At 40.9% G+C, this 144,179-nt stretch overlaps 9 protein-coding genes across 9 annotated transcripts in view; 2 read left to right on the forward strand and 7 right to left on the reverse strand.

Moving 5' to 3' along the window:
* LOC310984808 (5-hydroxytryptamine receptor 3A-like) overlaps nucleotides 1-882 on the reverse strand; it is a gene marked incomplete at both ends in the record, with an annotated part of 7,453 nt that extends 6,571 nt beyond the window's left edge. Inside the window, one exon of the mRNA XM_083970127.1 lies at nucleotides 811-882. Within this exon, the coding sequence (XP_083826253.1) occupies nucleotides 811-882 (72 nt within the window). The remainder of the gene's footprint in view (nucleotides 1-810) is intronic.
* A 3,615-nt stretch (nucleotides 883-4,497) lies between these two features.
* Nucleotides 4,498-30,717, reverse strand: LOC310984809 (uncharacterized protein; the record flags this gene model as incomplete). The annotated part of the gene is made up of 18 exons (XM_083970128.1): nucleotides 4,498-4,715; nucleotides 5,308-5,592; nucleotides 6,202-6,412; nucleotides 7,012-7,172; nucleotides 7,285-7,454; nucleotides 7,639-7,748; nucleotides 7,906-7,950; nucleotides 8,092-8,255; nucleotides 8,358-8,413; nucleotides 14,680-14,980; nucleotides 15,643-15,852; nucleotides 16,070-16,280; nucleotides 17,682-17,842; nucleotides 18,015-18,184; nucleotides 18,315-18,421; nucleotides 21,647-21,691; nucleotides 21,781-21,941; nucleotides 30,714-30,717. 18 exons carry the CDS (start codon nucleotides 30,715-30,717, stop codon nucleotides 4,498-4,500), a joined length of 2,790 nt encoding a protein of 929 aa, XP_083826254.1.
* A 4,486-nt stretch (nucleotides 30,718-35,203) lies between these two features.
* On the reverse strand, nucleotides 35,204-45,472 carry LOC310984810 (5-hydroxytryptamine receptor 3A-like; the record flags this gene model as incomplete). Its single annotated transcript, XM_083970129.1, has 9 exons — nucleotides 35,204-35,508; nucleotides 38,022-38,231; nucleotides 38,334-38,544; nucleotides 39,922-40,082; nucleotides 40,254-40,423; nucleotides 40,549-40,655; nucleotides 41,751-41,795; nucleotides 41,885-42,045; nucleotides 45,445-45,472. 9 exons carry the CDS (start codon nucleotides 45,470-45,472, stop codon nucleotides 35,204-35,206), a joined length of 1,398 nt encoding a protein of 465 aa, XP_083826255.1.
* Nucleotides 45,473-46,661: 1,189 nt separating this feature from the next.
* LOC310984811 (5-hydroxytryptamine receptor 3A-like) lies at nucleotides 46,662-63,234 on the reverse strand (the record flags this gene model as incomplete). The annotated part of the gene is made up of 9 exons (XM_083970130.1): nucleotides 46,662-46,972; nucleotides 47,605-47,814; nucleotides 47,914-48,124; nucleotides 54,537-54,697; nucleotides 54,869-55,038; nucleotides 55,171-55,277; nucleotides 61,888-61,932; nucleotides 62,022-62,182; nucleotides 63,180-63,234. The coding sequence occupies 9 exons, from the start codon at nucleotides 63,232-63,234 to the stop codon at nucleotides 46,662-46,664; spliced, it is 1,431 nt and encodes a 476-aa protein (XP_083826256.1).
* Nucleotides 63,235-65,829: 2,595 nt separating this feature from the next.
* LOC310984812 (5-hydroxytryptamine receptor 3C-like) lies at nucleotides 65,830-76,991 on the reverse strand (the record flags this gene model as incomplete). The annotated part of the gene is made up of 12 exons (XM_083970131.1): nucleotides 65,830-66,119; nucleotides 66,209-66,421; nucleotides 66,785-66,988; nucleotides 67,494-67,663; nucleotides 71,852-72,125; nucleotides 72,267-72,443; nucleotides 72,920-73,130; nucleotides 73,806-73,969; nucleotides 74,799-74,968; nucleotides 75,877-75,962; nucleotides 76,206-76,369; nucleotides 76,937-76,991. 12 exons carry the CDS (start codon nucleotides 76,989-76,991, stop codon nucleotides 65,830-65,832), a joined length of 2,178 nt encoding a protein of 725 aa, XP_083826257.1.
* Nucleotides 76,992-77,812: 821 nt separating this feature from the next.
* On the reverse strand, nucleotides 77,813-79,561 carry LOC310984469 (receptor-transporting protein 3-like). The gene is made up of 2 exons (XM_083969689.1): nucleotides 79,329-79,561; nucleotides 77,813-78,456 (listed from the first exon to the last, which is right to left on the reverse strand). Exons 1-2 carry the CDS (start codon nucleotides 79,475-79,477, stop codon nucleotides 78,126-78,128), a joined length of 480 nt encoding a protein of 159 aa, XP_083825815.1. The 5' UTR covers nucleotides 79,478-79,561; the 3' UTR covers nucleotides 77,813-78,125.
* Nucleotides 79,562-81,573: 2,012 nt separating this feature from the next.
* dynlt2b (dynein light chain Tctex-type 2B) lies at nucleotides 81,574-84,041 on the forward strand. The gene is made up of 5 exons (XM_083969690.1): nucleotides 81,574-81,707; nucleotides 82,281-82,414; nucleotides 82,920-82,989; nucleotides 83,454-83,517; nucleotides 83,611-84,041. The coding sequence occupies exons 1-5, from the start codon at nucleotides 81,661-81,663 to the stop codon at nucleotides 83,656-83,658; spliced, it is 363 nt and encodes a 120-aa protein (XP_083825816.1). The 5' UTR covers nucleotides 81,574-81,660; the 3' UTR covers nucleotides 83,659-84,041.
* An 18,442-nt stretch (nucleotides 84,042-102,483) lies between these two features.
* nmur1a (neuromedin U receptor 1a) lies at nucleotides 102,484-105,115 on the reverse strand (the record flags this gene model as incomplete). Its single annotated transcript, XM_083969567.1, has 2 exons — nucleotides 102,484-102,869; nucleotides 104,197-105,115. 2 exons carry the CDS (start codon nucleotides 105,113-105,115, stop codon nucleotides 102,484-102,486), a joined length of 1,305 nt encoding a protein of 434 aa, XP_083825693.1.
* Nucleotides 105,116-138,414: 33,299 nt separating this feature from the next.
* On the forward strand, nucleotides 138,415-143,107 carry hykk.2 (hydroxylysine kinase, tandem duplicate 2). Its single transcript, XM_083969734.1, has 5 exons — nucleotides 138,415-138,479; nucleotides 139,192-139,500; nucleotides 140,813-140,955; nucleotides 141,249-141,429; nucleotides 141,696-143,107. The coding sequence occupies exons 2-5, from the start codon at nucleotides 139,197-139,199 to the stop codon at nucleotides 142,136-142,138; spliced, it is 1,071 nt and encodes a 356-aa protein (XP_083825860.1). The 5' UTR covers nucleotides 138,415-138,479; nucleotides 139,192-139,196; the 3' UTR covers nucleotides 142,139-143,107.
* Nucleotides 143,108-144,179: the final 1,072 nt, after the last annotated feature.

Below are 144,179 nucleotides of genomic sequence, written 5' to 3' on the forward strand. Positions count from 1 at the left end.
ATCGTTATTTTGTTATTATTAGTGGTGGCGGAGATGCTGGTCGAGCCGACCAGCGTTTTTTACTTTCGGTTTCGCAACGAGTCATGAGAATAACGCAGCTGAATCGCCGTTTATGGTCAGAACTACGACGGTATGTGAACCTCTTTGAACCTCTGACTTTAATTCTTGATGAATGAAAACATGAGTCCGTCTTGCGCCGGTCAAAAGAATTTTACGGTGCGCGCGGAGGCTCATAAATGTAGTGTGAAAACGCTTCGCTTTTCCAAAACTCCTCGTTGTCCCTTTAAATTGTCCTAAAAGCTCTGAATTCATACATGTTTGAGTCAGAGTTTGTAAAAACTTACCAGGATTTGCCATATTGCTGTTGTCAAGGACTGTGTCTTCGAATCCTAAAGATGAAACATATTTTATAATAATAAGAGCTGGTTATTCCTTTTAATTATGAATTCAAATCACTGACTGTTGAAAAATTGTTTGTTTATTTATTATGCATGCTTATTTGCGAGTAGGGATGGGTATCGAAAACCGGTTCCTCTTCGGAACCGGTTCCAGCTTGGATCAATTCTTGGAATCGTGTGCGTGTCTGCTTTAACGATTCCCTCATCGATTCCGTATGGTTCAGAAAGTCGCGCATTAATTGATTAATTACGTGACGTTACGTTAAAACCAATCATCATTATAAATGGGGGTGCTTAGTGTTTATATCCACATGTCACTGTTTGTTCTCACAAAATAAAGTTAGTGGCGTGTCTGCGTGGAACGGAGCTGCTGACAGATGCAGCTGACAGTGACGTTTCCTCATCACTAAACCTGTGAGCCACCCTCCGGTCCTCCCTCGCTCACGTCGAGAGGACAGGACAACGTCTCCTGAACAGGCTTCATGTCTATTCTTTGTGTTTTTCTCTCTTTATTATAACCACTTCCTTTCAGGTTTTGCTCGTAGCCACGTGAAACGGTGCGCCGTGTCTTTTCTCTCGTGCGCTCTCTCTCTTTCGCTCGCTCGCTCACTCCGCATAAAAACGAACGTTATGAAAACAATAACTAGTGAGAAGATACAGATGCATAAAAACCATGAAATGGAAACATTGTTAAATTCCTCCTGTGAGCACAGCTGCCCCACAGCCACAGTGGTCTAGTGTTAACCTGTCCAGGCAGGTCGGTCCTGTCTACTTTTTTAATGTTAGAGCCATTAATGCAGTGTTGTCAACCTTGGGGTTGGGACCCCATGTGGGGTCGCCTGGAATTCAAATGGGATCGCCTTAAATGTCTAGTAATTGATTACATTTTTTTTTTTAAATAAACTAATTATTTTTCACAATCTTAAACAACTATATTCTTTATACATTCCACTTTCTTGAATATAAATCAAGATCAAATAAAATGCAGCATATACAAATATCTGAGCTTGCTCATCTTGAATGAGGGTCACCAGAAATTTGTGATGTCAAAAGGGGTCATGAGCCAAAAAAGGTTGGGAACCACTGCATTAATGCAAACAAACCCATTTCTCTTTTATTCCCTCACCCAATGAGAATCGATAAGAGAATCGATAAGGAATCAAATCGATAAGCAATATCGATAATGGAATCGGAATCGCTAAATTCTTATCAATACCCATCCCTATTTGCGAGAGCTGCTGACTCACCACTCCTATTATTCCCACCACAACCATGGAGATCTTTATTTCAATTGGATTTGAAAAGTTTTTTACAGGACGGATCAGTTGTTTGGGGAATAATTCCGTCTCAAGCTCATTAAACAAGGATTCAGGAGTTGGGCTGCTGCAGTTCATTGCTCCTACAAAACCTGAGAATAAATACAGGAAGCAAAAAAAAAAAAACATTGTATAGAATAGATAGATATCTTTACAAAAACCCTGAATAGTAAAGTTAAATGTTAAATGTTTTATTTCTTATTTTCAGTGTTTTTTTTTCTATCCGTAAAAATGGGTGGGAAAAAACGCCCCTGGATCGATGAAAGCATCTTTCATTTCTCCATCCACTCTTTCCTGTGCCCCTTTTGGCTGGGAACAAGTTGCGATGTAAGAATGGATCACCCAAAGCATGTTCACCCAAGAGGCTATGGTTTGAATATTGTTAATTTAAATTTAATTTAGTTCATTTAATAAGTATTGTTTTCAGATGTTTCTTTAGTTTTTATTTATTTCAATTCTTCCATCAGATCTTCTTCCATCTAAGTAGCATTACGGCCTGATGTTGTTTTCACCTATTTTCATGGTTGCACAGTTGGAAAAAAACAAAAACAAACAGACAAAAAAAAAAATGTCTGTCAGAGCTTCCATAGCAAGTTGATGTATTCAGTCAAGAATTTTGTACTGGTATTGGCGCAAGTCATCTTTCTATAATAAATTTGATTTCTGAAGAGCAACCAGGGTACGGGGTGGAAAAACTGACTATGTTTAGGCCTATGGGTCTGGAAATGTTAATCGTCATCTCACCATGTCCTCTTGTCTTCTTATTACCCACCCTAATGAGGTAATTAACATAATCATGACCCAGCGATAATAGGATAAAATGATAGTATCGCAGCTGTAGCTGTTTTTGGCTTCCGAAGTTTGGCTGGAACAAAACACATGTTGATGAAAAGTCACATCTGCTTTCATCAGCCAAGGTTGCCCTTATTAATGTAGCATGGATTATCAGTAAATGCCATATTACCTATAATGCAGCCATTAATGAGGTGACCTTTGGCTTAGGGGATGGCCACTATGAACTGCAGCATAATCAGTTCAAGTCTGAGCAGTTACCTGTATCTCAGTCCTCATAAATCTTCGATTTGATATCACCCCACTGTCAGTAATAAAGACTTAAAAATACTTATGAAATACTAAAGAAAGAGCTTCTTCTTTTTTTTTTTTTGGAAACAATGAACTAATATCTCATAGAAACAGGGATTTAAAGATGACATGTGCCTGTAGCTGTTTTTAAGCTAATTTATGTGAATTTTGCAGTTTCATTGTAGATAGATTTATCTGTACCCTGTTTGTTATGCATTCCACATGCACATGCACTGTGTTTTATGAAGTGGGATAACACATTTTAGCACTATCTGACAACAGACATAAAGTTACTTAAAATAAAACTTTATAATTGGTATTTATTTTATGTAGGTCCTGCCTGTGCAGGAGAAGAAGAACCACCAAACCCTACTTTTATCGATAAATTTTCTTTGCAAATTTTGTGGATGGGAGCATAGTCATAATATTTTCTGCCTTACCGTGCAGCAGCATGAAACAGAAGCAGATGAGCTCGGCAGCCTTTGCCACTGTCATTTTCAGCCTCAAATAATCCTCTATAGCGTCCAAAGGCGTGTGATCATGAAGCATTAAAGTCAAGTCCTTTCGCAAAATTAAAACCATCCCTGTTGCTACATGAATTTATCCATAACTAGGTGAAATATGTCGCCTCCTCTGAAGGCCAATATTGACTCTGGAGTATGCTGATGATAACATGACATGCTTCCAGCTGCTTGCAGAGATCCACTCATCTGATAACTTTATTTGCACAGTCAGGACTTGAATTGTACAACAGGTTTCTGAATCATCATCAGGTGGATTTGCATTCATGTCAGCGACACCAGAAGTCACGGCAGCTAAGGCCCAGGGTAACGCAGCATCCTGCACTGGGTTGGTTGCCGGGTTAATTTGCTTCCCACAGTCCTGTATGGAAATTTACTGGAAGCCTCGCTACTTTAAATTGTTTATTATATTGTGCCGCTGAAAGACAACATAGAGTCAACTATACAGCTACACTGGCTGCTTTGTGAGATTGCAAATTTATATATCACCATGCATGAAAGCGTTGAATCATACTAGACATCCAAGGTTCTGACCTCTGCTCTGACGAAGCCCTTGCAGGTGGAACAGATTCTGCACAAGTTCATAGATACCTGGATGAAAATCTTACATGAACCAATATTAGAATGTGTTATTTGATATATTTATTGGTACTGCTCAGTTCTGCGATGTTGTGCTTGAAAGCTAAATTGAAAATTTGTCCAAAAGGTCATTTATATTGAGGAAGTTAAATTTAAAAAGCTTCCTCAGTTTTTCCCCAAATGAAAGTTAAGGTTGCAGTTCCCTCGATGGTTTTCTTACTAATAGCGCTAAATATTGACATTGTAGCTGGATTATTTCTGTGTGGTGGGAACAGTGGTCGTGTGCCGTAGTTTAACAAGGAGGAATTTTTGGTCACTTTTATTTTTAGATTTTCATTGTTCGGTAAAGAAAAGTATAAAGTGCTTACATTCACAGAAAGGAGATGAGGTTAACAATTCTAGGTGTAAGTTAGCTGATGATGATGATGATTGTTTCAACACCATTGCGCTACATTTACTTAACTTCAAGAGCCAGCATGTACATTGTATTTGCTTGCAAAATCAAACCCCCCAAATAAAACAAATGAAACTGTTTTATGTATGTTTTGCTTGTTGATATTCTTTTTACATTGAATTCAGAGATCCTCTGCTCTCGTCCAATTAGGACTGGCTGATCCAGACGCACCACATTGAGATGATGACCAGGGCGTAGCAGGAGATGAGCAGCAGATAGATGCGGAACAGCAGGAAGTCCAGGACGTAGCCGACGTGGCACCACTGCTCCTGCAGCTCGCTCTCCTTCTGCAGAGAGGTGAGGTGGGCACGGAGGTCACCCAGGTACTGACAGATCTGTTGCAGTTCAGATGGGGCCGCTACAACTGGCAGGAGAACAAAAATGGGAGAGAGATGACGGTGTGATCTTAGTGAAAACAAATATGTTTACCTTGTGGAGGTTTACGCATCACCAAATGAAAAGGACAAATTGATTTAAAAAGTTACACCCAGTCATTTCCGCTCTATTTAAAAACAAACTTTTTTTTCCAGTGAAGAAGTAAAGAGATATGATTACACTTCATCTGATTAAAATACTGTTTGATAATGAAAAATGAAAAATAAACATTTCATTATTACATCAAATTATAAAACTGAACACCACTACTCACTACTGTAATACATAGTTAATTGTTAGTGTTAAGTGCTTTCATAGGACAAGCTACACATGTTAGCTTGCAAAGACATTCATTCAGTCAGTCATTTTAAACTAGCTGGCAATTAGCTACAGTGGATTAACAAAAAGCTGGAATAAGATGCTGTAAGGCGGAGGTTGCTTTGAAGTGCACATTCTCATGCATGTTATATCTGACACAGACTTTGTTTACCTCTATACCTGTAATATTTGAAATCCAGGGCACTGATCAGCTCTGGCGTGTGATGGCACAGTTGTGTTACTGGGTCTGTTAAGTACTGTACCTCCGTTGTTGGTTGGGTGCTGGTCCGATGTCTGCTCGTCGGCTGGTTGGACCGAGCTGCTATTCGGGCTTTCAGGTGGTTTGTCCCTCTGCTGTACAGACGGTGGTTGGACGTCCTCCGGCCAGCGGTAGCATATGAGGTTGGCTATGTATTTGAGGACAACCAGCCTCACCCAGTTTGGAACCTCTTGATATTTCATGGAGCTGTGGTGGAGAACGTTGGTAATGATGACCGTCTCCAGGAGACTGATGACCATGAGGGCCAGACACACTGAGAAATAGATACCTACATGGAGGGACAGGTTGAAACACTGGAGGATACACATCAAAGAGGAAGTTTTTCAGACTTTTTCGACGTGTGTCTTTAACAACTTTAACAACAAAGCAACAAAGCACTAATGTTGGATTGCTGTGTTTCTGTTTTCAAAGAATTATCCACTTTTCTGCGACAGGCTGTGGTGCAGCATTATTATTGCACAACCAGTTTTTAGTTGTTCATAAAAAATATGAACAGCAGCCCTCCGAATATGTGGGTGTTGATGGATCTATACAGATTCTAATGAAGAAAAACTAAACTAAAGCTAAAAGACCCATGAATTGAAATATAGTATGTGTTGTATCTGAGTTCCTCTTTACTACAGAATACAAAAAATATGAACAATCACGTTTTAACATAAGAAAACATCGAAAATGTAAGTCAAATTGTTTTGTTTTTTGTAATTATAAACTATCAGTTAGCTGTTTGTGCTAAAGCAATGGGTGAAAATTTGAGGTTCCATTGTGTAATATTATTCTGACCACTAGAGGGCAGCGACAGTAAGGGGTGTTAAAACCAATAACCCAGGCTTTGAGCCTTCCGAATATGTCACTTCTGCATGTCATGACGACCTCTGACCTATGATGGGCGTGCCGTTTGCTGTGCTGGGCAGCAGGTCGTTCATGATGAGCAGGAAGACGGTGTAGCCCAGGATGAGGGTCATCTTGAAGGAGGCGCGGTCAACGCTGTGGGGGGGCAGGTAGAAAGACAGGATGTCGATGAGCATGAGGAAGGAGCTGGGAATGAGCAGGTTTACCACATAGAGGACTGGACGCCGCTTGATGACCACCTAGTGAACAAGAAAGGTACAGTATGTTTTGTTTAATAGATCGGTAGATCTAGATGTTTAGATGTTTTTATTTGACAGCTAGGAACTTAATTTATCGGTATAGGGTTATATTGCCATATTTTTTAAAGCTGATCATGCAAACTTGAAAATCTGGACATCATTGAAATATCTGTCTCTTAAGCTTCTAAAAGCTGCACTATGTTCAAAAGCAACTCGTGAACTATGTTTGTCTGCCATCTAGTGCTGTACAGGTAGCACACAATAGTTAGAGCTATATCTCTGCTTCCTGTGTTCAAAGAGCATGAAAGATAAGAGAGTAAAATAAACCTGTGATATACAGACAGACAGCTGTAGAAAGAGCTGAAACTTGCTTTAAAGCTCCAGAAAGGAGTAGCAGTTTCATGAGAGACATATGTATGTTGTCACATTGTTTTATTCATCATTTTATACTTTATTCATGATAAAAATATTGACTACAGACATTTTTTAATTTTTAATTTGACATTTTGGTAAATGTAGTCAATCATTGTTTTTACTTGTCATACAACACTCATGTCTGCACGATACAAAGGTTTCCCACTGAAAACTATTTCCCTCACCCAGAAGGTGATGATATCCCACTCGTCGATCCCAAACTGGAGGATGGATGTCTCTCCCAGTATGTCCACCAGTTCCCACTCTCCACTGGCTTCCAGGTAACGCTTTGAGTTTCCAGACATCTCTTCAAAGGTCAGAGCTGGACTGACCCTCACATCCCTGACTGTGAAACAGAAAAAAAGAGAAGGAACACAAGCATAATTACCTGTTGTATTGTGTGTGAATGAATGTAGCCTATGATTTTAATGCGTTTCTGTGTGTGAGCCTTCTCTTACTGGTGTGCATGTAGGAGCCAAATGTAAATGTGCAATTCTGCACATCAAAAGGAAAACTGAAAATCTCCAGGTTGCAGGCTGAGACGAGCCGCAGCATCCTGTCCCAGCGGATGTGACCCGTGTGGTTGACATAGACATAAGGACAAGCTTGAGAGACGTCATCATCCACACTGGGAGGGTTGGAGGAGGAGGAGGAGGAGGAGGAAGAGTCAGAGGAGTCAGTATGAAAGACAGAAAGTGACAGAAAAACCTTGATGTATTCAAATGAGAATGCGTGTTAAGTATAAGTAATTACCTCTATCAGGGCCATAAACACTGCGTGAAAAAGGACTGAAAAAGCTTAATTGCACTTACAACTCATACACGATAATGTCTGGAGACCAGAGCCACTTCACGGGGAGAGAAATCCTGGTGACGCCGTCACACTCATCAGGCTCCCAGACCAGGAACTCATGATGCCAGTACTGCAGTGCAATAAACCAAAACAACACACCATTAAATGTCCAACGTAAGGGTAAAAATGTCAGTTCAATACTTGTTCCTGCTGTAGCAACACATACAATAAAATAAACGGCACATGAGCAGAATACATAACACTGTTTTTTTTTCTATGGTGCTCACCAGTCTCAGCCATAGGAAGGTAGTGAGGATCTGGGTCTTCTCATTCTGAAATCACAGTAAACAACAGGTAGACCTGAAGTGATGAAGGTAAGAGACAAATCCAAATTGCAATGGTATTGAAACCACTTTATTTTTCATGTATATATTCTCTATTTTTCCTCTAGAGCATTTATTTGACAAACTCACCACCCCCAGGACGGCGTACAGGGTGAAGGAGATGTTGGCTATGGTGGGATTGCTGAGATTCACTGCAGGCCTGAAGGGCTGCAGGTCAAACACAGCCTGCATGGACTCATGAGTTGGACCACTGTGGCCTTCTTTACAAGTCAGTTTACTGTAACATAGGGATGCTGATGAGAGATAAAGGGCAGAGGATGTATAAAAAAATACAGACAGCTTCTTTAATTACACATGAACAGCACTTTTAAACTCTCCCATAATTACTTTTTTACAGCCACTGTGACACAGGGCAGGAATGAGCTTTGAATTAAACTGGAAGCCAAAGAACCTGATAACACAGAGTAATGTTATGATACAGATAATATATGATATAAGGACATTCCTATTGGAAAGTAGATCACACAGGTCACAAATTAAATCTTTGAGCACTTGTTCCTTTATACAATGTTGCATGATTTGCTACCAGGCCAGCATTATTTAAAGTTAAATACTATCTACCTGTCCAAAAACAGACAAAACAACATCATTAAAGTGTAAAGATCACTTAAACCCTGAAACAGGATAAACCACCGCACTCATTGTTATTAAAATGGTAGCAGTGCTGATCCCTATTTGTGCAAGGAGAAAGATCAGTTGTGTAGTTGCAGAGGTAAACATGCTCCCGTTTAATAAGTAACACACACATGACTCCAAACAACACAGAAGTAAACAAAAGTAGGCCTTTACCTGACAGTAAGAGTAATCCTGAGATGATGCTGATACTCTGATGCTGAGCTGGACTCATGCTGGAACTTTCTCATGGACCAAATGTCCCCAACCTACTAAAGCAACAACTGCTGCCTGACTTCTGGCAGGCTACATTCACACACACTTGTTTTTGTAACATGAGGGGAGATTAATGATTACCATTAATCCTCAGGAGACCCCATAACCATAACCCATAACCACAAACACAACCACCACATGCCTAACACCGACCCATAACCTAGATTGCGCCGAACCCAAAATTCAAACTGTGACAAAACCTAGAGCAAAAACAAAAAGAAGAACCTGGTTTTTCAACCCAAATGTTAGATTAGTCAACGTAAGCTAACTGTGTAAACAAACCTAGTAATACAAGTGCTCACCCATATATACAACACAAATGAACACTCACAACACGGGTATCAAAAATTAGAATATATCAATTTAATATCCCAATTGTTTTTAGAAATTATGAATATACTGTTTCCTTTCACTACAGAGTTCATGTAGAAAAATAGGCTTTGATACTTTAAAACTTTTTCATCCTTGTGGATTACAGGAAGACTAGTGAGCGTTTCTTCAATACTAATAGGGATCCAGATAGGAAATAAAAAATATTTTGCCAATAAATTAATCTCTTTTTTTTTAGGACCTTAAGTGTAATGAAGAGATAAAAATAAATGGAGATGCACAACACATAATTATGTGCACGCATCATTAACAGACACAGGATGACATCGAACCTGTTTTTCCACACCTTTGGTAACCACTCATCCATTTTATTTTTGAACACCTTCACCTCTGGGACTTATGATCTGTTCCATTCTCGGTAGCTGTGTTCTCTGCTGTTTATGGCTTTTGGTATTTCTTGAAAGTGTATTTTAAATAAAAGAAAAGGTAAATGAAACGTTTTACCATTTACTTGTAGAAATTAAAACACATCTTTGAGCCATAACCCCATTCCTAATGACTGTACAAGCAGAGTTCATTAATATAAAAACAAAAATTCAAGAATTTTCATAACTATTACATTTTTCCTTCTGAGGCTAGTTGAGCATGCACATGAAAACGGGTGGGTGGAAACCCATGTTGACTAAAAACTTACATTCACTGAGCAAGATGAAGATGTGAAGCAGTTACACTGGAAAAATGTAGAAAGTGCAAAGTCTAAATACAGTCTCCAAGATTATTATGAAGTGTGAATGAACAGTTAAGCTCAGTTTACTGTTCTTACATGTTATTCAGATGTGTGGTGAACAACATGATGACGGTAACATGCACCACCTTTAGTAGAAGAAGTATATTGGGATGGTGATTATACCTGTAGCAGGTGGGGGAATGGAGACTTTGATGCTGGTCTTTTTGGTGTGAAGCAAACAAGAACAGCAAGATATTCTAACACCAGGACGCTGAGCCTTTGAGGCACTGAACCGTGCTGGCTGGAGCTGAAGTGGATATTAGTTATATACACCGTCTCCAACAGGCTGCACACCATAAGAGCGAGACCGATTAAGAACAGGTCATCTGCAGTAAACAAACAAAGAAAAAGGATGTATTTCATTCAGGCTTTGTGTCATTATTGATTTACTAATCATGACATTTGGTCAAGAGGAAACACCAGTCTAAATACAAAAGAAATAGTCGGTAAAGTCTGCCTATGATATCTCTCTGATCTTAACTGCACTACCAGTTTGCATCCATCATGTAATTTAGTGCCTACCTGTGGCGGTAGCTGGTTATTGGCTCTTTAGGCTATTTAGAGGGCCAGTCATTGTATCTCTTGTTTCTGTCAGTTTTCTTGGTTGTGACCGTACCCATTTGACAAAGGCTGAAATTCATCAGTGAAGTTAAGGTACATCTTATCTTATTATTTGGCTGTCCATTCACATGCATTGAAGAAAATACAGGGAAGTGTAGAGCTCAGCTTTCACCGAAGTTCTTGCAAAGCTGTCCTTCATTTATCTTATAATACTGCAACTGCACACAATACTGTATGCCTGCTCCAACGTGCTATGCATTAGAAAAGTAGTTACAGTCTTTGCCCTTGAAGTGTTCTGAGGAAGCTGTTGGAAGTGAATGAGACAAATACACTGTGACATCACAGGCACTGCCTTATATCATGGGTATCACTAATGATAGGCGTTCCATCCCCAGTGACTGGCAGCAGGTCATTCATATTGAGCAGGAAGACTGTGTACCCCAGGATGAGGTATGATCCAAAGGTCAGAGAGCAGTTATGAACATCAAAGGGGAAAGTGTAGATCTCTAATTGGCAGGAACTGACAACTCTGATCAAGAACATGACCTGTGCTGTGTAAGTAGAGTAGACATGGGGACCTTTTGCATTATGTTCCAAGTCGATGCTGGACAAGAAAAAAAAAAGACACAGATGATGTTCCACTGATATGACACCAAATATTTCTAATTGGATACAGTTTGCTGCTGACAGCATTTTTAATGGTTTGCAATTGTAAAAAAGTATAGGTTCATAGACTATTGAGCCTCATGTTTAACTCAACAACTCTGAGATCTGGATATCTGGGACGCAAAGCATTTTCCGAGGGACAGAGACTCTTTTAGTTCCACATTTCTTCTCATCCCAGCTCAGTCCTGCTATATCCCACTCCTAAAAATGTAAGTGAATGAAGGCTCCAGTGGTAATTTATAAAATTCTCAGCAGCATATGTCCATACAGTATAATTAGCGGTTTTTCAGTTTCCATGTTAACTATTACTTTAAATTGTGTGTTTCCATGTATGCAAATCAGTTTTAATCAAATTATCTCGATAATTAAAAAAAAATCTTCTATTTGCGTTATTGTTAGTATTTGGCAATACTGCTTTTGAGATGTTACTGCAAATCGTCCATTGGTTGTTTAAGGGGTGGGAGCCGCAAATTAGGGACATTGCTGTTGAGTAGAGTTTGTCAGCCCTCTGGGCAGCCTAACAGCCCAAAGCAGTCACCTGCCTGACCTGTTTGTGCTGCCCTATATCCAGGGATGGAAAGTAACGAGTTACATTTACTCAAGTTACTGTAATTAAGTAGCTTTTTTTGTGTACTTGTACTTTTTTGAGTAATTTTTAAAATCAGTACTTTTACTTTTACTTGAGTACATATTGTTGGAAGAAATGTACTTAGTTACATTTTAAATAGCTTAAGTTACAAAGTAAAAAATATATAACTCTGTGTGGGTTGTCAAAAGTAGCTACGCTGCTTCCGCCTCTCTCTCTCTCTCTCTGTCCCTTCACAGACGCACACAGCAGCAGCAGGTACACACCTCTCCCCCCTCACCGCTACGTGAGTTTGTGCATAACAGGGCTCGTCGCTATATGTTGTTGTCTTAATATTAGCCATTAGCCACAGCTAGCGGTTAAAAGCTGACGTTAATGATTAAAGACAACGTTATCAGGCATGTCCATCTATTCGGCTACGTTTATGGTGACCGTGCCAGACACACCGGGGCTGAAGGCCGGACCGGCAGTCCGTTGAGTTAAATGTAGGAGCCCAGCATGGCCATGCTCAAAGGAACAGACAAGCAGCCCACTGCTTCAGAGCAGTTACAGTAAAGAGGCAAGAGAGAGAGAACCTACAGTAACCCCCCCCCCCCCCCCCCCCCCCCCTCCTCCTCCTCCTCCTTGAGAGCAGACAGGAAAGACAGTTAAAAAAAACAGGTGTGTGTGAGTGAAAGAGGGAGAGAGAGATTTTTCTTTTCTTTTTTTATCCGTATTGAAAATGGTATTGAGTATTGAATATTTTCCTTAATATCGATATTGAGTTGAAAATGTTAGTATCATGATCATGATCGTGACAACCTTAGTGCCAGTAACTGTAACTGTCCATCTGACTGGCTCTGGACAACTGCAGTGTCAGAAGGTCAGAATCAAGTTGGTGCCACAGGAGCTAAAAGATGATGGAGACCAGTGTATCGATGGAGAAGGGGCAAATTTGGAACACAGAGACATGCACGGAGAATGTTAGGCCAATCTCTGGCCATTATAGCCCCCCCCCCCCCCCCAAAAAAAAAAAAAAAAAGTAACTAAGTAACTTTTACTCTGAGTAAATTTTAAATGAACTACTTTTTACTTTTACTTGAGTAGATTTTTACACCAGTACTTTTACTTTTACTTGAGTAAAATTTCATCAAGGTAACTGTACTTTTACTTGAGTAGATTTTTTTGGTACTCTTTCCACCCCTGCCTATATCTTGTGCTCCTCACTCTACCCTGAATTCATTAGCATGACATGATCTGTAAGCTGTGCTGACGATGACTGTTTAACCACAACTTAAATCTGAATTTTTTGAGAGGTTCTTCCAATTGTGTATGTTAAGACATCAAATGAATGTAGGCTACTCTTGTATCTTTAGAGCCTCTTTCACAGTTCTTCAGTAAGTGGACTTACGGTTTTTCAGAGGCACATCTTTTTTTTTTAAATACTAAATTTGAAATATGTTCCCAGAACGGCAGTTCAACTAATATTAATATGACTATTTAATATAACTGTTTATGACTTCTGAGTCCGTGTCCCTTATTTTTTATTACATAAAATACAGTATTGGACTCAATTTTCTTATCCACTTAGGAAAAACAGAACAATGTGAATTACAGACAGTGTTATTGTAGTTTCAGAATATTTTCAGATAATAGGCATTATTGTAGTACCAATGGTTTGTTACATAAATATTTGTTGCTTAGACAGACGAGGAGCAGGAGTTTCCTGGTACAAAAGGTGGAAGCAGCTATCTGGCTGCAGGGTTGTGGTATCCTAAATTTACAAGAACTTTGTGCCACATTTCCCATGTGTGTGGAGATGAAATAGAATGCAATGAATGCATAAAGTCATCATTTTAAAGGAAAATAAAAAACACGTTGATAAAAACTTTGTGATATAAATCAACCACTTTGGATTGTTTGGGACAAGGAGGATAGGAAAATGCAGAAATATGAAACAAAAAAAACAAGAAAAACAAATTAAGAGGCACATTCGTATGACAGCAGGAACATCCTGCATGATGGTACCTGTGTGCAGTGCCATTTTACAGCGCATGGTGCAGTGGTTAGCACTTGTGCCTCTATGCATGCAAGAAAGTTTTGATATTCCTGGGCAAGGCACTTTTCTGTTTGGAACAAATTGCTCATTGGTGTGAATCTAAGTGTGTGAGGTTGTTCATCTCTGCATGCCACCCCAGAAATAGGCGACTTATTATACCCTGTCCTTGCTCTGTGTCAGCTGGGATTGGCTCCAGCTCCCCTGCTACCCTGCATATAAACATGGATGGATGGATGGAAGAAAGAATGGCACAAAAATAGCAGCCTAGCACGTTTTATTTTCTACACAGTTTAATTAGGTTGATAGTGGTCTATGTTCATTATCAAAGACTTATTGCAAGTTGTTTCCTACAAGTATGACAGCAACATTTGTTTTATGTCACGTTCAGATATGAGATGAGTCAAGTCTAGGTTAAGATAAAAACATGGGGCTTAACTCTATCACTAAAACCACTGCAAAATAGAGTGGATAAGGCCATTTGACCTGAGAGTGTTGGCAATGATAGATGTTGATTAAATAATAGGTTGACAATAATCAGGTCTCTTGTGGTAATTATTTCTCCTGTTCTATCTGCTAAAAAACACTTCATTGTGTGGTTCCATTGTAAGTCATGGCTGACAATATCCAGAGAGGCACTCACAAAGTTACAGTCAAACCACTGTGATCCTTAATGTGGATAATGCATCATGAGAAGCCAGACAAAGTGTTGTCTGAAATCTCTGAAAGTACTAAATAATAATATTTAAAAACATGTTTTAAACAAGAAAAACAAACAAAAGTCACATCCTGTCGAACATTTACAAATTCTCCAGGTTATTGTTCAAGATCCAAATAGATACGATGGTGATGAAGCTGACAGAGATGAAGATAAGGTACAAGCCGAACAGCAGGCGGTCAATGACCATCCCGATCATTTGCCATTCCTGTGAGGTTTTCGTCCCCTGGCAGTGTTCATCAATCTGGTGGCGGATAGCCATGAGATCTCTGCTCAGTTTCCTGAGTTCCTCCAAGGCCAGCTCTGGAGGAGCTTTGTCCTGAGGTGTGTCAACAGAAATCGTCTGCAGTTCCCTTGAGGAGATGTTGCCTCCATTCACTGTGTTTTCTGTCAGAAATCAAGATGACAGTTTTAAAATATATGATTAAGTATAAGTTGAATGAAGCACATTGTCAAACAAACAACAACCATTAAGAACAACACAATAGACTGTTCTTAAGGTGCATTCCTGGGGTGCGTTGGCTTTATTCCGATTCAGGGGCTAAAATGATACAATTGTTGCATTTTTATTTTAGGTAGCAGCCCAAAGCTGTAAACAAATGCCATGTGTGAACCAAGTGTTCTCTCATAGGTCAGAAATCGTATCCAGAAGGGGAGGGGTTTACCTGGAAAAATCGAATACCATGGAATAAAGTTCTCAATGGGCCTGAAAATTAAAACCCGATCAGGCCTGAAACCGCGGTTGAAACCCGTAATCGACACAATCCCAGTCATTTGAACCATGGGACGTCAGCAGTGTGTCATGTGTTTTATCGGTTGCTTAGTAGATTACAGTCTCATTGCCAGCCCCCCGCTTCAGGGCTTGAATGAAGCAATCTCGGCCCCCTTGTTTCATCCCGCATCTGAGCACGATTTCTGTGTACACATATAACCAAACAAACTGATCTTTGGGGTTAAACGCTGTTTAACCCTGTTTTGGAACAACTGCTCCAAACGAGCCAGGTCGGAATACACCCTAAGTATATACAAGCTCAATGATAAAAATATACCTGTAGAAAGTGGGCGAAGGCAGACTGTGACTCGGTTGCTCTTGTTTTGTGGGGGGAGAAAAACAACAATGGCTAGGTAGCGTAATACAAGAACGCTGAGCCAGTGAGGAACTGCATTGTAGTGGCTGGAGCTGAACAGGATGTTAGTGATGAACACAGTCTCCAACAGGCTGCCCACCATCAGAGCGAGACTGACTGAGAATAGGGAATCTGCAGGAAACAACAAATGGGATGGTTGAGAAATAATAATAATAATAATAATAATAATACATTTTATTTGGAGGCGCCTTTCAAGTCACCCAAGGTCACCTTACAAAAAAGGAGTGGAAGCATAAAAGATCATAGTAGCAATAAAAACATGAGGAGGTATTTTTAATTCAGCCTTTTTTTTCATCTTGAATTTACTTGAATAATAGGGGTCACTCACTCATGAGAGGTGTTTGGTCCCCAGTGACTGGCAGCAGGTCGTTCATGATGAGCAGGAACACGGTGTAGCCCAGAATGAGGGTCATCTTGAAGGTGGATCGGTCCACACTTGCAGGTGGCAGCATGAAGCTGAAGAGGTCCAATGTCATGAGGAAGCAGCTGGGGATCAGCAGGTTCACCACATAGAGGATTGGTCGGCGTCTCAAAATGAACTAAGGATGAAACACAAGCAGAGAGCTTGAAGGTTTAAGCCAGATGAATATTACCATTAATGACTGAAATCTTTGTTGTCTTGAGATCCAGTCGCTGTCTCTTTTTTATTACCATTTACATGCTTCCACTGACAGATAAAACCTTTATTCTGTTTACTAAACAACCACAACTGAACTTAGAACTTATTAATTTAACTTTAAATGTTTTTTTTCTCATTGTGTTGTTTGTTAGTGATATTTTTATTTGGCTGTCTCTGTTTTCCAGTGTTAAAAAACTTTGAGACGGTACTAGCTGCTTCATTGAGACTGTCTAATTCTTCTACATACAAAAACTTCAGAAGAATGATATCAAAGATTAGTGGCACAAACAAAACTAAGTTTTACACAGATTCTTTGCGATATAACAGATTCAAAGGAGACATATTATGCCCCTTTTCCACAAATCAAAATAGTTCCCAGCTGTCTTAAAGCAGATATCAGCTTCACGGCCGTTTCGGCTAATGCTGCGTTCAAGGCAGGCTTTTGAAACCGTAAGTTACAGCTTCAAGTCACAACTACGACTTGGTAGCGTTCCAGGTAACCCGTAGCTCGTGTTTTTACCATCCTGTTGTCTGTGAAAGTTCCCTATAACGGCCACTCGTAACTTCCGACCCGTGAACTCGTACCAGATCGAACTGGTATGACTTCACAGGAAGGAAAAACACAAAGTACGAGTTTCTTTGAACGCACCATGAGTTAGCAGCCCCCGCCCTTGTCAGGCATCAATTGGTCCTCGTGCTACGTCACCACATTCACGTGCATCCCTTGGCTGCACACACAGCCCTTCATGCCGTTCTCTCTCCTCATTGGATAACACTTGTATCCCACAAGGAAAATTTTCTCCTCGGGTTACAGCAGAGCAGAGTGACGGAGAGACTCGTGTTTAGGCTGAAATACTTCATGTAAGTGATTGCTGACGGAAAATAGGACTATTTAGGACTTATATTAACAAAAACATTCCACTGATATCTGCTTTAAAGACATGTCTGTGACAAGCTTCGGTCAAAATACCCCAAGGATCAAACATCACAGCTCTCTTTTCATCCACTTAAAATATAACTGTTCAGAATGGCTGGTTTCAGTGTCTGTCCCCTTAATGCAAATGAACCACTGCTTGCCCCGCCCCGCCCCTTCTACCGGTACTCGCAGGTAGGGATGGTATTATGCAAATTTGAAAAATAATGACATCATTGTCAGACAACCTGGGGAACAGCTCGTAAAACCACATGGATTTCAACCTAGGGAGCCTGCAAATTACAGATTTTCTTTTCAATTGTTAAGCCAAACACCCAAATATATGTCAAAGAGGAGTGCTAATATGATTCAGTTTACTGTAAAACTGTTAAAAATAAAATTGCTCACATAGAATACGATCTCAGAGTAGGATCCATCAATTATCTCCAGAGTAGATGGCGCTACATTTATATCTGCAAGCTCCCACTCCCCTTTTGTCTCCAGAACTGCTCTGGACTCCATCAGGATTCCCTCAGCAGTGTCCCCTTGAAACATCATTATGTCACTAGCTAAAAAAAATAAAATCAGTTAATAAAAATCAGCAATCACCAATGACTGACCGTACAACTTTTCATATTCAACATTCATACTGTTTACCAAGGTAAACAAAATAACCACTCCCCAAATATACCAATAAATGTGAAAAAAATACATCTTGTGTTGTTTCATGGGCAGACTTACCCAGGTGTAGGTGTGGTCCAAAGCTGAGAGAGCAGTTCTGTATATCAAAGGGGAAAGTGTAGATTTCTAATCGACAGGAACTGACCACTCTGAGTGGTTTATCATCAAAAACACGACCTGTGTTGTATAGGTAGACATCGGGACTGTTGGGAGACTTGTCCTCATCCATGCTGTAAAAAAAAATACAATAATAAACATTTAAAGTGTGCATAGATCATTTCAGAGGATACTGAAGATATTCCACTCGCATGGCTCTAGAGTTTAGTTTTTGTGTGCTGTGTTTGCATCTTTTTAACTCACAATTCAGCAATGTGGATATCAGGGACCCAAAGCTTCTCCCGAGGGATAGAGACTCTTTTAGTTCCACATTCCTTCTCATCCCAGCTCAGTCCCGCTATATCCCACTCCTACATTGAAGATAAATATTCAGTTTAAGCTACATGGACAAATATGAAGATGGTAACACAGCCAGGTTGAAAGCAGGGCAAGTTGAAAGGCCATGGGTAGATGGATTTTGGCCTCATTTGAATTGACCTTAGGAGGATTTGTCTGCCATCCATTTGCCCTCTCTATGGCCTCGTTACTATTAACTCATTGAGTGCCGCGCTCCTTAACAAAGTTTTAGTCAAGTGTACCGGCAATTTAGACCATTTTTGACTTTTTATGTAGAGCCATAGTGTATTCTATATTATTGCCACCAACACATACTGTAGCTCAATTGAAAGGTTTAACTTAATGCTTCAAATGACCACAAACCGTTTGTTTCTACGTGCCTCCGTTCCTGAGAAAACTCAAGCTAAACATGGCTGGGTTTCACCAAAATCCCTCCTTTTTTTCTAGAAAAGGAGATAGAGCGTCTTTTATGAAAGGTGCGCTGTTTGTGTCTGTCGCTCTTCTGACACTCGCATTTCTGGATCAAAGGGCTCGTATAAGATAAATATATACAACACTGGTTGTTCTATTCACAAATCCACCAGCGGGGGCGGGGGGGGCGCCACTAAACAACAATAACACAGACGCACCGTGCCATGTCACAGCCACTCGCCGCGGAGCGTGAGGGTCTGTCGGCCACCGCGGCTCGCGAACAACGGTCCCGCCGGTGGTCGCGGTCCTGCTGTGGTACGGGTCGGTGGTACCGGTCTGCTTTGGCCCAGAGACCATCAGATTTTACCGCGGGAGGACTTTGGGGAGGACACGGTGTTGCTCGAGGTGAAGACCGGGCGGGACTGTCGGCTGAGAGCTTCCTGGTTCAGCTCCGAGCTGCTGCAGCAGCGCGGGTGAGAGCAGAGCAGCTGCGGAGCAGCTGCGCTGCATCTGCATGCAGAACTCCGTTTGCAGAAGCCGAGTTATGATAAAAACTTCCAGATCATGAGCTGTCATGTGACTTTGATCGTCATCTATTTCAGTTCTCCTCGTCGTAGAGTCCCCAAATTTACATATAATGTGTATTAAAGTGTCTATTTTCATAATATAAAAAAAAAGCAAAAAACGAAAAATCTCCATTTTGGCACTCAACGCATGGGAACGAAAAACGAGAAATTACGTGGTTGGCACTCAATGAGTTAACATGGATCTTAAGTGATTCGATCACAAGCGATCACCTAGAAGAACGTCTGTTGACACTTTAAAATTCATCTCCACATGTGTCTTGATTGACCACTTGTGATTGGATTTGAGTTCCTCACCTCACATGCAAATTAACAGGTATGTGATGTTCTTAGGCAAACAATAAACAAGTCTGTTCTCAATGTGCTTGTGTGTGAATGAGAGATAGAGAGCGAGAACAACTTGGAGAGTGAGTGTAGGAGTCGAATTTAAAGGAGCTTGAGGCAAGATCAAGGAATAAAACTCATTAGCGATATAACGGCCGTAGCGGCCGTCAGGGTTACTGCAGCCATCAGCCAAGCTGGTGTGGGAGCGCGCATCAACTCGACACAGCAGTGCAGCTGATGATGTGACAGTGACACTGTGGCTGAATTGGAAACGGCAAACTATACCAGTATTTTCCATTAATCAGCCGCCACAGTTTCGTTTGGGTCCGCCGCAGCAGTCTCTCACAGAAAACCTCACAGAACAGCTTTCACTATCTCTCATCTCTGCCAGTCAGCCCCTACCTGCTGTCTCTCTCACGACACACACACACACACACGTCGCGCTTGGCCGTTAATAAACAGTAAATGCGCCATGCCGTGCTCATTGTACAGTGCTCAATTTACCGCGACACCCGGAGGTTGACCGCCCAGGCATCTGGTCAGCACACCGGCCGCCGCCTCTGTGAGCCGCTGGTGCCGCTTGGCTGCTCTAGTTGCTCTGCACTACTCCGAACACGTCGGAGAATTTCCTTACAGGCGTTGTTTGAATAAACTGACCACGGATGAATCAATCGGCTCATTGTAAAACTATTTATTTATTTATTGAAGTAGCCTAAATATGGTGATTTTTGTACGTACAGAGCCCCAAGGCTGCGCTGCTCACACACACCTGAAGCTTCACTTTTCATTCAAATGAACTAATGCGACTGCCACTGTTAGATTTCATCAATGAGACCAGCATTTATCTCCTAAAAACAATTCAACCAGCCGGCAGAAAACCTCTAAAAACCTGTGGGTAAGTTACTCGGCTCGTTTTCTTCCCTGGGAGGAGAACAGAGGCTGCCCGGCCGATGAGCTCAGCTCCCCGGCTGCAGCCTCTGTGACGAGCCGCTGCTGCCGCTCGTGTGTGGCTCTGCACTCCTCCGAAAAATGTCGGAGCAACGTTATTTGGATAAACTGACAACAGATTGGGAATCTAAACTGTCACTTTCTCGCATGAAAAAATATAAAAATTTAAGAAAGTGACGTTATTTCTCTACTCGCCGCTCACATAACTGTTCAGGCTGCAAGACATCCGCCGACCGCCGCTGGTCGCAAGCGGTGGAAAGCCAAAGCTGTCGAGGACGCGCATGCAGCGTCATTTGACGTCACATCCGCGGACAGCACGGGAAATTCGGACCCAGAATTGCAGCGCATTATGCAGCACACAGCCTGTTCAAGGCAACAGAGAGATACACGAGTGGGCTCATTCTTTTTGGTTTTGAACGCTTCATCGCCCATTAGCAGTAAAAAACTTAAAACGCATGTGCATTTCTTCACAAATCTTGCCTCATGAACCTTTAAGCACTATTTATGTATTATATATATACTGTATATGAAATAGTCAGTATCGTTGGTTTATTATGAAACTGTCGGATGGCACAGTGGTGCACAAGTTAGCACCTTTGGCTCTCAGCAAGAAGGTTTTGGGTTTGATGGATGGATGAAACTGTGGTGGGACAAATTAGATTGCGGCAAAAGACATCAGTAGAGTAGGCAGGCCTTCAATGTGGCCAGGATGTATTTGTGTAACCCTAAGCCTAACCCTGCAAAAGGAACATGGACAAATGGTCGTCTCCAAATGTTATAATGTGGTCCAGCTAAATTGGATCTGAAATAAGTCCTAAATGCAAGTGCATTCACACCTGATCCTTTATAGAATGTGAAACAAAGTTTCCTATTCAGCTACATTTCTTTATCTTTATCATTTTCAGGAAGAAACTCTATAGAATTATAACCATAAGAATGTTCTAAAAACACTGGAAGTACTCTGAAACTTACCAGGATTTGCCATAGGAATGTAGTCAAGGACTGGGCTTTTTCATTCTATGGATGAAACATATTTATGATTATTAATTATGACTACAATTTGTTACAGTGTACAGTGTAGATGTTTGTGTGGCTCATGGACTCACCACTCCTAAAATTCCCGCCACAGTAATATCGACTGTGACGTTCAGTGTATCTGAAAACCTTTTTACAGGTCGCAGTAGTTTTCTAGGAAATAATTCCCTCTCAAGGGCAGCAAACAGGGCTTCAGGAGTCGGACTGGTGCAGTTCAATGCCACAACAAAACCTGAATTCAAAATGAGAAGAGGACAGACCAAAATTATTATAAGTATTAAAGGTCCCATATTATGAAAAACACGTTTTTTCTGGTCTCTCTCTCTATATAAACTGGTCCTCCCTGAGCCTACCAACTCCTACAATGAGGAAATCAGATTATTCCTGCATCAACTCTGCAGCCCACCCACTGGTAAAACTGAGCTAAAACAGGCTGTTCAGACTCAGCTCCTGTGGTGACGTAAGGCCGGCCCCTCTGCGCGAGAACACTCCCACCACGTCTGTTCCTAACTAGAGCACTGGAAAAGAGAGTAACGACACCACCATTGACTCCCGTGGTAAGGGTTTTGCGCCCCGAGTGGTAGGATATGGGTATTGCAAAAGCGCCCAGAAAACTCATTCACTCCAATGTATGTGTGTTGCCCACTTGCTTGTAAATTTATGAAAACTGCCATGTTTTTGTTTTTAGGTGTCTTGGTCATATGAAATTATACTTATAATTTGTTTATTACAAAATGTAGATTGAAACATTAAAGCAGAAGTGAGTGATATATTTGTGTTAATATAAGTCTTAAATAGTTATATCTTCCGACAGCAATCACTAACATAGAGTGTTTGGACTGAAACACGGGTCTCTCAGTCCCTCTGCTCTGCTCTGAGCCGAAGAGAAAACATTTATCGTATCCTACAGTTTTTATCCAATGAGGAGAGAGAACGGCATGCAGGGCTGTGTGTGCAGCCAAGGAACGCCGTGAATGTGGTGACGTAGCGACGAGGACTGTTATGGTGCGTTCAAGGAAACTCGTATTTTTCCGACCGTGAAGTGGTACCAGTTCGATCTGGTACGAGTTCACCGGTCGGAAGTTACGAGTGGCCGTTATAGTGACTTTCACCGGTAAAACAGGTCGGAAAAACACGAGTGGGTTGCCTGGAACGCTACAAAATCGTAAGTTGTGACTTGAAGCTGTAATTTACGATTTCAAAAGCCTGCCTGGAACGCAGCATTAGCGAAAACGACCGGATCACTCACTTCTGCTTTAATGTAGACAACTGTTACTCGCCTATGTGTTAATGTTTATCTGTAAACGGTCCTCAATGATGCTATTAACGTGGGTGATCTATAAATTATTGAAAATACCACACTTGCTCATTCACCAACAATGCAGAGATGTCAGTTCTTGGGCGCTTTTGCAATACCATATTCCGCCATCAGGAGACGCTTCCATTGAACCAATGCGTGTCGTTACTCTCTTTTCCAGTGCTCTATTCCTAACCACGTCTGCTCTGTTCCTAGTATGGCTGCAGTGCACAGCAGGAAACTCCTGAGCTAAGTTGATGAAATACCGACCAATTTTAAGTCATTAAGTGGTAATGTTTTTTGCCGTGTACAGTAACCATGTTACTTAACAAAATAAAATTTATTGTAGACTGATCGGTTCATTGTAAAACATTTATTTATTTACGTAAATGTGATTTCAGTATATAGCCCAGCTCCTCCTCACTTTTCATTCAAACAAACTAATGCCACTGCCACAGTTGTTAAATTTCATCAATGAGACCAACATTAATCTCCTAAAAAGAATTTAACCAGCCAGCTGTAAACCTCTAAAAGCATGCGGATACGTTACTTGACTCGTTTTCTCCTCCGGGAGGAGGACAGATGTCCGTCCCGGCAGATCAGGTCAGTAGAGCGGCTGCTGCCGCTGCCACGGCCCCCGGTCGGGGCTCGCACAGACTCTGCACTTCTCCCAAACAGACATAGGAGCAAACTGACCACAGACTCTGGATTAAACTTTCTTGCATGAAAAAATATTAAAACTGTGACGTGTTAACAGTGCTAAAGCCAGAATTAAAACAGGTTTTAGCAGCTTCTATGGCTGTCGGTTTGCCGCGAAACGGGGACAGCCGATGCTAATTTCGGTTACCCCGTCTATGAGGTTTCACATTATACGTTAGCATGAAACTAGCAGACTTTATGCTTAGTTGTGATACTGGCTGTGTGTTTTGAACGTTGTTTCAAGCCTAGTTTGGGACTATTGGGAGCTACATGAACCTCAAGACCGCACTGGTGGTGACGTCAAGAGCTGTCGCCACTCTGTTATATCAATCGCTCTGGCCATAGTGATACATCCACCCATAAACATTAGCCAATGCTACCGTTAGCCACATCCTGTCCCTGAGGCAGAATTTTTCCTACTATGGCCACGCCAAGACCTGCCTTACTAGGCCTCTGATTGGCTGAGAGGGTTGTGTAAAGGCTGTGACGGCTGTGATAGGCGGAGCTCATTAACATTTAAAGGTGCAGGCACAGAAACAGCTTGTTCTCAGTAGAGCTCATTTAAGCGACTTTTAGACAGCTGACATTCAGGACCACGGATCAGTTTGGGGCAATACATTTCAAATACAGTGTAGTTGGACATCTGACAGCTGTGTGAAATTGATTAAAAAGAGTATAATATGGGACCTTTAATTATTATAAGGACCCTATTGTATTTCTAGGAATTCTTCTTCTTCTTCTTCTTCTTCTTCTTCTTCTTCTTCTTCTTCTTCTTCTTCTTCTTCTTCTTCAGAGGAAGTGGAAGTCATACTTCCCATGGCTGACAAATCACCAAACTTTGCACAAAGGTCCAGTCCCATGCCAGATTCACTCAATTCCAAGGACATGTTCCCCACCCTTCTGGGGGGGGAATGTAAAGCCGCATTATGTAGTAACACCGCATTATGTAATAATGTAATAAATCTTCAAGTCATTATGTAATAACGCCGCATTTTATAATAATCTGCCACATTTTGTAATAAAAATCTTGAACGCAATATGTAATAAACTTTGCCGCATTTTGTAATAAGTTGTTACATTTTGCGTCACTTATTACAAATTGCGGGTGTTGCACTTTTTTATGAAGAAAATGTAATAATTTGGTGCATTATGTAATAAACCACCAACACCCGCCAATGTGTGGCACAACAGCCTGTATGAATATCTACATGGAATGGACCATGGACTCCCAATTAGGGATGCACATTTAGAATTTTCTTTCTGACCGATAACCGACGCCCATTAACCGAATAAACCGATGAGATTAACGCTTGCGGGGGCGATCGCTTTTTTTTTTTTTTTTTTGCCGTTTAACATACACGTGCTCTGCAACAGCTGATTGCCACATCCACTGAGCTCTGTCTCAGCTGATCGCACTCATATGGAGGTTAGATCATCCAATGTTTAACTGTGTTTATACTAAGTGCAGCCAAACACCAGGCTGAAGAGAGAGGAACAGCCGCAGGTGAACCATTGAATTTTTTTTTTTTGCGCAGCACTGTTATTACAGGTGATGCACATAACTGTATGTCTATGTAGGCTACATTTGTTGTCTGATCTTCCTTCATGGGGACTGCACAGCACATAGGCTACTGTCAGTCCTCCTGTATAACTTTTTGCTGGGAAATATGACTGAAGGCACATGGAAGTCTGCATGTGTTGACACGCCCCCATGAGTTGACGATATATAGCTAATTAAATAAATAAATAAATAACCGGTCAAAGTTCTTGTTATCAGTTAAACGGTGCATCCCTACTCCCAATTGATTTGATTGTTCCTCTTGTTCCTGCCTGTGGAATTGTGTGTGAATCGGTATGTGTGAGTGTGGAGCGCAAGGGGCATCGTTGGTTGACGCACATATACTTTGGTGTTGTTATGTTTGATGCCCTGCTCTCCTTGTGCTGCAGGTGAGAAAATGAGAATGAAAGCAGTGCACAACCTATTATAATGAATAAAGTTATATTTGATTTAGTTTTGACCATCCTATGGCTTCAGAAATGAATTCATATATGATTCATGCTGGCAGTGTTGCTCTGATGGTCCTAATATTTTTTTTCTTCTAATTAAGACATCCATTTTGGTGGTTTATTACATAATGCACCAAATTATTACATTTTCTTCATAAGAAAGTGCAACACCCGCAATTTGTAATAAGTGACGCAAAATGTAACAACTTATTACAATTACAATATTGCGTTCAAGATTTGTATTACAAAATGTGGCAGATTATTACAAAATGCGGCGTTATTACATAATGACGTGAAATTTTATTACATTATTACATAATGCGGCATTATTACATAATGCGGCTTTACGGGGCACAATAAACGTTTAAATCTAAAAGATTCCTACCAAACCAACGGTACATGCTACAGTTTTGAAACTTCATCACAATTTAGCCCCAATACTGCTAAAACTTTTGTCCACTTAAACTCATTACAAATTATGAACTCCATCACTCTGTTTTTTTCAAAAACTGTAAAACTTTTAAAATGTATCTCCTCCCACAATTTTTGCTCAATTGTCACCAAACTTGCTAGAGAGCATCTTCAGACTGTCCTCAACAAAACTTGTTTCTCTGATTTTTGATTTATCAAAAATTGAGCCTACAGTGCATGGAAACGTTTGACTGTAAACAGTACTGTAAACATATACCATCTAATTCTTGCTAAATACATTTTCAATCTTCCTGAAAAAATTTGAGAATATTTTGGAGTCATGGTTGATGAAGTTTGGCAAATATCAGAATTTTATCTCAAAAACTGAATTTTCTAGAACATTTTGAATTCTGCTCTTATGGGAACAACTGCAGTCAATCTAAGAGTGGCATTTTTAAACATCAGATTTTCTCTTGTGAAGCAAAACACTTATCATTAAAATCAAATCACCAACATTCCCATGCTGTCAAGATTATGTATTATCAGATTTTTGTTTAGTTAACAGAATTTCTGACATTTTTGAAATCTGCCATGACAACTGCTGCCTGGCTTTGACTTGAGTCTTTTTGAGAAGACACACACCAGGTCTCACTCTCACACTGCGTTTACACGTGCCCGGCTATTTTCATAAACGGACATTTTCACCCTCTCCGTTTATAAAAAACACTGCGTGCACACCAGTCCGTTTTCAGAAAACGTTTCGTTTACACTAACCCGTGTATATATGCCGTCAAAAGCATGCCAAACCTGTAGGTGGCAGTGTAGCGAGAAGCTCAAGCCGACGTCAGCCAATCAGAATCCCGCACATGATCCCGCATAGCAACCTGATAGCAACAGCAACAACAACAACGTCACTTGCCCTCCTTGTGTGTAAAGTTTTAATATTTTTTCATGCGAGAAAGTAACTGTTTAGATGCCAAATATACGGCCAGTTAATCCAAATGACGGCTGTTTATAAGTTTGCTCCGATATTTCTCGGAGAGTTGAAGCTTTTTTTTTTTCGGAGAAGTGAAGCTCCACCTGTGGAGCAACGACCGGGACATCACAGAGACAGTGCCCGCTCTGCAATGCTGCTCGGTCGGCCAGCCTCTGTCGTCCTCCCGGGGTACAAAACGATGGATAAATAACTTACCCGCAGGTTTTTAGAGGTTTACCACCGGCTGGTTAAATTATTTTTAGGAGATAAATGTTGGTCTCATTGATGAAATCTAACTCATTGAGTGCCGCGCTCCTTTCCAAAGTTTTAGTCAAGTGTACCGGCAATTTAGACCATTTTTGACTTTTTATGTAGAGCCACAGTGTATTCTATATTATTGCCACCAACACATACTGTGGCTCAATTGAAAGGTTTACCTTAATGCTTCAAGTGGCCACAAACCGTTTGTTTCTACGTGCCTCTGTTCCTGAGAAAAGTCAAGCTAAACATGGCTGGGTTTCACCAAAATCCCTCCTTTTTTTCTAGAAAAGGAGATAGAGCGTCTTTTATGAAAGGTGCTCTGTTTGTGTCTGTCGCTCTTCTCACACTCGCATTTATGGATCAAAGGGCTCGTATAAGATAAATATATACAACAGTTGTTGTTCTATTCACAAAACCACCATCGGGGGCGGGGGGGGCGCCACTAAACAACAATAACACAGACGCACCGTGCCGTGTCACAGCTTCTCCCCGCGGAGCGTGAGGGTCAGTCGGCCACCGTGGCTCGGGAAGACCGGTCCCGCCGGTGGTCGCGGTCCTTCTGTGGTTCGGGTCGGTGATGCCGGTCTGCTTTGGTCCAGAGACCATCAGATTTTACCGCGGGAGGACTTTGGGGAGGACACGGTGTTGCTCCAGCTGAAGACCGGGCGGACTGTCGGCTGAGAGCTTCCTGGTTCAACTCCGAGCAGCTCGAGCAGCTGGAGCAGCAGCGCGGGTGAGAGCAGAGCAGCTGCGCTGCATCTGCATGCAGAACTCGTTTGCAGAAGCCGAGTTATGATAAAAACTTCCAGATCATGAGCTGTCATGTGACTTTGATCGTCATCTATTTCAGTTCTCCTCGTCGTAGAGTCCCCAAATTTACATATAATGTGTATTAAAGTGTCTATTTTCATAATTTAAAAAAAAAGCAAAAAACGTAAAATTACGTTTTCGGCACTCAACGCATGGGAACGAAAAACGAGAAATTACGTGGTTGGCACTCAATGAGCTAACAATTGTGGCAGTAGCAGTTTGTTTGAATGAAAAGTTAAGCTTCATGTGTGTTAACTGTTACTGGACAGAAGAGCAGCCCAGCCTCGGGACTCTGTACAGAAATCACCCCATTTAACGTTACATCAATAAAAAAATGTTTTACAATGAACACATCAGTCTGCATTAAATTTTATCATTATCATTATTTATTTATTTTATTAAGTTATGTAATATGGTTACGGTTAGACATCAGGGTCTGACGTCGGCTACCCAAATCTCTGTTTTTCTCCGTTTACATGCAAACATGAAAACGGAGTTTTCCAAAATCTCCACCCTGGCCGGAGTTTTTTAAAAGCATCGTTTTCAGGGGCGTTTTCTCCGTTTGCGTGTAAACGGAGGATGCAAATGATGGTTAATGTCTCCGTTTTTAAAAATAACCGGGTACATATAAACGGGGCATCAGACAATTAGCTCAGTGAGTTAGGAGCTGGTTCTTGGTGTCAGTGGATGTGGGTTCAAGATGATAACACATCAAAATATCAGATGGTCTTTGTGAAACAAATGTATAGAATAGAATAGAATCTTACTGACTTTTCTTTTTACAGTGGTGTCAAATCTTCCTGCACGACAGTGAATGGCTTACTCAATTTGTGAAGCTACTGTGGAACTGCCACTTGCCAATTACCTCAGTGCGATAGACAATGGTCTTTGGTTCTAGAAGTTGTGGGTTCAATCCTCAATTGATAGCTTTCATGTGACGTCACGGCCCGTATGGAACGCCCCCCTGGCGGTCAAAACAATCCACTTCCCCGCTGTCCGCGGATTAGGACAAGGCAGAAAAACACACACTGCTCCCTGCTGCTTCAAAAATACCGGTGTTATGGCCCAACTGGTGTCTGATTTAACTGGTTACCGTACCGAACAACAGCTGTGCTGCACTTCCGTCCGCAGATTTGTCACAAATTCACAAATAAAGCCGCAGTTCACATGTTACTGCAGCCAATATGCGTCTGTGAGTGAACCTGTTCAGGCAATCTACAGACAGTCAGCGCCACACTTCTCTCACTCTGCACAACACTGCACACTATGACAAAGCCTGTCATGTTAAAGTTACGAACTAATGGAAAACACTCTGAAAATACGCTAAACAACACCGGTCATCGTCCTCGCCGCGCCGCGGTCGGTCCCGACCCCCGTTACCGTGTCGCTGCCGCCGCGGGCGGTGCTGTTGCCGGTGTCCGGTGGCGGGCGGTCCCGCCGGGTTACCATCGCCGCCGCCGCCGGTCCCGCTGCTATCGGACCGCCGTCATCGTTGCCGTCCTCCCCCCCGGTGCAAAGCTCCGGGCGGAAGGGGGGGGGGGGGGGGGGGGAGCTGGTCACCGTGCAGCCCAGCTAAGGGCTCTGGTTTGTGGGTGAGAGGAGCAGGGAGCCTGGGCTCAGTGGGCTGGAGCTCAGACTGTGGAGCTCAGCGGAGCTGCGGTACCAGGACGGTGTTCCCACACAGGAAAGTTACAGGTACATTTCTACCACTTCAATGAGTCCAGAAACATTATTTTAAGATCAAAAAACTACAAAAATGGGGCTTTTAATCAGACACCAGTTGAACCATAACACCGGAAATATTGGTTGCAAGCAGTGGAGGATGATGATTCTCCACCAGGTAGGAATGTAAACATCGCCCAACTGGAGCTTCGGCAGGGAACTGGTCATCTTAAACAGCTCGTATACAGCAGCTGGTGTTGAATATGGGTCACAAGTGCCCAAAACTTCAAAGTTGTTTTTATATCTTTCTTTCTCGGCTGCTGGCAGATGATTTAAGTCATTACTCGGTTGTTTGTCCATAGAAAGTCCATTGCGGGGCCACTTTGGAATGTTGCTTTTTGACCGGGCCCTGGGACGTGACGTCAGTGAAAGCTATCAATAGGCCTATTTCACAAGATTCTGAAGTGACATCATACAGGGTAAATCTCCATCCGGTCCGGTCAGCTGCGGCTAGAGCGACTGACAGAGTGGCGACACTTGTCATTCAAACAAACTAATACGACCGCCACAGAAGATTTCATCAATGAAACTAACATTAATCTCCTAAAAAAAGTTTAACCAGTCAGCGGTAAACCTCTAAAAACCTGTGGATAACGTTACCTGGATGTAGCTACGAGCATCTGCCTACTAGCCCCCGGTCGCTGCTCCCTTTGCATTTCTCCCAAAACAAGCACATTTCCTAACAGGCAATATCTGGATAAACTGACAACAGGCTGCGGATTGCAAATTGAACATTATATGATCAACTGTCCTGTCTTCCTATTCTCCTGTTTGTTGCTCAGAATTTGCCTAAATTTGCCAAAAGATATCCCGGACCTGACCCATCGCTGCGCAGCAGCTATAATATAATCGTTGTTGTTTTTTGTTTGTTTTTAATTTATCACTCCTATTTGCTCTGTATTGGCAGATCTTTCTTTGTATGCTGTTTAGCCGGTTATCTCTAACTGAAGTGATGCTGATAAAATCACCACCAATTTGCTTTGTTCACTTTGTTTTAGGTGTGACACAAAAGCATGTCATTATGTCAGCTTGGCGAGTTAGATTTATATTATTTTTCTTCTGACTGTAGCTGTTAAAGGCATGAGCATTTTGAGCCTAGGGTGACAAATTGCCATGAAATTAGGTACACACATTTTTCTCCCCCTCAGGGTGAATTGTAATAGGTTCAGTGATCTTTTAACATTTCATCTAACACATTCATATCGGGTCAAAATCTTAATCGGTGCATGACCCAAAACCTGCTAATTAATCACATAATTACAGCATATTGGCATGCTTGTGTTAATATTTAACTCATGGCACTTTATACTACGTCATAGAATGTTGCTATGCTAATGTAGCTGCACACCTTGGTCTTAACATATGTAGTACTTCTTATTTGCTACTAATATATTAACTGTAGTTGTTTAGGTTTGAGAATTTACTTATCAAAATGTTCCACTCTCTACTACTGTCTTTTTTCACAGTTAATAAACTTCTCATTACAGTGTTCATTAATGTCACACAAAACCCTATTCAAAATATTCTGTCATACATGTAAATTAAAATCAACTTTCATCCATCATCACAATAAAACACAAAAACCTCACTGTACACCATTTTTTATTTTTCCTTCAATCTAGTTAGCATTTTCCTTCAAATCATCAGAGTAACGTTTCAAAAACATTAACATCAATCTGCTTCAGTCTACTGGCTGATTTCTAGCTTTCAACACATCATCTTGCTTTCTATTTATCAACTTAATGAATTATCAAAAGGACTTGGTCCTTACCGTGAAGCAGTAGAAAACAGATGAAGGTAAGCCCAGCACTCTTTAACTGTGTCATCTTTTCTTTGTGAATGCAAGCACTTCAATGAGTTAAAGGAAAGCGTCAACAGTCTAAACAAGTGGTGCATCTTGTTTCTGATTGGCTGAATTCAGGCTCACCTCACTCCTTTTGCACCTGAATCATTATTTGTTTACATGTCAAATTTGTCAAAACATCAGTCTTTTAACAAGAGAAAATTAAAATGAAACAATGGTGTCTGCTGTTTTCTTTACATCATTAAACTATATTTCTATTTTACATAAGTTAGTTTATTTTGGCAGTTTTCCGGGCCTGAATAAATATTTTAAACACACAGCTCAACATACAGTTAGTTCAATTATACAGTTAGTCTTAATCAGCACTCAAATTTAAATCAACATCAACATATTAAAAGGCTCAAGTGAAACTCATAGAAATTGTCTTTGAGAACCTAAATGTATGAAGGTTCATCTCAGCATGGTGTACCTGTATTATACAATACGCAGTCACGAACATATTCATTGTGAAGTATTACCTCCTCTGCACTCATATTCACTAATTTATCTAAATAGATATAAATATGTAGGGGCACAAATAAGGGACAATTTTCATGAAGTCGACAGCAGGAAATTAATACTTTCCTACAGTGACAGACATACTTTAACTGTTGCACATATTAATATGAAAATGAATTGTGATGGAGACAGTTATGGTATTTCACATCACATAACTACAGCCCTGCACTTAATGGACTTTTAGCTTTAGGGGAAAAAGAAAGACTAAGGACACATGGACTGCATTGTGCTACAAACCTCCAGGGAGGACAGATAATTGTGGGTGTAGGTGTTTGGAAATGTAAATATTTGTTGCTTAACTGATGGTGCAAAAGTCAAGCTGGCGCCTTCAGGGTCTAAAGGATCATCCACATCAGGATGGCACAGTGGTGCACAAGTTAGCACCTTTGGCTCTCAGCAAGAAGGTTTTGGGTTTGATGGATGGATGAAACTGTGGTGGGACAAATTAGATTGCGGCAAAAGGCATCAGTAGAGTATAGGCGGGCCTTCAATGTGGCCAGGATGTTATGTAGGGGCACAAACAAGGGACAATTTTCATGAAGTTGACAGCAGGAAATTGATACTATCCTACAGTGACAGACATACTTGCACAGACATACTTGATATGAAAATTAATTGTGATGGAGACAGTTATGGTATTTCACATCACAGAACTATAGTCCTCCGCTTACTGGACTTTTAGATCACACACCACACAAAGGTTTGAGACCAAGTCATTGAAATTGTTTTGAAGCGCATTTACCATTGAATGCAATGCATTTGTGGACTTATGGTTTTCACAAAGGCACATCTTTTTTTTAATACTAAATTTGAAATATGTTCCCAGAACAGCAGCTCAACTTTATTAAATATTAATGTGACTATTTAATATAACCCAGGAACTTTTTATGACTTCTGAGTCCTTGTCCCTTGTTTTTTATTACATAAAATACAGTACTAGACTCAATTTTCTTATCCACTTAGGAAAAACAGAACAATGTGAATTACAGACAGTGTTAGTGTAGTTTCAGAATATTTCCAGATAATAGAGATTATTGTAGTACCAATGGTTTGTTGGAACGTATAAATATTTGTTGTTTAGACAGCCGAGGAGCAGGAGTTTCCTGGTACAAAAGGTGGAAGCAGCTATCTGGCTGCAGGGTATTGGTATCCTAAATTTACAAGAACTTTGTGCCACATTTCCCGTGTGTGTGGAGATGAAATAGAAAGCAATAAATGCATAAAGTCATCATTTTAAAGGAAAATAAGAAACACGTTGATAAAAGAAAAGACAGGGTATTTGAAGAAAAAGTAAGCGGAATGTTTGTGTTAATATAAGTCTTAAATTGTTATATCTTCCGACAGCAATCACTTACATAGAGTGTTTGGTCCGAAACACGGGTCTGTCAGTCACTCTGCTCTGCTGTAAGCCGAGGAGAAAACTTCTTCTATACTTCCTTGTATCCTACAACCTTTATCCAATGAGGAGAGAGAACGGCATGAAGGGCTGTGTGTGCAGCCAAGGGATGCGCATGAATGTGGTGATGTAGGGACGAGGACCAATAGATCCATGACGAAGGCGGGGACTGCTAACTCCATCGTCTGACAAAATGAGCCAAAACGACTGGATCGCTTACTTCTGCTTTAACTTTGTGATATAAATCAACCACTTTGGATTGTTTGGGACAAGGAGGATAGGAAAATGCAGAAATATGAAACAAAAAAAACCCCAAGAAAAACAAATTAAGAGGCACATTCGTATGACAGCAGGAATATCCTGCATGATGGCACCTGTGTGCAGTTCCATTTTACAGCGCATGGTGCAGTGGTTAGCACTTGTGCCTCTATGCATGCAAGAACGTTTTGATATTCCTGGACAAGGCACTTTTCTGTTTGGAACGAATTGCTCATTGGTGTGAATCTAAGTGTGTGAGGTTGTTCATCTCTGCATGCCACCCCAGAAATAGGCGACTTATTATACCCTGTCCCTGCTCTGTGTCAGCTGGGATTGGCTCCAGCCTCCCTGCTACCCTGCATATAAACATGGATGGATGGATGGAAGAAAGAATGGCACAAAAATAGCAGCATACTGTAGCACAATTTATTTTCTACACAGTTTAATTAGGTTGATAGTGGTCTATGTTCATTATCAAAGACTTGTTGCAAGTTGTTTCCTACAAGCATGACAGCAACATTTGTTTTATGTCACCGATTATAATAATTTCTACATTACTCATTGTCACTAAAACCAATATTTATTCTCTGATATCCACACTGGGACGGTTGAAGTTTTTGGTGTCAGGGTGACAAAAAAAAAGAAACAAATCAGAACTACATTTTAATAGAAAAAAACTGAGATGGCTTTGTTAATGAATGCCATGAGGGGGAAAAAAACAGGTATAACCACTTTCAGAAATGATACATATGTTCCTTTACTTGCCAAGAAAATGTGGCATAAATAACTTCATCATCAAACTTAAGAATGAATAGACATAGACATGTTGTCAATATCTTCATGTTGATAAGATTTAGCTCAGGGCAAATATGATTCTATGACTAACACACATGAATATGTTTAATTTTAACAAGTTCAGATATGAGATGAGTATAGTCAAGTCTAGGTTAAGATAAAAACATGGGGCTTAACTCTATCACTAAAACCACTGCAAAATAGATTGGATAATGCCATTTGACCTGAGAGTGTTGACAATAATAGATGTTGATTAAATAATAGGTTGACAATAATCAGGTCTCTTGTGGTAATTATTTCTCCTGTTCTATCTGTTAAAAAAACACTTCTTTGTGTGGTTCCATTGTAAGTCAAACCACTGTGATCCTTAATGTGGATAATGCATCATGAGAAGCCAGACAAAGTGTTGTCTGAAATCTCTGAAAGTACTAAATAATAGTAACATTTAAAAACATGTTTTAAACAAGAAAAACAAACAAAAGTCACATCCTGTCGAACATTTACAAATTCTCCAGGTTATTGTACCAGATCCAAATAGATACGATGGTGATGAAGCTGACAGAGATGAAGATAAGGTACAAGCCGAACAGCAGGCGGTCAATGACCATCCCGATCATTTGCCATTCCTGTGAGGTTTTCGTCCCCTGGCAGTGTTCGTCAATCTGGTGGCGGATAGCCATGAGATCTCTGCTCAGTTTCCTGAGTTCCTCCAAGGCCAGCTCTGGAGGAGCTTTGTCCTGAGGTGTGTCAACAGAAATCGTCTGCAGTTCCCTTGAGGTGATGTTGCCTCCATTCACTGCGTTTTCTGTCAGAAATCAAGAGACAGTTTTAAAATTAAGTATAAGTTGAATGAAGCAAATTGTCAAACAAACAACCATTAAGAACAAAACAATAGACTGTTGCTTAAAGCAGAAGTGAGTGATCCGGTCGTTTTCGCTAATGCTGCGTTCCAGGCAGGCTTTTGAAATCGTAAATTACAGCTTCAAGTCACAACTTACGACTTTGTAGCGTTCCAGGCAACCCACTCGTGTTTTTCCGACCTGTTTTACCGGTGAAAGTCACTATAACGGCCACTCGTAACTTCCGACCGGTGAACTCGTACCAGATCGAACTGGTACCACTTCACGGTCGGAAAAATACGAGTTTCCTTGAACGCACCATAACAGTCCTCGTCGCTACGTCACCACATTCACGGCGTTCCTTGGCTGCACACACAGCCCTGCATGCCGTTCTCTCTCCTCATTGGATAAAAACTGTAGGATACGATAAATGTTTTCTCTTCGGCTCAGAGCAGAGCAGAGGGACTGAGAGACCCGTGTTTCGGTCCAAACACTCTATGTAAGTGATTGCTGTCGGAAGATATAACTATTTAAGACTTATATTAACACAAATATATCACTTACTTCTGCTTTAAGGTACATTCCTGGGGTGCATTGGCTTTATTACGATTCAGGGGCTAAAATTGTTGCATTTTTATTTTGGGTAACAGCTCAAAGCTGTAAACAAATGCCATGTGTTAACCAAGTGTTCTCTCATAGGTCAGAAATCTTATTTGGAAGGGGAGGGGTTTACCCATAGGCGGCGCTAGGGCAGAAGGAATGGGGAAGCTACGGGACAAAAAAGAAAAAAGAAAGTCGACAGCTGTTGCTGTTATTGTTTTTAACAAAGACAAAAACAGCGCTTGATTACTGAAAGGCAAAGCACGTGTGGCGCTGCAGCGGCCACAAATAAGGGCACACTCACACTAGGGCCAGTTGTTCCGCACCGCGCTGAAGCTCTAATGCCCCCTCCTCTGTCCCCGCTGGCCCGCACTCACACCACCTCGAACCCATGCTGATCAAGCACGGTTTCCTCCGTTGATATAGAGGGATTATTTGTTTACCAACACGGCGGATGTGCGCTTTAACCTGACTGCAGAAAGAACGGAGCTTTTTAAACACCAGCGGTGATGAGGCGCTGACAACAATATAGGTGGTTGTGTCCACACACCCGTACTGGTTTATGTGACTTAAGGTGACATTTCGGCGCAGGAGGGAGTGGGAGCGTGGATGCGAGCCAATCTCCTTCAACCATGCACGGAAAAGGGGAATTATAGGAAATGTTTTTCTAATTTACTGAGAAACAATGCCCAGGTCAGCAATGCATGACAATAAACATGTGGTTCATTTGTCCCCTCAAGTTACATAAACCAACACAGCGTGGACACACACAACTCCAGTGACACCGGTGACGTGTAGAAAAGCGAATAAAGTGTTTCCATTACACTTTTGCGATACACGTTTGTATCGATACGTCTCAAAAACCACCTCATGAGGGCGTAAAAACTTTTTTGCGATATTTGAGAGTTTTTTCGAAATGTAGGTGTTTCCATTACAAGTTTTTAATTTCGATATTTAGGTTTTGCGCATTTCAAGGGGTAATGGAAACGCACCTATAATCTGCTGTGCCATTGTCCTCATCAGTTGCACAACTGCTGTATCGCTGAGAATGTGCGCTCACACAGGTGTCCAGAGGTAGGCTGGTGACTGGAGGAGGGAGGCAGCAGGTGTCCGGGCGGTCGGGGCTGCTGTCTGGACGTAACTTAGGCCAGTGACTGGAAGAGGGTGTGCGCAGGTGATCGGGGGGGGGGGCGCGGCTGTCCGGAGGTAGACCGGTGACTCGCGGGCAGTGGCCGGTATCCGGGGGGGGGCAGCCGGTGTCATGATGGAGGCCAGTGGCAGGAGAGAAGGCGGCAGCCGGTCGTGGAAGCATCGTGGTCGGCTTCATTGCTGCTGCTTCGTGGGACTCTCGGACTCATTAATTTTGATATTCAAAAACCTTCTAATGTCCGTTTTACCGGGCTTTACCGGCTTTACCGGCTAGGAAGCTAAGCTTCCCCTAGCCTATTGATAGCGCCGCCTATGGGTTTACCTTGCAAAATCGAATGCCATGGAATAAAGTTCTCAATGGGCCTGAAAGTTAAAACCCGATCTGGCCTGAAACCGCGGTTGAAACCCATAACCGACACAATCCCAGTCATTTGAACCATGGGACGTCAGCACAGCAGTTTGTCGTGTGTTTTGCCGGTTGCTTAGTAGATTACAGTCTCATTGCCAGCCCCCCGCTTCAGGGCTTGAATGAAGCGAGCCAAGACCACCCCCCTCTTGGCGATGTCGGCCCCCTTGTTTCATCCCGCATCTGAGCACGATTTCTGTGTACACATATAACCAAACAAACTGATCTTTGGGGTTAAACGCTCCCTGTTTTGGAACAACTGCTCCAAACGAGCCAGGTCGGAATACACCCTAAGTAAATACAAGCTCAATGATAAAAATATACCTGTAGAAAGTGGGCGAAGGCAGACTGTGACTCGGTTGCTCTTGTTTTGTGGGGGGAGAAAAACAACAATGGCTAGGTAGCGTAATACAAGAACGCTGAGCCAGTGAGGAACTGCATTGTACTGGCTGGAGCTGAACTGGATGTTAGTGATGAACACAGTCTCCAACAGGCTGCCCACCATCAGAGCGAGACTGACTGAGAATAGGACATCTGCAGAAAACAACAAATTGGATAGTTAAGAAATGAGGAGGTATTTTTAATGCAGCCTTTTTTTTTGATCTTGAATTTACTTGAATAATAGGGGTCACTCACTCATGAGAGGTGTTTGGTCCCCAGTGACTGGCAGCAGGTCGTTCATGATGAGCAGGAACACGGTGTAGCCCAGAATGAGGGTCATCTTGAAGGCGGATCGGTCCACACTTGCAGGTGGCAGAATGAAGCTGAAGAGGTCCAATGTTATGAGGAAGCAGCTGGGGATCAGCAGGTTCACCACATAGAGGATTGGTCGGCGTCTCAAAATGATCTAAGGATGAAACACAAGCAGAGAGCTTGAAGGTTTAAGCCAGATGAATATTACCATTAATGACTGAAATCTTTGTTGTCTTGAGATCCAGTCTCTGTCTCTTTTTTATTACCATTTACATGCTTCCACTGACAGATAAAACCTTTATTCTGTTTTCTAAACAACCACAGCTGAACTTAGAACTTATCAATTTAATTTTAAATGTTTTTTTTCTCATTGTGTTGTTTGTTAGTGATATGTATATTTGGCTGTCTCTGTTTTGCAGTGTTAAAAAAACTTTGAGACGGTACTAGCTGCTTCATTGAGACTGTCTAATTCTTCTACATACAAAAACTTCAGAAGAATGATATCAAAGATTAGTGGCACAAACAAAACTAAGTTTTACACAGATTCTTTGCGATGTAACAGATTTAAAGGAGACATACACTATATTACCAAAAGTATTCGCTCACCTGCCTTTACTCATTCTATGAACTGAAGTGCCATCCCATTCCTAACTCATAGAATTCAATATGATGTCGGTCCACCTTTTGCAGCTATTACAGCTTCAACTCTTCTGGGAAGACTGTCCACAAGGTTGAGGAGAGTGTTTATAGGAATTTTTGACCATTCTTCCAAAAGCGCATTGGTGAGGTCACACACTGATGTTGGTCGAGAAGGCCTGGCTCTCAGTCTCCGCTCTAATTCATCCCAAAGGTGTTCTATCGGGTTCAGGTCAGGACTCTGTGCAGGCCAGTCAAGTTCATCCACACCAGACTCTGTCATCCACGTCTTTATGGACTATGCTTTGTGCACTGGTGCACAGTCATGTTGGAAGAGGAAGGGGCCCGCTCCAAACTGTTCCCACAAGGTTGGGAGCATGGAATCGTCCAAAATGTTTTGGTAACCTGAAGCATTCAAAGTTCCTTTCACTGGAACTAAGGGAATTTATACACCTGGGGCCAGGCCAAGTGATTAGGACACCTGATTCTGATCATTTGAATGGGTGAGCGAATACTTTTGGTAATATAGTGTATTATGCCCCTTTTCTTCCACAAATCGAAATAGTTCCCAGCTGTCTTAAAGACATGTCTGTGACAAGCTTCGGTCAAAATACCCCAAGGATCAAACATCACAGCTCTCTTTTCATCCACTTAAAATATAACTGTTCAGAATGGCTGGTTTCAGTGTCTGCCCCCTTAACGCAAATGAACCACTGCTTGCCCCGCCCCGCCCCGCCCCTTCTACCGGCACTCACAGGTAGGGGTGGTATTATGCAAATTCGAAAAATAAAGACATCATTGTCAGACAACCTAAAACCACATGGATTTCAACCTAGGGAGCCTGCAAATTACAGATTTTTTTTACTGTAAAACTGTTAAAAATAAAATTGCTCACATAGAATACGATCTCAGAGTAGGATCCATCAATTATCTCCACAGTAGATGGCGCTGCTTTAATATCTGCAAGCTCCCACTCCCCTTTTGTGCGCAGAACTGCTCTGGACTCCATCAGGATTTCCTCAACAGTGTCACGTTGGAACATCATTATGTCTCTAGCTATAAAAATAAAATCAGTTTATAAAAATCAGCAATCACCAATGACTGACCGTACAACTTTTCATATTCAACATTCATACTGTTTACCAAGGTAAACAAAATAACCACTCCCCAAATATACCAATAAATGTGAAAAAAATACATCTAGTGTTGTTTCATGGGCTGACTTACCCTGGTGTAGGTGTGGTCCAAAGCTGAGAGAGCAGTTCTGTATATCAAAGGGGAAAGTGTAGATTTCTAATCGACAGGAACTGACCACTCTGATTGATTTATCATCAAAAACACGACCTGTGTTGTATAGGTAGACATCGGGAGTTTTGGGAGACTTGTCCTCATCCATGCTGTAAAAAAATACAATAATTAACAAGTGCACATAGATAATTTCAGAGGATACTGAAGGTATTCCACTCGTATGGCTCTTGGGTTTAGTTTTTGTGTGTGCTGTGTTTGCATCTTTTTAACTCACAACTCAGCAATGTGGACATCAGGGACCCAAAGCTTCTCCCGAGGGATAGAGACTCTTTTAGTTCCACATTCCTTCTCATCCCAGCTCAATCCCGCTATATCCCACTCCTACATTGAAGATAGATATTCAGTTTAAGCTACATGGACAAATATGAACCCTTATAAAGATGGTAACACAGCCAGGTTGAAAGCAGGGCAAGTTGAAAGCCATGGGTAGATGGATTTTGGTTGCTGAGAACACAGAAGTGGAGTAGAGCACGCACATCCAAACACACTACAGGTGCAGGACCAACAAACAATGGACGATCAACGTTTCTGTTTAGAAACGTTGATTGTTCCACAATAAACAATAGAGGAGCTTGATACAGAGTGCGGACTTCATTTCTTTTTCTCTTAGATGGATTTTGGCCTCATTTGAACTTACTTTAGGAGGCTTTGTCTGTCATCCATTTGTCCTCTCTATGGCCTCGTTACTATTAACATGGATCTTAAGTGATTCGATCACAAGCGGTCACCTAGAAGTAGCTACGTCTGTTGACACCTGCTTTAAAATTCATCTCCACATGTGTCTTGATTGACTACTTGTGATCGGATCTGAGTTCCTCACCTCACATGCAAATTAACAGGTATGTGATGTTCTTAGGCAAACAATAGACAAGTCTGTTCTCAATGTGCTTGTGTGTGAGTGAAAGATAGAGAGCGAGAACAACTTGGAGAGTGAGTGTAGGAGTCAAATTTAAGCACTATTTATGTATTATATACAGTATATATATGAAATAGTCAGTATCTTTGGTTTATTATGAAACTGACGGATGGCACAGTGGTGCACAAGTTAGCACCTTTGGCTCTCAGCAAGAAGGTTTTGGGTTTGATGGATGGATGAAACTGTGGTGGGACAAATTAGATTGCGGCAAAAGACATCAGTAGAGTAGGCGGGCCTTCAATGTGGCCAGGATGTATTAGTGTAACCCTAAGCCTAACCCTGCAAAAGGAACATGGACAAATGGTCGTCTCCAAATGTTATAATGTGGTCCAGCGAAATTGGATCTGAAATAAGTCCTGATCCTTTATAGAATGTGAAACAAAGTTTCCTATTCAGCTACATTTCTTCATCTTTTCTTTTTTTTCATTTTCAGGAAGAAACTCTATAGAATTATAACCATAAGAATGTTCTAAAAACACTGACAGTACTCTGAAACTTACCAGGATTTGCCATAGGAATGTAGTCAAGGACTGGGCTTTTTCATTCTATGGATGAAACATATTTATGATTATTAATTATGACTACAATTTGTTATAGTGTACAGTGTAGATGTTTGTGTGGCTCATGGACTCACCACTCCTAAAATTCCCACCACAGTAATATCGACTGTGACGTTGAGTGTGTCTGAAAACCTTTTTACAGGTCGCAGTAGTTTTCTAGGAAATAATTCCCTTTCAAGGGCAGCAAACAGGGCTTCAGGAGTCGGGCTGGTGCAGTTCAATGCCACAACAAAACCTGAATTCAAAATGAGAAGAGGACAGACCAAAATGATTAGTATTATTAGTATAATACTAATACTAATATTAATATTATTGTTGTTTTTTTGGTTTGTTTTTAATTTATCACACCTATTTGCTCTGTATTGGCAGATCTTTCTTTGTATGCTGTTTAGCCGGTTATCTCTAACTGAAGTGATGCTGATAAAATCACCACCAGTTTGCTTTGTTCACTTTGTTTTAGGTGTGACACAAAAGCATGTCATTATGTCAGCTTGGCGAGTGAGATTTATATTATTTTTCTTCTGACTGTAGCTGTTAAAGGCTTGAGCATTTTTAGGGTGACAAATTGCCATGAAATTAGGTACACACATTTTTCAATAGGTTCATTTCATCTAACACATTCATATCGGGTCAGAATTTTAACCGGTGCATGGCCCAAAACCTGCAAACTAATCACATACTGTAATTACAGCATATTGGCATGCTTGTGTTAATATTTAACTCATGGCACTTTATACTACGTCATAGAATGTTGCTATGCTACTGTAGCTGCACACTTGGTCTTAAAGCAGAAGTAAGCGATATTTTTGTGTTAATATAAGTCTTAAATAGTTATATCTTCAGACAGCAATCACTTACATAGAGTGTTTGGACCGAAACACGGGTCTCTCAGTCCCTCTGCTCTGCTCTGAGCCGAGGAGAAAACTTTTCTCGTATCCTACAAGTTTTATCCAATGAGGAGAGAGAACAGCATGAAGGGCTGTGTGTGCAGCCAAGGGATGCGCCTGAATGTGGTGACGTAGGGACGAGGACCAATAGATCCATGACGAGGGCTGGGGCTGCTAACTCCATCGGCTGACAAGACGTTATGGTGCGTTCAGGGCAGCCCGTACCTCGTGTTTTTCCGACCTGTGAAGTCGTTCGATCTGGTACGAGTTCACGGGTCGGAAGTTACGAGTGGCCGTTATAGTGACTTTCACAGGTAAAACAGGTCGGAAAAACACGAGTGGGTTGCCTGGAACGCTACAAAGTCGTAAGTCATGACTTGAAGCTGTAATTTATGATATCAAAAGCCTGCCTGGAACGCAGCATTAGCCAAAACGACCAGATTGCTTACTTCTGCTTTAACATATGTAGTACTTCTTATTTGCTACTAATATATTAACTGTAGTTGTTTAGGTTTGAGATTTTACTTCTCAAAATGTTCCACTCTCTACTACTGTCTTTTTTCACAGTTAATAAACTTCTCATTACAGTGTTCATTAATATCACACAAAACCCTATTCAAAATATTCTGTCATACATGTAAATTAAAATCAACTTTCATCCATCATCACAATAAAACACAAAAACCTCACTGTACACCAGTTTTATGTTTCCTTCAATCTAGTTTGCATTTTCCTTCAAATCATCAGAGTAAAGTTTCATAAAACATTAACATCAATCTGCTTCAGTCTACTGGCTGATTTCTAGCTTTCAACACATCATCTTGCTTTCTATTTATCAACTTAATGAATTATCAAAATTGCTTAGTCCTTACCGTGAAGCAGTAAAAAACAGATGAAGGTAAGCCCAGCACTCTTTAACTGTGTCATCTTTTCTTTGTGAATGCAAGCACTTCAATGAGTTAAAGGAAAGCGTCAACAGTCTAAACAAGTGGTGCATCTTGTTTCTGATTGGCTGAATTCAGGCTCACCTCACTCCTTTTGCGCCTGAATCATTATTTGTTTAAGTTTGTCAAAACATCAGTCCTACACACAGCTAAACATACAGTTAGTCTTAATCAGCACTCAAATTTAAATCAACATCAACACATTAAAAGGCTCAAGTGAAACTCATAGAAATTGTCTTTGAGAACCTAAATGTATGAAGGTTCATCTCAGCATGGTGTACCTGTATTATACAATACGCAGTCACGAACATATTCATTGTGAAGTATTACCTCCTCTGCACTCATATTCACTAATTTATCTAAATAGATATAAATATGTAGGGGCACAAATAAGGGACAATTTTCATGAAGTCGACAGCAGGAAATTAATACTTTCCTACAGTGACAGACATACTTTAACTGTTGCACATATTAATATGAAAATTAATTGTGATGGAGACAGTTATGGTATTTCACATCACATAACTACAGCCCTGCACTTAATGGACTTTTAGCTTTAGGGGAAAAAGAAAGACTAAGGACACATGGACTGCATTGTGCTACAAACCTCCAGGGAGGACAGATAATTGTGGGTGTAGGTGTTTGGAAATGTAAATATTTGTTGCTTAACTGATGGTGCAAAAGTCAAGCTGGCACCTTCAGGGTCTAAAGGATCATCCACATCAGGATGGCACAGTGGTGCACAAGTTAGCACCTATGGCTCTCAGCAAGAAGGTTTTGGGTTTGATGGATGGATGAAACTGTGGTGGGACAAATTAGATTGCGGCAAAAGGCATCAGTAGAGTATAGGCGGGCCTTCAATGTGGCCAGGATGTTATGTAGGGGCACAAACAAGGGACAATTTTCATGAAGTCGACAGCAGGAAATTGATACTATCCTACAGTGACAGACATACTTTAACTGTTGCACATATTAATATGAAAATTAATTGTGATGGAGACAGTTATGGTATTTCACATCACAGAACTATACAGTCCTGCGCTTACTGGACTTTTAGATCACACACCACACAAAGGTTTGAGACCAAGTCATTGAAATTGTTTTGAAGCGCATTTACCATTGAATGCAATGCATTTGTGGACTTATGGTTTTCACAAAGGCACATCTTTTTTTTAATACTAAATTTGAAATATGTTCCCAGAACAGCAGTTCAACTTTATTAAATATTAATGTGACTATTTAATATAACCCAGGAACTTTTTATGACTTCTGAGTCCTTGTCCCTTGTTTTTTATTACATAAAATACAGTACTAGACTCAATTTTCTTATCCACTTAGGAAAAACAGAACAATGTGAATTACAGACAGTGTTAGTGTAGTTTCAGAATATTTCCAGATAATAGAGATTATTGTAGTACCAATGGTTTGTTGGAACGTATAAATATTTGTTGTTTAGACAGCCGAGGAGCAGGAGTTTCCTGGTACAAAAGGTGGAAGCAGCTATCTGGCTGCAGGGTATTGGTATCCTAAATTTACAAGAACTTTGTGCCACATTTCCCGTGTGTGTGGAGATGAAATAGAAAGCAATGAATGCATAAAGTCATCATTTTAAAGGAAAATAAGAAACACGTTGATAAAAAAAAAAAACAGGGTATTTAACTTTGTGATATAAATCAACCACTTTGGATTGTTTGGGACAAGGAGGATAGGAAAATGCAGAAATGTGAAACAAAAAAAACCCCAAGAAAAACAAATTAAGAGGCACATCCGTGTGACAAGCGGGAATATCCTGCATGATGGTACCTGTGTGCAGTGCCATTTTACAGCGCATGGTGCAGTGGTTAGCACTTTTGCCTCTACGCATGCAAGAAAGTTTTTCCTATATTCCTGGACAAGGCACTTTTCTGTTTGGAACGAATTGCTCATTGGTGTGAATCTAAGTGTGTGAGGTTGTTCATCTCTGCATGCCACCCCAGAAATAGGCGACTTATTATACCCTGTCCTTGCTCTGTGTCAGCTGGGATTGGCTCCAGCCTCCCTGCTACCTTGCATATAAACATGGATGGATGGATGGATGGATGGATGGATGGATGGATGGATGGATGGAAAAAAGAATGGCACAAAAATAGCAGCATACTGTAGCACAATTTATTTTCTACACAGTTTAATTAGGTTGATAGTGGTCTATGTTCATTATCAAAGACTTGTTGCAAGTTGTTTCCTACAAGCATGACAGCAACATTTGTTTTATGTCACCGATTATAATAATTTCTACATTACTCATTGTCACTAAAACCAATATTTATTCTCTGATATCCACACTGGGACGGTTGAAGTTTTTGGTGTCAGGGTGACAAAAAAAAGAAACAAATCAGAACTACATTTTAATAGAAAAAACTGAGATGGCTTTGTTAATGAATGCCATGAGGGGGAAAAAAAAACAGGTATAACCACTTTCAGAAATGATACATATGTTCCTTTACTTGCCAAGAAAATGTGGCATAAATAACTTCATCATCAAACTTAAGAATGAATAGACATAGACATGTTGTCAATATCTTCATGTTGATAAGATTTAGCTCAGGGCAAATATGATTCTATGATTAACACACATGAATATGTTTAATTTTAACAAGTTCAGATATGAGATGAGTATAGTCAAGTCTAGGTTAAGATAAAAACATGGGGCTTAACTCTATCACTAAAACCACTGCAAAATAGATTGGATAATGCCATTTGACCTGAGAGTGTTGACAATAATAGATGTTGATTAAATAATAGGTTGACAATAATCAGGTCTCTTGTGGTAATTATTTCTCCTGTTCTATCTGCTAAAAAAACACTTCATTGTGTGGTTCCATTGTAAGTCAAACCACTGTGATCCTTAATGTGGATAATGCATCATGAGAAGCCAGACAAAGTGTTGTCTGAAATCTCTGAAAGTACTAAATAATAGTAACATTTAAAAACATGTTTTAAACAAGAAAAACAAACAAAAGTCACATCCTGTCAAACATTTACTAATCCTCTTCCAGGTTATTGTTCCAGATCCAAATAGATACGATGGTGATGAAGCTGACAGAGATGAAGATAAGGTACAAGCCGAACAGCAGGCGGTCAATGACCATCCCGATCATTTGCCATTCCTGTGAGGTTTTCGTCCCCTGGCAGTGTTCGTCAATCTGGTGGCGGATAGCCATGAGATCTCTGCTCAGTTTCCTGAGTTCCTCCAAGGCCAGCTCTGGAGGAGCTTTGTCCTGAGGTGTGTCAACAGAAATCGTCTGCAGTTCCCTTGAGGAGATGTTGCCTCCATTCACTGTGTTTTCTGTTTCTGATCAAGTATAAGTTGAATGAAGCACATTGTCAAACAAACAACAACCATTAAGAACAACACAATAGACTGTTGCTTAAGGTGCATTCCGATTCAGGGGCTAAAATGATACAATTGTTGCATTTTTATTTTAGGTAGCAGCCCAAAGCTGTAAACAAATGCCATGTGTGAACCAAATGTTCTCTCATAGGTCAGAAATCGTATCCGGAAGGGGAGGAGTTTACCTGGCAAAATCGAATACCATGGAATAAAGTTCTCAATGGGCCTGAAAATTCAAACTTGACCTGGCCCGAAACCGCGGTTGAAACCCATAACCGACACAATCCCAGTCATTTGAACCATGGGATGTCAGCACAGCAGTGTGTCGTGTGTTTTGTCGGTTTCTTAGTAGATTACAGTCTCATTGCCAGCCCCCCGCTTCAGGGCTTGAATGAAGTTAGCCAAGACCACCCCCCTCTTGGCAATCTCGGCCCCCTTGTTTCATCCCGCATCTGAGCACGATTTCTGTGTACACATATAACCCAACAAACTGATTTTAGGGGTTAAACGCTCCCTGTTTTGGAACAACTGCTCCAAACGAGCCAGGTCGGAATACACCCTAAGTAAATACAAGCTCAATGATAAAAATATACCTGTAGAAAGTGGGCGAAGGCAGACTGTGACTCGGTTGCTCTTGTTTTGTGGGGGGAGAAAAACAACAATGGCTAGGTAGCGTAATACAAGAACGCTGAGCCAGTGAGGAACTGCATTGTACTGGCTGGAGCTGAACTGGATGTTAGTGATGAACACAGTCTCCAACAGGCTGCCCACCATCAGAGCGAGACTGACTGAGAATAGGACATCTGCAGGAAACAACAAATGGGATGGTTAAGAAATGAGGAGGTATTTTTAATTCAGCCTTTTTTTATCTTGAATTTACTTGAATCCTAAGGGTCACTCACTCATGAGAGGTGTTTGGTCCCCAGTGACTGGCAGCAGGTCGTTCATGATGAGCAGGAACACGGTGTAGCCCAGAATGAGGGTCATCTTGAAGGCGGATCGGTCCACACTTGCAGGTGGCAGCATGAAGCTGAAGAGGTCCAATGTTATGAGGAAGCAGCTGGGGATCAGCAGGTTCACCACATAGAGGATTGGTCGGCGTCTCAAAATGATCTAAGGATGAAACACAAGCAGAGAGCTTGAAGGCTTAAGCCAGATGAATATTACAATTAATGACTGAAATCTTTGTTGTCTTGAAATCCAGTCTCGGTCTCTTTTTTATTACCATTTACATGCTTCCATTGACAGATAAAACCTTTATTCTGCAAGCCACACCTTGCTCAGCTGAGGTGTGGCATCCTGCCTCTGGCTCTAGAAACTGGGCGCTTCCACTCGATCCCAGAGGAGGAACAAAAATGCTGTCTGAAAGTGAATTTCATTGCTTATTTTATTGTCCATTGTATCACGACTACAGGCAAAGGCTTTTTTGTAAGATTTCTGTTGAAGATGGCCCAGATTTGTTCTTGATGTCTGATGAATGTATACTTAAGTATTTATTTGTAGAAAAGGTGTTCCCATTGGCAAAGTTTATTTTGGAGGCATTTAAGCAGCGTAAAGATGTGTTGTATGTTTGAAGTTTTTCAGTCCCGGCAATTGTTTTTGCTCTGTGTGTGTGTGTGTGTGGATGTGGGCATGCATGCATGCATGCGTGTGTGTGTGTGTGCACGCATGTGCGGATATGTACTGTATAGAAATAGTAGAAATAGTAGATGTGTGAGCATGCATGCATGCATGCGTACGAGCATGCATGCATGCATTAGAATTAGAATTAGAATAAGAAAAACTTTATTGTCCCGCCAAGGCAGGAAATTCATCTTTGGTCTCACTTATAGACAAAACAGTCAGAACACAAACGCTTGCCAGCAAGGCTTACATGAGACAAAACAAAATCAACAGCGGTCACATCACATACAGATAGTAAAAATAGAAATAAAATAAAATAAAATAAAATCCCCTTTACTGTGTCTTGTTTATTATGCAGATGGCATTGGGGATAAAGGAGCCCTTGTAGATCTTTTTCTTTGCTAGAGGAACTCTATAGCGCCGCCCTGAGGGAAGTTGTTCAAATTCACTGTGTAGGGGGCGAGTCTCATCTCTAATTATTGACAGGGCTTTCCTTTGTACAGCGGTGTTATAGAGGCTGTCTAGTGATCTTTGTTGACGGCCAACTATCTTCCCAACCGTGTTGATGATCCTATTAAGTTTATTTTTGTTTACTTGGGTCAAGTGCCCGTACCAGACGGTGATGTTAAAAGTAAAAATGCTTTCTACCAGGCTGACATACACCCTTTCCAGAATGTCCACCCTGACCCCAAACCCACTCAATTTCCTGATTAAAAACATTCTCTGACTAGCCTTTTTGTGGATGAAGTCAGTATTATCAGTAAATCTCAATTTGTCATCTATGAGTGTTCCTAAGTACTTAAAACAGTTAACAATTTCCACAGTCTGGTCACATAGTATCAGAGGGAGCGGGTCTGCATAATTTAAAATAAGCTCCTTTGTTTTGCCTATGTTAATTAGCAATGAGCTGGACACACACCACTGATGGAACTTAGAGACCTGTGCAAAATAGTCTGAGACATCATCATTTTTGTTGAAAAGTCCCACTAGAGCCATATCATCGGCATATTTTAAATAGCCTATACTATGCAGGCCCAGTGTCATTTCATTAGTATAGACAGAAAAGAGTAAAAATGGTAAATGGTAAATGGTCTGTATTTATATAGCGCTTTACTATACCTGAACGATACCCAAAGCGCTTTACAGTACATCACATTCACACATTCACACACACATTCACACACTGACGGCGGAAAAGGCGGTAAAGGGGACAAAACGCAGCCCTGCGGGGCCCCGGTGTTCAAAACAATCTCATCAGAGAGCACCCCTTTGACACATACTTTTTGTGGACAGTCAGTTAAAAAATCTTTGATCCAGTGCACAAGACCCCCATTCAGCCCTAGGTCCAGGAGCCGTTGCGTGTGTGTGTGCGCATGTGTGGATATGTACTGTATAAAAATATGTAGATGTGTGAGCATGTATTCCTTATCCTCCTGTGTGTGCCGGTGTTTGTTTTGAGTTTGGTGTGTCTTGTAAGCCCATGAGGGCTGGGCACCTATGGTGCAAGACACCGCGTCTAATAAAAACTACTACTACTACTACTACTACTACTAGGCCTACTACTTCTGTTTACTAAACAACCACAACTGAACTTAGAACTTATTAATTCAACTTTAAATGTTTTTTTCTCATTGTGTTGTTTGTTAGTGATATTTGTATTTGGCTGTCTCTGTTTTGCAGTGTTAAAAAACTTTGAGACGGTACTAGCTGCTTCATTGAGACTGTCTAATTCTTCTACAAACAAAAACTTCAGAAGAATGATATCAAAGATTAGTGGCACAAATAAAACTAAGTTTTACACAGATTCTTTGCGATATAACAGATTTAAAGGAGACATATTACGCCCCTTTTCCACAAATCGAAATAGTTCCCAGCTGTCTTAAAGACATGTCTGTGACCATGGGTGCAGATCCCGGGGGGGACGGGGGGGACATGTCCCCCCCAATTTCTGAAAAACATGAATTGTCCCCCCCAATAAAAATCCCCCAAATTATTCAAAATTTAACAAATGTATTTTCAGACTTCACATTCTTCACATTTTAGAAGAAAAAAAAAAAAATTACAACAGCAGTTATACGTGCTGTTTGCTGTTTAGGACAAATAAACAAGAAAGGTAAATTATTCCCTGTGCAGTATGTTTTGAATGATATGGTGAGCCTCTACCAAGTTGTGATTTATGCTGGCATGTTATGAGCTGCATACGGGGGGAAAAAAAATCACTTTTGTGTCCCCCCCAATCCTAACATCGGATCTGCACCCCTGTCTGTGACAAGCTTCGGTCAAAATACCCCAAGGATCAAACATCACAGCTCTCTTTTCATCCGCTTAAAACAGCCCTGTTCATAACGGCTGGTTTCATTGTCTGTTTTAAATTCTAGATTTTTTTTTTCAATTGTTAACTCATTGAGTGCCATTGACATACGTCAATCAAAATACAACGCTTGGGTGCCATTGACGTATATATACGCCAAACGCAGTTTTCTGCGGCTGGTAAAGGGGGGCACTGTCGCGATCACTGTGAGTAATTTTGGGGCTTCTGGGATACGTAGAACAAAGAAGACTGTAGATCAGAGCAAGAAGTGAAGAAGAAGACGGGCGCGATCGGTACGGAGATAAAAAAAGTTGGAAAAAGTTTTGCCAGCGCACACTGGAAGAAATGTTAAACTTCTGTGAACCGGTTGGTGTCTGAAACCGCCCCCGAATATAGTGACGACGAACCAAGAGATCAGCGCGGTGAATCGCCTGCCGCGTCCAGCAAAGAGGCTGAAGAACGCCATAACGTCTCCCTCCCTACTTCAGAGATGGACTTTTCAGACCCAGACTCAGGGGATGCAGCAGGAGAAGTAGGCAGGGCTTAAAGTATTCCGGCACCGTGCCGGATCTCCGGCGTTTGAAAATTTCAGAGAAAAGAACACACACACACACACACACAATATTTGGCTGCACACAGAGAAGTTCATGGCTGGAGAAGACGGAGGACAAAGACAAAGCTACGTAAATGTGTCATATGCAAGACAACCCTGGCCTGCCTGCGCGTACTGTATGAGCCTGGTGACGTGACTCAGCCACTCGCTGGAGGCAGTGACACGCCAAGGAGCGTCGGGTCTCTTGCCGCTGTTGACGTCGGCACAAACAAACCTGGTGGTCCAAGCGGACGTAACGGCGCGCGTTTGTTTTTTGGTTTTTTTTTCCCGTGCATGTCCGCAGTGCAACGCTGCATGGACGTGCCCCCCCCACGCCCCATAGCAGAGGAAACAGGCCCTTGAATGGCTGGTCCAGACCCCTAGATTTAAAATATGAGATTTGTTTTTGCTCCCCACTAGACCAGTTGAGTTCAGTTTCATACACTCCAGCCATTCTTGCCTTGTTGCCTTACAATTAAGCAGGAACCTCAGTCAGTACTCAGTGTGCTTTAAAAAAAAATCTGAAACAAATGTTCCCTTCATGTTCTTCTCAGAGTACACCAGAATGCTTCAATGTGTTAAAATCACATTTCATTTTTTTCTGGGGTGGAATGACCATTGTTGTGAGGTCAGACACACCTGGATTAATCAGTTTTTTTTTTTTTTTTTTTTTTTTTTTTTACATAGTTTTCATACATTTCATGCATATATTGATGTTTTAGAGGTCTTGTAATGTAATGGAAACTTGTTGCCAAGTCATGGAAATGTGTTGGTTAAAATGTGTATGAACCCTGTGTACATTACCAAGCACAATGCCAAAAAGTTGTTTGCTAAATTGCCTATAATGTGTATGCGTCGGATCCACTGCACCCAGCTCCTTGGAAAAAAGTTCAGGCTCAGGATTTTTTTTTTTACTTTAAACCCTGAGTAGGAGAGGGTGAAGGGGGAGGGGGCAGCAACTGCAGGAGGAGAAGTAGGAGAGCAGGCATCACTCTGCAGCAGTGGCGTAGCCAGAAAAAAGACATTGGGTGTGCACCTGCAAAGACTGGGTGTGCCAAATTTATTTTCAACAAACTGTGCGTTACACCTCCATAAATATTCAAAATAATTCCAACATTATACTGTATGTTGTGTGCGTTCTCATCAGTAATAACAAACCATGTGTTATTTGCTCTCAATAAGCCATAGGCCTTTAACAAGCATCAGACATAGACTGCACATAATAACTTGGGTTTAACAGTGGCATCATGGCAAGCCTGTATGATCATACTTATCTTCTAATCTATATGCAACGCTGAGTAAAAAAAACTGCTTAGTAAGTAACTGCTCTTATAGTCAACAGGTCTAAACATTCACACATATCACGTGCTCAAATAAATCAATAACAAAGTCATAAAAAAAACACACTTTTGCGTGTCTGGTTAGCGCACGCACAATAGGTGATCTACTAAGAGTAACACACTAAATGACAACACGTGCAAACCGCAGTATTTAAATGAGGGTTTTGCGCGTAACCGTTTCCGCCATGGAGAGTGTGGACAGAGAGCTGGATGGATACAAACGCATAATAAAAATTTGATCCGACGCATTAATAGAGAGAGGGACAAATAAACATATTGTGGAGCTGCAGCATAAGAAACGTGGGAGATTATCTATGAGAAAGTAAAAATGTGGTTGGTAAAACAAGAAGAGAAGAGATTAAGTGAAGAGAAGATGGGGAGATATAGGCCTATGCGGCAAAGAACAAAAGAAGATTTTAGTTTATAATAAAACCTCAGCAAACGAGGGAGAGCTGCTCTGATCAGTGTTGAGCAGCATCTGAGCAGGTAACTGAGACCTGCTGTCATTCATTGAGCTGGAGCTGCGCGCTATGGCACAGAGCTCAGGTGGGACACTCAGGCCACTCGGGTCTAAACGCGCTGACCAGAGGGATCACGGACGGAGTGAAGGCAGCGGTGACGTCTCTCAGCCCTGGTCCCAGAGCTGAGCAGCCAGGTACTGGAGAGGGAGGAGAGGAGAGGAGCGCACTGGACGAGAGATGCGGCGTGCGTAACGGCGCTTAAATGACTTTGATCGCATGATCAACAAAGCTATTTAACCATCTGAACACAACTACTGGGCTCATCATTCATCACATATGATTATGTAACAGCTTGGCCTGATGGTTTTATATCGCAAAGCAGAAGAGGACAACAATATCGCTGTTTACCTGTGCGCACTGCGCAGCTCTCAATTTAAAGGGCAAGACGGCGTGGCCTGGCCTTGAACTTGTTAATTATTCCACTAGTCCAGTTTCTCCGCGAGCCGGTGCAGGTGTCGCAACGCATCACCTGACGGCAATTTTTACAAATTTATTGACTGATCGATAACATGTTAGTAGCTATAGACTATAACAAAAAACGCATCAAATGTTTGGGTGTGCAGTGCCAGCTTCCTCTGTGGGTGGCACTGGCACACCCTGGCACACCCGTGGCTACGCCAGTGCTCTGCAGTGTAGGACTCCTACTTGTTGTAATTTAGTTTTTTTTTTTTTTTTTTATTGTACAATGAAAAAACATGTGAAATGAAATGTTCAGATGTCTTACATGTTTTTGAAGCCAAAATTAAAACGGATAAATCACCGTTTTCTTTTGAGAGACTCTCTTTCACAAAAATGCTTTTTTCTCAGCTTTCTAGAAAAAAAGTGGTCTTTTTGGTGCAACCAGGCTCTATTCAACTTAAGATAAATCAAGAATGGAACAAGGTACAAACAAATTTTGTCCCCCTAATTAAATAGAGAGTCTCCTCTTTCCTTTGAGCTACTTGGTGTTTTCAGAGTCATAGTACAAAATATTCTGTGGGTCTTGAAATATTACTCAAAATGGCCTGAAACGCTGGCACATGGCACTGACCATTTTATAAAAGGGCTGGCACTCAAGAGTTAAGCCAAACACCCATGTCAAAGAGGAGTGCTAAATAGTTCAGTTTACTGTAAAACTGTTAAAAATAAAATAGCTCACATAGAATACGATCTCAGAGTAGGATCCATCAATTATCTCCAGAGTAGATGGCGCTGCTTTTATATCTGCAAGCTCCCACTCCCCTTTTGTCTCCAGAACTGCTCTGGACTCCATCAGGATTCCCTCAGCAGTGTCCCCTTGGAACATCATTATGTCTCTAGCTATAATAATAAAATCAGTTTATAAAAATCAGCAATCACCAATGACTGACCGTACAACTTTTCATATTCAACATTCATACTGTTTACCAAGGTAAACAAAATAACCACTCCCCAAATAAACCAATAAATGTGAAAAAAATACATCTAGTGTTGTTTCATGGGCAGACTTACCCAGGTGTAGGTGTGGTCCAAAGCTGAGAGAGCAGTTCTGTATATCAAAGGGGAAAGTGTAGATTTCTAATCGACAGGAACTGACCACTCTGAGTGGTTTATCATCAAAAACACGACCTGTGTTGTATAAGTAGACATAGGGAGTTTTGGGAGACTTGTCCTCATCCATGCTGTAAAAAAAAATACAATAATAAACATTTAAAGTGCACATAGATAATTTCAGAGGATACTGAAGACATTCCACTCGTATGGCTCTTGGGTTTAGTTTTTGTGTGTGCTGTGTTTGCATCTTTTTCACTCACAACTCAGCAATGTGGACATCAGGGACCCAAAGCTTCTCCCGAGGGATAGAGACTCTTTTAGTTCCACATTCCTTCTCATCCCAGCTCAGTCCCTCTATATCCCACTCCTACATTGAAGATAGATATTCAGTTTAACCTACAGTACATGGACAATTATGGATCCTAATAAAGAAGATGGTAACACAGCCAGGTTGAAAGCAGGACAAGTTGAAAGGCCATGGGTAGATTAATTTTGGCCTCAGTTGAACTGACTTTAGGAGGCTTTGTCTGCCATCCATTTAATAACCTCTCTATGGCCTCTTTACTATTAACATGGATCTTAAGTGATTCGATCACAAGCGGTCACCTAGAAGTAGCTACGTCTGTTGACACCTGCTTTAGAGACCCACTCCCGTGAAAATCGTGTTTTTTGAGCTTTTCACATGTTCCTGTGGCATTTTTCTTGTGTTAGAGGACATATCAGCAGAAAAGGAAGTGCAAAATTGCATTTCTGAGTTTTTCTGCCTTCAAATTGCTGTGAACCAATGGCAGACTCAAACTGGCAGTTTCAGGGAGACTGGAGCTGATGTGTCACAGCTCCAGGGGAGGGCACTAGTGCTACAAGCTCCCGCCCCGCTCTGCATCTGGCTCAGAGGTGAAAGCGTTGACAGCTCGGTGTAGCTGTCAAGGTATAACAGGTATAGCTCACCTGGCAGAGCAGCTTGCACTGTGAGTAAGGACTATGTTCCAGTCTGGGACCGAATCCCAGTGTGGAGTTTTACGCTAAACGCGCTGAATCTGTAATTGTACAATGTCCAGCTGTCAGCGAGCGGGGGGGGGGGGTGCAAGGAGGTGGCTGGGCGGGTGCAGAGCAGCGCAGTCTCCGCCCACCCTCCAGAGGTGCATTGCTAATGTGCATTGCTAATGAGCTGTTTTTAAAATGGCCGAAAAGGGTCGCGGGAGTGGGACTTAAAAATTCATCTCCACATGTGTCTTGATTGACCACTTGTGATCGGATCTGAGTTCCTCGCCTCTTGTGATGTTGTTCTGAGGCAAACAATAGACAAGTCTGTTCTCAATGAAGAGTTGAATTTAAGTGCTATTTATATGTATTATATATATACAGTATATACAAAGTTAATATCTCTGGTTTATTATGAAACTATGTCGAATGGCACAGTAGTGCACAAGTTGGCACCTTTGGCTCACAGCAAGAAGGTTTTGGGTTTGATGGATGGATGAAACTGTGGTGGGATAAATTATATTGCGGCAAAAGACATCAGTAGGCGGGCCTTCAATGTGGCCAGGATGTATTTGTGTAACCCTAAGCTTAACCCTGCAAAAGGAACATGGACAAATGGTCGTCTCCAAATGTTATAATGTGGTCCAGCGAAATTGGATCTGAAATAAGTCCTTAATGCAAGTGCATTCACATCTGATCCTTTATAGAATGTGAAACAAAGTTTCGGTAACGCTTCCTTTTACGGTACGGTAATTACTAGGTAATTACCAGGTAATAAGATGTATTTACTAGGTAATAACCAGGTAATTAAATGCAATTACATTGTAATTACCAAGTACTTACTAGGTAATTACAAGGTAATTACACAGTATTTACAGATATTTTTCCTGACTACTACCAGGTATTTACCCAATAATTTCCTGGTAGATACACAGTAATTGTATATTGTAGATTTTAAACCCGGTAGTTAAAAAATATTTACCTGATATTTATCTGGTAAATACCAACAAGTTACCTGGTATTTACCCAATAATTACCAGGTAGATATCCTGATGTGTCTATACGTGACTTTGTTAGGGTGATAATAACTTAGATATTTACCTGGTAATTACCAGGTATTTACTCAAAATGATCGCTACCTTACCTGGTAACTACCACTTATTTACGTGGTAGTTACCTGATATTTACCTGGTAAATATCAACTAGTTACCTAGTATTTACTAGAAATATACGGAAAACTACCAGGTATTTATCCAGGAATTATATATTATGTATTACCAGTCAACCTGTGTAGTGACAGTGAGGGTATAACTTGCAACTATTTACCAAGTAATTACTTTCTAATTACCCAGTAGTTACAATTTACATTATCAGGTAAAACCTTGTGAATTACCCTGTAAGGAAGGTGGAACTGTACTGTAAAATGAAGCGTGGTTTGTTTCAATGATATTACCATGTACTTTCCTGGTAACTGTAGATTATAATCCTCTGCCCCCCATCAGGGTGTGTAATTTTGAACATGGTACCTGGTAAAAAACTCCCATATCTACCTGATAATTAACAGGTAAATATCAGAGTTTTACAGAGTAGTTACCATGTAAGAAAGGTGGAATTGTACTGTAAAAGGAAGCGTGGTTTGTTTCAATGATATTACCATGTACTTTCCTGGTAACTGTAGATTATAATCCTGTGTAGTTTTGAACATGGTACCTGGCAAAAACTCCCATACCTCCCTGATAATTATCAGATAAATATCAGGGTGATATCAGAGTTTTACAGAGTAGTTACCATGTAAGAAAGGTGGAACTGTACTGTAAAAGGAAGCATGGTTTGTTTCAATGATATTACCATGTACTTTCCTGGTAACTGTAGATTATAATCCTGTGTAGTTTTGAACATGGTACCTGGCAAAACCTCCCATACCTCCCTGATAATTATCAGGTAAATATCAGGGTGATATCGGAGTTTTACAGAGTAGTTACCATGTAAGAAAGGTGGAATTGTACTGTAAAAGGAAGCGTGGTTTGTTTCAATGATATTACCATGTACTTTCCTTTACATAAAGATACAATGCATTTTGTTACACTCTGTGACAAATACGCAAAAACATGTGAACTGTCAAAGAGACTAACTTTAATCCTCTCAATCTGCAAAACAGTGAACTTGAAGAGAGTAACTTCAATACTCTTAAAGGTATACGCAAACATTTTTTTGTGTGTCTTGTCTTACTCCCGAGTCCATGACAGGCAGATAGACACCATCCTTTCAACTGTGCGTGCAGTAACAAGGGAGATACGGGCAGAGCTGGCGCACCGCTAATTAGCTTAGCTCAAACGCTGGAAGTATATAGGTAGTGTTAGCCTGCCTCCACCTAAAGTCACTAATTAGCTTAGCTCAAACACTGGAAGTGTATGGGTAGTGTTAGCCTGCCTCCACCTAAAGTCATCAGAGAAACTCTTCAGCAACTCTAAACGGAAACCGACGGGCCGATCTTCGTCTCAGAGCTGACAAAACTCTCTGGTAAGACATCTTGAGCGGTCAAATGCCGCTAACGGGACGAGATCGGTCAAAACGGAGGGTTCAAGCAGAGACGGTTATTTTGGTTCAAGCGAGCTACATCGAGGGTAGGTTAGCTTCCTATTTCAAAACAAAAGCACAAATTATATCGTCATGGTTTTCTGTATGTAAAGAGCAACCGGTGATTGGTTGGTCACACCGCAGCTTGAGTAGCGCCGAATTTGTCCTAACAAAATTGTAAACCACAGCTGGTATTTTGACAAATTAACGACACACTGCTGATCTAAACGTCTCCTTTCTCACTTAAAAATGTTTGAAATGTCGATAAAGTGATATATTTACAGAGTTTAGAGCTAAAATGAAATCAGCTTCTGACTGCTGATTTCGGCTCGGGTAGGAGGCAGGCACTACTCATACACTTACAGCGTTTAAGCAAAGCTAATTACGGACGATAGGGGCTCTGCCTTGTTACTGCACGCAAAGTCAAAAGGATGGTGACCTATCTGCTGGTCATGGACTCGGGAGTGAGGCAAGACACAGGAAAAAAATGCTGGCCTATCCCTTTAAGTGCTAAACATACAATAACTTGCATATTAAAAAAGAAAATGAAAAGAAAAACACAAAGTGCAGAGCTTTTTGCCTTCTTCACATGTCCAGTCTACACATTTTGGCAAATTACATCAGTTAAAACTATAACCTATCCACACCCCACCCCACCCAACAGAGATGGGTGCTCCAAGGCTATCCCAGTGATGCTTCTCCCTAGCATGAGGACATACAGGTATTCTGTGCTACTGCTTGTGGTCGCCAGGTACTGCACCATGTTTGTTCCAGGCTGAAGAATAAAGAAAAAAAAAACAAGATTCAAAAATTAGTTTGTACAACAGGTTAGGTTCATCTCTACAGGTAATGCTGTATCAGACACTGTATCTGGAGTCTTAGCCCATAGCACATTTCTTTAGGCACATGTAACAGCCATCTCAGGTAGATATAAAATCTGTACACTGGGTACAGTAGCCCATACTGTATGTGCACAGCCAACAAACTATGCATCTCTGCATTTAACCCTTCAAATACCCATCCTGTTGATGCCCATGTGGTAGAAACAAATCATGAACTATATATTTTTTTTTCTATAATGTTTTCGAAAATATCTATTTATTCCATTCATTTTTAATCAGGGCCCTATATGAATTCTGGGATGAGGGATTCCTTGATTTTTAGCCAGAAGTCGAAATTAAATATGCATTTTAGACAGGGCAACACACAAACTACTCACCATGCCTTGAGTGTCCATGAGAGGAGGCCACAATGTCATTTGCCAGCAGTTCTCACCAGTTATACTGGGTTCTGTAGTGGGCAGAGAAAAGAAAGACCACAATAATCTCAAAATAGCAAACCCAAACACTCCAACCTAGCACCAACAAGCACTGCGAGCAAAACGTCTCTGCTGCTAGTCACTATGGTGACGTCCGTTACGCACACCCCCCCCCCCCCCCCCCCCTCCTCCTCCCTCCACTAACGACAAAGCAAAACAGTTCGAGCGCACATACACACACACGGCTAACAGAAAACTACACTCACCCTACACTCATAGACTTTGATAGACAGCTATGTGCAGCAGAAGCAGAGTAGGAGGGCTACTAGCACCACCAGATGTCCTGGATGTTAGCCAGTGCTGGTAGCAAGTCTCTTCCTCTTAGCAGCAGCAGCATCGCAAAGGAAAGGTGAGCTAGCTCGATGCTAACTTCGACTAGCGCTAGCAGTTAGCATCCGCTGCTAACACCCACTTCCCAACTCACCACAACGGTTCTCCTGTAAATTAAAACACAAGACTGGAGGCTACCGTCATTTCCTTTCCTTCACGGCCCTGACAATTGATGCTGCTGCTGCTGTGCTGGAAACTATCTTATCAGGTGAAAGTAACTAGCTAGCTAGCAAGTTAGCAAGCAAGCAACACTAGGAAACAATGCCTGGCCGCAGAGTGAGGTGAAGTTTTTAAAGTAGGCTAATTGGCTACCACATTAAACTACCAAACCTGTAGGCTAATAATTATAAGTTTACTTACCAAACACTGTTTTCTGAAGCTGGAGAGTGATTAAGGTGTCGTCCAAATTTCAGCCCAATCTGTTGGGTCTAAATATTTAACCCAACCTTGGAGTTTTTACCAGGTACCATGTTCAAAACACCCTGATGGGTGGTAGAGGATTATAATCTACAGTTACCAGGAAAGTACATGGTAATATCATTGAAACAAACCACGCTTCCTTTTACAGTACAGTTCCACCTTCCTTACATGGTAACTACTCTGTAAAACTCCGATATCACCCTGATATTTACCTGATAATTATCAGGGAGGTATGGGAGGTTTTGCCAGGTACCATGTTCAAAACTACACAGGATTATAATCTACAGTCAGTTACCAGGAAAGTATATGGTAATATCATTGAAACAAACCACGCTTCCTTTTACAGTACAATTCCACCTTTCTTACATGGTAACTACTCTGTAAAACTCTGATATTTACCTGTTAATTATCAGGTAGATATGGGAGTTTTTTACCAGGTACCATGTTCAAAATTACACACCCTGATGGGGGGCAGAGGATTATAATCTACAGTTACCAGGAAAGTACATGGTAATATCATTGAAACAAACCACGCTTCCTTTTACAGTACAGTTCCACCTTCCTTACAGGGTAATTCACAAGGTTTTACCTGATAATGTAAATTGTAACTACTGGGTAATTAGAAAGTAATTACTTGGTAAATAGTTGCAAGTTATACCCTCACTGTCACTACACAGGTTGACTGGTAATACATAATATATAATTCCTGGATAAATACCTGGTAGTTTTCCGTATATTTCTAGTAAATACTAGGTAACTAGTTGATATTTACCAGGTAAATATCAGGTAACTACCACGTAAATAAGTGGTAGTTACCAGGTAAGGTAGCGATCATTTTGAGTAAATACCTGGTAATTACCAGGTAAATATCTAAGTTATTATCACCCTAACAAAGTCACGTATAGACACATCAGGATATCTACCTGGTAATTATTGGGTAAATACCAGGTAACTTGTTGGTATTTACCAGATAAATATCAGGTAAATATTTTTTAACTACCGGGTTTAAAATCTACAATATATAATTACTGTGTATCTACCAGGAAATTATTGGGTAAATACCTGGTAGTAGTCAGGAAAAATATCTGTAAATACTGTGTAATTACCTTGTAATTACCTAGTAAGTACTTGGTAATTACAATGTAATTGCATTTAATTACCTGGTTATTACCTAGTAAATACATCTTATTACCTGGTAATTACCTGGTAATTACCGTACCGTAAAAGGAAGCGTTACCAAAGTTTCTTATTTTATTTTTTTTCATTATTTTTTTTCATTTTCAGGAAGAAACTCTATAGAATTATAACCATAAGAATGTTCTAAAAACACTGACAGTACTCTGAAACTTACCAGGATTTGCCATAGGAATGTAGTCAAGGACTGGGCTTTTTCATTCTATGGATGAAACATATTTATGATTATTAATTATGACTACAATTTATTATAGTGTACAGTGTAGATGTTTGTGTGGCTCATGGACTCACCACTCCTAAAATTCCCACCACAGTAATATCGACTGTGACGTTGAGTGTGTCTGAAAACCTTTTTACAGGTCGCAGTAGTTTTCTAGGAAATAATTCCCTCTCAAGGGCAGCAAACAGGGCTTCAGGAGTCGGGCTGGTGCAGTTCAATGCCACAACAAAACCTGAATTCAAAATGAGAAGAGGACAGACCAAAATGATTATAAGTATTAATAATATTATTATATTAATATTATTTTGTTTGTTTGTTTTTAATTTATCACTCATATTTGCTCTGTAGTTCTTTGGCAGATCATTCTTTGTATGCTGTTTAGTAGGTTATCTCTAACTGAAGTGATGCTGATAAAATTAAACCACCAATTTGCTTTGTTCACTTTGTTTTAGGTGTGACACAAAAGCATGTCATTATGTCAGCTTGGCGAGTTAGATTTATGTTATTTTTCTTCTGACTGTAGCTGTTAAAGGCTTGAGCATTTTGAGCCTAGGGTGACAAATTACCATGAAATTAGGTACACACATTTTTCTCCCCCTCAGGGTGAATTGTAATAGGTTCAGTGATCTTTAACATTTCATCTAACACATTCATATCGGGTCAAAATTTTAAACGGTGCATGACCCAAAACCTGCAAACTAATCACATAATTACAGCATATTGGCATGCTTGTGTTAATATTTAACTCATGGCACTTTATACTACGTCATAGAATGTTGCTATGCTAATGTAGCTGCACACCTTGGTCTTAACATATGTTGTACTTCTCCTTATTTGCTACTCAATATATTTACTGTAGTTTTTTAGGTTTTAAATTTTACTTCTCAAAATTTTCCACTCCCTTCTATTACTACTGTCTTTTTTCACATAGTTCATAAACATCTCATTACAGTGTTCATTAATATCATACAAAACCCTATTCAAAATATTCTGTCATACATGTAAATTAAAATCACCTTTCATCCATCATCACAATAAAACACAAAAACCTCACTGTACACCAGTTTTATGTTTCCTTCAATCTAGTTTGCATTTTCCTTCAAATCATCAGAGTAAAGTTTCATAAACATCAATCCGCTTCAGTCTACTGGCTGATTTATAGCTTTCAACACATCATCTTGCTTTCTATTTATCAACTTAATGAATTATCAAAATGACTTGGTCCTTACCGTGAAGCAGTAAAAAACAGATGAAGGTAAGCCCAGCACTCTTTAACTGTGTCATCTTTTCTTTGTGAGTGCAAGCACTTCCATGAGTTAAAGGAAAGCGTCAACAGTCTAAACAAGTGGTGCATCTTGTTTCTGATTGGCTGAATTCAGGCTCACCTCACTCCTTTTGCGCCTGAATCATTATTTGCTTACATGTCAAGTTTGTCAAAGCATCAGTCTTTTAACGAGGAAAATTTTAAATTAAACGATGGTGTCTGCTGTTTTCTTTACATCATTAAAGCAGAAGTAAGCGATCCGGTCGTTTTGGCTAACTTCTTGTCAGCCGATGGAGTTAGCAGCCCCCCGCCCTCGTCATGGATCTATTGGTCCTCGTCCCTACGTCACCACATTCACGCGCATCCCTTGGCTGCACACACAGCCCTTCATGCCGTTCTCTCTCCCCATTGGATAAAGGTTGTAGGATACAAGGAAAGTTTTCTCCTCGGCTTACAGCAGAGCAGAGTGACTGACAGACCCGTGTTTCGGACCAAACACTCTATGTAAGTGATTGCTGTCGGAAGATATAACTATTTAAGACTTATATTAACACAAATATTCCGCTTACTTCTGCTTTAAATTATATTACTGCTTTACATAAGTTAGTTTATTTTGGCAATTTTCCAGGCCTGAATAAATATTTTAAACACACAGCTCAGTTATACAGTTAGTCTTAATCAGCACTCACATTTAGATCAACATCAACACATTAGAAGGCTCAAGTCAAACTCATAGAAATTGTCTTTGAGAACCTAAATGTATGAAGGTTCATCTCAGCATTGTGTACCCGTATAGTACAATACGCAGTCAAGAAAACATTCATTGTGAAGTATTACCTCCTCTGCACTCACATTCACTAATTTACTAATTTATCTAAATAGATATGTAGGGGCACAAACAAGGGACAATTTTCATGAAGTCGACAGCAGGAAATTGATACTTTCCTACAATGACAGACATACTTAATATGAAAATTAATTGTGATGGAGACAGTTATGGTATTTCACATCACAGAACTACATTAATGGACTTTTAGCTTTAGGGGAAAAAGGAAAGAACACAGGACACATGGACTGCATTGTGCTACAAACCTCCAGGGAGGACAGATAATTGTGGGTTTAGGTCTTTGGAAATGTAAATATGTGTTGCTTAACTGATGGTGCAGAAGTCAAGCTGGCACCTTCAGGGTCTAAAGGATCATCCACATCAGTTGGAGGATCAATAACTAAATAGAAACACAGCGATCCATGAAACTCTTCCCAGCCCTTTAAGTATTTATTTATTTTTATTACAGTTGTCCTTCATCTGAAATTAAACTGAACCAAATTGCAGCTGTGAGTGTCACTAAAGTCCACAGTCTGGACTGGTGTGGACTGGACTCTCAAACATACCACCAACTTATGTGAATGAAACTTGCTTGTCTGGTACAAGAGCTGGAAAAATACATCAAGCTTCGACGCTGTGTTGTCCACTGTACACAACATCGTCATCACAGTGTGATGTCACAAAAATAAAACTCACATAGGCACTTAAAAATCTCAATAATCATACAGACAATAATAACAGAAATTATATGCATTCAATAGTATAGTATAGTATAGTATAGCAACCATGTTTGTAGTGTTATTTACATATCATTAAAGTGCTCATGATGGTCTTTCTTTAAACCCTATCTCAGGAGTTGGTTTCAATTGTGAAGTCTGTTTATTTAGGCAAATGTTGTTAGCAAATACATGAACATGCAATGAGCTTCATCGGCCCTCAGATCACACACCACACAAAGGTTTGAGACCAAGTCATTGAAATTGTTTTGAAGCACATTTGAAATTGAATGCAATGCATTTTTTAATGTCTGCTGTCCACTCATATTCCCGGATTTATCTGACTTAAATCAGATATAATCATGAAAAGAGTCAAGAAACAACTTTCATGAGGGAATTGCTTATTTTATTACTCACACAAACTATTAATTAATAATAAATGCAAAGGAGGAATTATAGGTTTGCAACACTGTAAACAACATACATGTCAGCATTATAAATAATAGAAACAACATATAGAACCTATTTATAGAGAGAGAAAAGTGAGACAATATCAACATAATAGGTTTTAACTGAAACAGGAGGAAAATGCTGGCTGATTAGTCATACAAATCAAAAATGGATTTAATGATTTTTCTTTACGTTAATAGAGTTGTGGGAAACAAGACACTGGCCTTAATTTGCTTATGCAAGCAAAGAAACAGAAGAACTTTTAGTAGGAGTTGTAACCTCAGGTGTTTACGCAGTAGCTGTTGAGTAACAGTGAGGGTAAGAGGAAATAAGCAGGAACTTCAAGCTCTGTCAGATCTTGGTGCCAGTGCGAGGCTGCTTGCCAAACTAACAGTGAAAAAGGTGAAATTAATCAAATATTAAACCATTAAAATTAAATATATAAAACGAGGATTGTTCATTTGTGAGGTGTGCTATAATATTTTCAAATAGGAATTTTTAACCAACCTTCAAGTTTTCCTCTGTGCAAAGAAATATTTAACAAAGAACATGCATATTAACAAATAAGAATTAATAAAAGCATACAAAAGATGAAAAACAAACAAACAGAATAAAGAGCATAATCAAGCTGTGTTTTGCGAATTCACCCAGATAATTATCATGGTAATGAAGCTGACTGATATGAAGAGGATGTAGAGGATGAACAGCAGGCGGTCTATGATCAAACCCACTTGGATCCACTCCTCTGAGCTCTCGTTTCCACTCTGCTGCGGATGTAAATGAAGGCTCAGAGCCTGCAGCTCCCTGCCCAGACTCCTCAGCTCTTCCAGGGCCTTGTCCTCATTCAGAGGTCTTTTCTGCTCTGGAGCATCTGTGACCTCTTCCACCACAGAGTTGGCTTTCATTTCCATTACTGAGGAGACACAGAGGTGATGATGGCAGTGTTAACTGTTTATATGCACTCGCACAGTGTAAAATTACATCCCATTTCTGACATATTACCTTCTACTGCAGGATTTTGGATGACTGTGTCGTCCTGTACATGTCTGGGCTTTGGAGGAAGCCGCACCAGTCGGCCCAGAAGATGAAGAACAAACACTCTGATCCAGTGAGGAACTGGAGAGTAGTTAGCAGAGCCACACAGCAGGTTGGTAATGAGGGTGGTTTCCAGAAGACTTCCCACCATCAGAGCCAGGCACATAGACAGGAAAACATCTGGGACAATAATAATACTATAATATCATTAACGTGTATTAAGCCATTTCCTGGGCATTTTGGTCAATGGAAACAAAAACATACAGTATGACATTCAGTATTATCACTTTTTAGGTCAGTATTCTGAACAAACCAAATAATTGTCTTTTATAAATCAGGCAGATACAGAGTAAGATTAACAGTCTTTAGAGTTGTGTTTCCGCCTTTCTGATGAATTAATGTCCAATATTTATTCTCCTTTTGTCTCTTTTGTCTGTTTGTATCCTGAGGGGAAAGGTGCTGATACAGAACATACAGAATCTAGCTGAAATAGCTTAATGGTCCTTTAGGAAATACATATTAATGAAGGTATTGTCAACTGACTTATGAGCGGTATTGTGTTTCCAGTGATGGGCAGCAGGTCGTTCATGATGAGCAGGAAGACGGTGTAGCCCAGGATGAGAGTCATCTTGAACAGGGAGCGGTCGACCTGCTTGGGAGGCAGCAGGAAGCTGAAGAGGTCCACTGCGATGAGGAAGCAGCTGGGGATCAACAGGTTCACCACATACAAGGTGGGCCGACGCCTTACTGACACCTTCAGCACAGTCGACAGGTACACAGCAGCAGGTAAACAACACTTCTCTTACAATATCTGCAATACTGGGTATATTATGGCTAACACTACTAATGGTCATGGTGAATTCATGTTGATAATATGTGCTTTTTAGCTCCTTCCTTGTAAACAAGAGTAAATTATTTGAAGGCATGGATTAAGTAAAAAGGTATATATGGCATAAGATAATTACAGAATAGTGTAGTATATAATATTTCCTTACATAAAAGCGAAGTTCCTCATACTGTTGGTTAAGTCCAGCTGGAAAAACAAATTTCTGCAGTTTGAGTCCAATTAGTTCCCACTCTCCCATAGTGGACATTACTGATTTTGAGTTTTTCAACATGTCCTCTGCAGTATCTAAGGGGCCAATCTCCATGGAAGAAACTGAAAGGAAAATATAATGTGTACTTTACAAATGCATTAATAAAAAAGTAAAACAAACAAATAACAACAAAAAATGGGTTGGTTTCTTCATACGGCGGTATAAGTAGGAATTGAAGCTGAAGGTGCAGTTCTGGATATCAAATGGAAAGGTGTAGATGTCAAGCCTGCATGAGCTGATCACTTTGATTGGCTGTCCATCATAAACTGTGCCATCATAATCCAGATAGACATATGGAGTATGTGGAGCTGAGTTCTTCTCCATACTACAGAATGACAAAAGACACAGAACCAATAAATGTGTTGATACATAGCTAATAACCTTTAGGTCAATAACACTAATCCTTAAAGGGACAACGAGGAGTTTTTGAAAAGCGAAGCATTTTCACACTACATTTATGAGCCTCCGCGCGCATCGTGAAATTCTTTGACCGGCGCAAGACAGACTCATGTTTTCATTCATCAAGAATTAAAGTCAGAGGTTCGAAGACGATCACATACCGTCGTAGTTCCGACCATAAACGGCGATTCGGCTGCGTTATTCTCATGACTTGCCATGAAACCGAAAGTAAAGAAACGCAGGTCGGCTCGACCAGCATTTCCGCCACCACTAATATTAACAAAATAACGATAGAGACAAAACGATATATTTATCGAAAATGGGCCCATTAACAAGTGTGGGTAACGTAGATTCATCCACATTAACGTGAGACTTTTTTATAACCAAATAGAAACTCCTCGTTGTCCCTTTAACATAGAGACAAGACCTTTGGTGAGATGCTTATAAATATACAGTATTTTACAAAGAAACCACTACCTGGTTATTAAAACTAACATCTGAATAAAATGATACTAGAATTTCACTGACCTCAATAGAGGAGCATAGACCTCATGTTCAGATAACTGCACCATATGCAAACCACATTTGTCTGATATTTGCATGAAAAATCCTCCAGATGGCGTGTCATAAGTTATGTTCACTGACTCGTTGGCACACAAGAAAAGGCCCCCTGGGAGGCCTTTGCTATAGAGGCTGTACATATGTTTATTTCTGGTATAACATTGGCCATTTTACACAAGAGTCAGTGAGGTATGACCACCCTTTGGGGACAGTCTGGGAATTCAAGGAACCGCAATTCTGTTTAGTTCAGTTTCCGGTCGTTGGGCGTTGCTGCTTGGTGTTAATCAATTGAGATCAAGTGATGATTATAAAGTTACCTCACAATTAAGGCTAAACATAGTAGATGGTACTTACAACTCATTGATGACCACATCTGGGACCCAGAGCAGTTTTCTTGGAAGTGAAATCTGTACAGCACCACACTCTTCAGGGTCCCAGCTCACAAATTCATTTCTCCATGTCTGCAAGATTGATTTTACGGATGCAATAAGCACACACATATGACAGAACTGAAAGCAGTGTTAATCTCAATTATGACTGACAACATTTTTTTGCCATTTACTGTATAACTTAAAGTATCTCACAGTGCGCTTTTGCTCATACACTGCAGAATGTAACCACTTGCTGTTTTTATCATTGGTTGTAAATTGTGTAAACTGGCTGCAAAGTACTTACGAAAGATTGCCAGATAAACGTTTTCAAGATTTGGGCCTTTTCATCCTGAAAAAGAGCAAACATACATGTGAGGAATTTAGACCCAGTGATGTTCAGCTAAGAAGTATGAAATTGTGTTTTAAAACGAAAAGTAAAAAGTTGACTTTACACTTCAAAGCAATTTAGCAAATTCTAAATTGTTTTTATTTTCCCTTACCACCCCCAAAATGCCATACATGACGAAGGAAATGCCGACATTGGTGATGGTTGATCTATTCACAACAGGTCGAATGGAGTTCAGTTTAAAGACCGGTTGGAGAGCCTCCAGCAGGGAAATTGTGTTGGGTTGAGAGCAATTCTGCATGGTGGAACTGCACCCAGCTACAGAAGAAATAAGATATGAGTCGAGTCATCATCATTGTTATAAGGAGACCACACAGGGGCTGCAGTCCTTAAAAAGCATCTAAAGGGGGAAAGGTGAAATGGTTGGGGTTAAGAAAATTGCATTTGGCCAATTTAAAAAAAAAGTTTTTAACACATGTAATTGCAACACCACAGATGGACTTTGCAAGTCTCCAGACTTTAAGATGAGTCATATGAAATAGTTAGAGGTGCAGCCCTGAAACAGTTGCCATGTATGACAATGGAACAGCTCTGCAGAACGAGTCCTCCAATAATCCTCACTTTGTCACTGTGACTGCAGCCTCCCCCTGTTGACAGTGCAGGTGTATTTTCATTTAAAGCAGATATCAGCTTCACGGCCGTTTCGGCTAATGCTGCGTTCAAGGCAGGCTTTTGAAACCGTAAGTTACAGCTTCAAGTCACAACTACGACTTGGTAGCGTTCCAGGTAACCCGTAGCTCGTGTTTTTACCATCCTGTTGTCTGTGAAAGTTCCCTATAACGGCCACTCGTAACTTCCGACCCGTGAACTCGTACCAGATCGAACTGGTATGACTTCACAGGAAGGAAAAACACAAAGTACGAGTTTCTTTGAACGCACCATGAGTTAGCAGCCCCCGCCCTTGTCAGGCATCAATTGGTCCTCGTGCTACGTCACCACATTCACGCGCATCCCTTGGCTGCACACACAGCCCTTCATGCCGTTCTCTCTCCTCATTGGATAACACTTGTATCCCACAAGGAAAATTTTCTCCTCGGGTTACAGCAGAGCAGAGTGACGGAGAGACTCGTGTTTAGGCTGAAATACTTCATGTAAGTGATTGCTGACGGAAAATAGGACTATTTAGGACTTATATTAACAAAAACATTCCACTGATATCTGCTTTAATTTAATGGATTTAATCAATATGTTTTTTTGTTTTTTTTTACTAAATTGCATAGTGGACTCAGTTTTCTTAACCATAAGGATGCTAAACTTAACTTTCGCATTTGGATACTGGACAATGTAAGTGACTTTAATGATACTGTACAGTAACTGTCACTATCAGAGAACGTCACTAATAAGCAGGATTTGTGTAAGAATATGTGTGTCTTTATAATAGGAACTTTACTTACCACACAAGAGCACAGAGATGAGGATGAATAGAAGCTTAGTAGGCTTGACTTTCAGCCGGCAGCGCTGAAAACATTAACATTGGGTCAAAAGTGGTTGTTAGTGTGAGTGCTGTGCCGTTGGTGAGAGCTGCCCTGTAAAGCTGTATTCACAGGTCTAAGTGGCATCAATAAAATATATATGTAAGATATATGTTTGTTTTTTGATGCCCTACATCTACATGTAGTTCTGAGTCCATTCAGATTTTTTTCATGCCCAAAGATCTAAATTTTACGACACCTAAACCTAAACAAGAAAGTTTTTCAACATTGAAAGAAATACAGTGATTGATTTTTGTTAATGTAAAAGTAAAAATTGTGATCTCTGTGTTTATCCTTTATAAAAACACAATCCTGAAATGTGATCCAATGCAATGGCAGAATGAGATGCTCTCTCTCACTTACCTAATAGCTAATTCTGCACACTTGATAATAAAATACAGTGTTTTCCGTACGGTTATACCAACTGTTGGTTCTAAATAAAATACAGATAAGTGTAAGATTAGTGCTTATTTATGTTATTACCAGTGTGTAAACATTGTTAATGGAATTTGGTAACTAAATACTGTACAATAATTAATAACAGTAATTATGTCGAGGAGTTAGAAGTGCTTTAGTTCCACTTAAGAAAGTCTAAATGCAATTGCAATACAGTGATATTTTAGACAACATTGCACTTCCAGCTTGGCAGCACAGGGCTCACCACATCCACAGAGCACGAGCAAGGTCATTACTGTATCTCAATATCAGTGCCTGGCCTTAGTCATCTCTCCAGCCAGCTGTCCACATACTTTTGGGCATGTAGTCCGCTCAGTTCCTTATTTCCTTTTGTTCTGAATTCTGCTGAAGTTATTATCATATTCTATGTTATCAAATGAAAAACTGCTGTTTATGATTTTTTTTAAGGCTAGATTTTATTTTGAGGGTGTCAATATATTTTCTAATCATGTTAGCTTGCAACACTGACCAACAATGTCATATAAAATGTAGTAGAATAAAATATAAATAATTTGGGACATCAAAAACTGAAAGAATTTTTTTCAAGTAATTTTATTTTGCACACAATGGTTTCGTCCATTTTGAAATTGTACAGTAGAACACAAAGAGCTAAAACTACATCTTAATGTAGTGGAGCTAATTTAATGACCAAGAGTAATGATATGACCATTTGTTATTATAACATTAATACATTAACTGAATAATGTAATGTAGAGTATGTAATGCATATATATAATAAAGTAATCGAAAACATTACAAAATCTCAATGTAAATGGATTGAAACATTTTGGTGACTAGCCACATGAATGGAGTAGGCTACTTCAGTACTCATACAATCAGTGGTCTACTGATTGTATGAGTTCGCCCAGATAATGATGATGGTAATGAAGCTGACTGATATGAAGAGGACGTAGAGGCCGAACAGCAGGCGGTCTATGATCAAACCCACCTGGATCCACTCCTCCGAGCTTTGGCCTTCACCATCCTGCTTCTCCACGTGGACGCGGAGAGCCTGGAGGTCCTTGCCCAGATTCTTCAGCTCCTGCAGGGCCTTGTCCTGCACCTCCTTTGGAGGCTCCTCATCAGGCTTACCCTTTGCCACCACAGCACTTTGCTTCTTGTCTGTTCGGTGTTAATAATATTGATTATATTGTTGTTGTTGCTTTTTTTTTTCAATGGACATTTTAATGCAAAAAGTCTTGTTCATATTTTCTTTAACCTCACATTTCTGCATTTATGAAGCCTATACTGTAACCCTGTTACCTGTGCCTTTAGTCTTCTGAGGCAGGCAGACAAGACGACCCAGAATTTGCAGAACAAGCACTTGAATCCAGCGTGAAACGGGAGAGAAGTCACCAGAGCCACACAGCAAATAGGTGATGAGGATAGTCTCCAGTAGACTGGCCACCATCAGAGCCAGGCAGATAGAGAAGAACACATCTGACAGCAGGAGAGAGAGAGAGGGAGAGGGAGAGTAAAATGAGGCCTAAACCACTGAAAGTTTACACTATAAAAATGTTACTTATCATTTACTGTATATTCAGCAGCTGCTCGTCATAAATGTGTTATACACCTTCTGGAAAAGCACATGTAAATTACACATTACTAAACACATTCTACCCACAATATCTGTTTGGATGGATGTGGGCATGGAAATCAAGTTGTAACACTTACCTGACTAACTGCCACAAATGACGTGGTGCAGATTTATGCAAATATTCTACAGAAAATCAATTTTGCTTTCAGCTTAGTTCTTTTAATCAGTTATAAGCTAATTTCTGCATGACAGCGCCAAGGGAGAAGGATCAGTGGATTGAAAGGTACCCAGTCTTACAGGTAGGTTACAAATACTTGGGCTGTTGCATGTTTCGATAAAACAGCACAGGGAGTATTAGCTTAACCTGAACAACACTGACTTATGAGGGGTATTGTGTTTCCAGTGATGGGCAGCAGGTCATTCATGATGAGGAGGAACACGGTATAGCCCAGGATGAGGGTCATCTTGAAGGAAGATCGGTCCACACTCTGAGGAGGCAGCATGAAGCTGAACATGTCCACTGTGATGAGGAAACAGCTGGGGATCAGTAGGTTCACCACATACATGGTGGGCCGACGTCTCACTCTAAACTGCAGAGGGAAGATGGACCGATGGAATGAAATAAAAACACCAAACACTTTATCAGGTACTCTTCCTGTTCACTTTTTTAACTGACTTCTTTTTAAATTGACTTAAATTGGTAAAATTTTCTGTATAAAAGCCGGTCTTAGGATGTGGCCTAGAGCAGAGGTCCAGCCAGCAGCCTCAGCACCAGCAGTACTTGAACTTGATTTTCTCAAAACCTCTGCAAATACCCGCAAACGAAATGTGGACAACTTCCCTGGGAGGGTTGTTGCTAGATGGAGTACATGAGCTGCAGGAAGTGACGTCATAGACAACATGCAATCTTTACTTATCTGTGCCTAAAGCCAACCAATGGCTTCACTTACTTTTTGCTTTTTGTTCCCTATTTTACACCTGTACATGTCAGTTTTACTAAACCTAACCAGTCGGGAGTTCTCGACAATTTTTGTTGAGGTTCTACGTCACTTCCTGCAGCTCATGTACTCCATCTAGCCAGAACCCCCTGGGAGGTTTCCTTCAGATAACCCGGAAGTGGTCCTACCTAGTTCACAGGTCCCACATTTTTCTTTATGCAACTTGTCTAGCCAAATATTTGTGACATTTTAAAACATCTATGCTGTGAAAATAACACGTTTGCTTACTTTGAACCAGATAAATGACAGACTGCGCAATCAACTTACATGAAATGAAAGCTCATCAATATGAACACCATTTTCAGCACTCAATGTGTATTGGTGGGAGGTGATAGTCAGCAGCTCCCACTCCCCCATTGTTGTCATAACCTTCTTTGAGTGCTCTGTGATGTGTTCTGATGATTTGTTCTGGACCATCCTTATGTCTTTCACTGAGGAGAAAAGAACAGACAAATATCTTATCTGGCAAATTCAAGGCTCATCATTGTAATTTTTTGATCAATTTTGAATAACGCTGACAGGACAGGTCATCTCACCTATAGAGGACAGAGCTTAATTACTGCCTATGTAATTTTACATCAATTTCATTTAGCCTATATATTTAAACATACACCTTCTGATGCTACTTGGACATGTCCTCAGTGATGATCCCAGGGGATTCATAGGGATTTCTGAGTCTTTAGTCACCAGACCCTCACCTAGAGACAGAGTCAGGGGTGATCAGCCCTTTGTTTTGTGGTGCATTCATTAATGGATTCCCCTTTTGGATTGTAAGACCCACAAAGTAGTTTTGATGCCCCCCGGAACTTCAGCCACCATCTAAGGTTGATTTGAAGCTGCCAGTCCTGAGGGATGGCAAGAGAATCTCTCGAGAAGCTTTCCCCAGTTCTGAGGCTGCTGACTTATTGATTTCCGTGGCCCAGAAATGCAGGTTGGCTGATGAGAAACTTAATGATTGACCTCTCCAGATCCTGTCCTGGCTATCTCGCAATGTTCTCCTCCCCTCAGAAGCTTGCTCCACTCATGCTTCTGTATCTCAACCTGCACCAATTGGAGCTTCTCCCTCACATTTGCTTTGTAGTGGCACTGTTTGGGGAAACTACCTAGTCCTGTCTGCTACACCCCCAAAGTGCCCACCAAGACGTTAAGCCATGACCCCACTTTGTCAGCATGGCTTTTGTCATCAGAGGAATTGCTTTGACAGGGTGCAAATGGACAATTGTCCATGCATGACCATAAATTGAAAAATTACAGTCTTACCACCGTGGAGGTATGAGTTGAAAGTCAAGCTGCAGTTCTGTATGTCGAAGGGGAAGGTGTAGATATCCAGGTTACATGAGCTGACAACTTTGGCTGGGTGAGCATCATGCATTGTACCATCACTATATACATCCAAATACGGAACAGGCGGGGCTGAGTTTTCATCCATGCTGGAAGAAAAGACCAAGAGACACTGTTTGCATATCAGAGTTTGGATTTAGGGATAAACAAACAATTAAACAAATTAATAGTTTTCTATATAGGACATATAAAACACTCATATTACTTTTGCGCTCTTTAATCAGGATAGGATGGTAATGTGTGTTGTCTAAATCCTCACCTCACCTCACCCTCCAAATCCTAAGTGCTCACCAGTGCACTTAAAATGTATTATTATACACCTAAAAATTATTGAATGCAGTTTTAACTATATTAAAGAAAAAAAACCTGCGTCCAGCTGTTTTGGGAAACTGCTGTAACTTTTAAAACAATGACAATACAAATTTCCTTTTCAAGATTAACATCTTGACTCAGAGGTGAGTAGCATAGGATCTGAGAGACAAAGTAAAAGTTTTTGTGTTTTCACAAAATTCTTGTTTGACAATCAAGAAAAATATAGAATATCCCTACACTTATGTGTTAAAACAAAGTATTAATAGAAGTGAAAAAAGCATGGACATCCTCGAAGCCCAATGTTGGGTGGGTGCTGGACCAAAAAACATAAAGAAAAGGTGAAAAAAAGTTGCGTTGGAGCTCTTTTTGGTGTTGCAGACTTTTTTTTCACCTTCTCTTAAAACAAACTATTGTGACATTGTATACACTGTATACAATGTGACATTGTAAGTGTAATGCATGGTGAGATATATAGCCAATAATTTATCTGGTGTGAAACAACTCACAATTCATTGATAACTATGTCTGGCAACCAAAATTTAATTCTGGGGAGAGAAAGTTTGTCGGTGCCACACTGGGTTGGATCCCAATTCACGAACTCGTTATCCCACCACTAAAACAACAAAACCAATGTCAGTGCAAAGAGCAGGTATACTTAGGTCATTTGTAATCTCACATAGTTTACCTGTTGACTGAGTTTGTAAAGCGGATCATTGTAATACTTACATAATGTAGCCACAAGTAAGTCTTCAAGAGTTGAGCCTTTTCATCCTGAAAGACAAAGGGAGTTACTTAAAGACATGGAAACACTGTCTGCTTAGGTTAGGAATTTGCTCTTTAGAACAAATTAGGACAAATTTTGCTAAAGACAGTACTTCTACAACTGTACCACACAGTTTTGCTAAAAGAGATGGTGCCATAAAATAAAAAAAAAATGGTACAATTGATACACAACTCAATACTCCATTTAATATACAACACCCATTGTGATAATCTACTGAGAGAGAAACATACCACTCCTAATATTCCATACAAGGTGAAGGACACACGGACATCTGTGGTGGTTGTTATGTTCATGACAGGTCTGACAGCGCTCAGGTTAAAGATTGGATTCAGAGCCTCCAGCAGGACAGGCTGGTTTGGCTGAGAGCAGGTCACCAGGTTGGCTCTACACGGTGCTGATGGATTCAAAGTTAATACATCCACTGTTAACTTAGACTTAGAAATACTTTATCAATCCCAAGGAAAACTCAACTATCCAGTAGCGTAGACGTACATATAAGGGCATACGCTACCTTGTTGGTGACCTCAAATACTCTTTTTAAACTGTGTTACCTTACCTGGCATCAGAACAATAAACACAACCAGAGTAGACAATGGAAGGAACCACTAGAATAAACACAGATTTAAAGATGTTAGTGTAGGATATTTTATATTATATGGGAGAAAATTAAAGGATATTTATTATAACTGATGCTGTCAGTCTCAGAAATGACACTTCATAATCTTAAGAATATGCAATATCAAAGAACATACTTTACCTTCAGTGCAGAATCTTTGGATGCCATGATGTCCAAAGCTGAGTCTTTAGTCTTCTTCAGTATGACACACCTGTGAAGCAAAGGATAATCATCACATTGCTTGATGCTTTTAGTTGTGAACAGAAGAACCAGAAGACTAAAAAGTCTTCTGAGGTGATCTATAAATAACCATTGCCTGACAGAAAATGCACACCTGCTACTTACCTGGGAGACCAACTCTTGCAAGACTAAATTCATCCTTCGTGGCCAAGATATACATTGTCCCACTGGCAAATGATGTGGGAAATGGAAAACTTCTCAAGCTACTTTCCATGTAGGTGGTTTTATACAAGACAAGACAACACCACAGTTCATGTTTGGGAAGTCAGAGCGTGACTTGATGGATGGTGACGACAAACCACAACAGCGTCAGTGTCGCACCTGCTGGTGAAATGCAAATAAACGGTGTATGCTCAATGAGAAACAGGTGTCCTCTGGTGTCAGCCCCAACCTCCTGTCAGCCAACTGTTTTTCATATTGTGTTCTTGTTCATCAAAAGTAAACAACTTGCACAACTCTTGAACCTTTAATTCCAAGCTTCCTTCACAATTGTATTATTTTTTTTTTTTTAGCACTCATGTATAATTCATGTAAGCCTACTACAAGAACATTATAACCATTTGTAAGAACACTGCTGAAATGACTGAAACTACTACTGTTAGGTATTATGGCTGGTCTTGTATTTATATAGTCTGTCTTTTAGGACACAGCAGGGAACTAAAGAAACAGTGGTAAATGAAATTCTTGGCTTCCTGGGGCACACTCATAATAAATAAATTTGTATTGAATGGATTTGCTGACACCAAGCAGCATGCACACAGAAGAAGGAACCTTTCCACAATATCCAAAATTCTAAAGTTCTGAGTCAGTTACTGTATATGTTACAGCATACTTAAGAAGTATCATATGACACATTTCCTCACTCACATTTTCAGTGATGAAACACAATTCTTTGTACTGGCAGAATACCAAGGTGATGAATCATCACCTTGGTATTCTGCCAGAACTCCCAGTTGGGGCAGTAATGTCCTACTGTTTTTAAAATACAATAATTGATACCAAAGAAATGGTATTATTATACAGAGTTTATTCATTGAAAAAGCCCTAGTGCACCTACAACAATCTCTTTTTCTGTCTGTAATATGCATGTAACAGTGTTTATTAGGCTATAGTGTTACAAAGCACAGACACCAGCATTACATTTTTTTTTATTATTGTCTAAATTAAATTAAAGTGTAGGCTATATTGGAGAAATTGATACATGGAAGCAGATCATCAGCTAGTAAAACTGTTGTGAATACGAGCTTGAGTATGAGCATAAAACAGGACAAAAGCAAAACACATCATGCTTTGTTCAATCTCTAGTACAGACGCCCCTCTGACATCCCTCACAGTGGTCAGGCTCATGAGGACTCTTGACATCAATCTTGTGATGATTAAAATGGCCTTGGCCCAGTTTTTCACCGTAGCACTTTATTCTAATCTTCTTCACCAGGTTCTTCATGAGGATGGTGATGTTGTCTGCGGCGATGATGGGATCCTCCATCGGGGCATCATCGCAGTTCTTGCAGTTCTGACGGTAGCGTCTCACCTTGACGATTCCATTCCCGTCCACCAGGCGCATGTGGAAAATCACCATCACTCGGTTGGAAGGCCAGCCTCTTCGACACTCAGTGCACTCAAACCTTCAAAGGTCAAATGACAATTGAAAAGATAATAGACATCAATACACAGGTTTGGCCTTTTTTGTTTCACTCAACCACAACCTTTATCTCTATTTCTCATATTTCCTATTCAAACCTTAACAATGTAGAGCTGTTAACCCTCCACACGAATTAAGAACTACACCTGCTCCATAACAACACAACTATTTACTAGATTTTTATTACATGTGTGTTGTAAACATGCCAGAGAAATATGTGGTATTTGACAGGTTTGAAATGTAATCGGCTATTATCTGTGCTGCAGGAAAGCACCCTTGTAAAAAATGCTTTCATTACCCATAATGCACAACAGCTGACTCAAGTTATTAAAACATTAACACACCCCTTGAGAGACTCTGAGTTAATTTGGGTGGGGTTTTAGTGTCCAATACTAAAGAAGGGAACATCCGATGTCCTGAAATTAGAAGTTGCACAAATGGTGTTATACGTATATCTGTGAGTGAAGCCAGTCATTCTTTTTCTGGCTGGTTCCTGTTGTTAAACCTAACCCTGTAGCTACACAGACCAGGGGTAAGAGCAGGAAGAACTGGCTGCCACTTCCTTGTTGGCAAAACATCTTTCAAAGTAACCAGAATTATCAACTTACTTAGAAGCAAAGGTTTCTTTTATCAGCTGTAAAAACACAATACTTTAATGTAATAAACATAATTTTGTCACTTAATAATTACTTATTAACACATTTATTGTTTTGGTTCTCATTAACTTTTTGTAAATTTAGACAAAAAAAGAGAAGTAGCCTAAATATAAGGTCTGTAGACTATCAATTTTTAATAAGTTATCCTACAATATATAAAACTGCATATAGTCTATGTCATGCTGCCCAGGACACTGACCTTGCACTTGTGCTCCTGATGTACTCCTTCCATCCAAACTCAGCGCGCTCAGCTTCAATTGCTGAATCAAACTTCAGTTCCCAGGGGTCTCCATGCAAGAGACCTTTTGCTTCAGTCTCGAAAATCCGTGTCCACTCTGATAGTGCCATCCTGTCAGTGTCGGTGGTGCTGATCGGTGAGGATACAAAAGTCTAACAGCTGATCTGTACTGTGGATAAACAGCTTGTTGCAATGACACATCAATCTGTCAACTGAGAGTTAGAGGAAAATGAAACTGAAGGCTGTTTTCCTTAAGTTTCAGGTCTAAGTTTAGTGTTATTATGGTGGTGACCAAGATAGGGAGAGGCTTGTGTCAGATATTGAATATAAACACCAATAGTCACTGAACAATGCAGTTGTGAGAAAGCAGGAAATAAAAAGAAAAATAATATGTGCCAGCAAGGGTAAAGAAAACATATTTACTCTCGGGTCATGTATATGTAGCCTACTGTATAGTCTCTTTTGCTTTGGCCAAGTTAAATTTCTCATTATTGCAGCATCACACACAAACATACACACACTATGTACTTGTGTGGATTTACTGAGGGAGAGTGGCTATTTATTTGTCTTTCATTTACAAAAAAATGAAGGCAGTTGGCTAGATAAGAGGAGGCAGGCTGCAAGAGAAATAGAAACTTAGTGGTGTTTGTAAAATACTGCCACCTGCAGGAGTTTTCTGCCTCTCACCCGACAGCTAATCTACATTCATATGAAAAAATGCCAAAGGAGTCCATCCAAATGATATGTAATGTAGATTTTTGTAAATGAAATGGTAACTGTGCATGTGCAAAAGTACCTTGCTCATAACAGTTTGAATCTCTTGGTACTCAAAAAGAAATTAGCTTCATATTTACAAATTAACCTGAGTCAGATTCAGCCAGTCAGTGCAGAAACTTTGAGAATAAGTGGTGCTTAACATAAACAGTAAACTCATAAACCTCTAATTCTTCCAGGTGAATGAAGATGCATTTAGACACCTGTTGTTAGCAGGCTATTATAACAAAGCAATAATTAAAAAAACAAACAAAAAAACATTATGGTGTGCCAGCTCATTTGCAGGTTAAATGTCTGAGGGGAGAGCAATTTGATTATTGTAAATGAAATGTGTACCTCATCAAGGGCCTGTAGATAATGATGATTAGTACTGAATGTCATGAATCACACCAGTCAGCTTTTAGCTGCAACGTTATCAGACATGTAGCCTAGCTAAAGGCTTTTTGGTCTGCTGTCTTTCAAATGACGATCAATTCAACTGAGCATACCCCTCTGGCTGTTTAACACAAGCAAGATTGATCTAAAATTCAAATGAGTAACTTTAATTATTCTAATACAGCTTTGTGTAAATTTGAAAGAGATCACTCGATTTGTGACTGGCTAGTAGCACTGCATTTAGCTACCACAGATGTTAGATTGTGCAGTAAGGAAGCCTTGCTGTTATGAATTGTATTATAGGCCTATTTATTTTTATTAAAAGAAGGAGTGTGTCATGCAAAATTAACATGGTTAACATAGTAACATAGCCTAGTTAACATTTTCTCTAACTTGGTAGATCTGATAGAAATGGGAGATTAAGAGGGTGTAGGGTTTCCATATCCATTCATTGCACTTCTATTCCTTTTGTCAGGCAGCTGAAGATGACATTTTGGAGGACTATTAGGCTATATCACATGAGGCTTCCCTCGTCATTGACAGAAAATTGTGACTTAAGATAAGATGACATTTTGTTTCCTCTCGAACATCACAGATAAAGAGAAAAATACATATGGGAGTGGAAGACAGACACAGTTTGGTTGAGGGAGAAGGATTAGGACACATCTCTGAGTTGGAAAGGTGCAGTAGCTAAAGCTTCTCAGAAGCCAGTGGATCATCAGACTGATCAGTAATTGCACAAGACAACCTCTCTCCCAGATAATTATTTATTATTTCATGGATTTCATTTTCACACAGTGGAAATTATTTAAATGAATAGCCCTAGTAGGCCTATATGCTTTTCAAGGTTTTTTTTTCTAGTGCTGTCACCTCCTTTTGACATAACCTTTTTTAAGGTAGAGTGAGTAATAATAAATATCTGAAGAAAATAAATAAGCCTATTATAAAAATGTGTGAACATGAGTAAACTGAAAAGAATAACCGATTAGTAGCCTATGTGAAGGATTTATTCAGCATACTTTTATTTTGGAACCGGATTTTGAAACCGGAAACACGGACAAAGCGTCGTTATGGTAACGGTTATAACTCCGCAAAGATCAGCTAGTTAGCAGCGTCCTGTTTGAAGACATAATATTCATTCGGTATGGAGGGTTCAGATACATACCTCATACGACCTAGTCACCAGCACAAGTGAGTAGGTCAGAGTTGTTAAAAATCGTTTTTTTATCGACTAACGTTAGCTTTTAGCTAACGAGTTCATTGCTGACTATAGCTTGTTTGCTAACCGCTCCATCAATGTTTTCCACTATAACTAACTTAGCTTATCATGCTAGTAGCCTCCTACTTACCATAGTTTATTGGCGTTTGTCGCTTTGCTAATAACGTAAGCTGTAAACACGTGTGGGAAAAGTGATGGTTACTCCAGTCACCAGCCCAGTGTTAGTAAATAATCAAATCAATTCATTTATTCGCCTCACTGTTGACTTGGGTTAAGAAGTTGATTGAGCCTCCCTCATACAATGAATTTATGAATTTTAAACACTTAAAGGCATTTCATTTAGAGCACAAACACGGAACGTAACGGATATGTTACCGTGTTTCAGGATGAAACATATACAACTGCTAATAGAAGTGTATAAAACCATGATTTATTTCGACATTGTTACATGTATAACCACAAACCGAGGAAGCCTTAATTATTTGTGGCCAGTGAAACCAGTGGAAGCAGACTGAATTTAATTTCCTGCCTTGTTACATCTGTAGGTTTAAGCCAACCATTGTAAAGGAGTGCATTCGTGAAGTTGTGAGGGAGCGCCTGTCTGGGATGCAGTACGACCCAGAGGAGGTCCAGGAGCTGTCCCGTTCACTGGCAGACAGTGTTAAGGACAAAGTGAAGAGTGAGTAATTGTTTCTCCCTCTCTTGTGAGTCTTATTCATCTGGACCAAGCAGACAAACAATGAAGAAGAGATGATTCAAAATGACTCAAACTCCTATTTGAATATTAGTAAGAAAACTGAAGAAATGTTGCACTGTTGTGTGATTACAGAAATGTACTATCACCATCTTTCATTTCAGCTCTGTTCATGTTTGCAATACTCCCTGTCCCCTGCTATCCTCCACATGCCCAGCAGGTGTCCTTAGCTTTTCCCCTTTTTTCTTGGTCATCTGACTCCTCACACTTGACTACCCACCTGTTCTTTAATACCCATCAATTATTGACAAATCAGCTGTCTGTCCCTTGTCATTTGCCAGATTATGGAATTATTCATATTTATGCCCATTTGCTGTTGCCGTCCTATTCCTCTTTATGGTCTTGCTCCCTGTACCCAACAGCTTGCCCTTTTGCCTTCCTGTAATCCTGTAGCATTGTATGACACATTAACATTTCTCTTCCTCAATAGATGCAGGACTTGACAGATACAAGCTCGTCGTGCAGGTGGTCATTGGAGAACAACGCGGACAGGGAGTCAAGTGAGTGGTCATTTGGTACTCATAAATCCCCAAAAAGTTATTAGTTTGTAAAATTAGTATATTTCAGTACCGTGTTCTCTGTGGAGAGCAGGTGATAAATATGTTCTAGACACCCACAGACTTTTTAGTTTCACAGTATTTCAATGGCCATTAACTTGTCATCAGGGCGGCACCATCATTTTCACTCTAGTGCACCTAAAATATAGTGCAGTTCCACTGGCACTGAGCTGACAACATTATTTGACTAATATTTTCTGACAATATAAGCTTCCTTCTTTGCTGTGGTTTTAAAATAGCATTATTTAAGGTTCAGTAAGAGTGGCTAGACTCTTCAAGTCTACATAAACAATGTTTATAAGTAAGCTGTGAAATTAAATGTTATAGGGTATTGACTCAACTCATTTTTGTCATTGTTGCCATGTTTTATTGTGTCTCAGCTCTGTTTTTTTCTTGTGCTTTTCCAGGATGACTTCTAGGTGTTTGTGGGATGCTGACACAGACAATTATGCAGAAGATGTTTTCATGAACGTAGGTGCCTTTGTTCTGATCACTCTGTTGCAGAAGATGGTGAGAGTGGGTGCAGAATGTTTTTCTTAAATTCTCTGCTTTTTACCTCTGCAGGACAGCTTGTTCTGTGTGGTGGCAGTATTTGGAAGCTATAACTACTGAAGACCATACATTGGATGACAAGTTTTGAGGTGAACATCCACATGACACTGCTTATTGTCAGCATTGCGGGTCCATGGAGCATTGATCCGAAGTAACTGTGTATGGAACTGCTGCATCTTGAGATCCACACAGATGACATGAGATGTGCAAGTGATGTATATTTGTGCTGAGAGAGTTACTTAGAAACAACACATTTCACAAGGTGTTCCTAAGTATCATGCTGTAACTCAAAATATGGGAATTTTGGCTTCTTAAGTGCCAAACAAATTCCTTGAAAAGGTTGCTGTCAAAGTGGGTGTGTGAATCCTCAGTATAGCCACAATTCAGAGATGTATGAAGAAGGCAGCTGATTTTCACATCCATTAATAAAAATGTCAACTTTTTGACCAGATGTTTTCTTTGAAGGGTCAATAGATTAAAATTTCACACTTCATTGTATTTTAGCCAGTTTGATGAATTAGTGGGCTGCTTGTGATCACAAGCACTATAGCTGCAGTTGTTTGATCCAGTACTTGGAGCACTTTACACTGCAATAAATAAATAAATGAAACATGGAAAGCACATTGTGCAGGATGTTGTACTGCACCCTGACCCTACTAGCACAGCAGCCACAGTAAAGGTCGGTCACATTAGGTGCGTTTCCATTACCCCTTGAAATGCGCAAAACCTAAATATCGAAATAAAAAACTGGTAATGGAAACACCTACATTTCGAAAAAACTCTCAAATATCGCAAAAAAGTTTTTACGCTCTCATGAGGTGGTTTTTGAGACGTATCGATACAAACGTGTATCGCAAAAGTGTAATGGAAACACTTTTTTCGCTTTTCTACACGTCACCGGAGTTGTGTGTGTCCACGCTGTGTTGGTTTATGTAACTTGAGGGGACAAATGAACCACATGTTTATTGTCATGCATTGCTGACCTGGGCATTGTTTCTCAATAAATTAGAAAAACCTTTCCTATCGTTCCCCTTTTCCGTGCATGGTTGAAGGAGACTGGCTCGCATCCACGCTCCCACTCCCTCCTGCGCCGAAATGTCACCTTAAGTCACGTAAACCAGTACGGGTGTGTGGACACAACCACCTATATTGTTGTCAGCGCCTCATCACCGCTGGTGTTAAAAAGCTCCGTTCTTTCTGCAGTCAGGTTAAAGCGCACATCCGCTGTGTTGGTAAACAAATAATCCGTTTCTCTAACCCCGCCGAAAACTTTTTTTAAAGAGATAAACTCATTGACTACATCATTCATATGGTCCAAAAAAGCTCATAGACTAAAGAGAAAACTGCTACAATATCCACGAAATGAGGGGGGTCTTGGTCTGTATGATCTAGAGCTTTATCACAATGCATCCCAAATGTTCTATATAGATCGGATAGTTAATAACCCAACTGAGGAACCATGGATCGATATTGAAAATCATCAACTACAGCCAAGTAATTTACTTTTAGCCCTTTTTTCTAAAAAAAAAGATAAAAACAGTAAATTTTTTGATTAGAAGCACCTTAAATGCATGGAAGAAAGTTAAAAAGATATTAGGACAAGAAATAGATCTCCCACTAAATATACAAATCTGGAATAACCCATCGGTAACAATCCAAAACTCTCAATTATATTGGAACACATGGATAAAATGCGGAATTAATAAATTGTCAGATATGATGAATAAAAATGTATTATTTTCGTTCCAGGAACTAAAGGATAAGTATAAACTACAAAACACAGAATTTTTTTTAAATATCTTCAATTGCGAAGTTGGCTAACAGAGAATTTTGACATAAAAAGGAAACGTTTGTTAGGTAATGTATATGACATCCTCATTAAAGCAACAAGTAATGAGGAACAGCTGCAAAAAACATATAACTGTTGGAATAAAGATCTAGGGATAGTAGATGCGAATACAAAATGGAAAGAATGCCTATTACGAACATACCAAGTAACTACAAATGAAAATTTGCGTCTAATACAATATAAGTTAATGACAAGGATATATTACAGTAGAGACAAAATTCATAAATTTGATACCAGCACCTCTGACCTTTGTTTAAAATGTGGCAAACAGAGTGATTCCCTCATCCATGCCTTTTGGTACTGTGAAAAAATCAGGAGGACTTGGGGGGATATTGAAAAATGGTTGGCAACAGCTGGTAAAACAAATGCTGTACTATCACCAGCAATTTGTATTTTTCAAGATGTGGAGAAACTAAGATACCCAGTGGTATGGCAAATTCTCTACTCATCCTTAGTTTTTAAGAAATTAATTCTCCAACATTGGAAAGATACTGAAGCCCCTACTATTTCACAGTGGAGACACTTGATGAAATATTATTTGAATATGGAAAGGTCGATAATGGAGGAAAATAAGAAAGAGAAAATTTTCTTGCAGGTATGGAGTTCAATTTATGACTCCTTGTAAATGAGAGCTGCAGAAATCTATAGATCTACAGCATATAGTAAATATACGTTTAAAGGAACTCGGCATTGTGTATTCCTTTGTGTGCGTGAGTGTGGGGTGTGTATGAGTATGAATGTGTATGAGTATGAATGTGGGCTTTTGTTTTTGTTTTGTTTTTTCTTCCTCTATGGATGTTTTTGTTGTTGAAGCTTATTTGCTCCTGCTTTTTGTTTCGCCTATTTTTATTTTTATTTGTATTTGTATTTGCATTTTTTTTTTTTTTTTTTTTGCCTGGATTGCCAGTGGTAGCATTTAGCAGCGTGTTGACCATTGTATGTACACATGAATGAATGCTTTGTCCTTTAATTTGTTCTGTTTTTTTGGTGCGTGTGGATGAACTGAAGAAAGAAATAAAAAAAGAATTATAAAAAAAAAAAGGTAAACAAATAATCCCTCTATATCAACGGAGGCAACCGTGCTTGATCAGCTTGGGTTGGAGGTGGTGTGAGTGCGGGCCAGCGAGGGACAGGGGAGGGGGCATTCGGGCTTCAGCACGGTACAACTGGCCCGTGTGAGTGGGCACTTATTTGTGGCCGCTGCCAGCGCCACACGGGCTTTGCCTTTCAGTAATCAAGCGCTGTTTTTGTCTTTGTTAAAAACAATAACAGCAACAGTTGTCGGCAGCTGAGATCGCTGTGCCGTCACCATAGAAACGCAAGACGCATTACGGCTCATTCGCAAAATACCTTTCAATGGAAACACCCGCAAATAGTAATTGCACTTTTTCGAAGTTTCAGAAATATCGCTTTTATTTTGCGAAAATCTGTAATGGAAACGCAGCTACTGTCAGCGTTAAACAGGGATGGATGCTGCAGGCCAGCTATTGTGATTTAACTGTAATTGAGCAGGAACAACTAGGCTATATTAAATTTGAACAATTTTCTGTTTAATGCGTCAGAACCTTCATGATCATTAGCTTTATTCTACACACCTCCTTATAAACTGCTGCCTCTTCATTTTTCTATGACTGACCTCCTTGTATTAATCAGCCATTAGTTTGTTTGACATTGATGTTATTAACTCTTATTGTAGTCATCGTATCGTAAATTTAAATTGAACACAGAGGAGATTTTTTCGTCTATTGTCCAATATCTCATATTTGGAAAAGGTGTTACCTTATAGGTGCTGCTTATATTTCTTATCCCTGCTCTTATACACTTGTTCTTAGTACTATAATACTATGAAATCAATAAATTAACCACAATGAACATTTGTAGATTTACCATAATAACAAATCAAACCATCACTGGAATGACTTTGAACTTTTATGCTGCATTTTAATTTAATTCATGATTTTCCAGGAAATGAACAGGATTGCATTTTGGATTAAACAGACAGAAGCATTGCTCTCCCAGTACTAGAAGGCCAAATAATTAGATTATTTTCATGACATAAAAGAGGTTGATGGTGGCCTTGGTATTAACATGTTAATTTTTGAAAACATTGGCATTAACAGTGCAAGCTGAAACTGCAGTGTGGCCAAGTTGTAGGAGCTGTAGTTTATTTTTTATTTTTTGATAAAGTGTAAAATGTGTCACAATATACTGTACATTTAATATATTGGTGCTACAGAGATGGCCCAGCCTACAAATAATATTCTCCAAAAGGTTAGGAAGCATGCTTGTGTGCTGGATTTTTTTTTTCTGTGAAAATGAAATGCATAATGAGGGTTCTAACTGAGTTCTTGACTCGTACCGCAATTGCAATTATATCTGCCAAAATTAATTGCAATCATGTCATTATTATTGCATGTTCTACCTAACCTATCAAATTATAATGAAAATTATTATTCCACTTCCATAGAAGTGATACAATCTGCGGTTTTATAATTTAAATACCACTGCAATTGTTTTACTATTTCATACAATACTACTGATTTTCCACAAGCACAGATAATGCCCATTAAGCAAAAATGGTGTGAACAGCTTTTTAGAAACAGTTTGAGAGATTTTCTCATATTGACAACTGTGTGAAATAAAGTCCTAAATTACAGCAACATTAAGTGCCACTTTCTTTTGTAATGAATAACTGTAACTTTGAATAAAATTCCTTTTTCTTTTTCACTTCTGGTGAAAGCATAGTGTCATATCTCTAGTCTTTGCCCTTTTCATAAGCTTTCAAGTCAGTGATTTGGTTCATAGGTAAATCACAAGCAAGTCCTTTCAGCAGAATCTTACAGTATAGGCATGATAACCTAAACACTGCATCTTCCCAAGAAGTGTAAGTGACTGTGCTGGAGAAACATCCACTTACCTCAGCTATTTCTAAAGCATTGTACTGTCTCAGAGGTTGATGGACTGCGATCCACAGTTGACTTCATCCTGGAGCCATCGTTGCTGGATTAGAGCTGATCAGCTAGGATGCATTTTTTGCAATGAGAGGCATCTTTTTCTAGTTGTTTTCTGTAGACAGTAATCATTTTGCAGGCTGCAGCGAGGGCACTTGCGCTTTCAATGCTTCAAAGGCTTTGCGTTTTTACAGGAGCAGTAGTCTGAATTGCTTAGGATACCTTCAGGATGCCTCTCACTCTTAGAGGGTAACAAGGACCTTCTTGGTTGACTTTTTTGGCTGAAGAGCCAGGATAATTGTTTAAAGGAGCTGCTCTGTTGCATACTGGATCACTCTCAAGTTGAATCTGGATGTTCTTGATGGTTTAAGTAGCTCCCTATAAGACGTCCAAAAATCAAACTGCTGTGAGCTTCTTTTCAGTCCTCTACCTGAAGCTTAACTGGCCTTTTCACCTTGGTCAGGACTGGCCCCAATCAATCATGTCATTGGAAGAATAATGAGCAGTGCCAGTGATACTTTAGCAATAAATAGGTCAGAGTCATGGGAAAAGAAAAATATGAACTAAAGCATTAAAACTGGCTAACTACTAGATACAAAGTAAGTCATTAAAAGCCAGCAAAAAGAAGATGTATTGTGTAGCACTCATTAGACCACAAAGGAGAAACCAGTGTAAACAAATTTTTTTCTCAAAAGATGATTTTTTATTTCCCAATAAAATCTGTGATAATTTCTATACTGTATGCATGTTTGAAATACATTCCACTTTAACTACATACAATATTGCAAATATCATCATCTGAAAGGTTTGGAAAATCTTATCCTTATAGTTGGTGAAACTCAGATTTGTGTCTTCATTTGGACAGGAGTTCATTTTCTGATATTATTTCTTTGATAAAAATCAAAAAACAAAACAACTCTTGGGCCCCTTTCGATGATTTTAGCAAGCAAGCCTTCAGCAGAAAAATAGATGCCTTTCGGACTTTATATAAAAAGACTAATGAGACATAAATGAGTGGTTGAAGTGATGAAGCTCAGCAGAGTCAATTAGTCAAATGACTCATAGGGCTCTACTTTGGTAGACTAGGTGCAGGCGAGGCGCATCTGCCCTGCGCCTCGCCTTCGCTTCGCCAACGGGGAGTGGCCAGGAGCAGATTGCGATTTTGCTTCGAGACGCAGCGGAGCGCATCCCGCCTACTTCCCTCCCACCGGCGCAAATGGCATAGAGGGTGGAGAGAAGGCGTGGAGTGGGTTTGACACAGCCGAGTCAGATCTTCACCAATCAAATGAGCTCCTCTCTTCACCTTTAAATCCGCCGCGCGCGCAAGGCGGACGTTTGATTTCACCGTGGAAGAGAAGATTTGAATCAGCACATACAGATTACAGCATACACATTCAGCACATCTACAGTATATCGATTGTCCCGTCACACTGATGACAGATCAAAGGCTGCACAGATGAAAGATGAGGATGGATTACTGCTGTGTTGACACTACACGATTATCTGCTATATTTATGTATTTACTTATTGATTTATTGAGCCGCATCGTCACGCGACCATAACAAATAAAACTGAAAACAAATAAACTATCATTTCTCACAGCAAACCACAATCAGCCTGGCATAGTGCTCATAGTGAGCAGATATTAACATCTCCCCTCTCAGGTAAATTCTAAAGAAAAAAGAAAAAGAGAGACGCTCCGCGATGCATCCATTACGCACAGCTGTTTGTGCACACGTGTTTAAATATAGGTTACTAAATATGAGTGTCTTTATTAATGGAAAAGGGGTGTGTGTGTTTTGTTTTTTGTTTTTTTTTACTGGGCAACAGCTCTCAATCTGTCAGAGCAAGTGAGACGGGAGGAAACTGATGTTCTGGTCCGGTCCAAGCTGGCAGTGTCAGGTCACGCGAACAGACCTCACGGGCTGATGGTGCAAAAGTAGTCTGGGAGGGAGGAGGTTATGATGTTTGCTCTGACAGATTGCTGTTGCCCAGTAAAAAAAAACAAAAAACAAAACACACACAGCCCTTTTCCATTAATAAAGACACTCATATTTAGTAACCTATATTTAAACAAGTGTGCACAGATCACAACATAACAAACAGCTGTGCGTAACGAGGCATCGCGGAGCGTCTCTCTTTTTCTTTTTTCTTTAGAATTTACCTGAGATGGAGATGTTAATATCTGCTCACTATGGTGCCGAGGCTGATTGTGGTTTGCTGTGAGAGATGATAGTTTATTTGTTTTCAGTTGTATTTGTTATGGTCGCGTGACGATGCGGCGCTGGCCCCTAATAAATCAATAAGTAAATAAATAAATAAATAAATAGCTGATCATCTGCAACGGCACAGTGTGTAGTGTCAACACCTGCTCTTGGGACATCCACGGCTGTCTCAGTCCCTCCCTGGTTTCATCTGTGTTAATTCAGTCAGGCTGAGTTTCCATTACGCAAGCCTTTGATGGTCATCAGTGTGACGGGACAATCTATATAGATATAGGTGTATGTGCTGATTCAGATACAATAAATAGGGGTTATTGTGATGATTATTATTATTATTATTATTATTAATTGCATTTAAATGTGCCTGGAAGTGTGGAAATCTGCCTGTGAGGTCTTGGTGACGTGTCTGCACTGCGCGCTGGGCAGTCAAATTGCCACTGCGCTGGCTGCGCTTCGCCTTGCGCTGACATTAGACCAGGTTGGAGCTGGCGAGCTTTCGGCGCACTCTCCGCGCGGTCTATCGGCAACAAATTGTCACTGCGCCACGGCGAATCTGTCGACACCTCCCCCTGCTGCGCGACCACTCCCATCTCAGCGCACAGCAGTCCACCAATTTACCGAATCCGCTGCGCACCTTGTTGCACTGGAGGAAAATGCCACTGCGCCAGCTGCGTCAGGGCTCGCTTCGCTGCGCCCCCGTGAGTTGCGCCAAGAAATTAGGGCCCATAGTCTGATTACATATGCCAAAGTCAATGTTCCTGCTCTCAGCTCCGCCGGATACATTACAGCAGCTAAAGAAAAAGTCTCAAGTCTTGCGTGTGAGAATGCCATCTGCACTATACAGTACATTCCTCAATGTTTTTGTTAATTTTCTGTGATAGGAGGAACAAACCGATTCACATCACTGCAGCTCGTGTGGTTTTGACACATCCAATCTTGATAGCCAAACGTGGACTACTTAGAATGAATCATGTCCTCTGTTTCACCAAATCAAATCGACTTTTCACAGCTGATTTATTTGCCCACACATGACAGAGAAAAATAACATTTATTTTACTATTTATCGCTTTAATAATTTTCAACTGTCAGAGGAAAGTCAAAATAATGTTATTGGGTTATATTAAGGCCTAACTTCTGTAAAACAAACCAAACATATTGCTACTGATTGTGAAAACACACAAAGAAGAATGAAGAATGAAAACAGCATTTGCAGAGAAAACATACTTTTAAACTACACTGAGTAATTTGAAAACAGTAACTGAAGCCCCTGACTTGTGTCTGCACTGCTGCCACATGGTCGGCTACTTTGATAATTGTATGATGAATAAGCACATACACACTTGTAGCCAGTAAAGCACTGAGTGAGTGTATGGTGAACTGTAAACTGCAGCGAACAGTGACACAGTGACCTCTAGAAGGTGGATGCTCACCAATCATGGATCACCCCATATATTACACAGATAAACCACAATATCAGGCTGCAGGCATGTAACAGTACATTGAACAAAGCCAGGACATAGCAGGATTTGTCAGCCCGATAAAAAATACCTCAGTCTAGTAACTGTAGCCACAGATTTTCCTCATTATAATAAACTAGTGCCGGATTGTGTTTTGCATTGGGCTGTACAACACTCTTGACAATTTAAGGGGTTACAGTATATGTTTTTCCATGTGAATACATGATGATATGCTGACTGTTGGATGTTTGCCACTCAGTGGGTAGTAAAGAAAAAAAAAATATATATAATATATGACAAACAAATATGTGACCTTGTTGGTGGAAAATCCTGCCATTCAACCAGTTGACATCATGAACATAATTATTACCTGAGCCATTGTATAGTGAAAATAATGGACACAAAAACTTAATCAAAAATGACCTTTATGCAGATTTAACCATAGATGATCATGCCTTTGATTTATTTTATAACTTGCTGGCCCTTTTTTCTAGTATTTGTACAAAGAAGTACAAGTATTATCATACAAGTCAGTAGACAGGTCAGCTTCCCTCGCCATTAATGTCCCCTTGTGTCTTCCATTTTCAGTGCCCAGTTTCCCGTTGCATATTCCCATGAGCATGTGTAGTGATTAAGCATGTCTATTGATTCTCTCGTCTGATCTGAAACTCTCGACTCCTGAGTCTTAATTGATTCTCAGGCTTAAAGTGAACAGATGTACTTAAATATCTGCCCTTCAGAACTAATCCAGAAGAAGCAGAGGCAATTCCCTTTACAGTCTAAATGTGTGAGTAAGTGTCAGGCTGAGAGGCATTGAAAGGGACAGGCCACCATGACTAAATTAATATTAGTGAATAAGCTGCTTGTGAAGAGAAAGACATGGTGACTTTCATGGTCTGATTTTAATGTACGTATGTTTTCGCTTAATTCACTTTAATACCATAGTACATCTCTGAACCAGTCACATTACTCTCAGGACCCTGTTCAATGCTTTCATAGCTACCTTTTGTCACTGACTTGGAGACAGAAATTGAACATCAGAGTGGTATCAAACCTATATATCCCTTTTATCAGCATTTAAAGCGCCTTTCTACTTGCTACATGAGCAGTTAATGCTCGCTTAGTCAAAGGAAACCTGCTCAAGTCCTTGCAGGTCATGCGTAATGTGTTAGTGTTATCTAATTAACGGATGGTTATATGGTTTACGTTTGAAGCATCTAAGTATCTACATATACCACAGCATCACTCATTGCTTCCCCAAGGTTACTCCTGTCTTCCCCATTTTTATTTTAACGTGTTATTAAGATTCATAGGCACGTGTTTTATAATTTATGAACATGGTTCTTTGGATCAGCGTCACAGTTTTCATCTTATGGGACTTTTTCACACCCAAGGATTTGCATATTACAAAGGTTATTCATCAAAGCAGACAGCAGCACACGAAAAATGTCATCCGCTTCGTTTGTTGCTTTGGCCTGTTTGGTTTAGCTACACGATTTGTCCCTTATTGGATTTGACCTTGAGGTACTTTCACTTTTACTTCGTAATATACTTTTAATTATACAACAAAATATAATTACTGATAAATTTATATATTTAAGTTGAGAAACCCATGTTTGTAATTAAAAAAGCAAAAAGAAAAGAAAAATTGAATTATTTGAGCCAGTGGTCATTGCATATGATCTCAAGGTAAGTAACTTCAAGGATAATGTGAAATGGCCCCCATGTCAGACTCATTTTACACCTGCCAGAGGGACCTTGCTAAAATGAAATGGTCAAACCCTTCATTCCTCTCTGCATACAGTATGTGAGGAGTGTGATTAATTGTGTTGGATTTCCTTAAGCTCATGCAGTTTATTCAGTGTGTCTTTACATAAAACATTGAGGAATTATAGCAGAATGCATTTTGTGAGGAAGTGTTAATAGAACAGTGTTAAATAACATTTCTCAGTTGGCATTGCAGTAAATGCCTGTTACTTCCTCAAAGCATTTGTTTGTCTTTTTTGCTTGCTGGTGCACTGAGCTGCATTTTTTCAATTCCTTGCAGAATAGAAGAGGGTGGCAATTGCATAGTTATCTCTACAAAATTAATGAAATATAAATTTTTAGTACAATGCAAATGTCAGATGAATAAGACAGAAACTGCTTTATATTTGTCACTTAATGGACATCAGCGGTTATGCAAATGATTCTTCAACAATGAAATCCAATCTGGAATTACTTTTGTTGGATTGAAATGAATTCCAGGAAACTCATTGACATGCAACCTAGTGCTTTTTAGGGACTGAAGCATTACTCATTGCAAATCACAATTTCAATGTTTCCTGTGTGCAAGGCATGGCCTGTTAATTGAAACCAACAGACATATTTTGAAAGCTTTTGCATGGGAGAATGTCTCTCCCTCGGTTGGATTATACACCAGTTCAGTTTAGTTCAGTTTCTCAGCCCACTATGTGGGGGAGGAAGTATCAGGTCATATAACAATGATTTGTTGCTGTGTCTTGACCTGTGGAGGACACTGGAGACAGCACATGTTTACCCTCACCTTCGAGTTAATTCTCTGGTTTCTACAGCAATATCATCAGATGAAAGTCTGCACCCAGAGATTTGAGACACAGTAAACTTCATCATATTGCTTTGTATCAGTTGAATTGAGAAATGGTAAATATCAAAATGTATCTCAGCAATAAACTGTAATGTGTAATCTTCATAAAGCTTTAGAGATGTTTACTCTTAAGAAGCAGCATTTTCAGTCTTTTTTAGACTTACTTTTGTGACCAATGTTGTACTTTAACCTACTTTGTTTTTGTTTTTGTCTCATGAGGTGCCATGACTATATGTGTGTGTCTAAACACCACTGTGATAGGCAGTTTCAGTGTCATTGTATTTTAAGTACAGTGAAGGCATTCTTGTTCTTATAATGCCATGTCATTTTGCAGTCCATCTTTATGATCAGTGTTTGCTATCTGAATTTGCCAAAGCCTGTGTGAGCAGAGGGAAAACTGGCATTTCTTCAGTTTATCACAGGTCTGTAACAAGTCAATAGGCATCATGAAATATAAGCTCGTTGACAAGCTTCATAGAATCTCATTAAATTTAATTTGACAATTAAATAATGAAAGTATAGGGCAGGACAAGTAGACTCCTTTCATGATTCAAATAGCTCTTTTCTGTTTTTTGACCACCTTTATTTTTTTGTTCTTGTGAAGTTTAGTCTACCAGGTGCTATCTTAGCTCAAATGCAGCTGAAATAGTGGCATGGCTCATGAAAAAAAGCAGTAGTCGATGACTACATTTTATGAGATAGATGACTAGATATGTCCAAGTGAAGGCTGTATGTTTCTGTTCAAAATCTACTGATAGGCTGCTGGTGAGGGTTGTGCCTGTGCATTCATGAACCCTTATTTTCTCGCCTTCATCCCTCCTCAGGGGAGGGCTGGCTATGAGATGATCACTGCCTGTTTTTTTGCAAGGGTGTCTCTTTCAGTGGTGTTCCATATTGCTCACTGATTTCAACAATGATGATTTGTCTTGGCCATGGGTTATTTGGCACTATATAAGACATGTGTTGTTAGCAATACATTATGCACTGATCATGTTAAAGCAGAAGTAAGCGATCCGGTTGTTTTTCTGACTTCTTGTCAGCCGATGGAGTTAGCAGCCCCCGCCCTCGTCATGGATCTATTGGTCCTCGTCCCTACGTCACCATATTCACACGCATCTCTTGGCTGCACACACAGCCCTTCATGCCGTTCTCTCTCCTCATTGGATAAAGGTTGTAGGATACAAGGAAATAAAATAAAAGTTTTCTCCTCGGCTTACAGCAGAGCAGAGTGACTGACAGACCAGTGTTTCGGACCAAACACTCTGTGATTGCCGTTGGAAGATGTAGCTATTTAAGACTTATATTTAACACAAATATTCCGCTTACTTCTGCTTTAAAGCACACTGCTTTTTCTTACCACCTTTGATAGGCCTTCAGATAATTCTAGGTGTCAAGTATAGGTTTATGTGGGCCAGGTGTAATCTATCTGTCAGTTAAACCTACTACGAATTAACAACAAACCTCTAAGAAGTTGTTGATACCATCCCATTTATTCCTTGGTTAGTGATCTCTCCCTGTTTTTCCTGTCTCTCACTACTGCCACAATACAGAGCAGGGGCGGAGTGGGGCACCAAAATCTACCGGGAAAATTCTGACCGCACCGGCCCACCATCGGCCCAACCCCCCCCCCCCCCCCCACACACACACACACACCATTTACATATTTCTGTACCGCTCACCGCTCAAACAGAGCTATGTGTCATTCCATATGGCAAAATATATGAGTGCCAGAAGCAAAAAAAAAAAAAGATGTGGGTGAAACAACTTAAATGGGGGTCTGGGGGTCCTCCCCCAGAAATTTTTTTGTAAAGGCTACACCATTTCCCATATTCTGGTGCATTTTAACCATGATTTTAACACATTGTTACTTTTATCTAGCTAAAAAAAAAGAAGAAAGAAATTACAGAAATACAGAATGTGAAAGAGCTGCAATTAGTGCCTCCCAAGCAGATTTAGCCTACTTAACACTGCTGACCATAACATTACATCCAGTCATGTTTACTCCTTTATTTCCCCCTCTCAACTACTCTACAAATTGATTTTACTAACAGCGCGCTGCAAACGCCACGGTTTCGTTTCGGGTCTTGTCCTACTCACCAACATGCTTCGGTGCCCGTGGAGAAGACAGAGCAGGCTGCTGCTGTGATGTGAGAGGTTCCGGCTCGTAACGGTACCGCGGTCCGCGTACCGACGCCCCCTGGCCCACTTACAGTAAAGCACGGACTTTGTTGTCTTGTTAAATTAATATAACTTATAGATAACGTAACACACGGGCAGGACTGATAAGGTTTGCTGGGTAGCTTCCGTCGTTCTGTTTTTAGCCGCAGCTGCTAGTTTAATGATAACTTTCACAGTGACAGGCTGACGCATTTCCCATGAGGCTTTGCACCATTCTACATTACTTTAAGAACAAACAAACTAATTAAATTGCTGGTTATTTTATATTTTGTGGTCATGGAGGTTTTGTAACATTGAAGTAAAATAATTAGATAAAGATAGGAGGCTAAACAAAAATCATTTAGTAGGCTGGATTGATGAGAGTCTGATTCACTATCGCAACCATGAGTGAGAGGTAGAGAGACATGAAGGGGTACAAATAATGGGTGGACTATTAGCGTGGTATAGAGGTAGAGCTTGGAGATTATTGCGGGGACTTGTGATAATAGTTACTTTTAACTCATGATCACCACACGGCCACGCAGAGCAGCTTGCGGGCCGGCTCACTTGGGTTTATTGGCCGCCGGCCGACCGGGAAATCTCCCGGTCCTCCCGATGGCCACTCCGCCCCTGATACAGAGAAAAATAAAAAAATGTTTAGTGCTTGTTCAGTGCAATGTTTTATTATTGAGTCATAAAAACTAGTCCACAAAGATTTAGGCCCCGTCCAGACGAATACGCGGCTTCACCGAATCCGATCTTTTTCTTAATCGTTTTGAAAAAAATCTCCGTAAACACGGCATCGTTTTCAAAAATATCTGCGTCCACACGATCACCTGAAAACGACCCAAAACGCTGTAGTACCTACATACTGCAGGCGTGTGTGTGGAGTGTGTGTGTCGCTGTAGCGCTGCCTGCCACACATAAGACAGCTGAAGAAGACGGGAAGTCCCCGCTGTAATTCAATAGAAGAAGTTCCCCGCTGTATTCAAACTCAAACATGGGATTAAATGTTGACAGGGCGTCGTGTCAGAGTAAATATGATGATCAGTGATGATTAAACAGACGTGATTCAGCCGCAGCGTCTGAGCGATGCGACGTTAGTCGGCCGTTGTTGTTGTTACGTGCATAGACTGTCAGTGTGCAGCTGCTGCAGCGGTGTGTGTGTGTGTGTCTCAGGTTACAGGTAGAGCGGCGGGGGGCATGACATCATCGTTTCTGAAAAAGTCCGTATTGGCCGTCCAGACGGATACGCTGGGGCGGCGTTTTCAAATTGTCCCACTCTGGGACCCGTTTTCAAAAAATACCGTTTTCACCCCCTGAAAACGCCGGATCCGTGTGGACGCGAGGCCAATCCGATAAAGTATTTATCCGGATTCGAAAAAAACGGCTTCGTCTGGACGGGGCCTTAGGGTACTGATTTATCTTATCTTATCTAATGAAATGGCTTAATGCAAAATATACACCTGCATCCATGTGGGATGTGTGCTAAAGCAGAAGTGAGTGATCCGGTCGTTTTCGCTAATGCTGCGTTCCAGGCAGGCTTTTGAAATCGTAAATTACAGCTTCAAGTCACAACTTACGACTTTGTAGCGTTCCAGGCAACCCACTCGTGTTTTTCCGACCTGTTTTACCGGTGAAAGTCACTATAACGGCCACTCGTAACTTCCGACCGGTGAACTCGTACCAGATCGAACTGGTACCACTTCACGGTCGGAAAAATACGAGTTTCCTTGAACGCACCATAACAGTCCTCGTCGCTACGTCACCACATTCACGGCGTTCCTTGGCTGCACACACAGCCCTGCATGCCGTTCTCTCTCCTCATTGGATAAAAACTGTAGGATACGATAAATGTTTTCTCTTCGGCTCAGAGCAGAGCAGAGTGACTGACAGACCCGTGTTTCAGTCCAAACACTCTATGTAAGTGATTGCTGTCGGAAGATATAACTATTTAAGACTTATATTAACACAAATATATCACTCACTTCTGCTTTAATTGAGTCTGAGCATTTAAGAATTAGTCAGGGAATACTCATGTCAAGTCCACTGTAAAATGAATAGAAGAATATAGAAGATTAAGTGTTCCCTTTGATCTTAAAGATGCTTATTCTAAGTGGCATATTCATTTGAATATCACACCGCTCTATCATTTCATATTCAAGGTACACCGGAAGCCGAACCTCTCAACTAGCCAAGAGGTGTAATTTGAAGCCTTTACAAGCCTCTGAGGCAATCACACCAAACTATAGTCTCCACTGAAGTACTGTCATTATTCATCTGAATGAGGGCAAGAGGGTATAGTAACATGCGAGAGGGATGTTTGTGCATGCCAACGTCCTTCTTTCTTCTAAAGCTTAAAATGTGCAATATTGTCCTGAAATATTCATGAAAAGAGGGCAGGTGCGCCAAAGAAATCCTTTCATTTTGTGATTTTAGAGCAAAGGTAGGTGTAATTAGAATACAAACCCATTAACTGGATCAAATCAATCAGTATTTTTTTTTTATTTGGTTCGTACAAGGTTATAATCGTAATTGCTCTTCTGTAATTGCTGTGAAGGGTGTAATGCCCTCATACATTTCTTTGGTAAGACAGGGCAATTATAACTGTATGCTTGATATAGCATTGCTTCTGTTTGTCTATGTGAATATGGGGGTTGTAATGGTAAAGTGGTCTGACATTAATGCAGGTGACTGTGGTTAAAATTAGCTATTAGCAGTACCTGCTTGCAATACATGTTTGGCAACAAGTTGTCCAATTTAAACAATCATATTATGTTGCTGGTCCCAAACATCAGATGTGATCAGTGGATAGGACAAGTGTACCAGGAGCAGGTTTACTGCAACTTTATTATAACTACTTATATCTGGCTTGGCTATATTTTTAACTCCATGCTTATTCCCTTTATTATCAGGAATAGTACAAAAGAAGCCATGCATGTGGATGCACCAAACTGTGAAAGAAGCCTCTTGGTGGGATAACTTGCCAGTTGCTCTCTGGGAACCAGACATCCTTTGTATAGACTCAACTCCTGAAGATGCCTCCTCTAATCATGCTAGTTCATGCTCCTGGCAGTCCCCTGTGCAATCAAAGAGGCTTTGGCATTGCATACAAAATGAAAAATGGGATTGGAGTAGTCATCTGTGTTTCCTAGAGAGTGTTTCCTGTCCAGCTGCTGCTGCTCCTGCTGTACAGAGTCACAAAAGAGCCAAGGGCATTGCTGCAGGCATTTATTTTATGATTCAGTGTGCTTCAACTTGATTTACAGCACAGCATTGTCAGTAATAATAGGTAATAGTATGTCATCAACCTTTGAACCATTTTACTGTAATTTTCCTCACAACACAACAAACAAACAAAAAAACGTAGTTGGTTTAGTCCATACACATGACAGTTTGATCTCGCAAAAAAGTCCCCCTTAGACTCTTTTGTGAGGCATCACATCTGGAGTTATTTAGCAAAATGGTATCTGCAAAGATACAAATACATGTTGTCTAGTGTGCTAGTACCATTAGAACCTTTTTTCTTTCTAGCAGAAAAGGATATCGTATTATTATTATTTTTTTAACAAAACTTACTTTAATCTCAGTGAAGCTGCAATAAAAAGATTTTTAGATATGTAAATAGCCACAATTGAAATTCAGAAACACATGAAATTGCAGTTGTCCAAGTGGTCAATACTGATGGTAATAATGCCTGTGGACACTGGACTCAAGAGAAAGAAAGGTGCATTGATTACATTATGCCTGAAGTACAGATTGGCTGTTAAGGGCATCTGAAATGACCTTGCACTGCTGATGCTGTCAGCTCTGAGAGATTTGAAAAGCTATTCCCTTTGTGGTCCTTTCTCTAAAGAAGGGACATCCTCAGTTATACCTACTGTATGATACAGTCACAAGCTTCAGGTGACTTCTGACCCTTCTGCACGAATGGATGTGAACAGCTAAGCCAGAAATGATGGATGTTTCCAATTATATTGTCATGACATCCAAATACAGTATATTGCCAGTCTTTTAAAATGTTTTTTTTCTTATACCATCCTATGAGTCACTGTACGATTTTATGCTGATACAGTATACTGTAACTGCAAAGAGAAGTATTGAAACACTTAAGTCCACAACGACATGACCGATACATTATGCCAAATATTGTAAATAAATAAACACTGGACTTTAGAATCACTAATAGTGCATGTGAAGTCCTTTGTTTGCCCATCATATTAATGCAGGAGTTGTGGACATACAATTGCTTTGGACCAAAGTGTCTTTTACACAAATTATACCACTACTCTTATATTCACTTTTTGATGCCATAGAGGTACATATGTCAAAAACAAACAAACAAACAAAAACAATTTCTACCATGCATGACCTACTTGCACAATCTTGACTATGCTGGTCATGTCATCCATTATCATCATAATGTATTGTGGATTGTAGAGAACACTACTGTTCAATGACACTTGTAACTTAAGATACACACGGGAAAACAGGCGAAACTTTTTAGCAAATATTTTTTAAGGTTGCTTGCTTCCCAGATAAGCTCAGTTTTGTCACGTGCCATATAAAATCCACTAGAAAACATTTTAAAAGCAAATGTTTTCTAATGTAGGCTATAACCGATATTTTAACAACTCAACCAAGTGCTAGTACTCATAATGATGATAACAATCAGCCAATAAATGTGCCATTAAACTGCTATTGGTTATCATCCTGTGAATAACAGCATAAAGTGCAACACATGTCTAGACTGTTTCACCTTAAAATGCAAGACATTTAGGAAAAAGTACACGCTTCAATACCTCTTAAACATTAATATTAAACAATACACAGATTTGACAAGCATTTTTGTCACATGAACAGAGGAACCTCTGATGATATAGCCCACAGAACATATAATTCAATAGAAATAATTACTCATAACACAGTGTAGTTTACTCCTTACACAACAGACCATTTTAACAAGGTATTCTATCATCTTTTATCCGTCCATTTTATCACATTTTAATGTCTTTACATTTCGTCTCCACCTTTATTGTTTGTGAACAACAAGTACAAATGCTTTTGTAAACATTCTACCACTAAATTTTACATATCTCACTGTACATAACCAGCTGTAGAAGATTTGAGCCTCTTGGACCAACTTTTTACATCATTGCTTATAGTTCTTCAACTGTTTTTTGTTTTTTTTTGTGTCTTTACTGAATAAAGTGCATACAAATGTTTTCATCCAAATGGTTTATATACAATATATATATATATATATATATATATTATATTCATACTGGCAAACTGAAGTTTACATTCCTGCACTGTTTCCCATGGCTTCAGAGTGCTGTTAAGTCTGCTCAGGCATGTTTGAAATGTGCCACTGCAAGAACTTTAGAGATTGACTTCAGCATGTTATTTGCTGAGATATAAATAAAGTTTTCAAAACCAGGATAGTAACATGCTGTGGTCTGACAGTTTCAGCATTAGAGTGCTTTTTCCCTGCAGTTCCTCCACTCAGGCTATTTTAGGTACATAACAAATGCAACTGCTCAAAGTAAATGTTGTTGACAGCTGATGGATGCAGTGACTCAGAACGGGATAGTCTTTCTAAACTCCATAATATCCAGCCAGCAGTATGTCCTTGACAAAGCCCCTAAGTTGAAAAAGTGGTCTCATCTTTCATCTTCCCTTCGCCATCCTCCGCCTCAGCTTCAATGACAGCGGTTCCATTGCTGACTGGCGCATCACTCAGGGTGCTGCGGAGCGTCACCCGGGTGACACTGAGCGAGTATTTTCTTGGAGCAATGTGGTGTGGTCGATGGCACATGACCTCTTTGAACATTTCTCTAAAGCGTGTGGACATTAGGTTGTACAGGATTGGGTTGACTGCTGAGCTGAGGTAGAAAAACATTCCAGAAATTATGTGCACGTACTCGAACATTTCCAGATGGTACTCACTCCAGTTACTGATGAAACTCCACATGAGGCGGTCAGTGTGAAACGGGGCCCAGCAGATCCCGAAAACCACCACCAAAACAACTGGGTAAAAGCAGCAAGAGAGGAAAAAAGAGACAGTCGGGGCATTTTAGTAGCAGGACATTGATTAATTTCCCCACGTGTGCTTTCAATTAAATTGTCCCTCTGGGGGCTATGTGTCAATGGTGCAGAGAATGTCTGCACATAGCCTTTGATTTGGTTTGGACATAAGTGTTAAACACATTTTCTTGGACTCATAATTGAAAAATGTCCCTTTGACATCCCCGTTCAATGCTTGTCCCGGTTTTGCACTTGAGGGAGACATCACTTTGACGTCTTGAATGGAAATACGGTTTACAAATTAAGCAGAAGATTGCACCAAAACACTGTGTGCTTCAAGGTATTTCAAATTTCCATGTTGGAGATTCATTTCTACTCTGGGTAGAAATGATTCGCTGTTGGTTCTTAATTGGTGCAGGTTTCTATGGGTGAGTGCAAGCTTCAGAAATTGTCTCTAATGAGCTGGTTTTCAGTGCATTTACTGTCCATGTCCTAGTAATTTAGTCTCAGTTGAAAGATGATTTTTTATCTGAGCAAAGTATTTTACTGATATAAATTCACAGATTCATGCAATTTTGTTAAATATGGTCATCAAGGCTGCATCGTACATTCAGTACATGACATGACCCATGCCTTAAACCTGACTATGCAAAACCACACACTAAGATGTCATTCATCTTGACTTCAAGTTTTAAAATTGGAACTGTGGGCAGCTGTTGTGGAAAATTGGGTTAGATTCAGTTGAGCACAATCCAATTGAATATGCATGATAAGCATGTACATCTTCTCCTTCCTAAGTTTCTATAAATAAAATGATAAAGTAAAACTTTTGAGCAAAAGCAATAGTAGATCATCTGAATGTGAGTCTCAATTTTATTTACCCTCTTCTGTTATATTTCATGTTACGTTTACAGTAAGAAAATGAAATTAAAAAAATGAGAGCAATTCAACCAATCTGAGAGAATTAATGTCATAGGATTATGTCAAGATAAGGTATTATACCTGTATTTTATAAACTGTATCTGCATCTGCGTCATGTTTAGTCCAACTAACAGCCCAAGCCAAGATGATCAATATAGAAAAGAAAACAAAAAGAGTAAAGAGGGGAAATCTTAAGTGGATGTAACCAGATATTATTTCAGCTCTATTTATTTCCATAATAACATAATTACTTTTTTTGTTTTTATTTATTTTAGTTTTATTTTTGTTTGGTGGTGAAGTGGTGGAAAGAAAAGAAAAGACTTAAGACTCATAGCTGTTAAAAGCTAACCAACGATGTAATTAACCTCAAGGCTATTGCTTTGATGGATCAGGAGAGTTTGATACTCACACAGCATTTTAGTGACCTGCCGGCGCCGTGCCTTCTGCTGCTGTGTACGGACACTACAGAAGTTGTCTTGTCCAATGCCTGTCTTCGTCTCCAATACCTGATGCATCTTCTCACGCTTTAGCTGCAGTCCGATCAGCATGTAGAGAGCACTGATGGTGAGCATGGGCAGAACGAAAAAGAGCAAAGTGGTCACCTGGATGGTTAGATTATACATCCAGCGTGGTTTCACCACTGTGCAGGTTACCGAGTCAGGGATCTCCACATTCATGCTCCCAGAGGGGCCGGTGCAGTTACGGTGAAGGATGTTGATCCCCTGCAAACTTGTGTTGGGAATGGCACACAACACTGACACACCCCACACCGTGAGGATGACCCGTTTGGCATGGGTACGTGTCACAACATACTTTGCCCGCAGTGGGTGCACAACCGCAATATAGCGCTCCACACTCAATGCAGTCACGTTTAGGATGGAAGCCAAGCAAACTGTCTCGAATAGGAAGGTTTTGAAGTAGCAACCTCCCTCCCCGAGCAGAAAGGGATAGTTCTGCCATAGCTCATACAACTCCAATGGCATGCCGAGCAGCAGCACCAGCAAGTCTGACACCGCCAGGCTGAACAGATAGTAGTTTGTCGGTGTCCACATCACTTTGTTGCGTGCAATGACAGTGCATGTCAGCACATTCCCAGCCACGCCTACCAGAAAGATGATCAGATAGACGAGGCAGACGGGAAGGAACACAGGTGATCGACTTGGGCCCAGATGCATTTCCAGGTACCTTTTATCCGTAGCACATGCATCGTCCAGATCGCTGTGGCTTGTGTTCATGCCAGGTGTCAGATTGGTACACTTTTCCCCTGGAGGATAGAGCCACCCACCTTCCCCAACCACTTGATCTAAAGAGCAGTTGAAAGTTGACATCCTGCTGAAGGAGTGACAGTAGACTTGTTCCCTGAGGACAAAACAAACAAAATATTAAACGGCCATTTGTATTAAATGTTATTTTAAAGCAAGAGTTTTGAGCAGAGACACATAAAAAAACATAACCAGTTTACAATTACAGCTGAATCAAAGTTTTCTTCATGACTGCTATCAACAAAGGAAGCTATTGTTTCATGTCTTGACACTCATCTCTTTCTCACCAATTCCTCAAACTGAATTAGATTAGCTGTGTCTGCCGTTTCAGCCAATGAGTTTTGAATTCACAGTGAACAATAAACTGAGTGATTGAAAGAGCTTGTGTTGCCATCTATTTCCTGCCCTAGTAGAGCTCAAAATCTTCAGAGGCTTTGCTTTGGTGAATTTAAACATGCAGAATCTTTTTTTATTTGCAAAGTAACATCATAATAAAGAATATTTGCCTGCAGCAGGCATCTGTTTCCTGTCCAGCACCAAATGACAGACCAACAATCAACGTGACTAGCTGATGAACATAGTGGAGCATTTAGCAACTCAAGAGCACAATAGATTTCCCTGGAGTAGGTAGAGACCTAAACAGATTAGAAAGTAGATTCAATTTGACTTATTGTGCATTCACGTGAAACTAGAATTCAATTTAATGCAAATGTTGCTCTATGTGTAGCCGCAGGTTGCACTTCCCTCAAGTGGCCCCAAAAAGACAAACAAACAGGATATTGTAGTTTTAATATATTTTAGTCAAACAAGATTAACTTGTGCATTTGTTGGGGGGAATTCGGCTGCATTTATGGTCACAGTGTGTGTCTCCATGGTAATGAAGAAATCAACTGGTGCAGTATTGCTGTTTGATTGTTAGTATTGGACAGATGGAGTGTTTTATACAATGGAATAAATCAGGCTCTATGCACACAGGTGATACTTGCTATTTCCTTATACCTTGAGCCTTTAAAGCTCAGTGGTTGTAGCATAGCGTCTTCATAGCTAGGTGGGCGGCGGGTGGGGGGCACTTATTCAGGGCAGATTCACTGAACACACGTTTACATTGGGAAGTTGCCAAGTTCAGCCATTGCCTTTTATAGGATCCTGAGCAGCTCGTCCAGTATATGCGCCTATGCTAATTCACTTCTTTTGCCATGAAGATACCAATCTTGTGTCTATTTGATAAATATGAAGCCACAGCCAACATCGCATAATAGCATCATATTTTCAGCCTGTTTAATCCATCCTTTGCTGAGTTGCATCCATCCTTTTCACCTAAATCTCAGCAAGAGAGGAAATTTCTCAAAATGTCTAACCACCACTATATTCCTTTAAGTGCACCTCAACGTTAATAATGAAAGAGTGCTAGCGCTGCACTTTCACTGCCTGCACCAGATTCATCCTGTCAGTCTGGGCATCAAACTGGCAAACCTTCCTCTAACCTTTAGGCCACTGCTTGAGCGTTACAGGTGCATGGTCAGATCAGCAGATTCTCACTGCCAGCAGTATGTCCTTGAAAGGTACTGTACCTGCTGTTCAAAGGACCACACATCAGAAAGCAGGGACTCATTATATACGGAATCTTTATAGGCTTTTGAAGTCATGTTGCAGGAAAGTAATATTTATGATAATAATTATATTCCTGGATGAAGGGCTTTATGGGAACTTGGTCAAGATGAAAGTTAACTACATCTGTCAGGACGATAATTCCATCAATAAATGACTCTTTGCATGTAAAGGATTTTTTGTGTATTTATTGGGTTGCAAGTTCATTAAGGAAATTTGATTATGACCTTCTGGGAAGGATTTAAAAGGGGTTTGCTGGAACATGTACTGTAACAGTGTTTTAGCATTCTGAGCGTTTCTGTGGCAGTAGCAGTGATTAAAAAAAAAAAAGTATTTATTTGGCAAGTGTATAAATTCTTTCGTTCTTGAGTAGACATAGTGGAATAAGAACCAGTCAATCAGCTGAATACAAATTTGTGACTTGGAGTAAAGTGTAATCATATTTACATTTTACCAAGTGAGAGCTGGATAATGAGAAAAGCAGAAAAAAGGATTTTCTGCCAGTAGCATATGAGTGACTACTGATGAGAGGCAAGACAACACAACAAAGGTTTTACCATACATTTACATATATCAGTTAGAGTTTCTTGTTGTCTCAGTTAGAGTCTCTGTATTATGTATTCCATCACAATACATCCTGTGTCTGTTGCCTGTCAATCTTGACAGAAATGGAGCTTGAAGCACAATCTCCTGTAAGGCATGTTGGCCGTGTATTGCAGTGCCACGTCCATTGCATTAGAACTAACTACATAAGAATTCCCCAGTGGCTCTAGAGTGCCGCCACCACTGAGCCATAAATGAGTTCTCTTGTCAATAGGATTTTCATTCTATAGCAACCAGTGTCAGGCCAATTGTTACATACACACTCAGACTTGGGATGTAAAAAGGAATGCCTTGTTAGCATTTTGACCAGGACATATTTCCAAGGAATACCATAGTATGCTTTATGAATATAGATCTACTACTGTAATGAATGTTTCAGTATAGGATCTACAGTGGATGTAATGCATTTATGGATGACACTGCTTTTCTTCCACATGAGCATCCTGCTTTTCATTTAGTCCAGTAACTACATTATTTTTGTTTTGATATTTACTTATTATTATTGCACACAAAAACAGAAACTTAATCTAAACTGTCTTCAGTTCAGTACAGCAAGTATCCTATTTTCAAACAAAGGCATGTCTTTTGATGTGTCGGACGCTAGATAGTTGGTGTATCCACCTGAGAGTTGCGACGTGTTTTGACCAGAAATGAGTAAAGCAAATTCCTAACAAGCGTTGCCCTAAAACTGGTGAATGGAGGGGATTTCAAACTGTTGCATCTAATTGCCCGGCGGCCACGGATGGAAATCTCTGCAGTTAGATAGTAGATTGGACTTTATAGATCCCCATGCGGAAATTCATGAATGTAATGATGAAAGGCAGCTCTGTCTTGTAGTCTCCCTGTGTGACATAATTATGCATTGCAATTCTCTCAGTAGAAACATATACATACACAGTATACTATCAATCCAGATGCCAAACAGCTTTTTTGAGTTACACATCACGTGTTGATGATTACATGGCAGGGCTTTCTTATTATTTCTATGCTGCCTTTAGTACACAGCCAAGCACAGAGTTTCCTGATCCAGTGACATGAGCAGCCTTGACACAAAAAAATGACGCTCAGGTGACGCTCATTATATTTAAAGGAAACATCCATTGCCTTATCAAGAAGCTGCTGCATCTGTCGCTATCATTATCCCCAGAGTGCAGCCATCTCTGCCCTTTCCTTTTTCTCCAGAAGGATGTCATGAATAATCCAGATCACAAGCCCAAACTATGTGTATCTGCCTTTAGAAAAGCCAACAGACCACAGTAACATCCTGTCATATAGCTTTTGCACTAAAGCCAACATGACACGGTTTCCTATGAGAATCAAATATGTCATTGCATTCTGGGATGAAATGGGCTTAAGTACATGAAATGCATATTAGTTCTGCCTGCTGTGCTTTAATTTTCTTTTGATTGATGTGGATTCTTGAGAAATCGTAACCTGTCACCCTAAATAACATTGCAGACATTTTTTTTATCCATTGCTAAGTGCACTGATGACATGGAGCATCTCTGTTTCTTCGGAACCTCTGAAAATAATGACTCTAATATGTTGCTTTTCTCTGGCCACTATCATTGTCCTTTTTCTTTGTACACTTATTTATATTTAGAGTTGTTAAGAAAGTGTAAAGCAGAGGGAGCCACAAGTGTCCAGTAAATACACAAGCAGCAAAGGTCTTATTTGTGTTTAAAACTCAGGAATATTTGCATTGTTTACTGTTTGATTTATAACTTAAAGCAGATATCAGTGGAATGTTTTTGTTAATATAAGTCCTAAATAGTCCTATTTTCCGTCAGCAATCACTTACATGAAGTATTTCAGCCTAAACACGAGTCTCTCCGTCACTCTGCTCTGCTGTAACCCGAGGAGAAAATTTTCCTTGTGGGATACAAGTGTTATCCAATGAGGAGAGAGAACGGCATGAAGGGCTGTGTGTGCAGCCAAGGGATGCGCGTGAATGTGGTGACGTAGCACGAGGACCAATTGATGCCTGACAAGGGCGGGGGCTGCTAACTCATGGTGCGTTCAAAGAAACTCGTACTTTGTGTTTTTCCTTCCTGTGAAGTCATACCAGTTCGATCTGGTACGAGTTCACGGGTCGGAAGTTACGAGTGGCCGTTATAGGGAACTTTCACAGACAACAGGATGGTAAAAACACGAGCTACGGGTTACCTGGAACGCTACCAAGTCGTAGTTGTGACTTGAAGCTGTAACTTACGGTTTCAAAAGCCTGCCTTGAACGCAGCATTAGCCGAAACGGCCGTGAAGCTGATATCTGCTTTAATCTGCCACCAGGACTCTGAGTAAACATCCAGAGAGGCTGACAAAATCTAATTATTTTTGGATTTACGTTTTTACAGAGATGCATTTATTTCATATTGTTTTGTAGATTCTAATCCGATTTCAGTTGTTTTAGCTGAGTTACTTTTTTCCTCCTACAATCCAGTTATGCTAAACTTGACACTGCTTCAACAGAAATTCACCACTTAGATAAATGAAGGTGACAGACACAAATTAAATCAAAGCTTCACTTTGGTAGCCTAAGAAAATCCTTTTTCTTTTTTCATAGTTGCATCTTTAAAAATTAAAGTTACTGCATAAGATCCAATAAGGTAAAGTGCCCCCAATCAGTAATATTATTAAATCTATATAATACTATGTTACTATAATCAACATTGACACAATATCAGCTGCATAATGAGTCAAGACATGTTCACTTTATTACAGTAGTTTTACATATTTGTTTTATAACCACATAATAAAAATAGTTATTGAAGCTTTTAAAATAAACCTGGCATTTAAAAAGTTTAAAAAGAGTGTTTGACCAACAACATTATAGGTTAATGAATTGGTCAATGAAACATGCCATACGCAGTCACCAGGTCCTCCCTACATTTGAAGCAGTGACTGATTTCTACAAGAAACAGTGGATATATATTCCAAGTCTAGTTTTACAAAGAGCATAAATCTTCTTACCTTTAATATCTTCCTTCGGTATTTTTCCCTGAAGTAAACACAGATAAGTGTCTTGAGAGGTGTGTGAACAATGATCTGCTCTCTGCACACTCCCCTTCTGGTCTGTCGCTCTCGCTCCTCAAGCCCCACTCACGATCACACACATACATAGAATATAAACACACACACACACACTCTCTCTCTCTCCCTCTGTCATCCTCCCTCACCTCCATCCTCTCCATACTACACATGACCATGCACACATTCCAGCCTACATTTATAACTCAGCCCACACTTACAGTATAATTACTGATAATTAAATAGGGTAATGACATGAGCTGTGTGCTTTGAGGCTCAGTCCTTCATTGCTGAGAAACCAGATATTGAGCATGTTGAGCTTTCTGTCTTGCAGTCCGACTGTTGTGTAGTTTACATGATCTCTCACACACCATTCTCTTTTGGGAGTTTTTCCTGTTTAAGCAGCTGCTGTGAACACACAGAAAATAGTTGACTCAGAGGTGTTACTCTGAGGTGATGAGAACTTGTAGCTGAACAGAAGATGAACAGTATATGAATCTCTGACAGGTTGTAACACACAGCCACACTCTGGACCACCAAGGCTTCACATCTCCACATTACTGGCACCTGTCTCTCCCCTCTCTGTATCTCTGTAAACCAGGAATGGTGTTGTGTATGACATGGTCACTACACAGGAAGGAGCACCCATTGATAGAGGTGGGGCAGCACATCCCAGCCTCCCACTCTAATCAGGAGTGGGCTCACTGAGTATGAGTGAGCATCTCAGCAGGAGTTATGAGGCTTTGATGGCTTCTGTCTGCAATCAGTATTATCACAAATGCTGTTGGACTTTCCGCTGATGGACATGAGACATATAGTACGCATCCACACATATCCTATGGTGATATTACATATTAGATAAGGCTGTGTAACATGTGCCAAATGTGTAATCAAGGGCACAGTTGGCTTCCAATGCTCTAATTTTGGGCTGCCTAATTGGCTTCTGGGGGGTAATTGTCCATAAAGAAGGAGCACAGTCACAACAGGTGGGCATCAGTATGTCTACTGCCCTGGCTGGTGACAAAAAGCGATTTCAAAGCGAATTTGCATCTGCCACCCACTGGAATCTTGGAGTTATCTTAGATCAGGGTATGACCTTTAACCCCCAGATAAAACAAACTTCAATGACCCTTTTCACTTATGCAACATAAAATCAAGCACAAAAAGGAGAAACTAGTCCATACTTTTGTCACTTCTTGGCAGGATTATTCCATTTCCTCATTATCAGCGTGCCCCAACAAACACCCTCTGATCTACAATGCTGCAGTACTAATAGGTACAAGAGGTCATATTTCTCACAGGTTGGCTTCAATGCATTTTCTCTTTGTAAAATCCAGAAATTAAATTCAACCCCCTCACCTGCAAAACTCTTAATGGTCAGGCACCATCATATCATTGGTTCCCATAGAGTCTCCTCGAATGGAATGAGCGGCAGAGCCTTTAGATGTTAGGCTCCACTACTGTGGAAACACCTCTGACATCTGAGACAGCCATCTCCATGTTTAAGAATTGGCTTAAAGCTTTCCTTTTTGATAAGCTTATGGCTGGTAGGGGACTTCCCATGATGCACTGAGCTCTTCTCTCGATCTGTCCCACTCAATTCATATCCCATGAATGCATATTACCAACTCAGCAATCCATCTCTCCCGTAGTTTTGTGCTGTCTCGTCTCTCTCCTCTCTCCTCCTGTAGATTTCTGCTGATATTTCTTAGCTTTAGAGTCTGAATCTGTGATTGCAAGCCTCCTTCTGTCCCCATGTCCCAGCTCAACACCCACTGCTACAATCAGTACTGTTATTGTTATTTTTACTATACACCACCATTTGGAACTTGCATTGTGCAGCCTGCACAGTTCTTACCTTCACTTTATTGTGACAAGACCTAGACTTTAGAGAGGGATTTGTGACTCAGATTGATGAGAATATCACTCCTTTGCCAGTGCTTAAAGGCAGAGAGGAAATGACATATTCACCACATTTTCCCGTCCGGACTATCATCAAGTCCTTTTTAGGCGCATGGGTAAAGCTGTGCAGATTAATGGTGTGCATTCAATCGAGACTAGTATTTGTCATCCCCTGATAAATGGCCTAATGAAAAAATTCTAACCAAGGAGAGAGAAGTAGAGCAACACAGTACTGTTGGCCTCAAAGCATGGAGGAGATCAATGCCTGTCTTTCTGCTCACATCAGTAATGGAGAGAAATAAGTTTTGCCCACAGGCTGTGAAACCAGATAATCTTCCCTCAAACCATCTTCCGCATATACCTAGACAGCTGATATGCAGCTGCTCCAACAACCATTTGTTCACTGGTGTATTTGCCATCAGCAAAACTGTAAAGGTAGCAGTCCCAGCGTTGCCAAGAGTACTTTGCAGTAACTCATGGATTAGGGTCATGGGCACCACTGTCACTGACAGCTGGGAACAGCATCCGCAGGTGGCTAGGGGCAGGTGCTGCTCCTGAGGGTAAGACAGCTGCCAATAGGGTTTTTCCCGAGGCCCTGACTTTGTGGCATTGATCCGTGAACTAACTGATTTCACTCAGATGTGCTCCAGCTCTGGTTAAGTGGTCTGAGCAGTGCCAAAAGGCATTTAAAAACCAGTTTTCTTGATTGTGTAGTGGTGTCCTCCAACAAAGTGACTTCCTCTTCATTTGCAGTATTTCTGTTAGCGAGGCAGGTACTGTAGTGTTGAGTTAACTTGAATGTTAACATTTTGTTGAATAAGGTTTCACAGATTTGTTCACAAAGTCTCAGAATAGGTTTTGAGACAACTACTTACCTTTGTTGACAACGTATCAACTTTACTCAGAATGTAAAATCATTAGCACAGATGGAGCTTTACTTAAAGGGATAGTTCAACATTTTGGCAAATTGGACCATTGCCATAATCCCTATAGTTTTAGGAGCAGGTGCGTTACCCTTAATTGTCGGTGTAAGCTATTTTTAGAACGGTGGAGCAGAGCCGCGAGCTGCTCAGAGCTATGCAACGGAGGCTAATGGGATTTCTTGGTTTCCCTCATCAAATTCATCAAAAAATCCAACAACTCCAAAATGCTCTTGTGGGCAAGTTGTGACCTGCACATTCACCACACTATGAGATAATAACGTAACGTTACCGCGTTAAAACCGCTCATGCGTGTTTCTATCGGGGGAAGCAACCTCTGAATTTGCCTCGAAAACAACTCGAAAACAAATTGTGTATTTGATGAGGGAAACGGCACTGACAATTAATTATGGCAATGGACCAATTTGCCAAAATGTTGAACTATCCCTTTAAACATACTTTAATTTCAATTAATGGCCAACCATATTTTCCTGTCTGACAGCAAGGGAAACATGGATGGTCTGACTTGAATTGACAATCAATATTTCAATATTGAATGTTCAATGGAAATTTATGCAACGTTTAGAGATGAGCAGCAGCCTTCCCACATAAATCTATGCCCCAATTACTTCTGCTCCATGCTTTTAGCTGACCTGAGTTGTGGCTTTCAGATTAATTTTTCATTTTGTTCATGAATTTGAACATCTCATTGTCCCACGTCTTGTGGAGTGACTGGTTTATGTGTGCACTGAAGCTCCTAAGTGCCATCAGTGTATTTTAGTGATGTACAGCTGTCTTCGGAGTGCAAATGGATCTTTGTAATGTTTTATTTAATCTCTAAAGTGTTTACTACTTCACCTTAATTTAATGGAGTTAGTGATGAAAAAGACAAATGAACATGTGAGTCTGAAGCTCAGCCCTGATCCACACAATATTAATACTTTATGGTGTAGTATCCTGTATGTGTTGTGTTTTGTTATTAGCCTTGCTTTGGGTAGGGCTACAGGGATTGAATATTGGTTGGAATTGTGCTCGACCTTGTGGAATTGCTTTCCCTTTTTAATTAGGTTTTTTTTGTTTTTTGCATTCAACACTTTTGGTTAATGGGAGTTATATATTCCATAATCTCATCAAGATAAAAATGTCAATAAAACATGTCCAACAAAGTACATGCCCAAATAGGTTAACCTCAAAGGTCCATTGGAGAGCCCAGTTGGATTTCCTTATGTCAGAGGTACAAAATGAGATTGGGTTGAACAGTAAATGACTCACTGGAAAATGATACAGGCTGTTCACCATTAAAAAATGTTACTGCAGCATCCACTATCAGTAAATGATGCTTAAGTGCTGTTGAATAATTTGATTTGGTCCATCAACAAAAGTCAAGCAGCACTGAATCTTATTCAAGAACTTTTTTTTTTTTTTTTTTTTTTACTTGCCTCAAGGTTTGGTGGAATTGAGGGGAGAACTCAGCTGCTGCAATAACTTGCAGAAAGCAGAAGAGTTCATATCAGGTACTTCTTCCCCAGAGTTGAATTAAATTTTGAAATCATATTTCTTACATGAACATTTTGTTATGTTAACCCATTAACATAAAATCAATCCCTGTAAACTGATCTCATCTCCTTTTTAGTAGTTTAGGTATAATTACAATTTCTCATTACTCTGCAATCAGAGCCTCTGAGGACCACTAATTGATCTGGAAGCATTTTATTTTTATTTTTATTTTTTACAATTTGTAAAGACTTTTTTCTTTATAGAAAATATTACTGCAATCGTTTATCTAGCCAACGAGGCATGGGAAATTATTTAATTTCAAATCCATACTGCTAATAATAATTTAGAGACAGAAGAAATGCACACTGAATAATCACTGAAGCCTGTAGCGAGATAATTCTGGTTTACTGAGCTGTATGTCAGGCATCTGTAAATCTCCTCCACTAATCACACAGCCTTATGTACTGATTGCCTATTCACTGACACTGGTTAGCAATTTCATTACCTGGCATTTTTAATGATTTTCCGGTAAATATTCCTCATTTGAGGCAGCTGATAAGAGTGAATAATTGAATAGTGCACAGATATCGCATAGCGTTTCTGTTTTTCATGAATAATGAATTGCTCCTGAGCAGATGTTAACCTGAAAAGTCTGATGCATGTTAATAAACGATTACTATTAAAGAACTATAATGTGGATAACTGTTGTGGGACTGGGACTCTTCACCCGTGAGCGTACTCCGGTCAGGGAATAAGGACACCGTTTTCCGTTTCAACTTCTTCTTTTATATAACGTTTGCAGCAGGTAAGTACACACACGCACATTGTTGTTACACACCGACTCTGAGGACCCCGGAACACACAACATAGCTGCCCTGTAAACTGCCTAAGGACCCCAGAACGTAAAGTATAGCTGCCCCGTAAACTGCCTGACTCAAACACAGACTGAACTTAAAGGTGCATGACTGAAAGTATCGACCTATTCTAAATCAACAACATTATATCAATATCATCAATTATATTCAACAAATTAATAGATTAACTAGGGTATCTTTGCTCATCACAAAGGGAATTTATAACAGCCGCCCCCTAAATAGCATGGCTATTTTGAAACAAACATAAATTCCCACAACAACAGTCCTTTAACCAGGATTATCTTCAGGAAGAGCTGACAGCTGGACCAGCCGAGCCACTGGTCTCAGGTAAGTCTTCTCGCCAACTCTGACTTCAGCAGTCCGTATACATCCATCATCGCTTGCATTCAGCTTCACCACCCTCCCCATTGGCCAGTGAGCGCGAGGAAGCTGAGGATCCACAATCATCACAACTGTGTCCAGGAGGAGATGATCTGTGTGTTGGCGCCACCTCTGGCGAGTTTGAAGAGAGGGTAAGTAGTTTCTGATGAACTGTGTCCAGAAGTGGTCGGCCATCATCTGGCAATGACGCCAGCGCCTCCTGGTGAGGGTGTCAGGAGCATAGGCGACTTGGGGGAGAGAGGCATCCTGCCGCCCCATCAACAACATACTGGGCGTCACTGGGTCTGGATCGGCCACATCTGAGGATACATATCCTAAAGGCTTGGCATTGAGGATGCCTTCCACCTCGATGAGGAGTGTGAGCAGAACCTCTTCCTGGAGCACTTGTGCACCTATGACCACTCGCAGGGATTTCTTGACTGATTGAATCTCACGCTCCCAGACACCACCAAAGTGGGGAGATGCTGGTGGGTTAAGACGGAACTTGATCTGTTTTTCTGCAAGCCGCTCCTTTAACTGTGGCTCCATCACTGCAAAGGCCTCCTTCAGCTCCTTATCTGCCCCTCGGAAGTTAGTCCCCTGGTCAGAGAGGACCTCAAAGGGGGTGCCTCTCCGCGCGATGAACCGTCTCAGTGCTAGGAGGAAAGCGTCTGTGTCGAGGCTGGTGAGCAGATCCAGATGTATACATCTCGTCGTGAGACATTTGAAAATGATCCCCCAGCGCTTTTCACTTCGCCTCCCAGCCTTGACCATGTACGGCCCGAAGCAGTCCACGCCTGTTGAGAAGAATGGAGGCTTAAGCAGCCGCAGACGGGCTGAGGGCAGGTCTGCCATCCTCGGCACCACTGGCTTCCCTCTCCACTTCATGCAACCGGCGCAAGCTCTCTGATACTTCTTGATAGCCTGCCTTCCCCGCAGAATCCAGTAGTAGCGCCTCATCTCCGCAAACACCCTATCAGGCCCGGGGTGGTGTAGTTGAGCATCCATCTCTTTAATGAGGAGTGTGGTGACTGCATGACGTGGATCCAACAGTATTGGGTGAATGTCAGTGGGGCTAGAGCTGTCTAAACGGCGCAGGCGTCCTCCGACCCGTATAAGACCCATTGTGGGGTCTAATTCGGGAGCAAGCGTACTCAGCCTGCTGCTGGGGGGAACAGGCTTGCCGGCTCTGAGGCATCTGATTTCTTCAGAGAAGCAGTCTGTTTGGCTGGTCTTCAGCAGGTGGACTTCTGCGTCTCGGAGGTCGCCCAGAGGTGAGGCAGGGTCGGCCGCCGCCCCATGAAGAGACTCCTGAGTAGCCTTGACCAGCTCTCTCCAGCTGCTGAATTGGGTGAGGTCTGGTATCTTGAGTGGTGAGCTTGTCTGTGTGAGAGCACAAAAAACACTGTGTTTTAACTCACCACTGTCCTCTGGCTCTGTGATGTTAGGACATGATGGCCATTCATCTGGTGGACGGCGAAGGAATGCTGGTCCCTGGATCCAACGACTTGGCGCTGCCAGCTCAGCTAACGTCTTGCCTCGTGTGAGATCGTCGGCTGGATTGTTAGCTGTGTCCACATACCTCCAGGTGTGTGAGGCGGTCAATTCCTGGATCTCAGAGACCCGGGTTCCCACGAAGACCTTGAACCTGCATGACTGAGAGGTCAGCCAGGTGAGAACTGTCGTGGAGTCAGTCCATAGGAAGGTCTGGGCAATACGCAGGGTGAGCTCTTTGTGGATGAGGGAGGACAGCTGGGCTCCTGTCAGCGCTGCACAGAGCTCCAACCGTGGCATTGACTGCTGGCGTTTTGGGGCCACCCTAGACCTTGCCATGACGAATGAGACGTGGACAGTGTCATCACTTCTTGTGGTGAGGTACGCCACTGACCCGTATGCTTGCTCAGAGGAGTCACAGAAGACGTGGAGAGTGTACTTGGTGGTGTCAGTAGCAAGCTCCAATGGTGCATAGGTTCGAGGGATGGAGATGTTGGCCAGCTCAGGGAGTTCTCTCTCCCAGCTGGACCAGGCCTGCAGGATGTCAGGAGGGAGGTTCGGGTCGTCCCAGCTCCTCTTCTTTGCCCACAGTCTCTGGACAAGGACCTTGGCCCGTGTAGTGTACGGGATAATGATCCCGAGCGGATCATACTGTCGGGCGAGCACCTTATAGATGTACCGCATGGTTGGGGTCTCACTCTCTGGAGGTTTTGGCTTGTAGCCGAGCCGGTCAGATGGACAGTACCACCGCAGTCCGAGGGCCGGCTCCTGTGGATCGTTACTCTTCTCAGCCAGCCACAGCTCCGTGCTTTCAGATCGGGCACTGGAAGGCAAATGAGAGACAACACATGAGAAGTTACTTGCCCACTGTCGAATCTCGAATCCTCCCGAGGCCAGACATTGTCGCATCTTGTCCACCAGAAGCTTGGCTGACTCAGTCGTTGACAGGCTTTGAAGACAATTGTCCACGTAGAAAGACTGTTCGACGGACTGCAGGACGTCTTCATTTCCTGTAGCACATTCTTTGACATGTTTTTGCAGAGCAAATGTCGCGCAACATGGGCTGCTCGTGGTACCAAATGGCAACACTTGCCATTGGTAGACGTCAGGCTGTTTCTCCCTTTGCAGGTTTCTCCAAACGAACCTCAGCAGCGGCCGGTCCTCAGGTAGAAGCCGAACCTGGTGGAACATGGCTCGGATATCTCCACTGATGGCGACAGCGTGCTGGCGGAACCGCAGGAGGACCCCGAGGAGAGATGGGCCGAGGGTTGGACCTGGAAGCAGCTGCTCGTTGAGAGAGAGACCACAATGATTAAAGGAACAGTCAAAGACCAGGCGATGTTTGCCATTGTGATGGACGAGGTGATGAGGTATGAACCATGACTCGCTGGAGCTGGTTTCCTCCCCCTCCTGGAGCTTCGTGACACACCCACCATCTATAAGCTTCTGGATCTCTGCTTCATATAATTTAGCCTTGTCAGGGTCTTTAAGTAGTCGTCTCTCTGTACTGCGTAGCTTTGGCATCACTGCTTCAGCATCTGCTTTCAGTGGTGTTGCACCTTTTACCCGTAGCAGAGGTGTAGCGTAGCGAAGTGTGTCACCAGCCTTCACTCTCGTAGTGCGTGCTTCCAAGACGCCCACCGCTTCCTGGTCCAGGCGGGACCGCACTGCTAACCGCTCGCTACGGAAGGGAAGCACATCAAGCTGCCAGAGGCGTTCAACGTGTTGGTAGATGTCATCTGGTGTAGGCTTGAAGGCGGTGTAATAGCATGATGCAGCGGGGGACTGTGAACCATCTGGACCCTGGAGCGTCCAGCCGAGTGCTGTATGGATGGCTACCGGTCCTCCCTTTGGGCCAAACCTCACCGGTTCTGTAGCCGTGATCAGGTGAGTGTAATCTGCACCAATGAGCAGCAGTGGTTGCACCTTGTTGAAGCTCGGCAGTTGTAACCCTCTCAGGTGGCGATAGCGTCTCTGGAGCGCTGTTATTGGATAGGATTGCTCTGTCAGGGTAAGTCGACCTGCTGTGTAGGCCCTCTCAACCAAATGCAGCTCTGATGGTGATGCTGGGGAGGCTACATGAAAGTCAACTGATGCTCCAGTGAGGTGAACAACATCCTGACGAACAGTCCGCAGGGTGAGGGACTCCGCTCTGCCTCTGAGCTTCAGGTCTCGAACTGCAGCTGGAAGTATTATGGTGCGTTCAGCCCCATCATCGAGGATTGCATAGGTCTGCAGTGATTTGGTCCCGTGACTGATGATGACTGGCACCACCTTGAGGTATACTTTTCCTCCTTGCGTAGTGTTAGCAGCTGAGGTGCAGTCTTTGGGCGTGATGAGGTAGACGCGGGGGCCCGGCCTGGCGATGTCATGCAGCACTCTCAGGTGGATCTCTTGACACTCACTGCATGGTTTCTTTAACGTGCAGCTCTCTTGGTCGTGGTTAGTGCGGCCACAGTTGCGACAGCGCTTGCCATCTGCTATCCACTTCTCAATTTCCTGTGTTGAGCGTTGAATAATGTCTGGACACTGTGACAAGTAGTGCTCTGTATTCCTGCAGAAGAGACACATCCTTTTAAACCTTTGTTGCTTAGCTGCTGGCCGAGGCATCTCAGCTGATCTGGACTGGTCTGCGCCGTGATACACAGAGACAGGCTGGGTCCGAGGCCGGAAGGTAGGGATAGGTCTGTCTCTTTTGGCAGGCTGTGCTCCTTCAGCTCGGTGGCGCTGTGCCATTTTCGCAGACAGTCTCTGAGCTTCTGCCTTCACCTTGAGCCACTCTGCGAGGTCTCTGAGGTTGTATGGATTTAGGCTGCTGGTGCTGAGGCGCCCCTGAATCTGCAGATGCTCCACGAAGTTGTCCCTCATGTGTCTAGGGAGTTTGCTAAGTAGCCGGTCAACATGGCCAGTAGACATCACTTCCATCCCATTTGGCCCTTCCAATGAGGTTAGCATTCCCACCAGCAGATCAACGTTGAGGGCGAAGCTCTGGAAGGCTTTGGGGTCTCCTGATTTGAGATCAGGAGAGTTCAGGATGGCGGCGATCTCACTTTGTGCCAACTGATGCGGCTGCCCGTACTGTCTCTGCAAAGCCTGCATGGCGGCGGTGTAGGGTTGTGCATAATGTCTGCATGACTGAGCTATTAGCTTGGCTTCGTCCAGGACCAAGTGTTCCATAAGCACACGGTATTTATAATGTTCAGAAAGTTCAGTGTGCGGATTGAGCAGGTGATCCAGCGCCATTTTCAAGTCAGCGAACTCTCTCTCACTGTCATGTACCAGTTTGGGCAGTTCAGGTACTGGGACTGGCTGTCTGGGGGACTGGACGGTGTATGGGGCCTGCAGTGGTGTATACTGGGACTGGGGGCTGTACTGCACCTGTAGAGCTGACACGGGCTGTTGCAGGTTGAAACCAGCAGGGGGAGACACCAGTTGATATGCTGGCTGAGTTGAGGGGGGAGACAGAGGCTGGTAGAGTTGCAGATGTTGGTTCTGCGGTGGCAGTGGCGACTGGTATATTGGCTGTGTGGAGATGGTCGATGGAGGCTGATAGACGGTCCCCAGGGGAATAGCAGAGCTGTAGGGCGAGGGATTGATAGCTGGCTGAGTGGCAGCTGCAACAGGTAACTGTGGTGCAGAATATGGAGCTGTTGCTATCTGGGGGAGTTGATAGGCTGGCTGGGCAGACATTAGTGGAGTGTGTTGTTGCACCGGTGCTGCAGACATGAGTTGAGTGTATTGCTGCACTGATGCTGGGCTTACTGGTGTTGTCTGCATGGGCCGGTATTGCAGCTGTGCAGCCGGTGGCACTCTGTCCTGTGCAGTGTTAACCATCGGTGTATGGGGCTGGTTTGACTGGTAGCCAGATGTAGCTGGTATCTGTGGACTTGCATAACTCACCGCTTGTGATGCTTGAGGAGTAGGCTGCAGCATGGCCACATTCAGCATAGTGGGGGGAGGCGGTGCCCATGCAGATGTCACAGTTGATGGCAGAGACTGCGTCAATGTGTAGCTCTCCTGTCTACTACCTGGTGGAGGAGTCGTTGCTGCTTGAAGCTTTAATGCTGCAGAGGTGGTATGTGGCAGTGTAGGCAGTTGTGGCTCATGTTGAAGCAGTCTAGCTGATCCAAGCTGCAGGTTAGATGGCTGTGACAGGGGGGTGCTGTGAACTACTGGACAACTTAACCAGGGCGATTGATATGGTGGGATGCTCGTATTGAGATTAGCTGGTGGCTGTAGGACAGGGGAGCCCTGGCTGCTTTGATAGCTCCGCTCCGCGGCCGCCGCCGATACGGGGCTCATATGGCCTGTTAGCTGGCTGGGCAAGTCTCTAGCATGCATCGCCATGTTCCACTCGCTCACCTTGTCGGCCGCTCCCGGCGATAAGAGGCTGTCGGGGATAGCGTGCGCTCCGCGCGGCTGGTCCGCTATACACACAGACTCGGTCTGTAGGCTGAGTGACTGCAGCTGCTGGGCGCCGACGCTCTCTCCTCGGTCTTCCGCGTAGGCACCGTGAGGCATGAGGGAATGTGGAAGGCTAACCTGGTAGCTTCCTAGACGAGCTGGAAGTTGTCGCTGTCTTGCTCCGAGTGCGCCGCTGTCCGCGGCCGTTGTTATCGGTGTGTCCATTCCTCCGTCGCGAGTGAAGAAATCCGGCTCGAAGGACCAATATTAAAGAACTATAATGTGGATAACTGTTGTGGGACTGGGACTCTTCACCCGTGAGCGTACTCCGGTCAGGGAATAAGGACACCGTTTTCCGTTTCAACTTCTTCTTTTATATAACGTTTGCAGCAGGTAAGTACACACACGCACATTGTTGTTACACACCGACTCTGAGGACCCCGGAACACACAACATAGCTGCCCTGTAAACTGCCTAAGGACCCCAGAACGTAAAGTATAGCTGCCCCGTAAACTGCCTGACTCAAACACAGACTGAACTTAAAGGTGCATGACTGAAAGTATCGACCTATTCTAAATCAACAACATTATATCAATATCATCAATTATATTCAACAAATTAATAGATTAACTAGGGTATCTTTGCTCATCACAAAGGGAATTTATAACAATTACACTGACCTTTCTCTCTCTCTCTCTCTCTCTCTCTCTCTCTCTCTCTCTCTCTCTCTCTCTCTCTCTCTCTCTCTCTCTCTCTCTCTCTCTCACTCACACACACACACACACACACACACACACACACACACACACACACACACACACACACACACACACACACACACACACACACACACACACACACACACACACACACACACACACCATCATTTTTAAAGGGTTTTTGCAAAGATTCTTACATGAGGTTGAGGATGACATGTGTGTTTAATCAAAGTACACCACTTACTCATGATGTGACACCTGCAAATCAAGACATCCTGTTTAATACTAACAATGTTAAGATGTTGTATTTTCAATTGCCCTGCTCTGTCCAGGAGATTAAGAGGAAAACATGAGAAGTAGACAATGTTGTCAGAATACTGTCTTGAATCCAACTCTGCTAGACAATGGCAGAAGAATGGTAATGTGCAAAATGGAGCTTGTCATAAGTACTCTACATCAGAACAGAACTGAGTGGTCTATTTAAATGTCAATGTCCAGTTAGAGATGCATTTTAATGTCCATTCATAAATCACTCACACTGATAGAAATTACAGGGGGACGCACTGAGCTCTACTGTCCAATTTCTTGTTTTGGGCACCATGGTGTCGGCATAACGTCTGCTATGGCCATGACAGGATGACAGCTTTTCCTTTCAGTTAAATCCATTATTTCTTATATTGTTTCACATTTCAGCTGGCTGCGATGCCTGGAGGTTAAAGAGAGCAAGACCAATCTCAATAGTTGATGTGTCTGTCAAGTGTCTTTAAAGTTGTATGAGGTGGGTCCACACTTTTTGACTTCTAATAGCAAATCGTCTAGTCGTGCTTCCATGCATACAGATGTTACTGGTTCAAATTTGCGGGGTTTGTCCTGCACTGCAGGATCGCGTGATCGCGTGACTTTTCACCACAACTGTTTTCCTCTAGGTGGCAGCACCGTACTAAATACTGCTCAGACGTTTTGGGGACAATGCTGACAGCCTGATAGCCGCGATTAGGAGTGGCGCTGTTCATGATACAGAATACAAGAGGATGAAAGGAGAACTAGCTGCAGACAGTAAATAATATAGTAGCCTAGTTTTTCAATGACAAAATGTAACGACGGCAGCTACAGTAGACTATAGCCCACGTCTCACTCTCTTTTTTCGGTCATCTGTCTCGTCATCTCCAAAATGTGTTTTTAAAATGAGCCAACTACAGTACTGTGCAGTAGTGCCGCAGATTTCTCACTCCGCACCTTGTTTGAGAGTGCAGCTGGATGATTTCTTGTGAATGAACGGGTCTGTGTCACTTTGGGGCTGGGCGATAAAACATAGGATAAATAACTTTCCCTCGATAGAAGACGCGGCCGATACAAAGTGACACCGTCAGCCATGCAGCCGGCCTGGACTTTTTATTTTTAATTATGAAGGATCATCTGCGCAAGGCAAAGATGATAGCATCAACAAAACACGGCGTAACACACGCGGCTGTATGGGACAGGCTTTTATTTAATTCAGAACAAACCGCTTAGCAAAAATGGAAAATATAGTCTATAATAATTAATTGATCTGTTGTTTGGCCACTGTTTGAAAATAACCCGAATTATGAGCAAATAATCTGATCCAGAACAGCAGTCATAATCAGACTTCTTCTAAATAAACCTAAACATTAAATAACTGGGTCAGGTCGGACCATGGGGTTATTTTTTCTCTTCTTCTTCACAGGAGAAGAGGAGGCTATGTGCAAAGTACCACATTAACATCTCTATTCATATAACGCCCATCGAAACAGCTGATTTACATGTCGGCCGTTAAGGCAAGGCAAGGCAAGGCAATTTTATTTGTATAGCCCGTTTTTACAAACAGTTTGTCTCAAAGGGCTTCACATGGCATCGTAGCAACATCCTCTGTCCTTAGACCCTCACATCGACTGAGGAAAAACTCCATGGAAACCCTTTTAACAGGGAAAAACAGGAGAAACCTCAGGGTGAGCAACAGAGGAGGGATCCCTCACCCAGGACGGACAGACGTGCAATAGATGTTGTTACAGACAAGAAAACAGTTTACAGTTTGTCACAGAATGTGCGGAATATGGAAATACACATGGCGATTGGCCATTCACGCGGCTTTGTTCTTGGTTTCGGCCAATCAGCTTATAAGCACATGGCTAATTATCAGCTTTCAACCAATCGCACTGTTTTAATGTGTGTGTGTGAAAGTTATTTTCTTTAGTTCATTTTCGTTTCTTTTGGATTTTTTTTACAACAATGTATCAATATAATATTGTTTTCGTTTCATTTCGTTATAAAAATCAATCCCTTTTCTTTGAAACAATGAGATTGAGCAGCTAAAACTCAATAAACTCAACCATGGCTTGTCTTATTGTTAATCTGAACGCACATGTATAAAGGGCAGAGTCAAGGCAGCAGATAAATCACAAAACATCAACGCGTCCGTGAGCGCAGCGCACCTCCTCTTCTCCTGTGAAGAAGAAGAGAAAAAATAACCCCATGGTCCGACCTGACCCAGTTATTTAATGTTTAGGTTTATTTAGAAGAAGTCTGATTATGACTGCTGTTCTGGATCAGATTATTTGCTCATAATTCGGGTTATTTTCAAACAGTGGCCAAACAACAGATCAATTAATTATTATAGACTATATTTTCCATTTTTGCTAAGCGGTTTGTTCTGAATTAAATAAAAGCCTGTCCCATACAGCCGCGTGTGTTACGCCGTGTTTTGTTGATGCTATCATCTTTGCCTTGCGCTTGTCTTCTATCGAGGGAAAGTTATTTATCCTATGTTTTATCGCCCAGCCCCAAAGTGACACAGACCCGTTCATTCACAAGAAATCATCCAGCTGCACTCTCAAACAAGGTGCGGAGTGAGAAATCTGCGGCACTACTGCACAGTACTGTAGTTGGCTCATTTTAAAAACACATTTTGGAGATGACGAGACAGATGACCGAAAAAAGAGAGTGAGACGTGGGCTATAGTCTACTGTAGCTGCCGTCGTTACATTTTGTCATTGAAAAACTAGGCTACTATATTATTTACTGTCTGCAGCTAGTTCTCCTTTCATCCTCTTGTATTCTGTATCATGAACAGCGCCACTCCTAATCGCGGCGATATGTGATACATAATCATCAAGTCATAAAGCAAGACAGGCTTTATCATATTACAATAGTTTCTGTGATTTAGGCAGTGTATACAGTAGTTAGTTCTAGTTTAATAGCCTAGAGTTTAAGCTGTGGATTACTGCACAGATCACTGAGTCATCCGCCTGTCGTCCTCCGTTCTCACAGATGCCACCTGGCGGTTGTTTTGGCACATTGAGGCTTTTCATTAAAACCTCTTGTCTCGCCAAAGAAAAAAAATGCATGAGTCTTGTGCAGTCTCGCGTGGACCACGCGTGAAGTCCGCAAATTTGAACCAGTAACATCTGTATGTATCAGGAAGTTTCCAGAAATGATATAACATGCCATTTCATAAATAAATCCCTCATGATTTTATCCCCTCACTTTGTTTTGCTAAGCAATGCAACATGCATTGTTACATCCAGACAGTGTAGCGAGCTGAACCAGTTACTGACTTTGTGTTCGGCTCATGATGTGGTTTCAACAGCATTTTTTTTGACTGTTTTGATTAAACCATGTGGTATCTGTGGTTGGTTGATTGGGCTCATAGAAAATGGTCTCAAGAGCAGTAAAGAGTTTTACTTGTGAAAAAATAATGATCCAAGTAGGTAAACAAAATACAAAGGGTGAAGCTCAAAAAGTCAGAGAACAGTACACTGAGAAGCTAAGGTGTATAGCACAAACATGAGAGTGGAAAAAGGGGAGCTGGTGAGGGAATGAGGGAGTTGAAGCAGTGCAGTGATTCTACTGGTAAAAAAGGCAGGCAGTTTGTAGTAGCAATGATACCAGAATCACAACATACTGTATATTCTGCTATTTTTTTGTTAGCAGGTCTGACCATGGATCCATGGATCTGCCCAACTCACCTAACAAATTGTCTCACTATCAACAGAGTCAAGTGGCAGTTGAAACAATCGGAAGTGTTAGCCCTTGGGACAACCCACCTTTACCCAGTGTTGTTGACTGGAATTAGCTCTAGCTAATTTTAGACATACTGTATACATTACATTAGCTAAAGTCAAAGTATAGTTCCCAATTCTTGAATTGTGTCATGTTTTTAAGTTTTAAGGACCTGATTATATGCAAACAATCCAAGGGCGTATGTGAAAAAGGTTTATGAAACTGGGAGAATATATAAAGTATGTCATCTTATTGAATGAATCCAGGCCAGAAACCAATGCCAAAAATCAGAAGCACAGGGAGAACTGGAGATGTTAAACATAAATAAAATAGAAAATCAAAACACTGGAGCAAAAAACACAGAAACTTAAAAATCTGAGCAAAACAAGAATTCACTGACAGACAAAGGCGAAGACACTTGGGAGGCAACGGTAATATACAAATGTAATGTACAAAGGTCTATGAAACAACTCTCCAAACATTATTGTCCCAACACACAAAATTGTCTGCCAGAGCAAACCAGACAAATCCTCCCAGAATAATCTTCATGATTTTTTGAAAGCAGCTTCAGCGTAATCATTCATGGATTTCAATCTATGCTATTCTTTCATTTTTGACAAATGTGAATAATATTCATTCATGTTTCATCTTGAAACTTAAGTTGTCTCACCATCACAGTACAGGGGACTGGAATATAATGATAGATAGTATATGTTCTTGAAGCTGTTGCAGTATCCAAAATGTATATAAAGGCGATGATCTATAAAATGTGATAACTGGTGTGCATTAATTTAGTATCCATTAAAAAAAGATCTTTTACTGTAAGGGCTGATTTATGGACTACAGCCACAGATACGATAGGCTCTGCAAGGGAGATACGTATACTCCTGTGGCTCGGTTCTTCATGCTTAATCATGTCATTCTCCCATCCAGGCGAGAAATAGATTTGCTGTTTTATTCTGTTTTCGCTGCACATCCTTAACTTGAATGGATGAGAACCTTCATAGAAATTATACACTGCTGCCTCTCCTTAAAGAGCCCAAGACATGAGTTTACAGTATAAGTAAGCCAGTGATGTGTTCACACTGCAAAAATATTTTGATGAATAATATATTCATATATCATTGACTTTCATGAGAAATAAATGAGGTAAGATGATTAGAAACTTCACAGGAATCAGTGATCCTCAGTCCCAATAGTCAGTGAATCAGTGAGTGGGTACTAATTCTTCAGTTGGAGAGGGAAAACTTTTTTATGCTTAATTTAACTTAAGAAACATGGGCGGTTTAGGTGACTGGAAAAGACAGGATGATGTGATGTTGATCGTAACCTCTGAGTTACGTCTCTGACCCTCTGAGGGTCCAATCCGGCCTGCAGGATGAATTTGCCAATTGTGAAAATTGCAAATAAGACAGAAGAAGCATAATATTGTTGAAATTCCAGACTGTTAAAAATGTTTTGTAAAAGAATACTACATTAACTGTAAACAGCCTTTACTTGTACTTGTTTGCACTAAAACAAAGGGAAACATTTAGAGTTCTCGTTATTTATAGGTTACTATGCTATTATTTGAATGGTCCGGCCCACATGAGATCAAATTGCGCTGGCCCCTGGCCTGAACTAAAATGAGTTTGACACCCCCGGTTTAAAGCATTATTGAAATCATTATAACTAAGGTGCATTTGTAAGAGCGGATTGTCCACAAATTAGAAGGTCGGTGGCTCAACTGCTCCAGTCCAGATGTTAAAGTGTCCTTGGATAAGTAGTTATCAAGACATTTTACACACAAAAAAGTAAAACTTTCTGATGGCATCAAAGGAGAAGTCAGATGATAGATTTCAAAGTGTCTAGTAATATATGTAGTTATATTTCAGTCTGGACTCAAAGAGCCATCCTTTTGCCTCTAGTGTTGCTAAAAATAAAAAATGCAAAAACGTTAACTGGCTGCTCGCCCTTTTGTATTCAACAAAGAAAGCCATCAGCATGGCATATAGACTTCACAAATCTAAAAGGAGGCAATGGCTAAAAATGGTAGGGAGATCAAGGAGACAGGTTTTGCCCCACAGGATCAACTCGTCACCTGCTTACGTAGATAGACTGATGTCACCCAGCTGCCTGTTATGCCTTCAGCCACAGATTCAACCTCCACCTCAGTAAGGTATTCTTCATCATGCAGCTAGTATCTTTCTAACCTAAAGCCATTTCCTTCCAGATCCACCTGATCCAAGACAAGGAAAAGAGGGACAGGTTTAATTAAAAGAGTGAAGTGCATGGGGAAATTTGTAGAATAGTTCAGTATGGCTTTTGTTAAATAGACACAACATGTACTGTCTATTTAAAGAAGAACTATGCAGAATTTTTACCTCAACTATGCTACATTTTTACTGTAATTAAACAGTGGCAGAGTCGGCTAATTAGGATGGTTTAATAAATGCACAATCCTTGCAAGATCAGTGCACCACAGCACAAACGCGCCCCTTAACCTGTAATCTCTTGTTTATGATGGATAAGACTACACAAAATACACATCCTAACATGTTGCCTGGAATGCTATAAAGTTGTAAGTCATGACTTTAAGTCGTAACTTATGTGTTCAAAAGCCTGCCTGGAACGCAGCAAGAGAAACAAGACCGAACCCCTTTCGATTACTTTTTTTTTCTTTTACAACTAGGCTACACGACCTGGCCTCGATCCAGAACACCAGCAACAAACAAACCTTGGGACTGCTGTCTAGAAAAGAGAGGGGTCAAAAGGTGGATCCAACAAGATCAAAATACAAAAAGGCCAACCAACTTACTGCCACTCGATTTATGAGCAGCCAAAAGTAGCCACACAAGTGGGTGCCACTCCCACCATATCCCAAAATGGCTACCACAATTAGGGAACAAATCACAAAACAAAGGTTAATTCACTTACACACACGCAACACTGCAGGTGACCAAACACAAAAGTCGAGTGCAGCCGCAAACCAAAGGGTCACGCAAAGTAGTTGATATCTAGCAACACAAAAGACCTGCCACTGCGATGACAAAATAGACACCAAGCTGTCTGCAACCACATCCTTCAGGACTGTGGTAAATGCAATTAACCAGCAGACACTGACCCTGTTATTCACCAAGTCAACCCCATCACACTAAGATCCACTGATCTATGGAGCGACACACACAAGGTCCAAACTAAGCCACATCTACGTAAGCAAACAGTAACGCACACGTGACCAAAACCAAAAGTGGACTGCAACAGCCACAACACAAAAGGGTCACATTGTAGCCATGACTACACAAATGTTGCCAACGTACACCTAAGTTGCAACCGAATGACCCAACAAATGTACTGTGCAGGTACCACAACACGTCACGATCCAAAAGTTACTGTTTACCATTTTACACAGACTCCAGACGAAGCAGAACAAAACTAGAGTCAAAGATAGAGTCAACCCACAAGAAATTGTGATTACGCTGCTGTTTTAAGTTGTAGAAGAGTAACATTGTGGAGAGGCACCCCATGCTGATGATTCACTAGCTAGTCTTCAGTGGCTTTCATTGGAGCTCGCAATGCTTTTTGTTTGTTTGCTTGCTTGCTTGTTTTGTTTTTTGTTGTTGTTTTTTTGTTGTTTGTGTTTTTTTCTCATTTATCATTGTGGATACACCTTTTTTTACACCATTTTCCCCTCGTTTTGTGCGTAGCTACGCACTTTTCTCCGCCAAATTTGGGATCTATCAAGCCAAAACCTGACGGGGAAAAGTGCGGACATTTACACCCATTTTGACCCTGGCGTACCGTGATTTACGCCTTTTTTGAGGAACAGGAGGAATTGGCAACACCGTTGCTGAGTCAGAGAACTGCAGTGTGAGAGGGAGAGAGGAGCGCGGAGTACATTTAGAAGAGCACAGTAGGATTTTTTTTGAAGTAATTGTGGTAGTGGTGGACCGTTGATGCTGGCAATCCAACCCGCTCTATAATAACACTAGGCTTTATGTTAATTGATAAACAGAGCGGATTGAGGATTTTGCTTTTTTGATTAGGCTATGTGTGACGTCCGACAAGGATCAAACCCTCAAGTTTAAAAACACATCGGCAGCAGCACACACTGATCTGCAGCCTAGACTGTTATTATTCTGTCACCTGAGTTAACGAGGTGCACGTGAGTTTGGAGCTGAGAGAGGAGAGAATAAAGAGTGAGACAACGCAGCCTGAGGAGGAACTGTGAAGGACTCAGCTGTAATGGAAAATTACCTAAACCGAGTCCAGTAGAGCTGTAACTGTGTAGTGGAAAGGCGTGCAAAGTAATGGTAACTATCGTCCTGCTTCCTACATTGTTTTAACATCTAGGTAAAAAAAAAAAAAAAAAAAAGATTTTCTGGGATAAAGGGGCAGATTACATAAGATTCTTCTTCTTTCTGCTCCCTTTTGTTGAGATTTGGGAGGTTTTTGTTTTTATTGTAGCTTATTAAAATGCAAGATCATTTTTCTGACTGATTTATTGCCCGTGTATCTGCTTTCGGAGAAGCGGAGAAGTTCCGCTTCTTTCCCCCGTCCTCCGCCCGTTGTCTCCATTGTCACTTTGTTGTCACTTGTTGCTGCGCCACAGAGAGCACATGGCTAATTAAATATGCACGTGCTGACCATATATAGTTGTATATAGGCGTTCCGGGGGCGGAGTAAGAGGTGTGTTCACGTGTGCACCATTCTTGGGTCCGGTGTGATTTATTGCGGAGAGTTGTGCCTATGCACAGTTTGATTGATCTGAAAAAGGTGTAAATATTTAGGGTGTACACCATTTTCGCCTTTTCGCCGTAAGCAAATATTTAGTAGCAGTTTTACACCCTCTTTGATAAATGAGGCCCCAGGTGTTGTTGTTTTCTAACTGTGCTGTTGCTGTATTGGTATGTTGGTGTCTGTAGTTTGTTCTGTTTGGTTGCTGTGGTCTGGTGTGAAATAAACACTACAAAACAAAAGCTTCCCAAGAGGCTTCTTTAATCGTTAAACTCTGCGAGTGAACAATGGACCCAAGACAAGGCCCACTGCCACACAGAAAACCTACCCACACCTAAATTAAGCGTAGCGTTAGTTCTGGCAGGCCATGACGTCAAGCTCAAATCAGCACAGCGTAACTGTCATCACCTGTGCAGATCAGCTGATGGCTCAGCTGACTCTCCGTGGCTGCTTCCTATTGGGGAATTGCATTCAGAGCGTGCTATTTAAACTGCTCTAGCCCAACGTCACCTCCCTTGCTGCTGCTGCTTCCTCTGCCGGCTTTTTTGCAACCCACCTCCACCCCAGCTCCTCCTGTCATTGTATATGTTGGTTGCTCTGCTCTGTCTGGGTTTTCTTTGCTGCTGCGCTCCCTGCTTATGCCGTTCATGATGGCTCGTGAAGGGCAGGGAGGTGCTCTTCCTGCCTCAGGCTTTCCACGCAAGCGCGTGGAAGAGCAGGGGGTCCCAGAACAGTACCATACCGCCAAATAAAACTGTGCAAGTAAATAAAGATTATTTTGACATAGTGGTCCTGACAGAACTGTAGGTATCACCACCAAAAATATGAAAGGTAAAATAACAAAAGTGTCAAGAGTCTCTCTCTGCCTGACGACTACCTTACAGGGTGCTCTCATGCAAACTCACAAGCAGGCAGTAAATCACAAATTGTCTTGAAGGAGAAGACTAATACATCACACAAACAAATGTGGCACAACAGCTGCACAAACACTGGCACATTTACTTCACCTCATGGTTGTTTTATCCCGGACAAGCCCTCAATTGTTACGCCCCAACTCCGTTGTTATGCCCTTTAGGGCCAACAGAGTTGGGCCGTAACACCGGGAAGAGAGTGAGCAAAACAGTGTAAAAGCGACCAGAGTCAACAGACTTGCATAGTCCCCCTTTAAACCTGTGACCTGACAATCACTGGATCATGGTGCTTGTTCTTCTTGATTCCTGGAGGATATTAATATTCAGTTATAGTACAGTTAGTATGGTTATAGTAAACAGTGTCTGTGTCACAGCTGCCGTGTTGGACACATGTAGCTTACGGGACAAATGATCAAGTCATGAGCGAGGGGGGAAGGCCAGTTTATGAATATGAGACAGATGTCAGATGGAGGTTATGTCTCTCTCCTTCCCCTCCCAGTGACCCTGTTGTGTAAAACAGTCTCTGGACGTGTTCACCTCGGATCAGTGTTACAAGCTGTACTGTCATATCCATAGCCATCTGGTGCTGATGGTAAACTCACTGTGTTGCATAAAAAGCATGTTTTTAGTTTCCATTTGAAATGAAATATATAGCTTTTTTTTTTTTGCAATGGGACTATTTAATGTGATTCCAAAAGGTCTAATGATGTGATTCCAAAAGTAATTGTTTGTGCATTGTGTATCTTCGCGTAGTAGCTCCCAGTCATTTTCTCGTAAACTTCATGTGTGACTGTATTGCCTCAGCAGTCTTACAGTATATAAAACATTTGTGCAAAAGTGTTTGAGTGACACCCAGAAGGCTATTCATTGAAAATGTCAGTGTTTGCGAATGACCAACCAACAAAGACACAGCTTGGACTCATTTTGACAGTTTCTCGGTAGGGCTGAAAATCAGTCGATGAAAGAACCTGAAACCGAGTTTCCCGGAGGCTTTTGTAACTCCCATTTGCTATTTTCCCTCCAGCAAAGTAATGACATCTGTTCAAATATGTTTGCTTTTTTAAGCTGCTGCATGATCTCTAATGGGATCCCACAGAGCCCTAACGTGGCTCTCACCTTGACCTGCTTGTTTCAAACAGCCCTTTTGCTGCATTTGTCATTCTCTTTCTTCCTTTGTTGCTCTGTGCAGCAGACGAAGTGGGAAATCAAATCTAACGGAGAAACCAGTGAAGGCCTTTCTTGAATCTCTTCTCTGAGCAAAGAGTTTAACCTGTAATTGATCCCGCTGAGATTTTGCACTGTCATCCCACTCCTCTTTACTCCTTTGGCAAACAAAACCAGAAAGTGTTCAGATAGATGAGAGAACTATGGTTTGTGAAGTTTGTCGAGCCGTAATAGCAACTTAATCTTGACCATAACATCAATTATCAATCAGGCTGAAGAAAAAAGTGGTGAGTGGCCCCATATGGAAAACCTCCAACCTTCAAAAATAACTCCTGTGTCTGAAAAAAAGAGCCTTAGATCGTTTGATGGCTTTTCAAACATTAAACCATTATGACACTGTTCCTTTGTAATGTCATTATTATTTTAGTTCATGTTTTATTATTTTTGCAAGAATATCCACCAATACATATTATGTAATGGTGAAACATTCATTCACTAAGGCACATAGAGCAGTAGTTTGATGATTTATCCTCTAATGTCAAGGTTTGGGCTTATTAAATAAATAAAGAAGTGAATCTATCTTAAGCCAGACAATTAGAATTGATGATGATTCTTTCATGTTTGTATGCAGAAATTGAGACTGGGCTTGTTTGACTTTAAAGTCATTTGTGAACCTCAGATTTAGCACTTGTTTGCTAATTGGATACAGTACCTTGATATCCACTGGGGTGCCATTTAGATCCGCCCCCAAGTTTTGATGGCATGAAATAAACATTAATTAATCTTTCAGCCTTGAGCTACAAGATATGAGCAGCACTTAGAGTTATGAAATCTTGAAATGTTTCCAGCAGACACAATTAAGCTATGGTGAGACACAAGAGAGGATGGTGATGTAGCCTTGTACACAGCACTGTATATTTTCATCACCCTTAGCAGGCCTCAATGTCCAGTCATAGAGTATATGACTGTTTCTTTTTATAGTCGAGTTCATATACTTGATAGATGGTGACAGTGCTGTGATTTGTGAGGCCCTGATGCTCGGCAAAGCTTTTTAGTTTGGTTGGTATCTTGTCCAGATGTGAATCCTTGAAAATGATACACTGTAGCTCTGTTTGATGACTTCAAAGTGTACCTTGCAGTTTCATTCATCTGTGGTGTTACAGCTTTGAAAATGCAGTTTCTACAGTAGAATATCCAGCAAAACTGTTTGTGATAGGTATATAGCCCCCCTTGGCTCTTGATGAGCACTTCACAACCCTTACTTCTCAAAAGACACACATTGATATTAGATGATAATGGTATAACTTTGCAACAGTAAGCTAAGCTAAGCTAAGCTAAAATAAGATAAGATGAGTCTTTATTGTCTCATTCATTTTGGACAGACAAGACACTCCAGGAGCCACAAATATACAGACATATCAACATTTAGGAATACAAAGCTCCACACACACACACACACACACACACACACACACACACACACACACACACACACACACACACACACACTACAAATGCCCGGAAATAACTGCACAAAAAATAAAATTAAAAAAAAGCTTTCATGTCATGCTGGACAGCTGTGTGTGCATAAAAACAATGAATGGGAATTGGATTTTATTGGAATAAGCAAGCCTGTGGCTGTTGTGGCATTGAAACACTGCTTCCTGAAAAATAATACGCAGGGAGCATCATAATGAATCCCCTATACCCATCATACAGCCAGTCCATAAGGACACAGGGTGTGTTCAGCCTTCCTAATGCCTCCCAGGATGTGTAACCATAACACTGTGTCTTTATTTCTATGGCACTAACTGGTTCTAGAGTAAACATCCACGTGGTGTGGTGGCACGAACAACTACACCTACAGTACATGCAAAGGCAAGACACTATCACACATGTAAAATATTCTGCCTGTACAGATACTATTTTTGAATCCCTAGGTATCTTCACAATATTGCACTTTCTAAATAATTGTGAAGACAATTAAAGGGGTACTTTACCCAAAATTGAAAATTCACCAATTTTCTACTCACTGTCATGCCAAGGAAGGGACAAGGGACATTTTGGAGTTCCAGGGGGGGTCTGGCAGGCAACAGATTTTCATATAATGGCAGCGGATAGTGCTCGCGAGATGTTCGTTCGTCGTTGTAAACCATTGGATATCTCGCAACAAATCTCACACATGCACACAAACATCAACAGAGCCACTGGGAGCTACTGCTACAACAAGGCTAAAAACAGAGATCAAATTATTTTTTTCCAACAACTTTTTCATGTTGTGGCTTCAGGACACTTGGGTCAGTACGGACGAGCAGTATGGAGGTATTTGGATGTTTCATAGTGTGTGTTTTGGACGATTCAAAAGTGAGCACTATCCGCCGCCATTATTGAACCTCCGTAGATTTCTGCTTTAGATGAGTCCAGATGCAACACATGACTACAGGATTCAGTCCTATCTTAAGTCCCTGACTACAGTATGTAGTTATCAATGATTCAGCTGAAACCTTTTCTATTTGTCTGTAGTTTCTTCATAGATTTGAAGTGTCAAATGCAACACTACTTATACTGACCATCTTTCTTGATGTCTTGCTGATCTAGAATCTCATTCCGTTACTTGGCATGTGTAAAAAACAAAAACAAAACTGCTTCTGTGGTATAGCAGCTTTGCATTTATGGAAAATAATATTCCTGTCTGAAAAGGGTTCAGTGTCCTTCAATTACAGTAATAAAAGCTGTCAGAATAGTCTCTGTTGATGGTAATCCATGCAGACTTTGAAAGGGGATTATACACGTTATTTAAAAATGAGATTACAGACACATTCAGTTGGGTGAAAGGGAAGGATAAATTGAAGATGCTTTAGCTATGATAGGCTGGCTGGCAACAAAAGCAGCTTTAGTACTGGGTGACCAGCTGACATTTTTCCTCCATGTTGTGAAGATACTTTTTGACAGGTGGTCTATGATGACAGCTGAACCTCAGGCTCCAGCTGCACAGGCAGTCAGCACCATATGGGAGCTGTGATAAGAAAATGTAGACGGGTGTAATGCGCTCTGCATTAATGCATACACATGCAACCTAGACAGATGCACACATCTGTCCTTCTTGGAAAAACATCACCATTTATATAACAATATACACACTCCCACACACAGACAAACACACAAACAATATATAAATATATAATTCAAGTGCTTTCCATAAGTAAGTGGGTGATTTCAGAGGGTGGTCTGTCTATTGAACTGACCTCTTAAGACAGTGTTGTTGATTCTAGCTAATCCGAATAGTTATGATAAGATTGTACTATTTTTAGAAACAGAGTGACGTGTGCAGCAAACCAATGAATAAAAAGGTCTGTCTCACCTGCGGAGAAAATGCAGAGGTGTGTATTATCTAACAAGTGAAACTCACAAGTCCAGAACTGTGAGCAAACGGCAGAGTAGTCGCTTATACACTTCAACCTAGGTCTTTACCTCCAAGGACAGACATGAAAAATGCAAACCATCTCTTAGCACTGTTGAAGGAAATATAGAGGCTACAAATGTTAATTTGGCTCTATATCTGTGTTCTATCCTTCATAAGTGGGGAATTCCTTTAATCTTTCTCATCATCGTTCTCAATAAGATGATGATTTTTGAAAAAAGAAGAAACAAAATCACCCCACACCTTGTTGATTTTTTGCTTCACTTTGTGCATTTTAAACAACCCCCCAAAAAGTTTGTCTCATGTCCCACCGGTTTTTTTTTTCTTTTTTTACATCTATGGTCTATAAAATAAGTATTCTCTTACAGTTTAAGACTAAGACTTTGGAAAAGCTAAGGGGGGATTATTGAATATTAAAAGAGCATATGACTATGCAGAAAGGCTCCAACTCCATGACGTGGGTATTAATAGCATAATGTTTCATTGGATAAAGGATTTCCGTAATCATACAGTAGGTCTATTCAGGCGAGAGGTGGGGGAGCTTTTTCTGAAGGATTTGACATTGAAAATGGTGGGCTACGCCCCATGGCTTGGTCATTACTCCAGTCGTCTATAATACAATGATAAATGGCAAAATCAAAAGGCATTAGACTAAGTTGTTCAGAGCACTAAATGGGAACTTAGTATTTCTATTTCTGAAAGTTAATTTCTGATCTTTGCCCTTACAGTAATATCTTTCTGTGAGTGTGATGCCTATGAGTGAAATGTCTTTGTTGATGGATGAAAAGCATATGATTAGATCCACTGTGTGTGGCCCAAATGCAATTAGAATTTGCTGTGAAACTTTTTCAGTGAGGCATTTTCTAGTTTTACCTGAAGAAATAGAAGAATGATCTTTAAGAGAGAGAAAGTCAAATTTTTTGTATTTTGTTATTATTTATGTGAAACTTTGGACGTCATGGGACGCAAGACAAATTGATCTGATAATAAAGTATAATCTTATCTAATCTTATCTTATCTTAAATTTATTTCACCTCTTAAAAACTTAAACATTGACCTTGAATAAGATAACCTGATTGTCTGTCTTGTGTCCCCCTCCTTCCTGATTTCTTCCTGAATCTGGAGCAGCTACATACAAAATCTTCACTTGCTGACAAGTGCAGTAGAAACCTTCCATGCAGTCATGTTTACAAATGTGAAAATCAATTGCAGACAGAGCTCATGGATCGAAAGATCCAGCCTCTGGGAAAATGGGTTTGGGATGGGGCTGGTTCATCTTCAGATCTCTTCATAGCATCTGCATATCTGCAAAAATTAATATATCTGCATATTTGCAGATCTGCAGATGCATTTTTTAAGTTAATGGGCATGTGTTGGCCACTCAAAAAAGAAGAAGAAGAAATAGATAAATAAAATTGTTGATCTGATAGTGTGGGCAAAAACGTGAGTGTCTGCATGAAAAAAATAACAACTTTAGTAGTAAGCTTAATTTAGGCAGTTTTCACATCTGAGCTGGATCTTTCATCTGCTCTTTTCATGATCATTTGCTCATTGTGAGAGGATTTTCCAACTTGCTTGTTGAGCATTCTTGAAATTTCTTCATCAATACGTATAGGGTAAACAGCATAGCTTAGTCTATGGAGGGCAGTATTGCGCTGCAGTGCAGCCTAAAGCCTGCTGCATCTGGTGAAGTACTGTAGAGGAAGAACCTCCTCCACCGGGTGTTTGTAGTGGACACACAGCATACCGAGTTACATATAATCATTCATCTGGCGCTTCCACGGAGCCTGAGGTAGGTCCCCAGACACGTATGCATTAATAAAAACATATCTGTCGTCCATCTGTTTTCACGTAGCTGCTTTCGTGCAGAAGCAATAAACTCGACGGTAAAGGACGCGGACCGAGGCGTAGCAAAATCAGGAAACGTGCCACTTCTGCAGCCCCAGCATGTCTCCGCTTTGATTTTACATCAGAACACTGTCACAGAAGTTATAAAAGATAGGCTATTATTGGTTATGACAGATCTTGTCGTGTGCCTGTGTCTGTGTGTGTGCGCGGGTTCACGGTGACTTTTTGTCTAGTTTACAGTGACAACTAAGGTGATACGTCCAAGTGAAGTGTTGAAGTGTTATCTATGCATACGACTTTTATTTTATTTTTATTCTAAATAAGAGACAAAACTCTCACTGTGGAGAGGCGACACATTTAACCACTGTACAATTCCTATTTTAATTGCTTAAAAGTAACTGTGTTTTTGTTGATTACGTTGGAGGATCTAAACTTTTATAACAGAAGGGGGATCTAAGTGACCTTAAAACTTCCTGGTGGGAACAGTTAACATAACAGTCATCATTACTGCTGCACAGTAGCAGCAACAATAACAGTTGCACAATGCACAATGGAAACTAGGAATTTAATTGGATTCTTACAGAGTCGTGTAACTTCTAGACTGTACAATTTATTTGAAATTGATGCTTTTGTACATTTTCCTCTTTTCTGTTCAGCCCTGATGGCACAGAAGCATGCCAAGCCCAACCTCAGTCAGTCTCAGGTGTCTGAGTTGGTGAAGAGGCTCTACAAGCTGACGCCATCAGAAATTTGCTCTTTGCCCAGCTACGATGACCAGAACTTCTATGTGGTGCCCAAGGAGGGTGGCGAGTACGTTCTGAAGGTCATGAACTCAGAGGACAGCAAGAACTGCAGCTTGGTTGAGGTACAGACGTACGCAATGTCTTTCCTGCGCCAGAATGGACTCCCTGCACAGACAGCCCTGCCCACCGCCTCAGGGCAGCTCATGAGTCTGGAGGAGATGGGTATGAGACCAGTCTCACTGTTAAGATTCAAAATGTCCTCTTGTTTGACTGGAGACAGATGCAGATGTCATAATGTTTATGAAAAATACATTTATATACAGGTAGTTGCCTGACAATTTATAATTTGTCAGCCAGTACAGGTTTACATTTAATTATTTCTGTCTTGACTGATGTTAGTGTGCTTTATAGAATTTTCCTAGTCAGCATTCTCCCCTAAAATAACATGCAGTTTGAATTACAAAAAACGTAACCTAATGTATAGGTGTTAAATTAGGATGTATGTAAACACTTCTTTACTGAAACAGTTGGAGGTCTTGGGTGGAGGACTTTATTAAAAGAAAACAAAAATCAGGTTGTTGTGACAGTGGGCTAACTTACTTACTAATTACTAAATCGTTCTTAATCAAATAAATTGCAAAGCTTTTTCTCTCAAGTACAAATTATCTATGAGGATAAGATTCTATTACATACCATTCAATTGATGATATTGTAGTACATTGTCTTCAAGATGTCAATAAACAAGTACAAGGATCTTTGAATGCCTTTTATAAAAGTCAAATGAGTCAGAATTACTTAATAGGCTGTACATCTTTTCTATTTAAGAATTCAGCATGACAGACGCAGTCAAGTAGCTGTCAGACTACTTGTAAAAACAACCTTCATTGAGTAGTCACATATGGCAGGGTTAGGGTTATTGTTGAGAAGTGCATGTGAGTGAAAGGGTGAATGTGGCTTGTAATGTCATGTGCTTTTTGTGAAGTGGATGGCAAGACTAGAAAAGAGTCCATGGCAGATATTTAATGTCATATATGGATTTTTTATGCACTGATGATGATTAATACAATAGAACTTGTGTTTGCTTTTTGTTTCATGCACACTCCTATAAATGGATATAATCATATTTATTATTTCATTATTATCATCATCTGTTCATGTACCACATGAGTGTTCACTTATGTATGTTTGGTGAAAATCTGGCAGCTCCAATTTACAACATGGAGTTTGAAGAAGACACGTCTATAGAATACTGTATATTAAATGAGATGAATATGTTTAACTGGTTGTATTGTCAAAATGCTGAGCATCTGTAATTGGCCCTGGTGTAGATGTTTGGTTTACTGTAGGTGTTTGGAGAGCTCATAAATATAATTGATGAACAACTCAGCTGTTATAGAAAGTAATGTATCCAGCCTCAGGGCAAGAAAATGTGTATGATGAGTCTTGCCTCTAGCAAGGCCACAAGTCATACTTCATAAATTCTAGGAGTAGGGGAAATGGCTGTAAAACTAATCCATGAATTTGCCTTTGTCAGATTGTGGCTATGGCTGTCAGAAGTACCTGGTGCGACTGTTGACTTATTTGCCTGGAGCTACACTTTCCAAGGCTCCCTTAACATCACAGTTACTGTATGAAACCGGGAAGACGGCAGCCAGAATGGACCAAATCTTGCAAAAGGTATAAAAGTGACACTAATGTGACACTGTCAGATCATTTCCTTTGTTTTGAATCAATATTATGAAAAAAACCCAAAACATTGTTTCAATAAATTGCGCCAACATCTGTCACTGCTGGTATTATGCCACTGAAGTTTCACCCATATTCCCATTCATTTCCTATTCATCAAATGTGCAGGCGCCGAGCTTCTCTAATCTTGCTAAAACAATAGCACTTATCCTCCTTTTATGTATGCCTTTTTTCCAGCTCTCTGCTTGAAAACGTCTTTCTGTTTGTTTGTTTTTTACTTCCAGATGGAACACCCTCATCTCAGTGTTCTGCAGAGGGAGAAGTTCATATGGAGCCTGTCAAATCTCACCCTCCTAGAAGCATACCTCAATGTACTAGATGGAGATCCTCTTCATGGAGTTGTGAAGTCTGTCATTGATATGTTCAAGACCTCCGTGGTCCCGAAACGCCCCAATTTCCGCAAGTGTGAGTATGATGTCCTCTCATTACATTCCCTCTCCCATGAGAGGTGATTTTTATTATTACACTGTCAAAGTGAAATTGTTTAGGGTGAGCACGATCTAGTCATCATATCATATTTAAAAGCTGTGCGCCGGTGAGTCATAGCAATACTCGCTTTATTTTAATGTTTCTCACTGGTACTGTAGCTTGACTACACTAAAGAGATGAGATATGTTTTTGTATTCATGAGAAATAATGATATTCAGTGTTTTATTTATTTCTTCTCCAAGGTATTAACCATGGCGACTTCAATGACCTCAATATACTTGTGCAGCCTGATGAAAGTAAAGGCCACAGGATCTCTGGCATCCTTGACTTCGGGGACATGAACAGCGGCTACTACATCCACGAGCTAGCCATTACTATCATGTATTTGATGATAGAGCATCCGAACCCTATTGAGGTGGGTGGACCGGTCCTTGCGGGCTGGGAAAGTGTCCTCCCACTCGAAGAGGCGGAGAAAGAATGTCTGTATGTGCTGGTGCTGTCCCGCTTCTGTCAGTCTTTGGTTTTAGCTCGTTACTCTGTGACCTTGCATCCTGAAAATGCAGAGTATCTCATGATTTCATCCAGGAGGGGTGTCTCCATCCTCCATCAATTTTGGGAGCTTGGAAGGGAGCATGTGGAGAATGTTTGGTTTCAGAGTGCTGCTCAGTTGAGTGACAGAAAATAAGGAATATGAGAAGAATCATGAATTTCAATGCATAAAAGGAGGGCTCAGCCTTTTGCTTAGATGACCTACAGTACATTTTTTATGATTACTAGACATTAGATAGTATTTTTTAGATAAAACCATATTACTGTAATGCATCTGGATCAGAATAAGGTAGTAGAAAAAATAATGACATATCTGATACTGTTTAGGACGAGTGCATAGCAAGCAGCTTTACCTCTACTCCACCTAATACCTCATAACACATCAGGAAGAATCCGTTTTTCTGGTCAGTGATTACTGTACATTTAAGGAACTGCATCATGTTTAATAAGTGCCTCAAGTCATTAGGGCTTATACATTTCACTGGGCTTCTGTACCAAGCTGCTCCTCTGTATGGTAACAGGCCACTTGGATGGGCATTCCATTCATTTGGACTGAGCTATAGAGGGTTTACTGAAAGCCGATCAACTTAAACGGTGCAGGTAATGGTGCAGGACAGTACAGCAGTGAAGCAATATGACAGTGATTACTAAGGGAAAATGTACTGTCTTTATAATAAGCTACCGAGTGTAAATGAGTGAACATGGGAGCAATTTTGATCACAGCCGCTGTGTCTGTAACCGCAAATATTGCAGGGACCCTTGAGCCATCGTCCTCTTTTTCTCAGTTGCAAAATTCAGAGAACACTAAGTACTGTACACTTACTGCCTCAATCATTTCACTTATACAGTTTGTAATCATGCTTACAATAAAATAACATTTTTTTAATGGATCATAAAAAGTGAAGCTTGCTGTAAATGCAGATGTCCACAGATGTCCACTGACTAACTGACTGACTGACGGATAAAGTTACACAATTGTTCTACTAGCAAAATGTTTAGCTTGTGCCTTAAACAAAAAGTGCTTATCTTTTCCCTTTAGTTGACACTTCCCTTTAGGTCAAGGGGCCATGAGACAAGAAGATAAATGTAATGGTTCAGTCACATGTCAATTAAAATGCAATAAGTCATAGGACCAGATTATCAGTCTTGCAATATGGAGAGTCATCCATACAGTAACAAAAAACAGTTTCAGTGGGACATTTAGTTGATAACTTTAGAAATATGTGTTTGATGCTTCAACTAGGCCCAAATGTCAATGGTCATGATTGTATAGCTCTCCTTTTATCTGAATAAACAACATAATCATTTCTTAAGATGGTTACAGTTATTTCTCAGTATGTTTACACAAACCATGCATGTATGTGTTGGTGTTGAGGATCAGTTAGCATTAAGACACAACATTGTAAATTGAAAAAAGGCTTAGAAGTAAAGCAACCTAGAAATAGGTAACTGCAACTACATACAATGAACTAGCAGTGAGGTGGTAGTCACCATGCTGTCATGCACAGTCATGAATCAGTCAGTTAAATATTTATATGAACAGCATAAGCCAAGTAAGACCACCTTGTGTGTCTTTATGTCAAAAACATATTGTGTAACCACTATACATCACTGATGTATGACTGGCTTAAAAATTTACCACACTACAATTTTCTTATCTTTATCTGTTGTCTAGTAAATAATTGATTCAGCCAGTCTTTGACCTCATCTTTGGTTTATGTTTAGCTAAGAAGCTACTGGACCAGACTGAGCCTCCATAGTAAATGTTATAGTCTCTTGGACCACTCAAAGCACTTGTCGCATTTACCCTTTCAAACACACATTCATACAGCACTGTTTGCAGACAGGCTTTTTGGAAACTAATCACACACATTCACATACCCGAGGGCACATCGGTGGGCAAGTGGGTTCAGTGTCATGCCCAAGGACACCTAGACATGTGGAGTAGTGCAGAGGTAAAGCCACTGTAGGCCTACATAGCCTATTTGAGATTTATACTGCCCTTGAAATAGATTTGTTAACCATGCTACAATTTTGTCGGTTATGTTCAGCATTTAGAAACTACATGTCATTGCAGAATAGCCTCACACTACATTACATTAGGACCATAGACTGTGCTTTTAAATTGTGAAAACTGTTTTATTCTTATTAGCATAAATGTCCTAAGAGATTAACAT

This window comes from Trachurus trachurus (genome assembly GCF_905171665.1).
Source record: "Trachurus trachurus genome assembly, chromosome: 4".
Classification (NCBI taxonomy): Eukaryota; Metazoa; Chordata; class Actinopteri; order Carangiformes; family Carangidae; genus Trachurus; species Trachurus trachurus.

Coding starts and splice junctions, on each gene's coding strand:
- hykk.2 (XM_083969734.1), top strand. CDS start 139,197: ATGGCACAGAAGCATGCCAAGCCCAACCTCAGTCAGTCTCAGGTGTCT. Junction 140,956..141,248: donor TGGACCAAATCTTGCAAAAG/GTATAAAAGTGA, acceptor TTTTACTTCCAG/ATGGAACACCCTCATCTCAG. Junction 141,430..141,695: donor ACGCCCCAATTTCCGCAAGT/GTGAGTATGATG, acceptor TTCTTCTCCAAG/GTATTAACCATGGCGACTTC.
- dynlt2b (XM_083969690.1), top strand. CDS start 81,661: ATGGAGGGTTCAGATACATACCTCATACGACCTAGTCACCAGCACAA. Junction 82,990..83,453: donor CAACGCGGACAGGGAGTCAA/GTGAGTGGTCAT, acceptor GTGCTTTTCCAG/GATGACTTCTAGGTGTTTGT. Junction 83,518..83,610: donor CAGAAGATGTTTTCATGAAC/GTAGGTGCCTTT, acceptor TTACCTCTGCAG/GACAGCTTGTTCTGTGTGGT.
- LOC310984469 (XM_083969689.1), bottom strand. CDS start 79,477: ATGGCACTATCAGAGTGGACACGGATTTTCGAGACTGAAGCAAAAGGT. Junction 78,457..79,328: donor ATCAGGAGCACAAGTGCAAG/GTCAGTGTCCTG, acceptor TGACCTTTGAAG/GTTTGAGTGCACTGAGTGTC.